The sequence below is a fragment of the Lates calcarifer genome, linkage group LG15, assembly GCF_001640805.2.
Source record: "Lates calcarifer isolate ASB-BC8 linkage group LG15, TLL_Latcal_v3, whole genome shotgun sequence".
In the NCBI taxonomy this organism is placed as follows: domain Eukaryota; kingdom Metazoa; phylum Chordata; class Actinopteri; family Centropomidae; genus Lates; species Lates calcarifer.
Genome location: NC_066847.1, coordinates 28,308,130 through 28,452,308, shown reverse-complemented (window position 1 = coordinate 28,452,308; position 144,179 = coordinate 28,308,130). Strand labels below are relative to the sequence as shown.

Below are 144,179 nucleotides of genomic sequence, written 5' to 3'. Positions count from 1 at the left end.
CTCTAACCACTTGTCTTCCTCTCCAGCCCTCAAATATTTGTCTCAGTTTAGACATGTGTCAAGTATTTTATTGATATCACATACATACTAATATTTATAATAATTACACTATAATTTGTGGGCTGTAATCTAAAGTTCTTCAAAAACAATGCATTTATCCTTTTGTTCCTGTGCTCTTTATATTGTTTTTTTTGAAGGAAACACCACTCCAATGTGTTCCATGAATGCATCATTTGCCCAAGAAATTCTATGAATTAATCTCACCAACAAATAGCCATGTCCTTCAGATTAGGTTTCCACTCACATGTCCCGTTAAAAAAAAAAAAAAATCCCCCAGTCCTGTGTGGGCATGAAGAAGTGTTACCATCTGTACAGTCAGCACTATAGTGAGTATAGAAAGTCATCAACTGCACCTCCTCTGCCCTGTGGGAATAATCCTTGACTCATCTGAGATCCTCACTGACAGTGAGGATGAGAGTCTGCTGATTACACTGATTAGTTCCTCCTCTCTGGATGAGGTTGGTGTTCATCAGTCAAATCAGCTGCTGCTGCAAAGACCCGCAGCAGACTCATTTCTTTTCCATGGCACATGGTTGCGTAACCTCAGCCTGAAAATCCATGCTGAAGTTTGTTTGCGTTCCTTTTCTGGTAAAAACAAAAAGTGAGTAATGGATGCAACACATTCCTTCAAGTCCACAACAAAGATGTACGTACAATACTGTTCGACACCTGTCCGAGTTAAAGGTCTCATAAGGTTTTGTTTTAATGATTTTGTTTGAATATAGTGAGGTAAAGCTGCTGTGTGGAGGCTTGGCACATCACATATATATGGCATACAACATCAGAATTCTTCATTTCTTACAGGATATCCTGTTAGATTGTTTTTGTGGTTAGAAAGATGGCTACCAGAAAGGGTGCAAAAAACAAACATTGAGCTTTATATGTCCAACAGCCTGGCTCAGTCATACAGCAGAAAACAATCCAAAAACAGCCAAATATAGAGTGAGGCTTTCACAGGCAGATGTGAATATCAGCTTCAGTGTTCACAATATTTACAAATCTGTTTAAAATACAGGCTTTAATCATACTGAGTGCAATGGCAATGGCATATTTTTTCTCTTGTCTTTGTTTTGTTTTGTTTTATCTACAGTGGTGAGCATTTTTTAGCAGTGTTGAGCAGTTTGCTAGATTGCGTAGAATGTAATCAATCACTTGTTATGTTACATAGATTTTTATTACGGAGCAAAACCTCTTTTAGAAACAATGCATCCTCTGTATTTCACATTAAGAAACAGAACACAAAATGTTATAATGTAACAAGGTGCCAGCCTACAGATTGGAGGACTGAAGAACATAAGCAGCTCGCTTAGCCCCAATGACTGTATGCTGTGCTACAAGAGACAGTTTTACACATATATTATCTGTAGTGTCAAGTCATTCTGGTGGAGGGTAGGCAGTGTTACAAAAAAAGAGTAACTCATTTTAAACCTGAAAAGTATGCCATACTACATCCAAGTTAACCCAGCACAATAAGATTAAGTGTAAGTTAAAACATGTACATTAGACTTTGCCTTTTCTAATTTATGACATATACATAGTTTTGGAGTTACTGGGAAGGACAATTCTTCTCTTTCAGTAGAGAACATTAACGCTAACCATGCGTCAAGCTAGTTAAACTAAACAACCTAATGTTTCTCTACTGAATGTACAGAGAGAAATGAACCACAACTCCTGGTAAGACAGCAAATCAGCCAACAGGGCATTACTGGAATGAATATGTATAATGTAATTACTAGATTTGAAACTGCAATACCTTGCCGGCTCCTGAAAAGTGATCATAGGTCTGTAAAATGTTACTAAGTAATACCCAACACTGTTCAGACAGAAAAGACACAGTCATACAGGAGTTTTACTGCAGCAGATGATTATGTTTTGTCTCAGCAATGCAATTCTTACTTTCTGAAAAAAAGAGAGATTTTTAAGTCTGAGGATGCCTAATATTTTTTAATATATTGGCTTATAGATATACCATGAAGTGACATGTAACTATTGTCTGCAAGCAGAATGAGTTTCACTTCAGAGGGGGATCATTTTCCTGAGTTTCAGACTCCACGGGTTTTTATGAAATGAAGAGATGCAGGAAACAGAGACTGATCAAAGAGCAAGTAATCATGTCCTGCAGCCACAGTGGCTTTATCTCTAGTTCAGGTATAATGAACAGCGTTTATGTGGAACAGTACAGCTGTCGCAATATCCAAGCAACTAGACTCACCTACATAAAAAAAAAAAAAAAAAAAAAAAAAAACACCCACTTATGTCTGCTGGATCTGTCTCTATGATGATATTCTGACTTTCAGTGTGACAGTTGCCTTAATTCATTTTCACATCACTATCCACACCCTGTCAGTCAAACGTTGGTGCAGTTAGTGGAGGGGGGCGTGTCTGCTTTGCTGCGGATCTCTTTAATGTCGTTGAGCGGGGAGTCACTGGTCCCGATTTGGCATTTGAAAACCTGCTTGTAAGCCTTCCTAAAGTTCTCCGACAGGAAGGCGTAGATGACCGGGTTGACAGATGAGTTGCTGTACGCCAGGCAGTGAGCAGCCACCCGTAACACAAAGGAGGCCTGGTTCAGCGGGAAGGTCCCAAATTCCACCCAGAGGTGAACGACGTGATGAGGGAGCCAAGAGAGGCAAAACACAACCACCACAACCAGCACCGTCTGAGCCGTCTGGAATCCACAAATGAGTAACAGAGAACAGACGGGAACAGCAGAGAGATTTAGTCAGTGATTTCAAGGACATCATTGACAATATTGACATGCTGTGCTCAAGTGTTAGTCAGGATTAAAAAAAATGAAGTAAGATTTCGAGAGGTTGGTGCCTTGGAGAGGTTTTCTTTGTTAATATTCTAGAGCTGCTCTACTATTATTCTTTATCATTAACTTGATGATACTACTGTATCATCAAGTTAATGATTTCTTTTTGTTACTGAAAAATTCAAAGTGGTGGCAAACAAAATACATATTTGTTTATGTGTAATACTGAAGTGAACCTGGGGTCAGTGACACTAAGGTTATGGTATTTTTGGTGTTCTTCTGAGGCCCAGTGTATGGAGGTGTGTTAGCATGGTGCAACAATCTGTCAGGATTGCATGAATGATTCAATAGTGAATTTATTTTGTCTTTACTGGCTACAGGCCAGTCCTCCCAAATACTTTCCTTAAAGCTGCTTAGTGACAAAAGTGTTAGCAAACTGTGGTTACTGAGTTACACATCCTGCAGATACAGAGCAACATTAAGATTCATTTGGAGCCGTGTTTCTGGTGATCTGGCAGAGGTAAGTCAAACATAAACTCTTCTTTTCGCTCTGTTTTGGACTCCACCAGCTCCTCCTCTTTGGCTGTTGAATGCTTCAATACTTAAAAGCTAGCTGCTAAATGTGTCCATTTGCTGCTTGGTGTTGGGGAGGCATTCAGAGGTTTTTCGCTGAAGACAGCTGCCTGTTGCAACTGGACACATAACTGGAGATTGAATAACCAGAACAATGAGCTATAAGATGCAAAAATGCTCCTGGAGACTTGGTGATACCCTTTTCAAAATATGCATAGTCATTTGATCTATTGTTAATATAAAAATACTGATTAGTGCAGCTTTAAAATGATGACATGAATATTAGCTGTACCATCAGATGTAGTAGATCAATTTGTGTGCAACTCCATACTCATTCAGGGCCTCATAAAACTAGTAATTGTATTACATTTAACTGACTGACAGCACATAAATCATATTACCCTATTGACATTTCACTAAGCAGATCAAGCTGCTCTCCTGCAAATGTTTAGATAATCCACATATCAGATCTGGCCATGATGCAAATACTCTTGTGTATTATTTATTCAGTTGTACAGCAAATAAATGTGGTACACTTGTGAGTGGAAAGAAAATAATAGTAAATCTGTATAATACATACATGTTATTTCAATTGTGTACATGTTTACAGAGCTTTATATCAGGCTTACAAAGACTATTGAGGCCTCCCATCCATAAGGCTTGTTAAGCCTTGAACATTGCACTCTTAACAATGACAGGAATGTAAGAAAACAACCACTAATGCAATAAACAGGCTGAGCAAGAGGAACAGTGGCAGAGGAGACCTCACCGCCACGAGAGCTGGCACCTAATTATCTCTGAGAAAGGTCCGAAAACCCTTGAAAAGCACACACATGTATTCACTTCATGACCTCATGAGTAATTTATTTTCATGAGCAACTGATGGCACGTGTGGCACTTCTTCTACAGCTTCATCTTAAAGCTTAGCAGAAAAGTATTTATTCACACATTCTCGCTTTAAAGAGCCCCAAAATAAGACATTGACTAGATATACATATTTTAAGAAAATGTGATAATTTAACGTAACAATTTTGTACAGAGGAAAGTGGTGGGTGTCATTACTTCAGGCAAGACTATCAGGAAAGCCAAAGGCTACAGCTGGAAAGCGTCATCATAAAAAAAAAACTAATTACATGCTGCCTGATCTGCTGGGCTCCTCCACTGCATTTCTTGATAGCAAGTGGATTTATTCCAGAGCTAATTAGTTCCCATCATTGAAAATAAAAAATACAGAGAGGGCTGAAATTAATTTGAAATTCTTTTTCTGTATTTTTGCTCAAGGAAAGTTATAAATGATCGATAAAACAGGACAAATTGTGTCTACCCTTTTAAGCATATAACAATCAGAAATCATAGAGTTGTCGTACATGCATAGTGACATATCAAGCAGGGAAAGTGACAGGAAGAGAAGAATAGGGAGAATGATAAACAGATATAGGACACAACTGAGACATGAATGCATGCATTCATATCCAGAAACTATGATCTTACATAATGACACTCATGCAGGCTTTGCACCAGAAAGTACAAAGACATGTCAGAAAAGCATAGAGTTGAAAAAGCTGAGTCGCACGATGATAGAAACTCTCAAGTGTTTTCTGCTTTAGTTGGTGAATGTGGGAACATTTGATGCTTGAAGATGCAAGGCTATGGTCATATCCATCTCTGATATTCTTGTATTATTAAAGCTGCACTTGTCATAATTTTATGTTAATGATTGATTGCGAAGGGAGAAGGGTCATGATGGTGTCAAACCTAGAGGAAATTATCACTGGATCTGCAGTTGGCCTTACTTCTACAAAGCTTTTTAGTTTTTTTTTTTTTTTTTTAGATAATTATTTTGGTTTTCTGGTTCAGTCTAACAGTTCTCATCAGTGTCACTTTAGCAGCAGTAGGCAGCAGTAGTCAGCTTTTTTCAGCGAAAATGCCCTGATAAACCAATTCCAAATGAATTCTAATGTTGCTCTGTGTCTGCTGGATGTATATAAGTTTTAGCTAACATGTTCACATTAACAGTAATTATTTGTTAGTGTTGTGCTTACAACTTGTTGCACTGCACCCAAGTAGCCAAAAAAAATAAAAATCAATCAGATTTAGATGGCATTAACACAAAAGTAATACGAAAAAAAAGCACAAGCAGGTTATTAGAGTCTTTCTTTTTTAGAAAACATTTCAACTCCGACCAAAATTAATTAACTGTAGCTACAGTTGTAGCCTAAAACTCTCTCACTGAGTCAGTAATACAATAATGGTAACATATCAGTGCAAATGTTTGTTCAGTTTGATGAAATGCTCCGTGATCATCATTTCAATTTAGGATCTTCCCACAGTTGAGTCCAGTATTGATCTTTTTTTACAGTGAATGTGTAATGAAACTGCACCTCATCGATCATATCAGAGATAAACATCACTGACTGGACCATATCCAATTTGAAATGAAAGGTCAATATTGGCTTGCCACATCAACCCAATCTTAATACACAAGTGTGCACACACCACACACACACACACACACACACGTACACACACAGTAGCCAGGGACAGGTTCCCACAGTTTTAGTGCGGCAGAATGTTAATAGCAGCGCTTTGTTTGGATACCCTCTGTAACACATTCATATCTTCACCTCAACCCCCTGAGAGCCATCAGTTAGGCTAATATAAACAGCAGCACCACCACAGGGAGAAAACTAATAAAATCCATGCCTTTCAGGCCCTTCTCTCCAGCCACACTGTCTCTACTTCTAACCCTCACTTGTCAAAAGCTGTCAAGATTTTTGATATTGAGATATTAACCTTGCACTGATCCCTCTTCTACTTATGCAACAATTTCACAGCGTCACAATTTGTTAATGTGAATATAACACCGTGCTGAAGTAATGAAACTCAAAGCTGGACACAAGACAGACTTTTCTCCTTTACGGAAAAAGTACACACCATAAAAACACTAACAGTTCTTACTTTTTTTTAATGGATACATGACATAATGTTTCCTCTTCAGTTACAAATTAGAATTTGTTTGCAGGGAAATGTTCAGCCATGTAAAACACCTGTGATAATCATCAGGTTTTGGCATCAGTGTGGCAGAATCTATGTGGTGTTTGCACCAGTACTCAATTATCACATTGCACCAAGAGAAATCCATCATGGTGCCAGTTTCTTGAGTCTGTGTGAGATTGCTACTGAGGCTGCTGTCAGAAGTCGTCTCAAAAGGCAAGAATGCATTGCAGCCACAAGACATGTTGGGTGTGGTGGAAGGTTCAGACATGCGCTGCCCAGATGCGCATCACTTCCTTTTCTGCCACATAAATATAAAAGCACAAGTCTCTATATTGAATAATCCAATCTGTAAGTATGTTAGAAAGAACTTAAACTTCAGTCTTTTATAAGGATGTTTGTAGGACAGGTTAGTATTTCAACATGTAGGTGTGAAAAAAGCAGGATCCAGCCTAATTACTAACTTATATTAATACTAACTTAATGCAAAAATGAAAGGTTAGTCATCCACTTCTCCAGTTAGCTGCCATTAAAACACTGCAGAGGAGGTGGGTGCAATGAGATATATGAGCATGCCAATTGAACCTTTAAAGGCTTAAAACCATGTGGAAAACGTGACAGGTGTGGCATTTACGTTTGTTTCATGTATTAATTCAAGAAATTATTTACTGGCTACATAAATAATTACTACTCAAATTACTCACCATTTACTAAGTAAAATCTTTTTTTTTTTCCCCTGACATTTGGACTTCTTTTCATTTCTGATATTTCTACTCAAGTTTATTTATGCAAATGTTGAAAATGCACATTAAAAAAGCACACAGGTTGAATTTGCTGGGGTAATGTAGCAAACTATTACTTAAACCTTACTTTCACACTACAAGGAGCAATATTAAACATAACATTATACTAACACTATTTAACTTCCTTAGAGAACTCTTAAAATGTTTTCAAATCTGGTTTAAAAAAAGTTTGTAAGTAAAAAAGGAAATGATACACTTGTCTTTCTGGGACCTAAATTGCTACTGGCTTGCAGAACTAGGGTCTTCAAATGTGATGTCTGGAGTTGGACCATCTTACAGGTTTCTGTTGCACCTGGACTTAAGTCACTTTTAAATACTGTACTAATAAACTGAAAATAAATTCCAACTTTTTGGAACTGCTTTCAGATAATGTTACTTTAATTTTCTGTGGAAGATCCACGGAAATTACAAGGTAATGCTGAGTGACACTGTTAATTGTCACTGTCATTTAGTTAGTAACACTTACTTTCCAATAGCAACACTCAAGTGATAGTAACACCACACTGTCAATAAGCTGTTTGGTCTCTGAAGCATTAGTTGTCCCCATTTCACATTACAGATGCTGTTAAACAATTTCAAGATGACTTGGCCAAAGATTCATTTTTATAATTATCCAAAACCATCTGTGTCCTCCATCTGGATGCCTGACTCATATCATTCAGAGAAAACTCCTAAACCTACAGTACTAATTACTGGCTTTGTAACCTCTGGTTCAACGCTGAGAATCCATTAAAAACGTAATTGTGTGCCAAGTAAAATGAACTCCATGACTCTAGCATTCCCAAGAACATTAAGAAGGAGACATAGTAAATAAGGCTTCCAGTTTTTAAACCAAAAAGCAACAATATTTCAGACTTTCTTTATCTGAGTGTGACATAAAAACCAGAGGGGTTAAAAGATTTTTTTTTAGAACATATTTGTCACATCTTTGCACAAAGACCCTACAGACAGATTAAAGAAGACTTAGTACTTTCTTTGGCGGTTTGGCTTGTGACAGTGGCGAGTTTTGGAGGCTGTGTGATTCCTACTGTGGGTGGCTGAGGGTGATAAGAAGTTTGTCTAGATGTATTTCACAACAGCAGTGGGAGTAACCTTGCTCTTCCCAGCTGTCACTGACATTATATTTCACAGGCCTGGTAGTGAGCTGCAGAGACCTAAGTGAAGCACATAAACTGTTGATTATACACTTACATATACCTATACATTATACACCAAGTATGTTGTGTGGTCTGCTGCAAATTATTTATAGGTCTCGTTTGCTTGGAGACATCCCACCAGCCCCATGATTCTTTGATAACAATATATTAAGTCAGTGTAATCATGATTTTCCTTCAAGATAAACTAGGTTATGCTTGGGGGAATAGTTTGACATTTTGGAAGATATGCTTATTCCCTTTCTTGCAGAGAGATGGACAGTGGAGTGTTTGCCACAGCAGAGGCAGCACAGTCATTGCACCAGGACACAAAATAGTCCTGCACATATGCCATATTTACATTATATCACCCAGACCATAATTAATAGCAAACAAGTTGGGGAAAAAATGTCAGTCTCTTGATGTCAGTCTCTTGATCTCCTGCTTGGTGAAAGATCTCCAGATGTGTATATTTTTCTCTGGAAATTATGATTGAAAAAGTGATAGTCAGATAGTCAGTCTTTTTCATGGAGAGAGTACCAGTGTAACGCAATCTTCTACAGAGAGTGTTGAATTATGGGTTGTTTGTGGCCTTAATGTCACAAGACTAGCAAGTGTTTTCAAGACTGTTTATAGGTGTCTTTCAGAGTAACTCAAGTGTTTTGTTGGTGCAGTTTAACCTGTGCGGGCTTCTGAAAGCTTGTGACACGTTTTCCTGCCATGCAGGATATAAATACATGAAGACTATAAACAAACTCATAGCGTCTCCTGATGTCTTCACTGCTGAAACAAGCCAGGGCAAAAATCTGTCACCTAACACCCAAGAATTACGACTGTCACAGATGATGAGCTTAAAAAGACAGCCTATGAGCAATGTGAATCAGGTCTGGACTCAAAAAGTTGTTTTCTGAAAAACAGATACTGGAAAAGGGGTTGTTTTCTCATCTGGATCATCTCACATTCAGACCAATATGATAACTAATTTAGGCAATTTAATTGGTGTGACTACAAGGATAGTAGCAGGGGTAACCATCTTGAAGTAACACATGAACTCTCCTGAGTCAGAATAACAGTAGGTTTTCCTGTTTGTGCTACTCTGTTGATATTGTGTGAGTGTAGCAATGAGCCCCTGTAAAACTTTCAGTTTTCATAGAAAATAACGTAAGTGTTATTGTGATTCTGAGGTGCTGGTAGGTGGCAGGTGAATCTGTTACCATTAGACAGAAGCAGAGCCATGCTAGCTGTTTCCCTTTGTTTCAAGTTTTTATGCTAAGCTAAACTAACAGAGCTGTAGCTGGCTGTAGCTACGTATTGAACATGTGCATTAGAGGCACTGATCCTGTCTATTTCTTGGCAAGAGAGCATAATTCGCAAAGTACTGAACAACAATTATTCACATAATTTCATATTACTGATTGTAGCCAAATTGTTGACATCGATGACAGACGAGTGACAGTAGGCAACACTGGCCAGCAAGACAGTTATGGTGTGCTGAGTTTACCGTGGTACATGCAAGCTGCAACTGAACAGCCAGATTATGTTTTTTCAGCGTTTCAGTTGATGAGTAGTTGTGAGTAGAAGTTACCTGGGGAGTTAAATCATCATGGGACCTACAACAGGACAGATGTCATGCCAAAATGTGTTTCCTCTTAAAAATGTGTTTTGCTCGGTGGCACCTTTACCTTGATTTCACACCATGGCAGGAAGTGAAAATAGCTTTGGGGGATAGCTTTTATGCTGCCTTTTTCTAACTTTTCCAAAGCACTCTATTAGTTTATAATATGTATAAGTCATTTAAATTAATTATGTTTTTCTTTTCATTTTCAACTGATTCGACAAGTTACTATGCTTCACATTAATCTTCTTATCATTAAACTGTTTCCTTGATGCAGTGAGACACATCCAAGGAAACATCAGGTTTTTCCACAAGAACCATCTAGTATATCAGAAAAACATTAAAGTGAATATAAAATTGCTCCTTATTACACCTTTTGCACCAATGTGTTTGTTGAAGTAGTTGATACCTGTGTGTGTAAACTGTCTGTTCTGACAGTTATAGGTAAACAGTAGCTACCCTCCCAGGCTAATTTATGTATCACAGTCTGGGTTTAATGCACTGTTTGCGAACCATTTCTCACAAAGCTGTCAGTGTTAACATTCCCTTTGTGATTTCTCCATCAGTGCCCTGCACAGTGGGCACAGTAAATCATTAGAATATCTGAAATTCCTGTTTTACCTTCCACTGTTGTTTTGAGCCTCCTGCAATAAAGCATGTATGTAGGGAGGTGTACATCAAAGCACATTTACATTCCCATCAGCGCTCTCCCTCCCAGCCTTTACCCCTGGCTTCATAGCAGAAGGCAGTTATCAGATTGTGCTGCTAAACTGACCAGCTGTGAAGAACAATGGACAGACAGACCGACAGATCAAGCAATCAACCGGGCGACAGCAGATAACTGGCTCTCTGGGAAGCTAAATGACCTCCACCAAAGAATAATGAAGATTAGACGGCAGTTTGATTGCACATTACCTTTTTGCCACTTTGGTTGAGCGTGCCAGTTAAAAGTGAGCATTATAGCATTAATATTCATTACTCTGACCCTAAGGAAAATCAGAGAGGATGGGAATAGTTTCCTTCCTGTTGAATTAGAGGAAATGGCACAGCATTTGGTACAGACCGACGAGTCCCTGGTTGAATAATGTGTGCAGGAGTGTGGGCTGGTGTGGCTGTGATATATATCTTCCTAAAGGCTGAGAACATTGTCCTCTGCTTTGAATCAAACCATATGTCAACAGAAGAAAAGAGCTGCTGCTTAGTGAACCATGAAACACACTGATCTAGGGGGATTAAGGGCATTTCAGTAAAGGTATGACTTGCGTGTGCCTTTTATTGAAATGTATATGAAGACTGACACCAAATCACCATCATAATCATCACCATTAGTTAAGTGATTATAAACATCATGGCAGATAACAGTGTAATACTCAATTCAGGGGTTCAGAAGAACATTTATTACGCAATTGAGATTTTCATAGATTTCAGCTTTATTTTCACTGGATTTCATAACTTATATATATATATATTTTTTTTAAATTATTTTTAGTTCTACAAGTTGATATAATTCTGCAGTAATTCAACAGGTAGCAAATCACCTCATCTACTTCTGATATCCAGTATTCACTAAGTGTTTGTGACTGATTATAATCTGATAAGTTTGCAAACATATGGCCGTAAACCATATACCATCTACGCCCCACCCAGGGTCCCCCCAAAAAAGACTGGATTGATACATACCTTCTTCTTTGATGCCTCTGACTTTTTGGACATATTTCTTAGTTTTTTGTGCAAGTGATTTAAAACCTGCAAGTAAAAAAAAAAAATGTAAGAAATATTTTAGATTGTTCAATCATTTCCATAATCATTAAATGACCCATGACCCAGGTGATTAGCTTTTCTTACCTTTGCGTAACAGAAGGAAATCAGCAGCAGAGGCAACACATAACCAAACACAAACGTGCAAACGACATAGACTTTCTTCTGGTTTTGATCTGGCCACACTTCCCAGCAAAAGGTGTGATTCTCCCCTCCGTGAAAAATGTTCTGGTAATACATGATGGGCGCTGCCATGGCCAGGGAGAGTATCCAAATCACCACCACTCCGATCAGAGCGTGCTTCGCCACCCGGATAGAGGAGGACTTTCTGGAGTGCACGATGGCAATGTATCGGTCCACGGACATGGCAGACAGGGTGAAGATGCTCACCAGCATGGACACGGTGAAGAAATAGTGGATGAATTTGCAGATGAACGCGCCCAGGACCCACGTCGGCATCATGTAGATGGTGGACTGAAAGGGGATGCAGAAGAGCAGGTAGGAGAGGTCTGCTATGCTCAGGTTGAGGATGAATATGTTGGTGGTGCTCCGCGGTTTCCCAGGTTTGCTCCGGGCCAGCACGGTGATCACCATGGAGTTGCCCAGCACACCGAGCGTAAAGATGAGCCCGAAAACCAGCAGCGTGATGAAATTATCCGTGCCGATCCCGAATAAAAGTTTCTGGTCCTCCGCTCTGCTGAGGTTCCACGGCTCCTCCAAGAGCCAAACAGACTCTGATAAGTTCATGATTTCTTTTTTCCCCCTTTTAAATTAACTTGAAACGCTGCCACACTGACTTAAGGGAGGTCTGTGTGCCACTGCTGCCTCATGACTCGGAGTTTTCAGAGCAGGGGTATATGGTCTGGTGCGCCTCCATTAGCGCTACTTGTACACACTGTTTTTGCTCAAGGTTTCGGCAAATCCTCCTCCTTTATTCTCACACCTCACACCAGTAATACGAGTAAACAAATTTCCCAAAGCTATCTACTTCTCTGTGCAGCATTCACCAGTCATTCCGCTGTGCGTCTTGGACTCCCTCTCTCCTGGTGCGCACCTGATGCGTCTGCGCACCGACCGCGCAGATCCACTCTGTAGACTATTTCTCTGCGTCTGGACTTTTTCCCCTCACATTATAGCAGGGGTTGGGCTGTGCCATTCACGTCAGCACCCAGTATACCACCTCCCAAGAAACCCTGGGGAAAAAAAAGGGAGAAATATTTATCTGGATACATTTTCTTCTCCACCTTTCTGAAACCATCCCTTTGCAATTTAAATGCCAGGGGCCAGTGCCATTTTCTTAGTCACACTCATTTAGTTTTGACACAGTATGTGTCGGGTGCAAATGTTATTGTGATTATCCGCTTGGACTCTCAAAATTGCTATAGGCTATGCCGCAAAACAATCTCGCTCGGCAGTCTTGCTGTGATTGCCATATTTGAGTTTCATTCTCTTTTCTCATAAAGGGGAAATGAGCTTTCAAAATATGTAAAAAAGTGTTCACTGTTTTGATTTTGAACTTCCTGTCCTCCTTATTTCAGCAACTTACATGCATGAATGAAAAATGTGTATTAAGCAAGGAGTGATGGTGGTCTAATTAGGGTGTCTCAGATCCAATCAGAGTTGTTCAAACAAGATACTGCAGAGTGAAGGGGATTCTAAACTCGTATAATCCTTAATCTTTTTTTTTTTTTTTTTTTAACAACAGTGACCAAACACCTCAATAGTGCACACAAATAGTTGCCTGTAACCAATGAGTATGTCTGAAACTGTTCGACAATCTATTATCTATTATTGAAAACTTAGATTCCAAGTACAGACTCCCCTGTGAGTCTGACAAAGGTGAACCAAAGTTCCCTTCCCTTTCACATCGGTAAGATCCAACAGAATTACTTTATGAGAGAATCCACAAAAAATCACACATTTTATAGAGATGACAAAAATATCACTTCATTTCTGAGACACTCTGATTCAAAAGTGAAAAATTCTTAAGCACTTTCTGTCCAAAGGCCACACTTACTGCACTCCCTCAAGACCCACAGATTCCCCAGAGGACTGAAGGGGTCATGCTGAAGTCCAAGTTGAAGAGCTGCTGATGAAAATTTTATGTCAGCTATTGGCTTATTTTTCAACATTATGAGCTCTGAGCTGAGCTTATCACGCCACACTTGACTGAAAACACTAAATCGAAATACTAGTGTAATATCATTTATCTCCAAATCACAAGATAAACCTGTCCCTGTCACTGGAATTATGTGTTTAATCAATAAGGCAGGAAAGATGGCCATATGTAATATGGTCAGTTAGTAGTGCTGGTGTAGAATTATGTTATTATTGATTAATCTGCTGGTTAGTTTTTGAATAATCAATTAATCATCACTGGAAACTGTCAGAAAATAGTGAGAGAAGTTGTTGTTGTTGCTTGATTGTCTTAAGAAACAGGTAACAAGTAGAATATATGCAGTTTGCTGGTAACAAAAATTTCAGAACAAAAATTTCCTCCCAACTGAGAAGGTACATTCTGATCAATCTTGACATATTTTCTAAAAAAAAAAAAAAAATACTTGAACAATTAATTAATTGACAAATCATTTTCAGCTCCAATTTTCAGAAAATATTAATTACTGTTAACCCCTACTGTGTAGTAGCATTGATATAATTAAAATGCACCAGAGTATCCTGGGACCTTACTCTTGACGTCTGTTTTATTTCTAGAAATGGAGCCATACATTGAAAGTTGCACTCTAATGCTCACATTGCACACTTGCTTGTCTGCAACAACATGTAGCTGCTAATTAACTCAAAGATATTTTAACTTTAATACTGAACTTTGGCTCCATTGCTACGCTGTTTGATTACCAAGTAATGATGAAATAGAATTAATGTTATTGTGACACCTTTATTTTTCAACCTGCAATAATTGATTTTTTGGCAACTTGTGGGCAGCATAAACAAGTTGTGAACTCAACATATGGCAAACTTGTTTTCTAAAAGTTGCCAGTTTACATATTCAGTAGTTATGGAACAACATTAGCATTAATTTGGAGTTGGTTTATCAGATTGTTTCCACTGAAAACAGCTGCCTACTGCTGCTAAAAATGACTGTGAGCCTGAACCAAACAGTAAAGTTTTGGGCCTGAAAACCAAAACTCTAACAAGTTTTATAGCAGGGTAGCTACCTGCAGAAATAGTAATTATTCTCTGTGGATTTGACACTATAAATGACACCTTCATGTTTGTCGCTACCTGGCGATAAGTCCAATATTCATCCTTCTTTTCTCTCTGTTTTTGGTCTCTATCAGCCCCTGAGGGAAATATCTGGCTCTTTAGCAGGTTAATGCTACAACACGTCATCCTCTGCTTGTAGCTTACTGTCTGCAGCCAACGTAGGGTGGATTTTTAGAGGTGAAAACAACACTAAGAGAGCAGTGGGAGTGAACAGTTAAGCTGTGGGCTGGACAGTGAAACAATAAGTTGAAACTCACTATGAAAGCTCAGGGGAGCTGCAGATCCATGTGATAATTCTCTGTAATTCTCTCTACTTCTAACAGCTCACTTCTTCATTTTATTTTCTGAACAAACCCAAAATGTAAAATGCAACACTTGCTGTATACAAAAGTTTTCCCAGAACATACCTACCTGACACAAAGGGTTTAGAACAACAAAATACAAAAGCTTTCAATGAACTGGATAAAGTGTTGTGTCAAATCAGTCAGTGACAGAATAAAAAAACAAATTGAATATTTTTATAATATTTTTTGGTAACGCCTTTCATCCTGTCAAATGCCACATGCCTTGAACTATGAACTAGCTTAGCTTCATCTAACTCAGCAGCAAACTGATATACCACCTTTAGATGTGAGGCAGTCATTTTTCATTTTCTTTTACTGTCCTCTTGTAACATATTTCCTATCACTGACAGAAAATCACCTTGCAGCGCTGAGAATTACTTGTATAAGCTTTCCTTATGGATAGAGATTCATGTCAGAAGGCAGGCACCTTTTCACTGTCCATTATGTGCCTTTCTACTCCTGTGACATCTTGTATTGGTTTGTGTCCCATTAGTCTCATCTGTGTTTGAAAATGAAATGGGTGCAGGTTCATCGAGCTCTGTCGGAACTAATGGCAACTGAGGCATAGGCAAAGGTGTAGGTGAGGATGGGTCAGGATGGAATAATTCAGTGGTTTCTGCTCCTGTCAGACTTTCAGAGCCTGCAAGAGTAGCCTGGCGGTCACTATGCCTGCCAGCAAACAGAAACAGTACTGGCAATAGGTGAGGCAGCAAACCGAGTGGAGAGCACACACATCACAACAGCCATCCATCCGTCTGGACATGATTAGATTGCATGTAACCTCTAAATGTTCAGTATATTTGTTATTTAAAGGTCAGACACAGAACAACAACCAATACAAAACAAATAGAAAAAAAGGTTATTCTACTGTAATATAATAGACCATTTTCTGTATACCGTTGACATTTTATACATCCATATATAGTATACCATACATATTTGTACTGTCTTTGTAACTGGTGTATTCCGTGTAGTATGCATGGGTGTTTCATTTACTATAAAATGTACTGTTTCTCATTTATTTATCACAGAAAGTGCTGCATATTCTCATAAGGCTATACTTACATTATTATTACATTTCTACTTACGTTCTACTGTTAAAAATACAGAATGCATTGAGTGTCTATTTGTTGGTACAACAGACCCATTTCACTTGAAGGTAATGTAGAATTTTTGACCGCTAGTTGTACTATGGAGGGAAATTTAGTAATCTGATCTGCAGGTGGCACTAAGAGACACAGCTCTGCACCAGCAAAGGCAGAAAAGAAGAAGGAAACAAATGCAAGAATGTAAACAATAAAGGTTGCAAAGCACATTTACTGCACTAAATGCAATTTGCAAACACTGAATGTAAACAGAAAAAAACTCCCCAGGGCACCTTTAACAGTCAGTGCCAAGATATTCTGACTTTTCTCCATAGTATTGTATGTGTTAATCTCCAAAAAGCACTAACACCTTAAAGGAAACCCAGATGACATCACCAGGGTTATTTTCTCAGACATTACAAACGTCGATCCAGAGACAGAAAAGAAACTATACAAGTGTTTTCACAGGCTGTGTATGAGAAGTAAACAAAACTTCATGTGTAAAATAGGAGGAGTGTGCCTTTAAAACAATACTGTATATAAATTTCAAATGTGTCCAACAAAAGTATGACAGCAATGCTAGTTCCTCAACAGTAAGAGAAAAACAAGGAGATACAGCAGATGCAGTAACACAATGAAACCCCAGCAGCCTTAACAAACAGCCTGTTATTTTCTTGTTGAACATTTTTAAGATTTTTCTTTTTTTATATAAATGTCTTCCACTAGATGGGGCTATTTTACATCTAAGTGTTACATTTGAGACTTTTTAAAACTCCAGCTGTGATGGAAATCTATTGTTGATAGCTTGATGTGTATTTGAGAGTTTAGGCTCAGCCAAATTATGGTTTGCTGCTGTCTCTGGCACTAATTTCCTCTCTGTGTGTTTGGTGGGTAGTCATCAGTGGAAATAATGAGAACACTGTACCAGCCAATTTGATTTAGGAGAGTCGTGCAGGTTAATCTCTGTGGTTTCAAACAGCAATTCCATATACAGCTCCAACATTTGGGGACACATAATCACATTGGGAATGTCCCTGTACTGTCAGTTCCACAAAACTCATGCTCTAAATGGAGTTTTTTTTTTTTTTTTTTTTTTTTTTTGCCTGTTCTGCAGCTCATCAGAGCAGCGTGAGTCTCTTTCAATAGAGGACTGTTTTATACAAATTACAATCCTCAACTGAATCAGCATGCTGTACTGCACATTTGCTGTCAAAAAGATAAAGAAGGTCAATTTTAAACATTAGTGTACTGTTTAGTCAGATAAAGTCAGGATGAGAGAGCTGTTATCATATATTGAGGTTTGTGGGAGTTTGTGTTACATTGATCTATTAGCATAAATAGGACAGACAAAAGAATAAGTGGTCACACCACAACTTCAGGCAAACCTTGAATGTATGTGTGTGAGTGTTAGCTTTAGACTGATACTGGTATTTTAACAGGCTGAGTGCTATTTAAGAGTCTTTTCCACCATGTAGACACATTCAGAGGAAACTAAATCCCTCTATTGAGTTTTCTCCAGAAAAGCTAAATCTTCATATTTTAAGGTGAACTTTTATGGCTTATTCTTTATATCTGCACCACACATCCTTTATTTCCAAACCATGCCACCGTAGCTATCAGCCGTATCATTCAGACTCTATGTGAAATGAGAGCCTTTGTGCGAATGATTTGTATTTATTGCCATGCCCGGCAGTAGTTTTGGCTTTGCTATGTGTGTGAGATGTTATCTGAGCTTTTTCCCCCTTCGAGGTGATTAAACCTCAGAGGGTGAAACCAGGCGGTGTTTAATATCCATCAGGTTTCTTGGAGGTCATTAGCCAAATGTGTAGAGATAAGGTGCAACTGCTCATAAAACGCCCCAAAGTGCCCTTTGGATGGAAATAACTGTGACCATTCAGAATGACTTTATGTCAACATTAGAAAAATGAGAGACATTTCATCTTTAAATTAAAGGTACAGAAATCTCTTGCATGATGAGGTTGCTGCTCCAATTACTTTGCAAACTTTACACTTCCCACTCCAGCGTCATGGTTGGCTAGTGTTGCTGCTGTCTGTGAGTGTTTTATCCGTAATTTTTCAATTACATATTAATTGTCTTGTAACTTTGTTTTGCTTTTGATGATTCTCATTTATTCACTTATACACAAACCACAATCTGTCTCATAAGTATAGGTAAGGCCACCGTGCTATCATTACCTATAGGCATTAGCTCAAAGTAACAATATTTTAAAACATATCAAGTCACAGTCGGAGAAACAAAGAGCCAGCTGCACTAGCTGTTCATAAGTTCGAACGTAGCCAAGTGACGATGTTAAGTGCTTTTATTTACATAATTATAACGGGTTGTGCCACACAAACTAGTTCTTACATGGAAATGAGTTCTCACTAAATATTTACACCCAAAACATTCCTGAACCAATTGATAAATCTAATGTTAGTTTGCTAATACATGATGGCGTGATTAGCCTGAAGGTAATTGAGCATGGTCGATTCATCATAATCTATGAGTTGATCAAACTGTCATTCCAGATGTAACACCTCAAATGCTAAAAATGTTAGCATGACATCTGACGTTATGCTAATTACACAACCTGAAAGCCTCATCATAACTTTGATGCAGCAATACCAGTAACACTGAAATATATATATTTCTCCATGTATGCAGATAGAAATAAAACTGCTTATATTTATGACTGTACACAGGGTTTCTTGTTTACGTGGTTGAGTGCTTTGAAGTAGATTGTGCTACTGATGTTTCTTACAGCAGTCCTCAGAAGTCCTCCACAAGTCTTTCACAAAACCAAAACATTCATACAGTTTTAACGGACCTATCCATAAGTTAATCACTAGTTTGCAACTAGCTACCTGTTACTAAGAATAAAGCCCCTTTGACCAGGTTACACTGACCCAGCTGTGATGTTAATATATGCAGACTCTCAACCAGATTAGGACAATGTGTTCATTAGGGAAAGAGTTCAAGGGCTCTGTTTGTATGAGTAATCTCATAGTGTTTACTCTATTTGTCAGTTTTAGAAATCATATTACCTGACAGTACTTTCCAAACAGCACTGAAGTATTTATGAAGGTGATGAGGTTAATCAAGACATTTGAAGCAATCCTCACTTAATTAGAAGTGACAGTTTGTTTACTAATTTAGAAGGTAATTATGTATAAATTGCAAGTTGTTGTGTATTCATTGTTTTGCCTCAGTCAATATAACATCACTCAGGAAGACTTTTAGTTCTATATTCTTTAGTGGCCCATTTGTGGTTAATAAACAAATCAGAAAGTATAGCGAGTACACTGTACAAATATAGCTGCTAGATCTTCAAACTACATCTAAACGAACCTTTTAGTTAAGGATGAAAGGAAATCCATCTTGCTGCTGTATGCATGAGGACGTCCAATCAGTCTAATTACATTCCAGACAAATACAGATGAGAGCAAGACACCTGGATTTATTTCCACCAAGTAATCAAGCAAAACATCCAGCGATACATAAAAACATGAAATCATCAGGATGTGTCTGTTTCAGGCCTGTAATTCACCATCTGTGCTTGTCTACAACTGGTGAAAATGAACACTGTGTGATTCCTGTGGAGTTCTGTTTTCAATCAATAACTGAGAATAAAATGATTTCTAGTTTTGTGAAAATATGACCCTATACATCTTACTGAGCAATAAGCATATGTTTCCTTTAACACAGATGCAGAAACGACAAACAACTCCCCCTCCCTCTGAGTTATTGTGATGGATAATCCATGCTGTTTTAGGCCCATTACCTCGACCGAGGTCTGGCTATTTCCATGACAACGAGTTACAGTATCTCTGTCGAAATCGGTCTAGGCTCTAAGCTAATGGGTTATTATTATATGAGTGACGATGTTGAGTCATTTTCTCTGCCTTGGGCTGATCTCCCTGATAAGCAATCGAATTGTTGATTCTGCCAGCACCAACCCCCTCCCAAACACTATCAGGAGCTCTGAGTCAGGATAGATTGGACCCAGTCCTTCCGGACACATTATCATAGGCGATTTGATTTCTCTGGCAATCGCTGCATCATCGTATTACAGCATCAAATCTGATCATCTTAAAGCAGGATTGCTGCGGCTCAATAAATTGTCATGTGAAAAAACAATCACTCTAGAAATGATCACTGGAGAAATTCAGGACTCAGTGGTTGTCAAACTGCCACTGGAACTGTTTTTCCATATTTCTCTGAAGCTTTTGAACACTTTTAAGTAAAAGAGCATGTCCCCCTCAGGATGAACCTTAATGAGCCCCTGACTTTTCATTTATAACTGCTCATCAAAGTACTTTGGTTTATGACCAAAATAGCAAAGTTAGTAACTTTCCCATCAACTTAAGCTGTACTTTGTATTTATTACTAATTAGAAAATGCTAGCATGGCAACACACTAAACTAAGAGGGTGAACAAAGTAGTGTGTTTGCATTGAAATTAAGCACCCTGTTAGCATCCTTGACCTCAAAGTAGTGTTGGTTCTACACCCTCATCCAGTATTATTGATTGCTGTCTTTATGATTAATGGCAAAGTTCTTGTTGTTTTCTGTGAGAAAATGGCTTCCTGCCCATCTATTGTCTTATTGTTTATAGAGATGCAACTTTCCCATAATAGTTGAAAAAGGAAATACATTCACAAAGAACCATAGTTTTGTGTATATAAACTTTGTAGGGGAATTGGAGTTTGCCTGGAGTTCATCACTGAGGTCTACTTTTAGTTCAACTTCACTTTCAAAGTCATAAATTTTTTTTTTTTTTTTTTTTCAGTTTTACTCTTAGAGGATACACGTAAGAACTGGGTATTATTTCATCAGTCAACAGTACCAGGAATTTCATTGTTCACAGAAACCATGAGACAGCTCTTGTGGAGCTCATGAGGGAAGGAGGGTATGAAATTATTTATGCTAATATCACTGGGGAACATTTTCATCAGGGACAGTACAGAAAAGAAAAATGAACAAATCATTAAAAGGCCAGTGGGATATTTTTTTGAAGTGTACACTACAACAGCAACTAACAGTTTCTATCGCAGAGAACAGAAGAAGAGAATGAAAACTGCGCTCCTTCTAAAGAACACTTTTGTGCAATACCTGCTGATATTATCAGTAGTCAATATCTGGTCAATTTCATACCACTTAAATAAAAAAACGCTTCTTTTTTAAATTACTTTTTTCTCCACTTTTCTCAGTAGCAGCCATCCTTTGAAAACGTTTTGGTTTCATTTAGCATTCAGATCCTTTCATTTTTTGATATATTTTGATAAATTTGCTTTCACTTGCCCATCAATCTACACACAATAACCCAGAATGACAAACTGAAACAAACAGGTTTTTAGAAATTTTACTGAATTTATTAAAAATCACAAACTGAAATCTCTTAATGACAAAAATACTCAGAGCCTTTGCTGGTGGACTTCACATTGTGTTTGGTTTAATTTTCCTTGAGACATGTCTAGAAGTGGATTGAAGTCCACCTGAGGGAAACTGAACTGATTGGACATTGTCTACAAAGGAAAACAAAAGTCCAGGTAGCTCTCTGTAGACTTACACAATAAAATTTTGTAGTAAAGCATAGATCAAGTCTCATGAGCACAATGGCCTCAATAATTGTTGAATGAAAGTTTGGACCCAACAGGACTCTTCCAAGAGCTTGCCATGGGTTACAGTCAAACTGAACAAGAAAATCCTTAGTCAGGGAGGTGACCAAGAACCCAACAGTCAGTTTTACAGAGCTTCAGAAGTTCTCTGCAGAGGTGGGCAAACCTGCTGGAAGGACAACCATCTCAGCAGCACAAATCAGGCCTTAGACTAGCTGGACAGAAGCCACCTAGCGTAATATGACAGTCTGGAAAAGAACAAGTGTTACTAATAACATTAAGCATGGCTCTGTGTCCCAGTAAATCATGACCATTGACAGTGAGCAAGCATGCACAATACACAACCCCTGAAATTTAAACAGTTAAATGGAATTCAGCCATCAGTCATTCTATATATATATATATATATATATATATATATATATATATATATATATATATATATATATATGTGTGTGTGTGTGTGTGTGTGTGTGTGTGTGTACGCACATACATACATATACATACATATGTAACGGCACTGAAACTGTCAACCAGCTGTTGGTACTAACTGAGAGAAAATCCTACAGTTGTCGAGTCATTTTCTGTCACATTTCAAAACGATTTCGCGCGTTTTTTTTAACCCTCCCCACAATGAAGCACGAGCTACTAATCATGCACAGACGTGCACCAACGTGCCTTTTTAGCTCACATTTCTTGGCGGACTAAAGCTGCATTCCGCCCCACCCCTTACAAACATCATCATCACCACTGTACCTAAATCAGGAAGCACCGAGACACGTTTTTTCTTTTTCTTTTTTTTTTAAGGAAACACATTGGTGATTACAGCAGCGGCGAACCATAACGGGGAAAAAGGCGTTATTGTTGCTGCTATCGACGACCACCGTCGACCACTGTTGTGAGAAGACTGACAGTTGGTTACATCCAGTACAAGGCTCAGCTGTGGATGCATTTGACACAAGCTATCCGGAGAAGGGTATGTGCACAGTCCAACTGGTAAAAAAAAATTCACTCAAACAAATACAAGGCGAGAAAGCCGGTGTGGAAACAGTTACACACTAGTGGCAGATACGCTGTCGCATCTACTTTTGCTTTTACTATTGCTTTTCTTTTCGACCGCGGGATTCGCGGCACAACGATAGTAAACATGTTATCCACATCGACTTGTTTACAGTGCGTAACAGCCGTTTCGAAACCTGCAGGAAAGATATGCTCGGAATGTCATTTTCGGTCCCTGTCCAAGTCTACCTAAGTCAGTATAACCGTACGTAGTAACAGTTGTTTAATAAGCATCACTACCAGTAGACAGTGTCACTGCTTTGTCATGTGCTTTGTAAGTGTAGCCCCCCATCACCACTATTAAAACCACCACCCTCCCTGCTGCCTTCTCCCTCTCTCTCTCGCCGTACCAATCACAGCAAACTTAACTTGGAATTAAACGTTTGTTTGCTTAGTGGCAATATAACGCACAGTGTTGAAAGAGACTCAATGTCTGATGACAATTATTAGATGGTTCTCTTCAAATCGGCGCACATGTCGCAAGCGAAGCAGGAATTTAACCCAACAACATTCAGATTTTTGTAGTTGCTTCGGACTATTTGCTACCGGAAACTGCGGTGTGTTTTGGGAGAAGAGGGGCTGGTGGGCCAACAGCGAAACCAACTGTTTAGTTTAAACTTTAACAAATATACGTAATGATAGGTGAGTCATATGTATGCCGAATTTATCGGTAAATCAAATGGAGTCTAATGATGTTATAAGTCATGTTAGACGATGCACGGTAATAAGCACCAAAGCCTGTCACCTTTAAACTGGACGATTTTAAACGGAGTTTTGCACCGATAGGTGTAGGCTATTAATACGAGAAAAAAAAAACATGTAGGCGTTAACTCCGACTCAACAAGACTGTCAGCAATGATTTGGTGAAATGCTGCTCGTTAAATTTCATCATTTATTCCTGGCACTGGCATCTGGTGTTTTTGCTCAATATTGTAACATATGGAAATCAATGTTAGCTGTGACTAGATGAATACATGGACACAAACTTGTTGTCATGTGACATTTAAATGGCCAGTGTACTTAAATTTACCCCACGTACCACTGCATAAACTTTATCTTAACATTAGAAATATATAATTGTTTCTAAAACATAATTATTTTGGTTTGAATATTTAACATTCGCCATTAAAAAAAACAGTAATGTTCTGATGTTTTTTTTTTTTGTGCCTTATAGTTTTCATGTACCATTTTTTTTCTTGTTTGGACCAGAGACTGGTCTTCTGGATTTCAGGAGTCTGACACATACACTGTAAAGCCTGGAGGAAATTAGTATTACATCACTCAGCATCCTTAGTGACGACTGGTCAGCAGCAAGCTCCACTTGTTACTTGACTTTACAACACAGTGAAGGCTTGTAACAGAAACCAAACAGGCTTTATAGGCTTAAATGTAGAAAAACAGCTGTTCACCACTGCACTGTTGGTGGAAAGGGCAACAGCTTATAACAGCTGCAGAAGATCCCATAAGCTTTCAGTCAGCTTTTTTTTTTTTTTTTTTTTTACACATTGTCTCTTCCTTTAATATAAAAAGAGAGATTGGTGCTTACAGCTGTAGCTGTAACTTACTGTCGCTGCTATGCATGGTCTATAAATAAAGTACTCACACATGAGTGGCTGCTTATGTCTCAACTGCACTGATTTATTAAAGCCTGCAGCCCTGAATGTCCTCTAGTTAGGGAAGACTCAGCAAGGTAACCTCTGAGTGAACAAATTGCACGTACACTTAATTCTCACCTGTTTTTTTAAATCTTCCTCCAGATGATAAAAGATGAAGACAGGGCACAAAGCGAGTCATGTTAGCAGAAAAAATGAGGAATCCAATTTGTTGATTTCATGGTGGCGGTCACACCGTGAAACTTGAATATCACACGGCTGCAGCATTGTTTGATAACGTGATTGTACTAATGCTTCATTTTTGTAATAGTTTGGAGCTGCAGTGATAGAAATCTATTTGGCATGACCTAATGGATTTCGTGGAATGTCAAGGATTACTAACTAGATAGAAAAAGCTTCAGGTGATTTATACATACAGTAGAAAGATGCCAGCACTTGTAGCATAGCTTTAGGATAAAGCTCTGCTTGTCTGCTGCTACCTGCATTCCTTTGCATTTCACAGGATTTGCCTCAGCTCAGCCAGGAGAGAAAATGCCAAGAGGTTTGCTCAACTGTCACGTGCCTCCCTTGGCATTCCTTTGTCTTTATAAACAAGACAAGCTTACACCAGCAAGCCTTGAGTGTTGTTTTGCAGATAGTTATGTGAAAAGTTAGCTGGTCTGTCACAATTATTCCATACTAAGTGAAGTTTTCCTTTCCACTTGCCAAATGTGTGTGTGCCTGCACATGCTAAACATCCACACACTACATCTGCATTTTGCAGGTGATACACTGAGGTTAGTGAACTTCCGTCCTCACAGACTCACAAACTTCCTCCCTTCTCTCACTTCCCCTCCTGTCTGCGCCTGTTCTTGGCTGACAGGTTGAGTCACATTACCTGCTATATGAGCAACTCCTGTGCAACAACGCAATACGTTTTGTTAGTTTTTGCCCAAGGCGTGGTGCTGCCAGTCAGCTCGGGGTGCTGCGCTGACAGCATATCCTGTCATCCGCTGTGGCGTCACAGCCCGTAATGTGTCAGCTCCTCGTAGCGATCACAGCAGATGGTAGAGTTGAGTATTTTGCCTCCAGAGTCGAGTTGAGAAGTTGTAGCTTGGATTATTAGATAGAGAACCCCAGGTGGCAGAGGTTGTGTATCTCCATTGAGGAGCGTTGAGCTTATGCTTCAAGGCTCTATCACTAGAACACCCCAGGGAGTGACAGGAGGTGCCCATGCATAAAAAAGGAAAACAAATATGTGCTTGAATTAACAGAGCAATAGCTATGCAGCATCAGACCCCTGGGAGTATTGTTTTGCCGCTAGTGTCTAATATTCCCTTAGAGCCATATGTGCTCCTTCAAGAGAAAAGTCCCACAACAGTCTTTTAAGAAATGATCATTTAAAAAAATGTGCATGATAACAGCTGTGTATTTATTTGTACAGCCCCTCCCCAATTATCTCATATTAAGAGAGCAAGGAGCTAAGGAAACAGATGCCCTGATGTTTCAGACAGGCAGCTGGAGCCCACAGGCAAACATTGCCTTTGTCTGTGGTGGAGCTGCTGTATTTCAGCCAGACAGTCATGGCTGACTGGTCACTGGAGCTGACAAAACTCTGACTTCTCTTCTAGCTCAATTCCTTGTCCAACTGTCCTCAAGCATTCAAAGTCTTGAGCTCAAACTGGCATCGTTATCTAAGAGTGGTGATGGTCATGATGATTATGCAAGGCATTGGCACATTATTATGACAGTCTGAAGTGTTTAACATCTCTGCTAACCATCCATGTGGTTGGGTCGTATGACATGATTGCAGAGAATTTGTGCAACATTCTAAAAGTGGGATCAGTTTTACAGCTACAGCAGTGTTTTTTCACCTTTCTGTGGAGTTTTTGTGTTTTCCTGCATTATCCAGAACTCATTTTGTCTCGTTCCTGACAGTTGCATTTAAAACATAATGTAACCATAGCCGAAAAAAATAGTAATTGTCCATTGACCCAATGATTATTTTCATGATGAATTGATGACTTTGACACTTGTTTATAAAACATCAGAAAACAGTGCCATAGAAAACAAGATTAAGTCATTAAAAGTCTTTTCTTTCTGACCAACAGTCCAAAAACCAAAACATTTGATCTACTATGGTCTAAGTCCAGAAAAAGAAGCTTGGAAAATAGTTGCTGATTATTTTCATTTTGATTGAATAATTGATGACTCTGTTAATCACAGCAGCTCTAAACATCTTGCAAGAAATATTTTAATTTTAAAGTAATTGATCTTTTGCTAAGCCACACCCTAGTTGCAGCTGCTACGCTTGATAAGCTTTTTGTTCTCTCATGGCACGTAGACAGTTTTCAGCGATAATGGTAGCTTATTAAAACTTCAAATTCTTTGTAATACTTGAACAATGAGTTCTTGATCTCAAACAGGGGTATTACAGAGTCTATGCGATAATACTGAACAGAGCTATTTTTGTAACCTAACTCATATCCCCACAAAAGAATTACTCCTTTTAAAAAAAAAAATATCACCAGTGCATGAGGACCTTGTGACACCCCTTCAGAAACAATATGACAAGCTGATATAGCTGCTAAGTACACTTAAATTGCTTTTTTTTTGGGTTCCTGACACCACTGTGTGAAAGCCTGCCATCTATAAACATACAAACTTCTAGTGGACAAGGCCTGAATGCTTTGCTTCAGCGCTTATTGTAGGTAGCACTGTTAGCGCAGCTAAAGAAAAGCTAGCTGACTCGAGACATAAGAGCTAGCAAGCACAGGAAACCATGCACTCAGAAACAGCGCTCCGCTAACTGAGGCTGTTGTCACAAATACCAGCAAATACACTTAAATTGATTTTGATTAAAGTCCTGATGAACTAACGTGCTGAGCTAATTAGCAATAGTTAGCTAACTCTGTAGGGTAAGGTGTTCTTAGCAAGGTGGAAAGCATGACAACTGAGGGACAACACAGGTTGTCTGCCTTAAGGTGTGAGCAGAAGTGTCTTGGGCTAGGACACACGAGGACATTGTATCCCATACCATATGTATTGTACCAAGTGAATCAACTGTAAGTGAACCTCTTTCTGTTTCCCTGTATTAGCCCCCAGATGTCTGGAATGGGACTATGTCTTTCATGCATTTCCCTATATCATTGCATTTTTTGAGGAGCGGCAGTGTTATTCTGGGGTTATAGGTGGTTGTTTATTCAGTTATTAGAATTATATGACAGGCTCTGAGCTTAGTGTGCAAACTATTTCATTCCTACCCTCAAACATGACATTGATTTGCTCTGGCGACCTCACAGAAAAGAGCAGGTCAGGGCTGAAAGAGAAGGAGAGAGAAAGGAAGTGAGAAGACTGAAACCAACCAGGCTGGATGTCAGGCTTCCTGCTGCATGCACTCATCACTGCACAAGCAGATGCCCTCCCTCAGGGACAGATGTTGACCTTTGACCTCAAATCTCTTGTTAAGAGTAGAGCACTTAAACTGGTAGACGGGCAGTGTGTAACTATCGCTGTTTCTCATTTCATCACTCTCTCTTGTGCCCCCTTCCCCTCCGTCCACACACACACACACACACACACACACATGCTCCGTATATATTACGTAATTGACTCTCACAGTAGGGCATAACATAGTGCAGCCACAGAGGGCAGCTGGAGGGTTAAAAGAAGTCGTTGTCTCGCATGCACAAGAGCAAATTTAAAGAGAAACAAAGGAACCAGGCAACGGCAGACATATAAACACGTGTCACAGCTACTTCCAGCAGAGGAATGTGTTTGTCAGCATGATGTGCATTGTAATACCACGCAGGCTTCTTATCAAATAAAATATGCAAGCAGTGGTTATAGAATGCATCTACTATAGATAAGCGCATCTACAGCATAGGCATCACATTTCTTAATCGTAGGTTTGTGTCTGAGAATTGTGCGACATGGGACATGGCTAAATAGAAATGGCTACACAGAGTGTGTGTATACCTTTTATGACTCTGACTCTGGAGGAGAGAGATAACATCTGTTTGTCCACACAGTGATTCAGTGGTTAGAGTGGAGAGAGCCACGGAGATATAATATGGACACAGTGCAGACATGTTGTTGAATGTATGCACAATAGCTGCAGCAAGATGGGCACAAGCTGCTCTAGATGAAATTATAATATGTGTATTTAGTTACAATATTTAGTTGAGTGTCCACTTCCTGTCTTTTTGTTAGATACCATTACGTCTCCATCAACGTCTTATTTGTATTTGTGCATAAGAGCTACATAGACAGTAGACAGGTTTTATAAAATAGTGGAATAATGATGCAGTTTGATTGTACAAATGTAAAATGACTAAAATACGTGCATCTACTTTATGAGTAGTAACAGATACATTATCTCTTTAACAAATAATGATCTCTGGATTCACTGTGATAACCAGAGTCAGAAAACTACCTGAGTCACGACAGTGCTCATAAACTGCTGCATTTCCTCATGGACACTAGCTATTCACGTAACAGTTTATGGGACTATAGTGGCTATCATAGCCAGCTATCATCCATGTTACCTTTTAACTAAACTTTGTGCAAAGGTACATGTTTACTGAGAAAAGGCACAAATGCAAAGATTCTTAAGAGCTAAATGAGAGTTAAATGAGAGTTAAAGAGTTAAATGAGAAAATTGAAACCACTCTCATCTCTGTGCATTAAATGTGTAGCTGGAGTCAGGAGGCAGTAGGTTTAGCTTAGAAACAGCTAGCCTAGTTCTTGCTGAAGTTCAAAGCCTGCTAATACTAACCCTGACATTATATGTTGTTTACTTGATTTGCGTATAAACAGAAATGTGCAGTGTGTCCCTCTGGTTGCTTGGCAACCTCACAGAGATGATAAGATTTTAGGAAGTCACTGCACCCAGCTGTTGTTCACCAAGAAGCAGTTACAGCATGCAACACCTCCTGAAACCACAAATTGTCTTTTTTATTATTATTACTGTTGGTGTATGCTTGTTCTGCATGTCTTTTAGCATTATGCTTCCCTCCAAAGTTGTTGGCCATGGTTAAAAAGGTTTCAGCTTAGTCTCTTTAGCAGTTTCTTTTGGAACAAAACACCACATAGTAGTCGTGGAATTCATCTAAAATTGGTTCAGAATCCCAAAAAATGTAATATTTGTATTAATAAATATTCAGTTTCCAATTTCCAGCAAGGGTCTTTTACTTCCTGTACATACGGGACTTGAATCTCAACAACGGTGAATATAAAACCTGTCATGACCCAGCCGTACTGTAGGTTGAATTATTAGTGCGTTTATCAGTAAGACACAGAACGCACAATGATTTTCATAATGAAAAATGTCACTTCTGGATCTTTTTTCACCATATAAAGTCCTCTTCATATCATGCAATCAAATGTTGTGGTTAACATTTTTGTTGTGTTCCCATGCCTTCAGCCTCCGTCTTTCCTACTAACACAAACAGGGACCTGGTAGGAATTTCAAACATGTCCTAGAGAGTCTGTTGCACCCACCCAATGGCGGGACAGTCAGTGAAGGCTAACCAGGTTAAACACCCCAAACTGCAGTGAAAAACTGATACCTTGGTCTATTGTGTGATGGATTTCTCCCTGTATGACTGTTTAGTCAGAAGCTGTTTACCAAACACCATATAATACTGTATTTTAACTTCATAACAGCAACTGTAAATCTGTGGGCTCATCACCAGACAGGATGTATAAAACTATGATAATATTATGCAACTCTGACTGTCCACAATGTTTTTCCGCTTCATCTCCTGTGTTAAGCACTGTAGTGACCCCTGTCTCAGTAGAATCTCTGACCTTAAACCCTCTTAAATCCCAAAAGAACAAAATCTTACCATCACGGAGTTCATATTCCCAAAAGATGTTTTTTTTCTTCTCTACTTTTGTGGGAAAACTGAGTGCTTGTACTGTACTGGGGGAGAACATTTTGATGTACTAACATGATGCACTGAGCAAAAACACACCACATTGTTTACTCAGCTCCTCACATTCATCTTTTCTGTGAGTCATAGTCCTATAAAAGTCGGTTTCATGCTCACTGACCCTTTGTTTGAGGAAGTCTTGCTCAGACTGAGCAATCTTGGTGGTGTGAAATCCATTGGCACAGTATTGTTGTCTTTGTTAATCATTGTTTCTCTATAATGAGAGCACTTACTGCAGGTTGATAAAGCAAAGCCTGATTGTTGCGAATGATATTGTTTCCATATGTGATTGTTCCCAAGAGTTTTATTGCTGTGGTTGTTGTAGAGTAATCCATTCTCCCTTTGGTCTGCATTATAAAAAAGCTCATCTGATCCTGACAGGAAGATTTATGCTGCAGAAAGGTAATATCCCTTTCATCTTCACGGGCCTACAGTCAGTGAAATAAATAGCTTTACCACCTCTATTCTCACTGGGAAGAAGGAGGATTGTCTTTTTATCAGCTGACAAAATGTTACCTGAACCAAATTTGCAACACATGGCCTAGGAAAGATTTTGTTCTCCACTGCTATCACATATCTTTTTTCTGCAAAAAGTAAAAGCACTGGATATCCTCTTTTTTTTTCTTTTTTCTTTTTTTTTTTGATGATCTCTGTTCCCTTGTTCAGGTGTGAAAGCCAATACCTGAAAGAGTCAGAGAAAAATAGGGCTAAAGTAATCCAGTATGTGCTGCAAACAGATGACATATGGTAGGAAGTTTGTTTAAATGTGGACATCCAGGTTTTTTCAAGCTAATGAGCCCCATTTCTTATCTGCGCTGAAGCCATGTGAAAACATTAGCGGCTTATGAGGATGTGGATTTGAAATAGCCTCAGGTAATGGACAGCTCAGACAGATGTAATTGCTCATATGTACTGCATACTCTGCTTTGAGTGGTAATGGATTCTTCCAGGTGCTGGCCTTAATGTAGTCACCCTATAATAAGAGCTTTTTCCATCCTAATGATTTATTTAAAAAGCAAACAGAAAAGATGTACTCAGTCGTACATGGTAATTAACAGCAACTTATGTGGGTTAAATTGGGAAGGGGTGAATGAATTCAACTTTTTCTCTGGCTGACTGTTTTGCAACAACTTCCTATTTCTTTCTAAATTATATGGCAATGTGTGAGGTGGAAAAATAAAAGCCAGGCAAACAAGTGAGTGTTTTTTTGCTTTTTTTTTCTTCTTTTTTTTAACTTAAAAAGTACTGCTGCCAAGTTGTAATTGCTGCCTTGTATTGTGCACACACTCCTCTCTTTCCTCTGTGCCTCTCCCTCTCTCGCACTCTATTATGCAACAGTCTTTTCTTGCAAGTCCTTGCAGGATCTCAGCTTTTGATTGTGTAACACTCAAGAGTGAAACTGCCTGCGCGGCCTCACACTCAGTCGCACAGAATCCCTGCAACGTCTCTACACGTCCAATAAACATAGACATCCTCAGTGGATATCAGTTTTACACTAAACTCAATGTGCAGCCGCTGGTATTATAATTGTGTCCCTTTGTTTAATCAGCGGGGAGTTTGTTTCAGCTTATTTTTGTGGTTACCTGTTTGTGCTTTCTGTAACTGTTTTGGCTCAACCGCAAGCAGCTATGATTCAACCCATTCTCTTGAGCTCGCAAATGCTATTTAAAAGTTTTGAGGTTTTTCATACTAATATTTCTCTATAGGGCGAAGCAATTTTAAACACTAGACAAACAATATGTTTGGTGAATACTAACTGACTTTCAGAAGTCACAAGCCACAAACCTTGGCTGGCTGTATCACGGAGACTGAGGTCCAGTGGAGAAGTAATCATGTACAGATGCTACAAAGAGTTCTCCCAGTATGGAAAAATATACAGAAATAAACCAGGGCTCTCCTTTGGAAGTTCACTGGAAGATAACTGTCTAATATCTTCTCATGAACTGCAACAGAAATTAGATTATTTGTCATGCAGATATGTAATGTGATTCCCTGGATTCATAATAGGGACATGCATTCACTGCACACAGTATCTTTTTTTTTTATCTATGTAATATGCTGACAAGATCAAACACATTCTACAGGCTATCTAGTGGCAGTGCTTTACCCAGACTCATTCTTCAAAATAATAGTGTGTTAGCTTCATTTGAAGTTTGTGAGTTTGTTTGCATCAGTCCTTCATGCCACTTAAAGCTTTTCTAAAGCAGTTGTTTGGGGGCAATAATAAACTAACATCAAACATTCTATATGACAATCTTGTTTAGAATTGTACTAATTAATATTTATCTACTAATGAATGAAATGTGAAACAAGAGTTTTCACTTCTAGTAATGAACCCACTGAGAATGAATTACCAGACTCTGTAATTCCCTTATACTCGAACGTTTTTTCAGCTAACTGTTTTGGTTTATGAGCCATGACTTAAGATGCAAATGTAAGAAATTTATACACCTGCTTATTCATGCAGTTATCCAATCAGCCATCCTTAATGTGGCAGAAGTGCAATGAATAAAAGCATGTAGAGACAGGTCAGAGGCTTCAGGTAAAGCTCAAATCAGAACATCAGAATGGGGAAAAATATGACCTCAGTGACGTGGCACGACGTGATTGTTGATACTAGACAGTTTTGTTTTCATTCAATCTGTGGATTTTTTTCTGGAGTTTACTCAGAATGGTATGAAAAACAAACCAAAAAAAAAAAACAAATAACAAATAACTCATAACTCATATAACCACTCTTTACGACTGTGGTGAACAGAAAAGCATCTCAGAATGTCAAACCTTGAGGTGGATGGACTACAACAGGCTGCATTGGACACAGGCTCACCAAAACTGGACACCTGAAGACTGTAAAAATGTAGCCTGGTCTGATCAATCCTGATTTCTCATGAGGCAGGCAGATACTAGGGTCAGAATTTGGCATCAACAGCATGATTCCATAGACCCAGCCTGCCATGTGTTAACAGGGCAGGCTGATGGTGGTGGTGTAATGGTGTGGGAAATGTTTTCTTGGCACACTTTTGGCTCCTTGATACTAACCAATCATTGTTTGAAAGCCACAACCTATACCCTCCCTGCCCAACTGAGTGGCTGCTAACTAGGCTTGTTGAAGCTGGTAGTTTAACAGCAACTTAGTTTTTACACCAGACAACAGGCAGTTATTTTCAACCAGAAACCTTAAAAAAAAACCCCACTGTTTTGTACATTCCCAGCACCAGACAGCAGACAAAGGTAGCTCGTGAATGTGGTAGCAGAATTAGCTGCTGATATTGAAGCCAGATTTTACAGATATTATATTAACCTAGAGTGCAAAGGAGAGTGTATATTAGACTTACATTCTTCAGGTAGCCAGAAACACAATTCCAAGTAAATGATAATGTTGCTCTGTTTTCAGTGGTTGTGTAATTATGCAACTATTAGCTAATGTTCAGCATTATACTGTGATAATATGTGTAGCTCTGCTTCTCTCAAAAAGCTAAACAAATAATAATAATTTAAAGTGAGCTAGATTATGCTCTGGGCTGTTAAATTTCCCTTATTAACAAACTTATTTTCAGATATGGCTGCTCCTCTCTTTAGAGGTATCAGTACATTGTGTTATAGGCTAATGAGACAGATTTTCAGACGAGAAACTTGTTCGTTAGGAGTGTTTCATGAGTGTTTCCAAGAGAATTTCTAATTAATTGTTAAAGATGCTTTTTCGTGTTTTTGTGGCAAATTTAGCTCCTCTGGGTGTAGAGCTGTTTACCTTGATGCAAAACGAACATCTCAAGCTTGCATTTAAATCACACTTGTTCCTCCCTGAGATGCTGAAACACACTGTCTAAAACTGCAGCTTGTGGTAAACAGTGTTCCCCTGTGCTCCCTGCTCAGAGGACAATGGATGTAATAACACCTCTCAGTGGTTAATATTTATTCATTGTGTGCACTGTGGGCACAGCGTTTTATTTAATTAACCTTACCTGACTGTTGTATGAGGAAAATAAGAAGTTAAATCATGTGTGTGAACATGAATGTGCAGTAATGATTTCATTTTATTACTTTTTATGGTGATTGTTTAAAGGCCTTATTAACATATTATTTAAATCCTTTGGACTGATTGACTTGTGAATAGGGAACAGAAGAGACTTGGTGCTTGTAGAATTTAAATAATAATTCTGAAACATTCTTGAATTAATTAACATCATTTTTCATCATTGTTGGCTTTCATATGGAGAGATTCCTGCCTTCTTTCCAATCATAATGTTAGAAGCCTGAGCCAACATCATCAGTAGACCATCAATAACTCTCATTACCAAATGTTTTTAGCATAAATTTTTGTCACAGGATATTACCATATAGTGTCTTTATTTCTTATAAAATGAAGAAAAACCAGAAAAGAGTCAAGGTGTCAAAGATGATGAAAGGCTTTTTTGATGGCTCCAAGACTCTCCTAAAAGCCAAAAATGCACCCTGTGATTATTTGAAAGTAAAGGAGAATGGAGGAAAGAAGACTTTTTCTTTGAGTGGTGGCTGCAGGCTGACATTTTGATTCATGCAATATTCAGCACTTCTGTTTGATAAACTCTTTTACACCTTTCCTCACTTGCACCACTTATCTAAAAAAAATTTGCATTTATATCAGTATAAAAATTGTTGGTTGGATGACTTTATGTTGTTTGTCAGACCTCTCTTTACTTCATAGACATTTCTCACTTCTGCCACATGGAGAGAACTGAGCCTCCCTTACTCTATGCTTCATCCCTTGAGGGTAGTGAGCCTTTTATGACTTGTTGGTGCTTGGCAGACTTGGCTGTACTCCTTTTGGAGTCTGTCAGTTTTCTGTCTGTTTGCAGCAGCAGAAGTCTGACATGTACTGTTGTCACATGATGTTGTCACAGTGACACAGGAAACACACCGAGACAGTCTAACATCAGGCCCTCACCTTTAAGTGCTGTATAATTACCAAACATATTGTAATGGACGTTTATAATCATTAACGCCTGAAATAGAGCAGCATTTTGTTTGATAGAAAATCTGCCCTCTTTTTTCCCATGACCTGCACACCTTTAGTCAGATGGCAGAGCAGCAGATAATGGTGAGGATTAGACTAATGTACGGCACCCTGCAGCAAAATAATAAGTTGGTGTTAAAAAAGGTTCATCATCGGCTGTGGAGAGCTATATCAGATTCAAAGATGATGACACTAATGAAGTAGCTACTAATCACTGGCATGCTGTGTTTTACAGCAGAGGGGCAAAACACCATCAGCACAAAGTATTCTTATGAGTGGATGAAGGCAAAGAAGTGGCCAAGATGTGTTATTGATCAAGACAGGCCTTGCTTTTACAATCAGTAAAAGTACACTAAGTCTTTTGGAGGACTGACTTCACACTAAGGGCGGTTCTACACCTATGATGTTTGGTTCACTTTCATTGAACTCTGATGCTTTTGCTCATTTTGTTGTCTGGTGTGAAAACTCAATTAAGATCTAGTGCAAACTAAATCACCAGACTGAGCCAGCCTGAAATGGAGGGTCTCAGCCTGCTTTTAAGTGACACACTTTGTTTGTGGTGATGTGTTGTGTGTAGTAGTGTGATTTAGCATCAATTCAAAAGCTAGACTACTATTATATCCATTTGCTGATAGTGAGTGACTCAGGAAGTGATCAGCAATCTGTATAAGCAACATACTGTATAGTCTATGTGCAAGATCAGTGTGTAACCCGGGCTTCATGTCAGTATGTTCACTGGAGGCTTCAAGTTTCCACATCACACTTGTGTAAGTTTCATTTGAATCAGGATAAGCTTCCAGACTAGTGATGTCTGAAAATCATCTTGTGCATGCATGTCTTAAACTCAAATTTAAGGCGAGCACACAGATGCACGCTATCATTCAGTATGAGACTGTTCACAATGACCATGGGATCCCCCAGTGTTTTCATAGCTGTGTGTGATGAGACACGTTCTCGCACTGACTGAAGAGGTAGCCTCTCTTGCTTAGATAAGGGAGGGTACGTAATCTTCACATAATGTGCTGTTTACAGTCTTCTCCTGGTGTTAACTCAGTCTCTGTTTTTCTCACAGTCTCTGTCAGCAGCATGGGCCAGCATCTAGGAAAAAGGGAGTCACCTGCGGACAGCAAGGTAAGAGTCCTTACTGTGCTGTAGCTGCTTTAATATCTTGTGCGTGAGGAACAATAGTAATACCTTGAAACGTGTGTACATGCACTTGTGATCTGGGAGCAACGCATGTGTTGGACAATTTTTTCATAACCTTATCAATGTGAACACTGGCCTTTATCAGCAGGACTTTGGACTGTGTTGCCGACAAGCTCAAGCTTCTTCACTCAAACTGATTTATTACCTTCAGCCAGCTTTCAAGTCAGACTGTTAAACCACTCAACAGCAAAGTGAAAAATACTAAATTCCACACAGGGAGTGTATTTATCTCTAAGGTCTATATACAGAGTGTTGTGATTTGGTTTAATTCTGTGCTGCCTATGTATTTGCAGTTACAAGTGCTTACTTTCTCACCTCCGGCACTCAAATCCAGGTTCTGTGGTAATCAAACTGCATTGAGGAGCAGCGATCTATTAATTGTTGTTGAGAGGTGGAGATGACTTTGCTTTTACTTTTGACTTTTTTTTTAGGTTCATATGTATCCATTATTATGACTTCAACGTCACTATAACGGTTTTATTGTGAAAATCCTGCACACTGACACATTTGGGATCGTCACCTTTTTAAAGTGTTTCTGCATATTTTGCACTCTGCATTTTAAACAATAGCTTTTCTGTAACTGTCAGCATCCCACTCTTAATTAAGGCGTGTTGTCATGGCAACGTCCGATGCATGATCAGTCTCCATGGCTCTTGTGTGTCGCCCTATAATAACCCCTCCAAACCATGAGCCTCGCCACAACAGTGCTCCCCAAGAGAACCTGCTGGAACTGATAGATGATTGTGTGCATCAAGGCTGACACTAAAACCCTCCAGGTACACGTCTCATTTAACCATTAGCTCTGGCCCAATGATTATCAGGACTCTGCTCAGAAGGTTCAGCCAGCTGACACTGATAATTGACCGTCCATATACTTCCAAATCATAATAACATTAGTAGTAACATTTTGTTACCCTGGAAGTCCATTTAGAAAACAGATTTTTTTTGGGTGGGGTGCAGTTTTTCTATCTGGACAGAAGTGAAAGGTGTGGGATTGTGATGTTTCTGTGCACCTGCATCTTGTTGTGCTGTTGAGTCTTATGCTTATTAACTGTAAACTTGATTAAAATCTCAGACAGAGAGATGATTAGAGAGAGTTATGTCGGCTGATGGATTGTTTTTGCTGCTGTTATAGGAGTTTGCTCTGTCAGCAGGTGGGCAGAATTGTTGGAACAAGGGCAATTACTGCACTTAAAAGCATCAGGATGGATTGGGATTTTATACTCGACCGTTGAGAAAAATAAAGCCTTTAAAGCAGTGCTATAGTATAAAAAGAAGGTGTGATCAGATATGAATCAAGCTTGAAGGTCTAGTGGCAAATTAAGAGCATTTTTTTCTTTTATAACAAACAAAGTCATCAAGTATCTCACAATAGAGCTTTTTAATTAGCTAGGAAGCAAGGTGTTCTGCTGTGCCCTAGAGCTAGTACTTGACACAAAATGTCTGCCTCTAAGAGTGCTGTAATTAAATAAAGGAAATATGTTTGAGAGATTTTTTTCTACTCATCTTTCTGCTCCGTGAGTGCAGAAATTACAGGCCAGACACTGCTCCTGTGCGCCGAGCGCGGAGTAGGATCAGGCTTAAACTGGGACAGTAATGTAATTTAATGACTTCATGTAATTAACCCCAGCCTTGTTTAAGTCCTTTTTTTGTCACAGCTTTTCAAAATCACAGTGGATATAATGAGTTTGGGCCATTAAGGCTGAGGCTGCAATCAGATTTGAAGAGGGTGCGAGCTTGTTGTGAGTGGACCTAACCCCAGACTGCGAGCAAGGAGGTGTAGAAGGAAAACAAAATGTCAGCAGTATTTGAGGCTGTGGGCTGCAGCATCGACCCGCGGTCCTCCTGTGTGGTGTCTGTCTACCCGGTTGGTGCCTGGAATGGGCGGAGTGTAATGTTGGCATGCTGGGGGAGGAAGGGAGCCCCCACCAGCAGGGGGGCTGATGGCTCAGCCCATAGATGATTTGTTTCCTTTGCCTGTGAAGCACACTCTGAAGAGAGAAGATCAGGAGCAAGAGAAGTGGATTAATTTGTCAAGTGTGAAGCTGGCAGGAGATGTGTTAGGGCAGCGTGTCGCATTAAAGCAGCTTTGTTTATTTAGCTTTATAATTACATTGTATATTTCTCTATGTCTGACTATAATTTGTTTTCCCCTTTCTTTTTGGCTTGATTATTGTGACATCAAAGTCAATTTAAAGGTCTGGCAAAACAGCTAGTTGTCATAGTGACAGTCAAGCAGGAACAGAGCGTGACAGAGTAAGGCGGGTTGTGTTTAGATGCGGTTTGTCTGAGTCGTGATCCCTCTCCCAATCCCTTATCATTTCAGGAAGGCTGAAATGTACCCATACCTATTTTGTCACACCTAAACAGAGGCTCTGACAAAATGTTTCTCTTTCAGCCATCTGAAATGTTCACACTGCTGTTTTTTTAGATCCTCAAATCCCACTTTGAATTACAGGATAAAAACACTGGCCCCACTGCTCAATTAAGTGGTTTTGCCAGAGTAGAAATGAAAGTGCATAGACTGCTCAGTCATTCCTCATGTGTCTCTGCTGGTTTGTGCACACTCTAAGACTTTGGAAGAACTAGAACTGATAGATTTAAATTCAGGACTACAGTATAGCCCTCTATATATAGTGTTGTAAGGGGTATATGATGACAGGATAGCAAGAAAATATTAGCTCTAGGACTCCATTAGGTTACCTCTTTCTCTGTATGGTGGGTTGTCAACACTGAATTACAGACAGAGGCACGTAATGTAGTGTGCTCAGATCTTGGCAGATTTACCCATCACTGAGTGTAAAGCCTACAAATTCTTCAATAAATAAACCAAAGATAGACAGTTTCTCAGTAACCTTGTCTGATTCTACAAATTCAGTCATTTTATATTGCATTTGTTATGATCTAACTCACTTGGGTGATAATAAAAGGAGAACATTTATAAATAATAGATTCACTGTTTAAAAACCATCCAGTTGCAACACACCCTGCATTTCTGATGGTATATGTTTTTTGTAGAGGTTACAGGCCCACCAGAGACTATAGTGACACTTCATCTTGAGCTATTTCCTGCCAAGCTACAGTGAAAGGAATTGATTTTTTGGCTATCTCAGACATCAGCAGTTAACATCAGGATGTGGTATCGAGGCCCAAGAGTCATAATGCATACTCTTTCATCTAAACTACCCATTCTCTACTTGAGCTGAACAATCAGAGATAAATCTATTGCTCAAAGACAGAGGTACCAATTTCTCCACTGACAATAACATAAAAAGACCATAATGTAGTGCAGCCAAAGACCTACTGCATTTTCAATAAAGGACATACATTAACTGTCACTATTCTCAACTTGACTTGAAAAACAATTTGACACGATTGCTATTACTGAAACTATCCCCAGTGCTCTTTCTACGTACAGCACAGTTCACATTCTCAGGTAGTGTTGCAAGTCATTTTGGGAAATGTAGGAAATCACTAATAGAAGAGAAATTTGATAGTATGCAATTCTTTTTGTGAAATCCAGGAAATGACTAACAAAAGAAAATCAGATAAGGTATATTACATAAAGGTGGTTGCACAAAAAAAAAAAAAAAAAAAAAAAAAAAAAAAACCTTGCAACACTTGTTTCAGCTTGTAACTATGAATGATGCATGACATACTATAAGTCATTAATGAATAACTGGTGGTGTAAAGCTGAAAATTTACCTCAACTATTGGCAACTGTTTCATCTCTGGTTTTGTTTTTTAATGTGTGTAAGTACAAGTCAAATGTCATAGTCCTGATCATTTCACCAAACCTTACAATGCAGGCAGAAAGTTAAAGGACAAAATAGTAATAATAAGTAGCTCTTACTGAAACGGGTAGGGTCAATAAGATAAGATGTAAAGCAGGACAGAGCTGCTAACATTAGCCTCTATTCAGTTAGCAGCCTGGACACAGTGAGAAAATACTAAACATAGCCTATTACTCCACATATTAATGTAACCTAGTTAGTTAAAGATGTGCTTTTTAGCCATGGAAGTAATGCTTGCTTATGTAGTAAGTTTGTTATAGACATGCTAATGATTGCAGCTTATGTTAAAACAGATAAGCATCCTGCTAAATTCATTTCTTACATTTTTACTCTTTTATTTTTTGGATTTGGGAAGGCATGAAACACAATCCCTGAAACTCTTTAAATTTAAGTAAAATAAAATCAGCTGCTTTGTGTTCACCTTGCTCTCTCAAAACAATTGGAGCTAAGGTATAGATTTTTTAAAATAATGGACCACCAGCCTCTAAGGTCACATTTATCTTGTTTCCTATTTCGCTTAATCAAACAAAACTTTGATTTCTTGTTCTTCTGAAGTTGGGAATCACCTGTGGACTCAAGCACTAGTATTATCAGAAAACCAAAAATATTGAATGCTGTAAATGTTAAATACGTCTCAAAACCATACATGCTGGAGAGAGTGTAGTTGTATAACTTCACAATAAGATGTTGCCTTGCCAGTTCTTCTTTAATTTGTTAATGTGGGTATGATACAGTCTTACTACTGAAACATTTGGAAATGAAGTCTCCAGATGAGGGAGCTTGAGGCTCAGCTTGCAGCCCACCAGCCCTCAGAAACTATCAGCTCTACCATTGTACCCAATTAAAGCAGTATATGTATTGGGGCCAGCCCAGCAGGCTTGTTCCGGTCTCTCTCGTTCTCTGTGTGAGATCTATCCGGAGAGACAGTCACATCTGAATCATAACTACGCTCTTCCCATCCTAACCCAAGTTTTTACTGATTTGATTGACACTGTTAGGGTGCCAGAATACCTACGCACAATCAAGTTGAAACTGGTATTCTGTTGGTTGTTGGATCATTTGCATTTTCTTCAGGTGAAGACATAAGAAGTCTGCTTTTTCCTCATTCTGAATGTGTCATTTTATAATCTTTTTTGTCTTTTATTTGAGGTATCACATATTACAAGGTGTTTCCTGCAGCAGGAAAGGAAAGGGAAAGTCAACAGTCCTTCCTACAGCAGGAAAAACGCCAACTTCTTAATATCATGATGTCAATTCTCAATGACGTTGCAGGCACAAAATATCAACTTTAGAAAGACTAAGACAAAAGCACAGCTCAATCTCTCAATGTTATCTTTCTGTCCCAAGGCCCTCATTAAATAGACTGAATTACTTTCCTACAGTACTAAATAACAGATGAATATTGTAGATATTTCATTGTCCTCTTGACATTTGATGAACATTATTACAGTATAAACATGGCCTTTTGAAGGTAGGGCTACAAAGACTCCTCTGTGTCCAGTGCTTTTTATGGCTTAGTGAAAAGGTGAGATGAAATGTGCATGCTCCATTTGTCTTCCATCTCTGAAGTGCGGACAGGGTGAAACACTGAAGGGCACAGCTATCACTGAGCTAGACAGGAAGAGGAACTTGGATTTCTTTGAAAGTATCAAATGAGCCAAGCCCTGAAAGGTGTTGAAATCACTGCACTCTTCTTCCCCTCTCTCTACTTGAATGTAAGGGGTACTTAGGCACATTGAACCCCATCCAGTGCCCTAGTACTGAATAGGGATCAGACGGTTGAGTGGGGCTAAAGTGGTAACCACCTTGGCTGAGTGTGCCAGGCTGAGACACCTATCAAACAACCAATCATGCTCACAAACATTAGCCTTAATGTCTTTTAAGCAATACAATTTGAAACCACTGAAACACTTGTTAAGCTTTCCATCCTCACACAGCAACAATCATAAAGCGGGCAGATGTACTATTTGAATTTTTTTTTAAAAATGGAGTTCTTGATATCAGAGAGAGGTACACAAAGGCAGGCTTCTCGTTTCCAACTGAAATGACAGCTGTCACTAGTAGACTTTGTTGGCTGAAGCTAGTTAGCTAATCAAGCTAACATTACATCCGTGAGTTGGCTGAAAATTATGCCTGCGGCTGACTTTTAAATGTTTACAGGTGACTCATTTTCAAAAGAGAATTTTGTCAAAGCCTGAGGCTAGTACTGCATGTACAAGTAGCTCCCAGCAATTTAAATTATGCAACATTTACTGTTTTGAAAGATTCTGAATTTGTCTTTTTTGTTGCAAGTGTCAATATAAATTATATCCAGTTTCCAGTGTATTATTTTTTTCATATTTTTCTACATATTTTTCTGTCTAGTAGTTTTCATGATGATTTATGTGATTTATGATTACCATTAGGTCTAACCTGTTGTTTCAAGTAGTTTTGGCTCTACTCACTTTGGCATGCTCAGTCCCCCGAGTGGGAGTATCAGGTAGTGTTGTCTAGCTCCACCCTGATTGGTTTAGCCTGAGAGTGGATTGACTCTCAATCATGCAGGTCACAACCACCTGAGTGAGCAATGTGTTTGTGTCTATATATTGCTTGTTCTGATTTGTGTTGGGGATTTGACAGTGCCTGATGAAGATCTCTACAAGTTTGAAACGTTGAATCATTTAAAATCGCTGGGAACTACAAATACAATATGTGGATCTTTTGCCTGATTTTTGTCTTTTAGTTAGATTTTTGATCCAGCACCTGCGCAAGTTTTTTGTGTGGCTAATGCTGCGTGTCCCAAATGTGGACATAAATGTTGTATTATAAGATAAGACTGTTATTTCTTTCTATTATAGCCCTGTTTTCACATTTCAAAACAGTAGATTTTCACTTCTAATGCTGCAAGCAAAAGAGCTTCTAAGATGAGGACTAATGTGTTGGGTAACATGACTTGACCAGGTAGGCACTGGTGTGCTCCTTCCCTGGCTTGGTTGCTACTGTAGGTACTTAACCTATTTAGCAGGACTCGCTAACGACAGCTTATATGAGCGTGAACAAACACATTCTATTACTTAAACTTCACTCTTGTGTTTAGTAAAGCTACACACTCTCCAAGCTCTTTAATAATTTAATAGATGAATTTAATCTAAGGGAGGTTATCAAATGTTGGGGGACTCTATGTACATTTTGTGATTTTGTTCAATGATTCAGAGAAACATGGCATTATTAGGACATCTAAAACACATCAGGTTAGGGCAGAAAATAGCAGGAGCCTCTCAGACACAGGAATAATTGGCAAGTGTGACCCTAATGGAGCTGCTTTCCTGATCTCCTTTACATTCTTCAGGGTCAGGTGATATTACACCATCTCCAGCACCAACTTCTATGGAAGCTGTGCTCAACAATAGCTGTATTTAATAAGCCACCAGTGGCGAGTAGGTGTGAAGTCACACTGACAGCTGCTGCCCAAGGATGGCATCAAGCTGCTGCTCTGGTGCACTTAACAAAAATTGCAGAAATATTATTTTTTTTCTCCTCCATTTTCTCCTATCACCCCATTTGCTAATAAAGAAGGCCAAGAAGGCCATGTTATTTTGAAAGGTGCATAATATACAGTACATGGGTCCAAAATGTTATTTATTCTTAGTTTTGTTTACTATGTGTCCCAAAATGTGGTACATATTTTAACTGTTTGACTTATGTCAAGGTACAGATAGTTCAGTTTTTAAATTTCAAAAAGCCCCAAAAGCTCTGTTACATACATATCTGGTCCTATGGGTCACCTCAGCATCCAAAGATATCAGTTCAGCCAAATCACTGGCAGCTCAGCTCCTGGAATGTGGATCTGTTTTAATGCTAATTTTCTACACTAACAGAAAGTGCAAGGCTGAAAAGAGAGATAAGACAGAGCTGTGCCTATGCATTGGGGAGTGCGTGGACAAAATGCAACAAAGGTTGAATGCTGAGTGCTTTAATGATGAAAAAAAAATGTTAATGTGTCAGACATAATAATGTAAGCTTTATCAGTGCACAAATATCCGTATACAGCTTCTTCTGTGTTATTGTCTCTCCACAATAACATGTAATTACAATAGTCTTTTATTTTTGTTGTCATTTCACCCAATTTTATTTTATTCCTGCATTATAAATGTACATGCTTGTCATTTAACATTTTAATTTCCAAGTAAAGTGAACCTATTTAAAAAAGTACATTTTAAATAGCAGATGTAGGGTAAATCCTCGACTCTGATTCCTGCTCTGTGATTAATCCATGTGATTAATCCGCTTGTTACCTGAGCGCCGCTGTAAAGTTTTCCTCCTCTTTGTAACTTGCTTTATAAATGTCTTATATTGCTCACACTCTGTGAACTTAAGTTTGGTGTTGAGCTCCTGAGCGTAGTTTTTACAAATCTGATAAATACCCAGGGCCCATATTTATCAAACTTACAGTATTTGTGTTTCATATCTATATAAGTATTTCTCTATAACACAGAATTTAATTAATGACTAAATGCTGTGTATACACTGATTTATTTTTGGCAGCCTGCCACATACTGACTTTCTTTTTTTTTCTATTTCAAATGGGTAAAATTTTATTTAATTCTAGAGCTCCATGCAGCGCATTGATTCTCTCAGCCCCTCCTTGGCCCTCTCTCTACCGCCACAAATCTAATCTTAAATGTCATCAGATTTTGATTTAAATGTTGCTTAATATTGATCGGTGCAGGTTTAGTGGAGACCCACCCGCCATGAACCAGTGAAAACTATCTGTATATATTTAAATCTGAATCAAGTATTGAATCCGTTATCTCTTCATATCAAAGCTATTTACATAATCCATTTACATAACTGAGAGAACAAAAGAATTTTCAAGAGCATGGCACTTGCTGTCCTCTACATGATTTGCATTTGTAAGTGCTTGCTCACCACACTTGTCCATCGCCCCTCAGCTGACAGGACTTTGTCACATTTGCACTTTTCTGAGTGCTCATTTAATGATGAGCAACGTGCCCACCATTACGGAATGCCTGTTTTGATTCCCCATGCTGACAAACCCACTTGGAAGCAGAAACTGGGGGACATAAGTCTATACTGTCATCAGGGAGGAGGAGGGAATGAATAAGAGGATTTTTATAAATTTGAGGACTGGAAAATGCAGATATTTAATACACATGGAGCCACTAAATAGAAACAAGTAACAAAATCCAACTTTACTTGTGATGAATGGTTCAAAAGGGAATAAACATGACACGGGCTATTAGTTTTAGAGCCACGTAGCATTGCAAAATCAATTTGTCTGACCAGTGAATCATAAGTGCCACTATAGGTGGCTATAACAATTTCAAATGCGTAACATTGAAGTTATGACTTTATGTACTCTAATAGCCAGAATCACACCACTTCTGGCATGGAGTTGCAACAGAGTTATAGATTAAATTCTTTTATATATCTGAAAAGCTTGGTAAGACTGACATATGCCATTTTCAATTGTCAGAACTGCAAATGTGACACAACAAACAACTATGAACTTTCGTTCATTTCTGTTTTGTCATGTTTCATGTCACACTCCCAGGTTCCCCGTTTTCTTGCTGTTGACTGTAGCGACAACAGCTAGAGAAACTGTTAAAATGTTTCACTTCACAGGCAAAATCCATCACCAAAAACTTACTGATGATTACTAATGGTTACTGGTGCTTACTGATGTTGTTTTTTACTATCAACTAATGGGATTTTAAACAGATGTGGTCATGATGCAAAACATTTTAATTTGATAATCAGTTTATTTTATTTAATCAGCCTCTGAAAGAAAGATTCAGAGCTCTTGTCCCATCTGATATTAACATTTCAATAACTTTTTCTATTCTCTGCACATTCCTAGAGTAGCCTTTTCACCTCGGGCTCAAGATGGCAGTGCTAAGTATGAATTATTTGTAGACTATTGGTGGATCCGGTTAAAGGGGCAGATCCAGGAATTTTTTTCATCACTTTCCTTAACATTGTGAAATAAATCATTTATGTTATCAGACTGCTTCCTTTTTCCTTTTATCTTTCTATTATAAGAGCTAGGCAGACATGCAGGATTGGTTGGCCTTGGCAGAGGTATACTATGCACTGAATGCCATTCTAGTTGATTATATTTTGCCTCATTCTGACACAGTGCTATCCTTTGAGGCATATGAAACATGCCAATTTCTGATAAATAGAAAACATAATCTTGCTTAAGCCGGCTTTCATTAACATCACAGATTTGTCTGCAACGGCACATCTTTCTCTGGGCTCCTTGCAGATATTTTTCACATACGGATAAGCTTAATAAAGAATAATAAAGAATTAAACAAAAGCAAAAGAAAATGTCAGTTAAGTCAGTATATCTTTTCACCAACTGTCATACTGTTGAGTACTGTAACAGTTTGAGACGTGTCTGTTTATTTTGGGTATGTAAAACCTTCCATAAATGATCAGTACATGAAAGGAAGAAAAACTTCACTAAAAAAATGATCATTTTGAATGTCCAGCCTAAATTAATGTATATGGATGCATTTGCAGTTAATGTCCTTGTCTAAACCAAAGAAATCACAAACATAGTCTGAATCTTGTGTTACAGAAAGAATTCTGTCTAAAACCCTGATGAAGGCAATTGATAAAACTACAGTTTAGTGCTGGCATCAGTATGTGCAGTACATGATTCAAAATTCGTAGAACCTTCTTTGGAATAGTAAATTAATAGGTCTGAATATAATTCTGCTGTAATTATAAAGCCCCAGAGCCTAAATGGGTGTCTCTCTCATTCTGTCCTTCTCTCTGCGTTGGTCTCTGTCTTTGCTCTGTTGCCATGGTACCTCAGCGCCTCACCTCTTTAATCTGTTTTTGTGCTCCTGTTTAAGGCTTCGTCACCTGAACCCAAAGCAGCGCAGACAGCAGCAGCCGCAGCAGCAGCAGAAGCAGAGCCTGAATCACAAGATGAAGTCTTTGGTAAGAGGTCGAAACATGCCTTGAATTTGAATTTACATGCATATTGACATTTTTTTTTACGCTTACATACATGTTTTTATACTTTTAGCTGTTTAAGTAATGTGTCAAAGAGGGTTAGTGTCAAGCATAACCAGGCAAATCCACCACTCGTGAGCAGACCGGAGAATGGCTTCCACTTCAGAAACTCAACCACTGTCAGTAGCATCTCTTCCACTGCCAAATGTCACTGATGATTTCTCAGTGACTCCTGTATTAGAATTGCTTGTGTAAAAGCCTTAGTAGCCTCTAGGACTTAAGGGTCCACTTACTAATCAGCAAATGTGAGCTAGTGCAGAGTGAATATAATGCAATAAAAGTATAAAGTTTTTTGGTAGTTTCTCAAGCGGCTCTTGCCAAGGCCTTAGTCATAAAGCACAATGGAAAGCAGAGAAATGTTTTACCAAGAAATCAGTGGAACCTTGAGCGGCAGCCTTAAACCCACATTGACACGGTAGCTTCCTTTGACTCAATATCTGTTTTGTTGGCAACAATGAAAAGCTGCTGCTTCACAGAGTCTGCTAATCCTGCTGCGTGACATTTGTTTGGACTGAGCAGTCTGGCTGGTGCAAAGTTAGCACTTACTAATGATGAATGAAACTTAGTGGTTTGTGGAAGCCAACTATTCCATATAATGAGAAAATCTCAGTGCTCCATTCCACCCCAAAGTTTCATTTCTCACGGTTTAAACCTTAGAGAAGTTTTCACTCAGTCACATTCATTGTGATGTGTTTGGTTTTAAAGGCTAAAAAGTTCCTTTGTAATACTGCAGCTCAGCAGATGAGGGCAGAGTCTGATGCACAACAGAGGTCATCTGTAGGTTGGCACTAAGCTGGCTGATTTCAGTGCTAGGTTCTTTTACAAAATAGGATGAGGGGGATTATCCCTGAGGCCAAAAGAAAATTGCCATTGCTAGTGCAAATATGCTGAATTCTTTTTTTTTTTTTTAATGAGGGGACAACTCTGATTTAATTCTAATCAACGGCAAATTAAATTGGACTTTCTGCTCAGACACACTGTATACTGTAACTTAAGCAAACTGCATACATAATAGACCAAGCTACATAAAATAATACAGAAGACAAGCTCAGTCAAGACTGATATTAAATTCCAGGTTTACAAGACTTTTCCCTTGAAACAACCATCCCCAATGTCTTTTTTTTTTCCTCCCGTGAATTAAACCATTAGTGTCTCTGAAGCTTCCGTTGGCTCTTGTCAACTTTGATGATAGGAGCTGGGTGAAGATGCAGCCTCAGGGGCTTCCCAGGGTGAAGGAAATGATTTTTTTTCCCCCTCTCGCATACAATATGTGCTGTGGCCAAACACCCAGAGCCAAACATCATCTGCAGACTTATAGTGTGTCGGCTTCTCATAGCTCTCATACCTGGCCAACAAAAGTAATCAGCAGGCAGAAGTTTGGGAGAGGGAAAGTTAGTTGTTCATTCTACAGGAGAAGAAAGCCCTCAAGACACCGACCACATTTGTCTAAGAGGAGCACCGAATGTTAGAGAGATAGGAGATGGAAGACAAGTGCAGCCTGTTTTCTCGCCTCTGTGTCAGTCTCAATTGTTTTCAGGGTGAGCTGAGGTGAAATACAGCAGAGGGAAAGGATTTGGCCATGTGAACTGACTACAGTAGGACAAGAGATAATAGTTTGCTTGTATTAGCTTCTCTGAGTGTTCAACTCAGTGTTCTTCAACTCTGCTCATATCCAATATTATTTGCCAGTAATAATCTTTCAACAGCCATTTTGAGGGTTAAAACATCCAGAGCATTGCCATGACCTCTCTTCTTCATAGGGTATAATAGCCACTGAACCCTAACAGGCAGATACAGTGTCTTCAGAGAACCCCCAGAAATGATAAAAAAAATATGAAAGATTCACAGTCCCCCATGTGAAACAACTAACAATTCAATTTTCTGTCTGTTCTGTCGCTACCATTATCAGCACCACTACTACAGCTACAACCATTATAATCAACGACTACTACTTCTGCTAGGTGCTAAATCATTTTCATGCTAAAATTGCATTTCAGGGGAGATTAGCTTTAACATTGCAAGAGCTGCAGTTTTAATTTGATTATAACTCACTTCAGCAACTGTTGATTTTGATTTTGTCAGCAGCTAATTAATGCTAATTTTATGAGCCAGCTAAATTACAAAATGGAACTCTTGGCTGCCTCTACATGCTGGTAACTCTACTATTTAACTTAGCCAAAGAGACTGACTAAAGGAGATATTTTGTGGTATGAATAGAAAAGGAATGGACAGGTTTTTCATACATACATAATAGCTGAACATTTATGTGGGTGTTATAAATACATATAACACCACTTTTTAATCTCATATTTGAAAGTATGTGAATAGTTAATGTCATGTTTAATGCTAAAGTCTTACTAAATGTTAGCTAAAGTAGTCAAATCAAGTCTAGAAAAACAAGCTATTACTAATTAGAAGTTGCAGTAAAAAAAAAAAAACTGGACATTTTGCAACATGCCACTGCATCATTTTTTCACATTATTATTCTGTATAAACAAGATGCATTTGTGATTGTGCTAATTACAAACACAGTATGTAAACTGCCAATACAGGCCTGGAGTTTAATTTATGGAAGAATAATCAGTGTAAGTGAGTAAATAATCAGAATATCAATTGGATAATAGTCAGAAAAATGCCATTTGATATTTTCCCTAGTTTGTTCAGCCATAACTATAGATATGGAGGAATCTAATCTAATTGCATCTTTTCCATTGGTCCAGGTCTTTTGGTACGCAGTCAGAGCAGTATTGATTGATTACACAACAAATACAAAATCATTCAAACTGCATTAGAGAGTGATAGGCACTAACCAACTGATTTTCAAAGAAAGGTCAATATTGACTTCATATAACACGAAACCAATTTATCAGCCTTACTGTACTGTTTTTCTATACGTATGTACATACATGTACTCATAATTGAATTTGTGTGTCTGTATTGATGTCATGTCATGGCAGCATGTGCAGCGGGAAACATACAGTACTAAAGAACCATCACTCTTTCTTACTGTTTTCACCTGATTTTTTATTATCATCAGCAAAGTTATACCTCACAGAGACCTTATGAGATCGATCTGTTAGCCACTCAATACTTTGTTTCTCCTTCAGCTAATTAATGTCCCTTGTGTTAAACACTTGTCATTGATCAGCATGGAGCAGACTTAACGGATCCACCGCTGACACAAGTGATATTTCAAAGCAGCCACCCACACAACACAGTTTCATCACTTGTAGTATCCAGACATGAAATTATGTAGCATACTGTGGGTTACTCTATGAGTAACCAGGGTTTTTTTTTTTTTGTTGTTTTTTTTGCTTGACCTTTAAATTTACCCATGATGAACTGCTGTTATTTTCCTATGCTGGTCTCTAGTTTAGCCTCAGCTTCCTTGTATAGATTGTTCTGCCAGCTCATGATGAAAACACAAATGAATTAGGATGCAGATGTAAGTGGTGATCTCTTTACAGTGGGAGGTAAGCAACAGCCTAAGATGTGATCTTAGTGCAGTTATTGAGGCTTTCTAAGAAATTTGCTTCAAAGTGAACACTATTGAGCTGTACCCACACCATGAAGAGAGATAATGAGCTTGGAATTTAGATTGGTTAATCTGGCAAATTAAGACAGGTGAGTAAAAGCTTAGAAGCTGTAGTTAAAGAGCAGTTTGTACTAATTAAGGTTTGGTAGAGGGATAAGTGGAAATCAAAGCTCTGTCATAGTGTGTGTTATCTGGTAGCTACTGATCAAAAAGCTGCCTCAAAATATGTTGGTATTGATGTGCAGATTGATGTTTAATGTTTAACTGGTTCTTCACTCAGTCAGGGCTGTTCTTAGATAGTGTGTAAAAATTGAATTTTCTTCTCAATTTCTAACTCAGACTGAGGGAACATTGCTGTTAAACTACATTTGAATCCTTCCTCTCACCTGTGCACCAAGGCTGAACTAATTTAGCACCATTAGGTTGATTCAGGGTGCAGGCAAAAGAAAATAAAAGGAATTTCCACCAAATTGACACGGTGTGAGTGGTTTATGACGGGCAGGTTAGCGGTGCTTTATTGGAGCTTGTTTTGGTGTGGTTGTCATCAGCAGGCGTCATGACTCATCCCGGCCTGTCCAGTGTCTGGGGATGTCTCCATGCAGCACTTCCTGTTTGCAGTGCTTTTCCACTAAAGGGCAAACACCACCATCAGCTGTGCGGCTGTTAAAAGCCCATTACGGCTCCATTACCTGGCCCAGCCTGCAGCAGGCCCCCACTCAGCAAAACAGACCCCCTCTATCTGTCTGTCTGTCTGCCTGTTCCGTCCTGACTCTGTCTGGGTCACTGTTTCTTCTTCATCACAGGGTGAACTGAGGAGAAGTGAACAGCACTTGTGGATAGAAACCCAGGAGATCCAGAGAAAAATGAGATGGACTTAGCAGTGGTTGCCTGATCAAACATTGTAGGTAGCTGGAGGGGGCATATGGATGGTTTTGTATGCCCATTACTGTCAGCACATCTGACCATAGAAGATGATAGGCTTAGACAGTGCTCTCATATAAGATGTGCGGGTAGCAATTTGCTTTTTTCTGGCCCTTTAAAGACCACTCCCTGTCAATGCTTGATTTTTATCTACAGTGTACTGATTAAGTGTTTCTTGTCAGACAGTGGGGATTAATAATTCTCTTTCAGAACTACTCAAGACAGCAAAAAAGTTTCTTGACTGTGTTTCGGAGTAAAATTGTTAATGCTGGCTTCACACCAAATGCCCAAAGACAGCACTGATGCAGCATGTAATCCTACGAACTAGCTACCAAGGATCAGAATACAAACAATCACAATGATATTATTCCTGGTGTCCTTTCTAATGCATACTTTATATTTTTTTACCCAAAACCCAGTAATTCAGAAAGGCACACATTTAACCTTTTCTCCATTTATCTCTACAATAAGATTTGTGCCATCATGATTTCTGCCTTCTGTTAATGCCCTTTGATATGAGTCGTGGAGTTCAGTGGAGTGGAATGGGAAGCCTTCACAAAATTTCCATAAATAAGTTCAAACTTATAAGGACAGAGACTTACCATCTATTAGCTGTAAGGCTGTTAGGTTCGAAGTAAAAACAAGGGCACCAGAGAGTTTTGGTCCAAGCAACTGGCTTGAAAAGATTAGCTTTTCTTTGTAATTAGTTTGTTTTTGTGCTTCAGTCTCCAACCACATTCATGAAGAAGACTTTAATGAGATGAATCAATACAGGTTACCTGAGCTCTTACATTGTAGGTCAATCTGTTCTCATACAAAAGACTTGGTTGTAAAGAAAATAGTTTTAAAAGCTTGACAGCTGAGTATTAGAGGAGCTAAGACCACGTAGTAGCAATGTAAAATGTATTTCTGTTTATTCCTATGTATGTATTCTTTAAGAATACATCTAAGCACACTAAAGCCTTTAAAGCAAATTAAATCCTCCCAGTATCAGTATTGTTTCACCACAGGAAAGAGAGAGGAGAGCCAGAAACCAGACAGAAAGTCAAGTACATTCAGTCAGCAACAGATCACTTCTGAGTGGGCCCTGAAGGCATCTTTTTTAGCTTTACATCACACTATCTGGGAAAAAAAAACAAACCAAAAATAAACTATGCATTGTCTGTGAAGATCTAATCCTGCGTTTCTGCTGAAGACTTTGTCTCGGAAAGTCTGCATGATAAGAATGCTGGGAAAGTTGATGCAGTAATATTCTCTAGCTATAACAGTGGCTTGGAGCACCCTCCAGGATTTAATGAATGAAGGACAAAATATGACTGGGATGGGATTATTCAGACACAAGAGTGAACAGCAAAAAAAAAAAAAAAAAGGGGGGGGGGGGCAGTAGATGCACAACAAAAACATACAGACACAAATTCCCTTTGTTCCCTTACTGGATTCATAAAACTTAAAAATATTTTTTATTATATCTTGAAAAAAGCCCAGTTATAAAAGCAATTCTTCAGGAAAACTAATATTGTTATACAACCTACTGTATACTCCATATTGGTGTTATTAAACTAATATATAAAAATTCTCAGCTCATTTAAATGTAACATATTTTAGATTTAACTCAACTGTAAACCACACATAAACCTAGTCCATGTGGGACAGTGCCACAAGATGAAGACACAGTTGTAGTACCTTAACAAAAAACTGAAAAAATGTATATATTAATAATAAATTCATAAAGCTAGATTATTTAAAGTTCCTTGAAATTTCCCTGTGGAGTTTTTGACCTCTAATAGCGCAATGGGGCTGTTTTTCTATTAGGAAAATTACAAGCTTGTAAACAAGGATGTACACAATGCTGTATTTGAAATACTTGAAAAACCAGCTTGGCAGTGTTTTATGAGCAAAGAAATGCTTTTGACACATTGGTTAGAATTCAAGGATACACACAGTGCACTTTAGTCAGTAAACATAACTTTTGTTTCTTCACAAGAAAACTACACCAGGCAGCTCCTGGGTAATTTGACAATTGGTGGTAATGGCAAGTGTGTTAAAATTGGCACACCAGAGAAAATGACACATCAGCATTAGTTTGCTGGAGTCTGACATGCCTTTAATGACTAATGCAGCAGAGAAAGGTGAAGGTGGTGTATGTGTTTACAGTTCACCCAAAGATTCCACTGTTTTAATAATGAAGAATAAAAGAAGACAGTCACAAATGATACAACAATACTGAACTTGTGATCAGACATTGTCTTCTGCAGTACGTTAAATCCACACATGTATCAGCTTCTCGCTTCCTCATCTAGTGCACTAATACTTGTATTGTTTCCTGTGAAACCCAATTTGAATCTTGTACAGGAAAGGCGATCTCCACCAGTAACAATGAAAGGTATTATATAGAGAGACAGTTACAGAATGCAAATACATTGAATGGCTATTGTTGGAAGAAAGAGAAGACTTTCCCCAGATAGTTGAAGAATGGAGGACTAGAACTAGAATTTCACATCGCGATGTGAAGAACAACCCCCTTACAACACAACAAAGATAACTGCATTTTCTTCCCAAATCATAGCTTTATCATCAGTGACAAAGTGACCATAACAAAATGCGAGACGATTCCACAGTGAAAACTGAAGATCAGTTTTCACTGTGGAATCATCCCCTCTCAAGGTCACACTTGAGCCTCTATCAAGGAAATTGAATGATACTGGTGTGAGCCAGTTATCACTTACTTCATACACTACATGCCTCCCATCTAATTGCATTTGGGACCTCCTGGCCACTCTTGAAATCTTAAGGGTGGAACAGGCTGCCTCAGATTGCAGTGATTTGGTCCAAGCCTGGCAGGGTTACTCAGAGTGCTCTTCTTTACTACTGGCTGAGAGGGAGCAGGGGGAGGATCTAAGCCTCACCAACCTCTCTGTTGGCTCATTACTAACTCTGTAGAGAAGCCTCTGAAAACACAGATCAACTAGTAATGAAAACAGAATCAGAACATACTCTGAAAATGTGATTTTCCCCTGTGAAGTCTTGTGAATATTTAATATCTGCCTTAGTTTCTGAGGATGGAGAGCTGGATGATGGAGTTAATGCAGCATTATGTGTGATGTACACAGCTGGGTCTATTTACTGACATGCCCTTTATCTGGCCCGTAGAGCTTCCTCTGCTTTTGTCTGTAATTGTATTTTTTGTCCTTATTCTGCTGGCTTTTCTCTTTGCTGTAAACAACAAGCATTATATTTTTTCAGTGGATGAAAGAGCAGAACAAGAAAACTATTAAGGATTTTTGGTTCATCACATACAGCTTGCTTCATAACACACATATCCTACATCTGTGAAGAAATAACCTCATAGATCCACTAGTTGTATAGCTAAATACCCTTATGTCTTTCATCATGACCTACATAAAAACAAAATGAGTATTCTTTGGAATAATCTTATAGGCTACAGATTGTTCACAAGAGGCAGCTGTTCAGGCAAGGCCAGGTTATCTGTAGAACACATTTTATGCACAACTGCAAATTTAAGCACTTTATATAATACATTAAATACACTAAAATTGAAATATACCATTAAATATTAAAATTAAAATCAAAATGCTCAGTCAAAGGCATAGAGAATGCGAGAGTTTTAGACATGGATTTAAAGGTAATCAAAGTAGGGGCGAGCAGTATGTTTGACATTTAACATATTTGTCACCCTAATCTCCAGCAGCTTCTCAAATAGAAATACAGTTCAGCTTGTCAAGTGTTAACTGTCTTTTCAGAGCTAACTAGTCTTTAATTAAGCCTGCATTCACCTTTTTTTGTCCACTTGGGAATACAACAGCAACATAATATCACCATTCAAAACTTGATATGGAGCATGTCTTTGCAAAAAATGGTTTATTTACACGTAACTGTGATCTGATCTGTCCTTGGTGTGTCATTGTTGGTGTGACATTATACATTATTCCTCCTGATCAATACTTCAACATGAACATTTTTATGCAGATGACACAATTTAATATGTCTCCACTCCAATCCAGGCTCTAATTTATCCTCTGATTGCCTTTGATGCTTTCCAATTGCCACTTTTCAATCATAGACTTGCTTTAAATTGCTTTAAACAGAGCCCAGGACATGGTGTTCTCCACATCCATCATGAGTGTTGCCAAGCCCCCCCCCCCCAGCATTAAAACTGAAAACTTAAAACAGAACCCATATATCTCTTGTTTAGTCATATAAAGTCATATTTGCTTTGACAGCATTTAAGATTCATGTTCAACATTTGTCTTAAATTTAAAAAAATAAGTAAAGGAATCAAGTTTTTTTACTATTTAAAAATCATAACACTAATCATAACAGCCCTGTTTATTATGGTGCATTACACTTTATCACTAATGATATATTTTTTTACTCATCATTGTTCCCTCTATCACAGAGTTGGATGGGCTTTTTTGTTGACAAGAAGGACTAATTATGTCTTGATATTCATCTACAGCATAAAGCCTTGCTGTTACAGCTCACAAACCACCTTACATCTCTTCTCTCAGTTCAGTCTTGTAACTACAGTTACTACTTACATACTACTCTTGGTGGGATCATCACTACAAGTAACACCTTTCACATTACACATAGTCATTCGATCCATTGCTAATATAAGAATATTGATTATGAAAGCTTTAAACAACAGATGTGAATAATACAAATAGTTCCTGATTACATAGTCAACACTGAGTTACTCTTAATTGCTAATTGTTGTCATTTAAATTGACTAGTGCATATTAGAGAATAAATATCACTGTGTAAACTGTCAAAATCATAAAGAGAAATATTGCTTACTTTATATCCTCCCCACTAGCGCTGAGCAATTTATCGAATTTTAACTGAAGTCGCGATTTGAACTAAAGCGATTTGCAAACCACAAAGATTGTGATTATTTTTTAAAAACATAATGTCAGTGGACAAGTCATTACACTATTTTAGCAGCCACACAGTTCACACACAGAGCACTGCTGGAGCAACAGAGCAACAGGCTTTTAACTTCACAACCAAATCTTGTCTTAAATTGACCAAATCACAGAACTAACTAACTGTGGAGTTACTTAATGGAAGCTTAGGGCAGAGCGACAGTATGATGCAGGTAGTTTGACGCTGATTCTCTCCGTTGTGGTGTCAGGTGAATTCTACCTGCTGAGAGCTGCATGCCAGACGTGAGAATGGAAGCAGTTTAAGCAGAAACTGCTGGTGTTTTGACAAGTTTAAACTGGTTGAAAGTGTCAGCAGGCCAGAAAGAGAGGTACCAAAGTTATTGCTGCTGCTGCAATATTATGAAGTTGCAAAATAACCAGTTTAGCCGAGAAGGAGAGAGAGAGAAATAATCAACTAGCTAACCTTAAGTTAGATTCATATTTGTATTTTATACCGGGACCAATCCCACAGAGTTTTTATCAGCTGTGTCTGTCTCTACTGGCTCGCTGTCTACCTGTCAATCTCCTGTCATTCCCCTTCAGTGTATCAGCATTTGAAAAATCACCACCACCATGTGTGATGCAGTATGATGTAAAGTTACTCCAAAGAAGGCAGGCGAGTGTAGTGCTGCTGTTTGTTTTGTGAGAATTGTTCTATGGTTCATTATGTGTATGTTGAATACCATTTTTGTCAGATTCAATGCATTTTAGTTTGGATATTTTCATTCTCATCCTTGAATTAGTACATGGAGCAGGCGATATTTCAGTGATCTCTTAGGGGTAATGCTCCATCACATTTTACATGTATATAGTTAATCCTGGACAAAAGCTTGACTTTCAAAAATGATGTTGCAAATCAAATTGCAATCGGAATTTCCGTCAGTAAAATCGCAATCAGACATTTTCCCAAAATCGTTCAGTCCTACTCTCTACCTGCTGTGTTTGCCTTCCACTAGACCCTCACTGATTGACCCTATTTGCTAATCTAGCATCTATACCAAAATTGTGCTTTTTTTGCATGCAGGTTTTGCTGGTTCACATCTCTCTGTACGTATTATATGTAACCATTGCTGACTGCGCATACAACACAGCACTGAGAGTGTGTGAGTTTGGTCCTGTACATTTGTCAGTTGTACACATATAAAAGTGCAGTGGCTCAGTCATTTGTCTCTGTGGCGGAGGCTGACACTAGCTGGTACCGGCCCTGGCACTGCCAACATGAAGCACCTCCTCTCATTCCCTCTCAAAAGCTCTGATTGTTAAAGGGCAGCATCCATCAACTGGACCAGTGTTCTTTGGTTTGACACCATTGTTCAGATTCTCCCCTTCTGTCCCCTCTCACCTCGCTTTCTCGCCTCTGATCTCTTCCTCTTTCTTTCAGGTTTTTTTCCTCTCTCTGTCAGATGGTTGAATTAATCTCAAGATCACTCGAACATGCAATAACTACATCAATGCATGCACATTTTCTTATCAGCTGTCAAATGTGATCATGTTTATACAGGCATCTGTGCTCTGTAGTCCCTGATTAATTTCATGTAGGCACACACCATCTCTCTGTGCATTCTGCTTCTGTGTGTTTATGTGCCATGTTGTCAGAGATTGTGCCTCAGTGTGGCCATGAGTTCAGGAGACCACGTCATCTGGTCTCGACCATCTGGCAGGACAATCACTGAGTGTATGTGTGTGTATTAGCAGCTGGGTTTGTGGCTACAAGAGTCCAAGGGGAGGGGATGATGGGTAACCACATACAAGCACTAACGTAGCTACTGCATCCCATATGTCAGACAAGATGAACTGGAGTCCTTTCCCCTCAGAGGAACACAACAAACACAGCTTAAAGTGGAAATGCAGCTGGGATGAGCAAGTATCTGTGGCCGTGTTTAGACATCATATGTTTTATCTAGAAACATCCCAACTGTGTCTGGATCCAGCTGAGATAGATTACAGCTCACACCTGGCAGTAGATTGCGTCTCAAGTGCGTCTTGATTGACTGCTTGTCATCAGATTTTGCTTCGCTGCTCACTTTGATTTGTATCTAATGGAGCACTCTGACAGATGCCAAACAGAGAAAGAGCCACATTTTATGACTATCTGGTAGCTCATCTTGGGTCCAAATTAAAAATTCTTGGCATTGGGAAATCATCTGTGTCAAGAAGGTTTATCACGTTACATGCACAGATGACCAAGAGATCCTTCAGCATAGCTATGGACATATTTTCATTCATATTTCATTGCACACATATGTGATCACATGTGGTTGGCCCACTGCCATGTGTGTGCCTGAGCAATTTGATCTCAATTATTCTATCCACCATTTACTTTAAGCTGCTTCATGCATCTTGGGCAAATATTGAAAAATATTTAAATGCAGCTAATAATGAATAAAGATTCTTCTTGTTGCAACAGATTCTAGCCAGAGTTTAAAAAGGTCTGTCTCTTCAAACCACCTATGAACCTTTCTTCTTTTAAAAGTGTACCTACAACAGTAAACTGTGGAAGCGTCCTTCTTCTGTTAGCCTGCTAGCTTAAATTGAGCGTAGTGAAATTTGCATCTAGTAGTCAACATCTACCAATTAAATGTATGATCTGGCTAACAGAGGTGCATACACTGTATATAGCTACAGATTCCCATATAAGATTCATAGGAAATGTTATCTGACCATGTCTGAATACAAAAGTGTTTATAGCTGTTGTGGACTGCCACATTCTTAAGATGGGGTGAAAAGTCTGTTGTCACAGAGAGGGCTTAGACACAATAATCATTAAATGGAGATAACTGGGAAAACTTTCCTGGAAGGAATTCATGGTGTTGCATTGTGTGTGCAAAATATGACAGAAGTAGTAGCATATGAAGAATGAAAAAAGAGTGCTTGGCAGAAAAGCTTAAACCCTGTCATCTTTCTCAACTCCACACACCCAGGCATCGCTGCATGAAGTTGGGGTACTTGTCAGATTGTGAGTTACAGAAAGTTACAAATAATGTCAAAAGCAGCCCCACTGAATGGCTGAGGGGAGGAGTGCTGTGCTGTGCAGCCATCAGACAAGCACTTCAGTTAAAGCATTCTGACTCCTTCAGAATAAGTGGGAGTGTATTCAATTGTATCTATTTTCTCCAGATATGTGACATTTGGAAAGACAAGTGTAAATAGGACCAATATTTCCTCTGTGCACTTTGGATGCACCTGTTAATAAGATTGCCGAAGACTCATATCAGTTGCAGTGTGAGCCTGGAGTTTCAGAATCCACCTCAATCCTTCTTCCACCAGCGAATAAAACTGTCCCATATCAGTGCTTTATTGACATGGTCTCTGGTGCAGTAGAAAACCTTGGTTGTTCCTGTTGTGTGAAAACACAAACTAACTTCTTCATCTTGGTCAGAGCATTGGTGACAGCTATATAAGCTTAATACTGTTGTGTTTTATTCAGACTATACTGTTATATTTAGCGACAAATTCTGAATAAAATCTTTTTTGATGGATGACTGTTGCCATATTTCTGGTGCATGAGAATGGCCATTAATGCACTTACAGAAACATTGTTTGCAAACTTGGTTTTCGTGACAATTTGCTGTAACATTTCAAAGGTTTTGACTTCTTGGGTGCTTGACAGAGCAGAATGTTTCAGGTTGTGTTGGGACCCTTGGGGTGATACATTTTTTGTGCCAGCAGTCACGCAGAGGAAATCAAAGTGTAATGTCTCAGTTGAAGCCGCTAACACAAGCAACCAGCTGGCTTACAACCTCAGGGCATTAGTCATGTCCACTGCCATGTTCAAGTGTGTGTATGTATAAATGTGTTTTGACCTCTCATGTCTCAATGGGTGAGAAAACGTCCCTGAGCGCTACACTGATGGCATCAACTGATGTTGAGCGCTATTCTTCTACTTGTGCTGTCCCACTGTCCTCATTGAGACAGCCATTCATACTGGCTGCCAATGAAAACCTCATCCTCCACAGGCACGTCTGTCATGATCGAGATATAGCACTGTATTAAAACACCAGGCTGAATTCAAGAAATTCAAAATTAAGATTCATGAATGAGCTTGTAGAGAAATACAATTAACCTCAAGCCACAATAACTTATGGCACTGAACTTAAACCAGAGGTAACAGTGAAGTGCCAAAAATGTGTAAAAATATGGCATGTGTTTAAAGCAAAATTCTTAAAATCAATTGCTTGATCACACAGTCACCGAAAAAATAACAATTATGTTAAGCAATGTAGCAGGTTCCAGTTTTTTCTGTTTTATATAATTGTAAATAAAATAATTTTTAATATTTTTACTATCTGGTCAAATGTAGCAAACAAACTGAAGATGTCAGCTTAGGCTCTGGAAAATTGTAGTTTCACTATTTTGTGACACTGAGATCAAGAATTGATTGACTTATTAACAAATAAAAAAAAGTTTCAGCCCTCAAATAGCTTAAAACTTATTTTACCTTAACAAACAGCAGCAGAGTGAGAAGTAGCCTGAATATTTGATTAATATTGTAGTAATCCACAAAAAGCTGATCACTTTCAAATGACACACACACTTAAATTGATGTGAGAAAACTTCCAAGTGTTTGATCCACCCCTGTCAACAAAACAAGGGTGATATAGAAAGAGGTGTAAAAAAAATAGGAAGAGAAAATATCTACTCTTTGTCAGTAAACAAATCGATGTGAAGAGCTGTTGGTGATGACAAGCCAGGGCTTTCATTATATTTGGTAGCGCTACAAGGCTATCCTCACAGTTGTTTGGATAAATACTGCAGGTCTGACACTGTTGTTTATATAATGGGAGCTTGCAACACTTACACCAAACAAAGATCAAGTTGAAGGTGGTTAATACCTCATTTCTTCTATGTGGTTTGAAGTGTTTTTTGGTTCACATCACTGCATCACAGCAGCACAGCTTCTCTCCTTTGGATCACATCTGGCCCCATTTAAAAACAGTACTCAAAGTGAAGTTCAAAGGTCATGAACATGGCTTGGGTTATAAGAAGGGAGTGGTTCTGCTGTAGCCCTTATCTCGTCCAGAAAAATCTCTGGAGGACTAGCGCCCTGAATGCCAGATGGGGTTTCAGAGACAGAGAGTGCCTTTTTTCTCCAGGCTTGTGGGTGCTTCAGATCCACCATGAATGCAGCAGCAGAAGGATTTTTCGCCCTCGGGTGGGAGGTTTGGTCCGGGGCCACATAGCGATGGGTGTTTTTTCAGAGGAATGCTTCCCGTGCCTCAGTCCCACCACAGTCCTTGTTGTTGTCCCAGATGCTAGGCTACACATCCTCTTCACACCAAAGAAGAGGAGGAAAAATGAGGAGATTGAGGCCCACACCCTGCATACCTCTTCCCCTCTAGATGCTGATCTTTCCCCTCTTCCAGGGCGCTGACTTTCTCCACTGAACAGATCCGCCAGACCATTTTTAGTGTGTCCACTAACTATTTAACCTAGAACATGCAGAAGACAGAGGTGGTGATGGTAATTGTTCTGGGCATAATAATCTGAGACTTTAAGGTGGCAGATCACATCAGTAGTCTCCAATAATTTCATCAGAATTATAAGGCCATCCTGGCACTTGAGTTTTCACAGGGACATCTTGGAGTTGTCATGGTATGAGGTAACAGGCTATTATCTGGTAACCCTCAGACTGTGGTAATGTCTACATTATGAGAAGTTGAAAATATATTTTGAATGAGACCAGCATCTCTCAGTGCTAGTAAAGGCGTGCATCCAGAGCGATATATTCAACACAGCATGTGCAGCAGATCCTGACCTTGCTGTCTTCTTCTCTGGTGGCTTAAGGACCCTTCTACTAAATCAGTGACAGATAGGCCTGAGAAACTGTCATTATCTTGGGATTTCAACGCATGAATAAATCTGGTATTTATGAAGAGAGCCAGCGAAGTGAAGGCAGCACGCTCTCAGCAGACCCCTGCTTCTCTCTGCAGTGTTATGCGTCAGACTGCCGGATAATTGGCCCTTAGTGTTGTTTACAAGTTGTTTTGCATAACCAGTATCTACTGATGGCCCTGCAGCTGGAGGAAGAAGAGTTATTCCTAATGTAGGGAAGGATGATACACCAGAAAAAGAAACACGCAGCATCACAGTTGGCTTCTCATCCCACCTGCCTGCTTCTCTTCTGTTTAGCAGCATCTTAACAAACAGTGGAAAAAAATTAAGTACGACATGAAAAGCTTATTTCAAAAGCCTATTTCAGTAATTCCAGGGGGAAACACACTGACATTCAAGCTTAAGCTGTTACAGTGAAATTGACAGTTTATAGCTTTAAAGTGACTTCAAATTACACTGAAAACATTTCCAATCAGATTAGTCCAAGTTGTCAGGCTGAGCAGCACAGACAATCACAATTAATGAAAAATGGGTTAGGTATGCTAAGGGTTTTATCAAGCTCTGCCAGGTGCTGATTGATTGCCTGACTCATGACAGCTGTTATTAAACTTAAGTGAAGATTGAGGACACGGAGGAAACAAGTCGGTCTCTGATTGACTGTAATGTAGACATTGAGCCCCGGCCTAATTAAAAAGCACAGTACACTGAGGGGTACACACTGTCACGCCGCTGTCAGTGACCCAGCCACTGAAACTAGGTGACTTCAAAGGATATACTGCAGTCTCTGTTTCGTCAAGTTTATCACATAGCCCGTACTGTAAGTTTGTAAGAGCTGAATTTGGTGCAGGCTAGAAGAAATGCGTGTAACAGAGGCAGGGTTTCTCACTGACTGTGTCATAGAAAAGTAGTGTAGTGCTCTGTAAGGGCATGTAGATATCCAGAAAGCAGAAACAACTCCAACAAACAAACAAAAACATCTTGTCCTTACAGCTTCATTATCTGGCATGCTGGGCTTGTCATATTACATTAATTGCAGTTCTTGCTACCTGCAGTAGGATGCTGTTCCAATTTCCTGCCGCTCCCCATAAACAGTTAATGAAAAAAATTATATAGACTGTGAACTTGAAACTTACTGAATAGAGTAATCCACCAATACAGACAAAACAATACAAAGAGTAGACAATAAAAATCAGCTGATCACAATCATGAACAGCAATTAAAGGATCATTACACAGTCTTTTCCTATTTAATGGACTTCCTTTGGCACCTAAAGATCATCAACAACACTGATCGCTATTTAATACTGAGTGGTAATGGACACAAATGACAATCTTATCTTTACTATACTGATGAGTAAGCTGTACTATCTAAGCAGAGATCCAATAATGTCACTAAAAGATAAATAATGATGAATCCCAGAACAATAATAATCCTGCTGTGTCATATAACATCATATAACTTGGTCATCTGATCTCCAGGGGAAGACTTTTGTTTTTCCACAAAGAAGTGTGTTCTGATTAGCCAGAAATGTCAGCACCTTGCCCACTAATCACTGACTCATGAGCATTGATCAACAGTCCTGTCAACCCTCCACACATGTATTATGGTTAGATTGTGTTGGGACACTAAACCTTAATGCACCTTTAATACGAGCACACATGGAGTCAGCTCATTAATAAGTTACTCATCAGCACATAACCTTTTTATGGCCAAACATGGTGAACATGCAGTCTATTTTATATTATGGACTGTGGCGGAAGTTCAGCTGTGTCAGGATGTTTTTCCTCTCTGTAATTTGTATTTTATTGGTATTCTAGTGGTGTGTGGTAGCACTGCTGGCCTTAGAAAAGGGAGCAATAGGTGATGGGTGATGGAAATGGTGCTGTAAAATAATTGTAAATTAAAAAAAAAAAAAAAGTTAAAAAAGGTAACATTTTTACTGTCTGTAATAAAGAATGATGAGTTTCATTTTCTTTAAAAAGATTCAGATTAGAAATTAGAATACATTGCCATGATTTTGTGAAACTGCGATACTATGGGTGAGGATAAAGTTCCACATACACTCACAGCACTTTATTAGGAACCACATACTAATACTAGACAGTTCTCCAAACATCCTCAGTTTTTTGCGGCATTGATTCCACAAGATGTTGGAAACATTCCTTTGAGATTGTGGTCCATGTTGACATGATTGTATCACATCATTTCTGCTTATTTGTCAGCTGCAGATTCATGCTGACAATCTGTCTTTCTATCATATCCCAAAGGTGTTCTATTAGATTCAGATCTGGTGACTGGGGAGGCCACTGAAGTACACTGAACTCAGTCTCATGTTCATGAAACCATTTTAAGATGACTTTTGCTTTGTAACAGGGTGCATTATCATGCTGGAAGTAGCCATTAGGAGATGGTAAATTGTGGCCATAAAAGGATGCACAGGGTCAGCAACAAGACTCAGATAGACTGTGACTTTCAAACAATGATTAATAAAAAAAGAGCAAGATTTCAGAAGTCCTGCTAGATATTGAAAAATACAGACAGTCGTGGAAAAAAAGAACCAAGTCACTCTGTCTTTGGGTAAAATTTATCCCTTGAGCATTCTGGCAAGCAAACAGACCAGTGCATATCAACTCTAGGTCATGATTGATTAATATTAAGGGGCCTAAAGTGTGCCAAGAAAACATTGCCCACACCATTACACCACTACCAGCAGCCTGGACTGTTGACACATGGCAGGTTGGGTCAATAGTTTCATGCTTTTGATGCCAAATTCTGACCCTAGCGTCTTTGTGCCTCAGCAGAAATCAGGAGTCAACAAACCAGCCACCTTTCTGAGTAAATTCTAGAGATGGTTGTGCATGAAAATCCCAGAAGATCAGCAGTTTCAGATAAATCAGCCATAGATCACATTTGTTCCCCATTCTGATATTTCATGTGAACATGACTAAACAGGTGTACTGGTGTTTCTAATAAAGTGCTCAGTGAATGTGGACTGATTTATATATGTTTGCAGCAGTCCTTGTCACAGATCCATAAAACACATTCAACATGCAGAGTGACTCTAATGAGCCTCACTGTTGGCTGTCTAGATTATGAGCCAGCTTTTTCTCCAATGACTGGCAGGTGATGTGGCTGCTGACAAACTCTCAGGAGAAACTTGAAAACACAACAGTAAGTCATCTGTTTTCAGCCATCTGTTTTCAGCCAAAAAAAAAAAAAAAAAAAAAAAGTTTTCAAGCCAATGAAGTTTTTTTAAAAAAAAAAAACTAACTCTGCTGACTATGTGCACAAAAACCTCAAAAAAAAAAAAAAGTATTATTGAGAAATCCAGCATTCAGCTAAGCAATATAGAGCCAGTCACTGTTATTACATCTCAAGTTCTAGGAGTTTCTAAAGCCCAGTGAAGAGCATACAGACCTCTCACTGCAGGTGTAAATACATAGCTCTTCATCTTGCACAGATGTCTAATGTAATGCTAAATAGCTGTAAACCAACATATTTGATTAATGATGTCATTTGGAGTCAGTACGAAAACTTTTAGTTAGCCATAATGTCCAATTTCCTCTGTCCCATTGCTCTGACACAGGGACAGTGAGACGTGGGCTAAAAGCAGCACAGCTTGATTTGGATTGTTTAATTTTTGCCATCAGAATAATTTGAAAGACGCTATAATCACATTAAAAAATGTACATTTAATGTTAGCTTCCTCCTCTTTGATCAAAACCTGACTAGAAATCTTATTTTTGCACATTTATCCATTGATTTAATTGTGCAGCTAAGCTTTTTAGAAGCAAAATCTTAATAGAAAGTCTTTGAATGGGATGGTTCATCTGCTTTAAAGCATCTGTTAACCCTGAGAGAAACTAAGTAATTTACAATGAGGACTTTTGGCGTCTCAGAATGGCCTCTAAAAGCTGAAGCTTTTTTTTTCAGGGGTTTTTTCATCTTGACAAGAATTAAATTATGAGACGCAATGAATGAGATAAAATTCACAAAGTACTTAACACAGCAGTGCAGTGTAAGTGGTGAGGCTGCCGTAGCCATCTGGGTCATGGGATTATGCTGAAGAAATGGCCCCAGTAGAAGGACACATTATTAGAATGAATGGATTTTATTAAGGCTTTTTACCATCATGTCTTATTACACAAGATGCTGAAAAAGACAGGCTCCAAATCCGTTTTATGAATAATTTTTGGTGTCTTGTTCTATCAGGCCTTTGTTGGAGAGCTAACCAAGGGAAAATTGAGCTCTCGTTCTATAGCGCAGCAACTGGTTAGATTTCAAAATGTGTATCTCCTTTTATCCCTTCTTTGCTGAGACGCCTCACAAAAACAGTTCTGAATGTGCATTTAAAAGTTAGAAGTTTTCTCTGCTGAAAACTTAAAGACCACCACAAATATCCATCTAGTCGGCAAGAGAATACATATCATCATCCCTCAAGCCTTGCATCTAGATAAACGCCTAAAATAAAAGAGGAATTGCTAAATTGAACTTTTTCCATAAATAAGGTTTTGACAAAACCCCTATATTTGGAGCACTGATGCATGTATGGCTCCTCAGGGCTCCCCTCCTCAGACGACCAAAGCTGGTTCCCATTCTCTACAGTGAGTGATATTTGCATCTACTCTTCATCTACATTCACATCTGATACATGACTTGCAAAACTGCCAGAAGGAAAACAAGCCGAAGAACTCATTGGACCAAATAATGAGTGATTATTATGCTGATGTTGCTGCTACAGATGCATTGTTTTAGGAGTAATTCCGTCTAAAATTGCAGAAAATCATAGTGTAAACTTCTGCATCACATACACCACAGTACACCGCAGAGACAGTGGCCTCGTAGCTCCCGGGTCCCAAATCAGATAAGTGTCACCGTGCATTGGGTTGAAAATTCATACTTATAGGAGTTATTTTAGTGACACTGGGCCTTTTGTTTCTCTGTAATAACTATGCAGCTCTGACAACGGTCCACTGTTCAACCAATATTAGCATGCAGATTCTCTGGTGTAGTGCTACACCATTTCTGCCAGCACAGTGTGTATATTGTTTTGGAGGCAGGAATGCACTGGATGTCCTTTGCTGTGGGAGCTGGCTAGCTTAATGGATAGCTGTCAAAGTGGACTTTACAGGAACAGCTGTATTTCCATCTCACTGGAACTAATACACTGGAACAGGCATTGTTTTCACATGGTTGAGCTGAAAAACAAACCATGATATTACAGGGAGATGGGATATAATGCTTTATGCAGGATTGACTCTTTTACAATGGTGGTGCACCGTAAATATGCTCCAGTGAAACTAAGCAGGGATTCGTAAGCACACTGGTTTTAGCATTGATTTCTCTCTAAAGTTTGCAGCTGCGAAAACAGAAGGTGGTGAAAGTGACCTCAGAGATAAAATATTGATCCCAGAGACAAAACAATACTTTGGAATTTAGTGAGTACTTTTCAGCTGCTTGTGTCTTTAATCTCATGTTGCTACCTTTTCCAGTTCAGCAGGTACAGCTCATTCTATTAAAATGTGAAATGTTAGCTTTGCTGGTCTCTGCAGCAGCACGGTCACGTCAAAAGAGCCCATTGTGCTGCTGTAGCTTGTTGTGTGCCATGCAGGCCCAAGCCCATAGATGACCCTTGTTGTTTCTGCGCAGGCCTGGGTGAGGCAGATGCGAACCAGAACAATGGCTGCACCTCGGAGAAGCCGGCGGTGACTGACTCCACGGGCGCTGAGGGCCCCCACCAGCCCTGGACCCCCGCCAGCACAGCTGACCCTGACGCCGCTACACCACGCCCCCACCTGGTCCGCCTCTTCTCCCGAGATGCCCCGGGCCGAGAGGACAACACCTTCAAAGACCGACCCTCCGAATCGGACGAGCTGCAGACCATCCAGGAGCACAGCGGAGCGGCTTCAGAGTGTGGGTCGGAGAGCCCCGAACAGGACCTAGAATAGGCTAGCTTTTTTTTTTTTCCTCCCTCTCCTCTCTTTTCTCTTTTCCCTCCTCTGTCCTTCATTCTCTCATTTAAGAGAGAGACAAGAACCCCACATTTGACAAATACAAATATACTAGCAACTACTACCACCATGGCATCCGCAAGCAGCTCTGCACAGGCCGCCTTCGGGCTGGGCCGGAGGAAGAAGAACCCCGGCCTTCTGGATCAGATTGGAAAGTTCTTTGGAGGGGACAAGAAGAGGAAGAGCAAGGTGAGGAAGCAGGGAGAGTCGAGGTAAAAAAAAAAAAAAAAGAAACTCGACCCTTCTCATGTATCTCCGTTCACTCTGCTGATTCATTCCCAGAACCACTTTTTTTACTTCTGATTCTTTAGTCTTGTTAGAGTTTGTTGCATCATATTTGTCATGTAGAAATGTGTTGGTTTTACTGTTGTTTTTATGGTGAACCGGAATCTGACATTGTCCTGCGATTCACGGTTACTGGCCGGTTATGAATCAACAATGGACAATGACTTTGGGTGGAGTTTTGTCTCATTTTAATTTTTTTTTATTACAGAGGCTGTGATTTTAAATCATTTAAGGATAAATTTCTATATTGTTTTTATCTTCTGTTGAATGGTACTGACATTAGTAGCATTTTTTTCTCTTCTGTTGAATTTAATATATCTGTTGTAGATATGAAATGTTCACTGTTGCTGCCATTATACAGTTCACTTATTAGAACATTTGACAAACTGGAGTTAAGAACAGCTGTGTGTCAGTTCAGGTACTTCCCTAAGTGACGATGATGTTGCTGTGAGTGATGGGAATTGATGCCCGTATCATCAATATAGAATACTGGTAAATGTTTTGGAGGCATTGAGTACTCTGCAAAGATTTAATGCTGCTTCTTTGAAAGTTAGTCTCTTTGATTTCTTTGTCTCTGGGATCATTTTTAAACATCTGTGATAAGTCAGCCACAGGGAGGTACTTCACTACAGTTTGCACGGTACAGCAGTCTGCTAAGTCACTTTCAAAGTTAATGATCACAATATGCTATAAATGATCAAAGAGAAATAAGATGTATATTAACATATAATTATATATATTAGAGTAGGAGAATATTATCATCCCCTGTTTGGGAATATTTACAAGAGGCTGCATCCTATAAAGTAAGAGCAGGCTTTTATTATCTTGCAGACAAGTGATTATGAGGCATTTGAGCCTGGATTGCTTTTTAATTACTGTATACTCTAGTGTTGTCAGGATACCAAAATTTTGATCATTAATAAATATGAAACCTTACTGATCATGCCTAAAAAAATGATAGGAAGAAGTTGTTATGTTGGCTTCAGTCTTCAGTGTGGGTGTTAAAAATTCTATTTGTACTCCTGGCACCAGTTTGTCCACCACTTTAGACAGACTGGGATCCACTTCCAGTCATGATGGACTGCTTGGCACTGTTGCCACAGCTATTAAGAAGCAGACTGCTGCTCTGTTGGTTCTGCTCCCTTTCAGTCCATGGGCCATTCACTCAGTGTTGCCCTCTGGAGGTGGTGTTGGAATGGAAATTTCAGCTTCAGCACCAAAAGTGGTGAAAATGCTGAGCTCTCAACAGCATTGAACCTGTATTGTTACCCTGACAACACTACTCCAACAAGCTGAGGCTAAATCCCAAAGCCTCTTGCAGTGCTTTCAGAAAGAGGCAGTGTTGCTCTGTACGTCCCATCATGAATTACATCTGTTCATTTTGATGGCTGGTGAGAGGAAAGGTATTGTACAGCAAGCTAAAACCTGTGGACAAAACTATCCTCTCTGGCTATAAGCTTTTTTTTTGTCCACCTTTTGAACCCTATCAGACTGCTTTGGTAAGGTATTTGAAAAGAAGTCACTGAACAGTGTGAAAATATGCATTTTTCCCATGCCTTATGTCAACTATGAAAAGGTGTTCAGTGTAAGATTCAGGATAAAAAAATATTTTCTATAAACTGTATGCTACAAATCTTTGCTTTAGCCTGTTCTGCTGATCAGATATTGTTTTGCTTTTTTAAAATGTTGCTCTTGAAACATTCAGGGAAAAAGTTAACAGAACAAGTTGTGAAGCTTTTATTTGATGTTAGGTTAGTGACCAATTTGCTGCAGTATTTGTTTGAATTTCTCATTCTCTTTTGCCATAAAAATGTACATTGCTCTCCATATTGATGACAGGTTTACTAAAAACAAAAGTTGTACAAATATATTTATACATATATATATATATATATATATATTCACCAAGGGTTTGCCTTCAAACAGTGAGTGTTCACATCTCAAGTAAATGACAGATAGGTTTTCCCCACCTCTGTTGCCTCTAGCAAAAAGAAAAAAAACAGCCTGCACTAAGTCTCTGCTGCAAACATGTATTTTTCCAGACAGAATTCATCATGGAGACAGATATTTTTTAGCTTACTTTCCCATCTACCTGTCTGTGTGCACAGATTCTCCACAGACTTAATGCGTACTTTGAATTGTAGGTTACAGTATTAGGAAAGATTGTGTCATTGTTTTCTGTCAGGTTATGATGTGCATGCTTATTTCAGTAAACTGAATTGTTTGAATATTTGGTAGGCGTGGAGCCATTTATCATCTGACTCCTTGTGCTTTTTATGTCTTTCATCTCATTTATTTACATGGTTTTAAATCCAAGCTCGAGTCTAGGCTTTGATGAAATGTTAAGACAGCAGAGGTAATGAGAGACAATGCCAAAAAACCCCAACAAACTCCAGTCTCAGGACATGAAACAACTGCAGTAAATGTGCATTTGAATGCTGACGGGTTTTTGATCATTTCAAATTACAGGGATAATGATGTGCTAATTGGAGGGAAAATTAAGTTTGCATGAACGTTAGCTATTCAAGCAAAAATTAAGACTCATAAAGAATAGAGAATATTTTGAAGTCATACTTTGCATATTGAATGGCAGACAGAATCAGGCATATAATGCAATGCTGAAGTGATTTACTGTGTATGAAACAGGCTTTCGCAGAACAGCTCACAGTTAAAACCAAAATTTGTGATACTATACTCTTACCCCAGTGTCTTGGGTGGGGGGTCCCCCTCCAGCAGTTAGCTCACCTCAGGTTCACTTGTCTTTGACCCAGTCGGAGTTTGTTTGAACCAGCAGCGGATCAGTGCTGATCCCCTGTCTTTGTAACGCCTTCAACTTTGCAGTGGATACTTGTAACCATTTGTATCTGTTCTGAACTGATGTGACCGGTGACCTGTTCCTAACCCGATCCTGTTCTAAGCTTTTTGGATTATTGCTTGATTAAAACTCTTTAACAAACACCCACGGCAGCTCTCTTTGTTTTTGTTTGAATTCATGTTTGGCTTGATGTCTCTCTCTTTTTCTGTCCTTCTTTTTATAAAAGTGTGATGAATTGTTTTAACTGCTCTGCTAACACTTGGTAACGGCCAGCTACTCTGTTTGGTTCTTACTCCCAATTTTTGAAGCGGTGTCGCAATTTATCTTTTGGCCCCACGCAACAGAAAAGAAAAGCAGCCAGATGTAGAACGCTTAACTTTGATTTATTCAGCACGCCTGGGCTTTGTAAGCAGTTTCAGCCATACATATTATAGACTTAAGACAAATAAATAGATTTCACAGTTCATTCAATCACTTACGTTATCAGAGAAGGTGTAATGGAAAGTGCAGCTACTGTTTATCTCCACTCGGGTAGTGCTGAGTAATGGGTGACTTGTTTGACTTGTTTGTGAGCCTACAGACAAAATGATGAGAAGAGAGGGAAAAAAAAGCCGTTTAGTGCTCACTCCCTTCCTCACAGTGTGATGACTAAAAGGTCAGAATTCTGTGATCACCACGGGCTGATTGTTCTTGTTTCCTGTGAATTTAAACTCTCAACTGGAGAGAAACAACACCACACTTGAGTTATTTAAAAACATGTCTCAAGTCTTTGCATTAACACGAACTGCAGTGTGTTTCATGAGGATTACTTCTCTCGTGAGTTCAGCTCAGAAAAACTCAGTCAGTGCGGGCTCATTTAAATTTCTATTTTAGATGCAAAAATGTGTGATTATATTCATCTCTTGGTCAGAAGGAAACAAGTATGCCCAGACATCCTGGCACAGGAGATTATTATGCAATGAAAACAAACACTGTCTAGCAGTTTGGACAGACATGCATTTTAATTTAATTTAAATACAAGCTGCAAATGATTGATACTGCAGAATTAACAGCAGGCCTTCTTTATCAGTCACACACGATAGAAGACAGTGCAACCTCTGTGTGTCAGTTCCAGAAATGAAAAATGCAAATATTGCTCGCATTTCATTTATAGGTTTAGGTAATGTGCTACTTAGTAAATGTTTTTAACCAAATGAGTCGTAAGGGACTGTATGAAAATTCTTGAGGTTGGGGGAGTGGGGGATATTATGCGCCTTCAGTTAGAGAGTTCATAAAAAAGTAAACCTAAAAACTTTAGACAACCCTTCCTGCAAGAAGAAGAAAAAATAATCCTTCATAATCCTCCTCCTTATACAGTCCCTAAGAAAATTTAGTCAGCAGTTTTTGGTTATTAGTTTTTTCTTCATTAGTCCTAAATAACAGCATAGATAATGCCTTAATTAGCCTCTTTTTACTTTGCATTTGATCTTGCGAGACACAAGACCTGATTTCTTTCCAAGGGGAACAGTGAGCTGTGGCTGCCATGTTTGTGTTTCTCCACTGCCAGACAAACTGCTATGTTCATCAGCCAGATCGATTGGCCCCGCGCTCCCTTCGGCTCGTGAATCTGAAAGAGTGCGACTGCACAAAAAGAAGAAGCTAGTCCAAAGAGTTGAAGATAATTATTTCTCCTTTCTTCTGGCTGAGCAGCGGTGCACAGGTTGATAGATGTGAGGCACCCAACACAGTTCAGGGGTGATGCAGAGAAGCTGTCATCTGTATAAATTACCCTGCTTCCTTACAACCACTGGGGGGCAGATAGGCTAATTGTGAGTAAATTAATGAATGAATATGTGAAAGAGTGCTGCCTCCTCACGCTCCTCCCGCTGCAGAGTAGATATCTGCAGCTAATTTTCTAGGAACTGCTACCTCAAGAAAATGTTTTTCATAAAGTTAGTTAGAAAGCTGGCATATTTTTATGATGTTGATCCATGAAGGTATTCACTAATTATGAAGGTTAGCAATTCTCAACCATGAATCTCCAGTACCTCTCTGCTGTTGAGGATTAATTATTTAGCATCATTCATAATGAAGCAGACTCCTGGCCAAGCAGTGACCTCTAACCTCGCAGTAGGCAGTTGCAGTCATTAACCTGCACTTTGTGATGAGAAATGCATGAATACCATGTAGCTCCATATGTGTGTCCTGAATCCTGATTTTTTTTAAATTTATTATTTTTTTTTTTTTTGCATTACTCTAATTATATAATTATTATTTGAATCAGTTCATCATGAATGTCTTTTTTGGGTTGGGGGCAGTGAATCCTTTGGCCACGTATGAAAAGCACTTTCTGCATTTTCTTGTTATGTGGATAAAAAAAGAAAAGAACAGGAACTGGATAGGAAACATGAGCAGTGATGAAGAGACAACAAAAACAGCAGCACTTACAGGAAATCAAATGCTACAGTCGGCAAAAAGGTGTCTCAATGCATGGACACACTGACTGAGAATCTATACAAGGCGCACACAGATCCTGTGTGTGCGTGTGAGTGTGTGTTACAGGCAGATGAAAGTGAGCTCTTTCTTGTCTCTCCACACCTCTCCCCACACCTGAACTGCTTCTCTTCAGACATCAAACAAGGATCAATGATTGTGCCCTCCCTCTTTTCAAAGACACCACTGAAGTGAAAGTTTGAGAGGAAGTTTGGGAAAACTGAATGGTGGTGGCAAAATATCCTCAACACTTACTAAAATGACTTCTTTTTTTTTTTTAATTTGGTGAGAGAAACTTGTTTTAATAACAGCTCAGGCTTGGCACAATGCTTCAGTGTAAGTGCTCAAGATTTGGAAATCTCCATCATCATTAAGAGCATGAAAGTAAATAATGGGAACCTCATTTGCATTCTTTCCCTCCCAAAATATTTGTTATTTTACTTGACATTGTTGATGCATCTGCTTCAGCCGAGTGAAATAATCCATCCCCATGAGACCAGTTACACGGGTTAGTTGCTGTCACCCTGCTTTTTATTTTTCCTTTTTTTTTTTTTAGCTTTTTCAAATTGAAGAATAAAGAAGAAAAAAAAATGTTTTAAAGCAGGAGAAGAGAAGAGAAAGAAAGAAATACAGAGCAGATGCTCATTCACATCAAAGGGACAATCTGGCTGAAACTGAAATGGTACCAGCCAGAATTCATACAACATTATTTGATCTTCTGTTTCTTTTTACATCTCTACCTTTTCTGTTCTACTTTCCCCCTCAAACAAAGGTGCGGTAGGGACCACCAAGGTTGTTCTATTTTATCCCTTCCCTTTCATTTCCACCTCCATTTCCCATCATTTACATCATGTCAGAAACAGACGTGTAACATGCACAGATGCATGAGGGCATCATTAAGGGGTCGCTATTGAAGCACCAGGGAAGCTACACATGCTGAGATCAACAACAGAAAGGATGGATTTATGCCTTTCTTCTCTGTGTTTCCTTCTCCGTATTGATTTAATTTGCCTGTCGCGTTTTCACAAAACTCCAAAAAGACAGTAAAAGTAGCACATAAATGTAACACCGAATGCCTATCGTATTGTGTAAATGGGGGTGGCGGTGAAAGTTTCCTCCCTTTTGGTTACCGTGAGGTTCTTTGATGTGAGATGATGGATGTGAATCATCAACAGCACCCCCCTCCGCATCCAAAAACTCCCCACCCCCCACTCACTCACACACACACACACGTCCACAAATTTTCCTGTTGCATTAATGGGGTCAGAGAAAGGGATGAATGAGATAACATTAGCTCAAAAGGCTGAACATACTGAGTGGGTGGAAATGAGTTTTTTTCTCCCACAGGCTGCAGGTTGTTGATGGCGTTTGGTATTAGAAGAATTATACTTTTCACCTTTTGTGTGTCTGTGCTGTTTGCACTAGTTAATAGAGGATTTTTTTTAATGCGCCACAGTTTTTATTCAGGCCTAAAAGACAGACGGTATCGACCTTATTAAGCACTCATCTTGATGTAGCCTTTGTGAAGTCTGACTTTGACACCCTTGGCTGCATTGATTTGTACTTGGGAATGATAATTAGTCTTCTTTGTTAAGATAAAGCCATGACAAGAAAATACTGACAAGTTTAACTGCTCGTTTGTTCCATTTTAATTTGTTTTTAATGACTCATGACCCAAAGTTTTTGCCAATTTAGGATATGGGTTAATGAGGTGGGCGTTGTGTGCAATGTGAAGCTGCTGTTAAAAGTTTCTGACTGGACGAGTATCTGCGGGTGGATGGAACTTAACTGGAGAGTTTTCACTAAGTAGAGTCAGCAGCACTAAACGTGAAAATATATTCATATTCAGAGCTGCTGCATCTCAGCAGCCACTGTCTATGCCAGGAGTTTTAAAGTGTAAAGAAGTTCTCACAACAATAAAGTAACTGTCTTCTGTAAAACCCATAAAGGTGTTGGAACAGATGGTGAAAACTGCCAATCCTCGAGGGAAAAACATTAAAACTAACCAAGTCTCTGGGCATGACTTTACTGTAGATTCTTATTGCTTTCCCTCACTGTTTCGAGCTCCAGGTAATCCACCAACACTCTGGATACATGCCCACCACCATAAATGGTATATGCTCCACTGTTCAAAAAGCCAATATCAAAAAATGAAATATGTCCTGGTCACATTTTAATTTCATCTACAAAAGTTGCATATTGCAGTATTATGTATTGATAGTAGGCTGCCTGCATTATATATAATGATGAACTCATTACATAACCTAAAGATTATTTCAAAACTCAATTTAAAAAAAGAATGATTGTTACTATTTCAGGTAAGTAACAATTTTGCACTGCTGCTGTCTCCCATCAGCCAATTCCTTTGGTGCTATGGTAAGCAACAATTATGGAACCAACAGTTCCATTAAAAAGTGAATCACTGTGTAATCTTAGTGTTTTTGTTTTATCATCAGCATCAGGTAAGTGGGAGAAGCAACGGGACAACCTATAGAAAAACTGAGTATGATTTGAAGTATTATTTAATCCTAATAAGGTGTTTAAACTCTCTTAGCACTGCCCTCTTAACTGCTGCAATAGCAGGATTATGCCTTGCATTATCACATTATTAGATTAAGTATTAATTTAAAATTTTTTATCAAAGATTTTGAGTGATTCCCATTGAAACTGTATTTGAGCAAGTATCTCACCCTCATGATGAGCCCAAGAAGCTTCAGTTTTGTGCATGAGTGTACAATTAACATGTTCGTCTGTTGTTCCTTTCCTTTCCTTTCCTTTCCTTTCCTTTCCTCTCCAGGGATCTTTCCGAGGTGCTCTTTCTCCAGCCCCTCAGAAAGCCTCTGCAACTTCCCCACGCAAGCGTGGAGCAGAGAACGCTGTGGTCCACTTCTTCCGCACGATCGTGAGTAGCACTCATAATAAACTGTGTCTCTTAAGCACGCACGGTATCTAAGGTCACACATTTCAAAGTAGGCTAGCAGTGCCCTCTCCTTCTAGTATTCCTCCATGTTTGTCTCTTTGCTGCTTGTCTCCTTACTTTTTTTTTTCTCTTGATCTCTCACTGTCACACCTCTTCTACTTTCTGTTATTAACTCCTCTTCAGGTGTCCCCTGCCCCTCCTAAGTCCAGGGTGAGTCTGTTTTACATTGCCACTTGTGTATGATTAAAATACATCCTCACACAGAAATAAATAAATAGATTAATGAAATGTTTTACTATCTTACTGACTATCAATAAGGTCTTATTCAAGCTTAAAACCACAAATGCACATATAACACACAGTAGCCAGCATTGAACCAGTGTTTGAATACAATGCATTGAAAGAAATACCTTGACATTTTGGTATTAATGCTTATTTGATTTTTTGCCAAGAGTTAGATGAGGTGATTGTTATCTCTTTTACATTTGTATGCTAAATATGTAGCTGGAGCCAGAAGCTGGTTAGCCTAGCTTAGCACAAACACTTGGAATAGGGGGAAACTGCTAACCAGCTTCCGTCCAACAGTTATCCATCTACCTGTACCTCTGCAGCTCATTAATATTGTATGCTATGACTCATTTGCTTAATACAAACAGGACCATAAAAAATGACAGGTTGAAAGTTTTATAGGTGACAGTATTTCTTCCACACTTACAGGAAGTCACTGCACCTGGCAAAATGCATGACACCTTGTTAAATTACAAGCTAATATTTTTATGCTGTTATTTTTCCTATAATTTAAACACATAAAATATAACATGTCACTTAGTGAGGTTTATAGATGCTGGTTGGTAAATTTTATAACCACTGGATAGCCTCAGGCTAGGAGTTTCCCCTTGTCTGTTGTGTTTGTGCTAAGCTAGCTGTAGTTTTACCATACAGACATTAAAGTTGTACTTGTCCTCTCATCTCATCATCTAATACTATGTAAGAAGTAAATCTTAGATATTGCAAATATTTGCCACAATGCACACAACTATTCATTTAAAAGGTTACACTGTATCATGTATTTTATATTTTTTTGTCTCTGGCTTTGTTGCTGCTGAATGTCACTAAATTTGTGCTCTTTTCAATGTGAGCATCTGCGTTGCTCCTCTCTTCTTTCACCCACATATCTGCCCCCCCTCCCTCTGTTCCTCATCTGCTCCTGCCCCCCGTGACCCTGTGACTTCTTTCCCCCCCCCGGACGGACCCTCCTACCTGCCTCCTCTCCTTCCCATCCTGCCTTTGCGCTGAGTAAGACACACATTTCTATTTGTCCCCTCCCTCTTTTTACCTCTTGTCCTTGTCCCTTGTTTCTCTGCACATCCAGTGGAGAGGACTAGCAGCCAAGATAGGCCTGGTAGGTGGTTTGAAATCGTAAACATGCCGAGGTATCGTGCCTAATTAAACCGAAGCAAGGGCAAGTGGGGTCATCCTCTCAAACTGCCTTTGAGCATGACGCCTGTGGCTCTATTTCCATTTCCTCTCCATCAACCTCTTTAGCCGTCGTAATCTGTCCATACATCAGCGATAACGCCCTCATTTCCCTCGACTTAAGTCCATTTTCAAGTAGATCACCCCCATTTTGTAGCTTTGCAGCCTGACCTATCCATATCATGTGCGTGTATTGTATATTCATGATAACAGGCATTATTCCGCTCTTCATTATCCTCGTTTCATTTCAAAATTCCTCTGTGGCTGGCTGAAGTGAGACTGCCTTCTGCTTCATTTGGCAACGTTATCAACACTTAATTTAAGTTCCTTGTGAATGCGTACACGTGTGTGAGAGTGTGTGTTTGCTTATTCTGAATCATGAAGCAGCATGAGGGTGGTTGGGGGGGGGGGTAAAAGGTTGAAATGATGTGGACAAAACAGTCTCTGCGAAGGGACTGTATGAAAATTATCGACAGGTGGAGGGGGGGTCATGCTAATTTGGTCAGCTGGCTGTCTGTCCACTCCTTACCAGTTTCTGGCTGTGATATGCAGGTTTGTTGTTTGCAGAGTGAAAAGAGGACAAAAAAGAAAAGCTCGAGCCGCTTTTGTGCATTTGACCGAGACAGAGATCTCTACAGCTAACCTTGTTGTAGATTCTTGAAAATGTTTCACTTCAGTCAAAGGTGAAGAAGGCTCTTGGATAAGAGATGAATCATCTTCAAGTATATACAACTGAGATTAGTTGCCCTCAATTCAACCCCTCTTGAATAACCATAATCTGGATGACTGAGAATCTCCACATATGTCTCTACAAAAACAACCTGTGGACACATATCGATTTCACATTAAAATTAAACATAATCTTCAGTCCCTCTCACTACCCCAGTCATTTTCATACAGTCCCCAAAGAGCTGAACCTTAAAACCAGTTCATATAATTTCACTTTTGAACATATGTAATACTTCTTCCACAGCAGAGATATTTAGAAGCATTCCCTAAATAAAATATGTTTCCTCCATTTCATAAATGAGCTTCCTGAATGACATAAAGACACAACAGAAACCAGACTCTTCAAGAACTGATTAGCATTGGGTTTTGCATTTGCTGTCATGTCTTTAGGTATCAGCACATGGTCATACTACTTTAACTTGCAGGTTCCATATGGTCATGAAAAAGACCTCCAAGTTTTCAGCAAGTCAGCTGTCTTTTTATCTAAAAGAAGAATTGCCATTGGTGGTTTGAAATTTTCAACCAACTATGCAAGCAGGAAAGTTTGCCTTTTCATGCCAAACTTTGCTGCTTTGTAGCTTCTCAAGCTCATGCATAATTCACACAAACTTCTTGGATGAAAACCTTACCAGAAACAGAACATAATTATACTGTAGAAGTAGGGCGGAATTGGATTGCACCAGAATCAATACCTAGTCTTCTACAATATTTTACTTTTTTGTAGAGCACACTGATCCCTCACTCCTGGGCACACCCTAGTTAAAGAGGTCTTACGTATTATATTCTCGTCTCTACTTACTCTCCAAATCCTTTTTTTTTAACCATCCTCAACTGAATTGAAAATGAATACAGGGTTCTCTGCCATATCTAAGTCCTGAGTCCAAGTTTTTAACACACTAACTCCTTTTCTCTCTCTGCCAGGGTGACCAGAAGTCACAGTCTGCTAAAGGCAAGAAGGCCAGTGCAGGGGACGGCAAAGGCACCCTGACTAGGATCTTCAAAATGGTAAAAAGAAACTGCTCACTGACACTTTCCAAGTTATTTCCCAGCAGCTTCTCTACACTTCCTGGAAATTAAATTGCATAGAAAATGGAATATTTTCCTAATTACTTTCTTGCTCGTTTTTTTTTTTTTTTTTTTTTTCTGCCTCAGTGATGATATCAGCAGCAGAGTGAGTAACTGATACCTGATGGAGGGGTAGATGAGTTTAACTCACTCCGCATTTGTTCAACATTGATATGCTTAGAAGACATCCTAATCTCATTACTACTGCAGCAGCAGCAGAATAATAAGAGGCTTTTAGAGTCAAGATTGATCACTGTGCATGCTACAAGCTTTATGCCAGCTCTGATAATCATGCTGCAGATGGTAGATCCAGTTCTGATAAAGGTCCAGCAGGGCTATAGCTAACATACTGTAACTGCTTTATAGGGAAGTGGTTGCTTTTGCACAATATATAAGATAACATTATCATGCAATATCATCAATCACTTTCCAAGCATGACGAGCTCCTTCAGGTGCTCTGGTGGACTCTGGCTGTGCTGATACTAAGGTCTTATGAGGTTTTTTTTTTAACACATCTGGTGAACACAGTGTAGCATATAGCAACTAAAGAGCCAAACATTTCCCTCATGAGTTGGTGGAGACCAAAATAGAGCAAAAAGAAGAATTTGTGTTCCTCAGGAGGCAGAAAACACAACTTCAGATGAATTATGTCTGCTCAAGGTGTAAATAAAACAGACAGAAGCAGGCGCTAATATGACAGGCCTGTTCATCGTAGCTTATTGAGTGGACAAAAAAAATTGAGCTTAACTACCTGTTGTTAGGTGGCCTCTACAAGGTCTCCTGTGCAACACAGACAGTAACAAGCAACTTCTGACAAGCAACTTCTGCTAACATGTCTGACCTCTGATTACGGTAGAATGTCTAACTCGTTTAAGAAATAATAGATTTTTAGTCAAAGAGGTGCATTTGCCTGTATTGAGGAAGTGACCCTGGTATGAGCTTTTGGTCAAAAATGAATCTCACAACATAGATTAAAAAAAAATTTAAAAAGCTGAACTTGTCAGTAACCTCATTTCACACACTGAAAAGCTTCCAAACATGAAATGTCAAAGCTGCTCAGAGCACAGATGGACGTTATGACTCTATTCTCCTGTTATGACTAAGAGTAAACTCAGGTTTTCAAACTCCCACTCCAAAAGTTTCAGGACCACATATTCATTAGCACTTACCATAGACAACTGCTTGACTTCCAATTTACACAGAAGCCCCTTGTTAGTTGACTTGTTTTCATATGTCATGAAAGGGAGTGGCAGCTTTCATGCTCTGCCAATTTTTCCTTGTCTGGTTTTAATTAGCCAGCCACTCTCACTGTACCTTGTATTAGTTACTTTAGCAATTACTGAAGGTGGAGAGAAATCCAAATTTCCCAGGGGTTGCATCCTCATCTGTAGTGGCTAAATTGTTGTCACTAAGCTACAAGAGAGTAAACAGCGCTGCAGATGGAGAACTTCTGGGACAGTCCTCTCAAATCTCTCTGATAGGACTAATTAACACTGACTCAGTGCCATCACACCATCAGTTCCGTCTCCTCTGCAGATAAATGGCATCACCAAATGGAAATGAGCATAAAGCCACATTCACTTTTAATTAATGTTTCCCACTTTGTTTCTATTCATTTTTCTGCTTTCAGCTTCAGATTTAAATCTAAATACGGTTCCTGTATATTGAGTTTTTCTCTTTCATGACAGATAATGAAATTCATTTGAAATAACTAGAAGAATAGCTTAGTAACAAAGCTCAGTCCTCAGTCTTCATTTTATGAGGGGGAGTAAAAAGCTTCTCACAGTATGGATTATCTTCTCAAGCAATCCAGAAAGATTTGTCTCATTTGTATAATCTTTCTCCCTCTCAGAGTCTTCTACTCTTCTGTCTGTTTGATCTGAATGAGAGAGTGGGAAGGGAAAAGTACAATCTATTTTCAAAGTCAGCTTTGTTACAAACATGGAACATCGAATCTGGAACTTTGGGAAGGAAAAACAAATGGGAGGTTTTGCCTCTGAAAGGATGACGTGCCTGAGAACTGCAAGGGAAACACATTGGCATCTGTGAAACAATATGTAATAATAGGCATGATACATTAGGAACCTTCTGTAGATTTTTTTTTTTTTTTAAAAGAGTTGAAGTTGCTAAATTATGGGCTCCCATGAGCCAACATGAAAACAGAAAAAGAATGAAAGCTAGAAAAAAAAATCAGCATTATGAGATAAGAAGTGGAAAAAATAAATAAAAACAGACTTTTTAAGTCTAAATTCTGAAATACTAAGCACTGACTGTGAGATCATGAGTCACAAGTTTGACTCTGTTAATCAGAATAATGAGATATCATAATTTTGACTTAGTGTATCACATTTTTTGACTTATTCTCTCATCCATTTCTCATAATTTGGACTCACTTTCTCATAGCATTCACTTAGTATCTCATAATTTTAATTTACTGTGTCATAATTCAGACTTAGTACCTCATAGTTTTGACTTTTCTCTTCTCTTCTGACTTTGTATCTTACAAATATGACTTTGTATCTCTCTTTTTTTCTTATGTCTATCTTTATTTCTAAAATTTCATTTATATTTCTGTTCTGTTGGTAGATATCATCTTCAGTACCTATGCATCAATACAAGCATAGCTCACTAACCTGCTTATTTCTCAGGTTACAGGACTACTCTGACTTTTCATCGCTAAGCCCCGGACTCATTATTCAGCGGTAGTGTTAAAAAGCTGGAGAGTTGGTTAATTTAATGGTGTGTGACTTGAACTCTCAGGTTTGATGAAAGAGCTGGTAAAGGCTGATGAAATACTTTCACTGTTCCTTCCCGGAAAGCTTTTTCACACAGGAAGTGACACGTTTGCCAGACAGCTAATGTTTTTGATGTGTAAATTGCAGATGATTCATAATGACCATCATCAGCGGTGAAGGCTAAAATTTTGCTGTCAGAAGTTATTGGCTACAATTACTTATTGCTGAACATGCTTTTTGCTTAAGTGTTGGCTGAGCTCTCAGACAGAGCTGTCTACTGATGGCGAATATGACCAATGGGCCAGACTCCAAAGACATCAGAGTAGTCCTCTAACGCTGAAGCAGACTTGCAGGGCTGCCACCTCCACATTATTCATCAGATATGTCTTATCTGGTTCACAGGGAAGCAGGAGTGCTTCTCCAGCCAAACGCTGAAGTCCCTCTCTACGACCTCTTCCAACAGCACGAGGGCAGATGTTCAAGAACTCGGGACTAAAGTGGGGGAAAAAAAGCAAAAACAAGACAAAAAAAAAAAACAACAAAAAAAACAAACCAAGAGGAAGAAAAGGAGGAAATCTTGTCACCCTTTACACTCACCTTCCCCTCCACCTCCTCTGATAACATTCTAATGTTTGCTAAATCCCTCATCTCTCCTGTTACTCCCTCCCACACCTCACCCCACCCCCTTTGGCTGGTAGATAGCGACACAATCTGTTGCCCCCTCCCACCCACCCCCCCTCCCTTGCATGCGTTGTGCTGAGTCTGTGCAGTCATCATCATCAGTGTGAACTGTTTGCTGAAGTTGATCCTGAAGCCGCTCACATGTGCAGCCTGAATGACCCCCCCTGACCCCTGCCGTGGCTCTCTCTCTCTCTCTCTCTCTACGTATTTATACTTGTGCTTGAGTTTCTGTGGACGTCCTTGATGGTTTCTCTAACATAAGGTGGCTGAACTGAAGCCGACCTGGGGCAGTAGAAAGTTCCGGCCGGTGCAAGTCCGACTGACTTGACCGTCATTTTGCCGCTTGCTGATTGGATGAAAAGACCGGGTCGTCTCTGTTCTAGTAAAGAGTGATTTTCTGTCTCGTCGCACTGTCTGTGTCTCTCCCTCAAACCTTTTCCCATAAACCCAAACATAAACCCATGTTGGAGTTTTGTTTTATAATAGATTTAACAGATTTTGCATTATTATGAGAGCCATTTTGGTCACTGTGTGTTTTCATCCCTCGTGTCTTAGCTGTAGTTAAGTGTCCTGTCATAAATGTGATGTTGATCTATGTTTGTCATTAAGGCTGGCTGTGGATTTTGTGGTTAAAGTTAAATTCCTAAACCTTCTAAATCAATTTTCTGCCATAGTCACTGAAAAAAGTTAAATAAATGAGTCACTTCTAATGTATCATTTCTTTTTCAGTCCATGAGATAATGGTATACACTAACTCTCCTTCCCATGTATGTAACTGAATTATTTCATAGTGCACTATTTTCCACTTTTAAAACTTCCAGACTCTGAATCTGGAGCGTGATGCCAGATTCAGACCTTTTCATCTATGCTTTAGTATAGTCTAGTGTAGTCTACTTTGTCTTCGCTGTCTCTATCTTAGGCACAGCACACATCCTGTAAATGAAATTCACAAAAAAAAAAAAACCTCACTCAGCAACAAGTGCCTTTCCTCCTGACTACCAAAAACAACGTGCTGTGTTTCATTTTTGTGGATAATAAAAAACAAAACAAACACAATTTCAAAAAGGTGCTCTGTAACTAACTCTACATGGTGTTACTTGAGAATGTGCAAGTTGAAAGTCAGTTGAAGAAAAAGCTCAGCACGACCACTTGTGCTATTCCAGACGTCCATCTTCCAAAAGCAGACATGCGTGATGTGTAGCGTCCATCTCTCCTACTGTTTGTGTGTGTGCTTGATCCTCATGAGTGCTGTGTAGTGTGTTTTTTGTGTTTGTTTTTTTTTTCCTCTGAATGGATCCTGTGAATGAATGTAAAGATCCTCCTCATTACTGTTTGTGTAATAAAACATGACCAGCCACTTAACTGAGAATAAAAGATTAAAAAAAATATATAAAACCAACTCTACTTTCTGCCTCGTGAAGTGTATGCTTGTAATTAGGTCAGGTCACAGCATCACAGCAAACAAAGGTATGACACCGTTTCTTTCATAAAGCCAGAATTCATGACTCATTGGGTATTCACTATTCATGCCAAGCTTTCCGGGGCTACTCAGGACAGGAACAGATGGAGCACCATTCTGGCTCAAGTATAATGACACAGAGTATATGCAATTTTGTCATGTTGAAATGATAAAGGCCGGATGTGGCATGAAAGACATGAATAAAATGACAGTTCTTATTTTCAATTCATATATCTACAAGACAACACAATGAAAATGATTCCTAACTAATGTTTCATAATCATAACTATTTTTAAATAAGCAGGTCATGTTTTCCCACACAACAATATTTGCATTGATTAATATAAGATTAAATAAGATCCGTGACCAACAAAAGTTTGTGATACTGTATGCAATACAATTTTTGAAGCCTAAATACGATCACCAGAGGTAAAAAGCTAATGTTAAGCTGTAAACCAACTACGCCACATTTGCATGACGTCAACTTCACTGCCATTAACCTTCCAACTCGTAATTTAGCTAGCCAGACACTGTCTAAAGTTACCTACCTCCTCCTACCACCAACTCTAAAGCTCACCAATTAACACATTACATTTTGTTTGATCTGTACAAAAACTGAAGTGTTTTTCAAGCATTTAGACTGAAAACAGCCTTGTTAAAATAAAGCAGGCTGTGTTGTTTAAGGTTTTGATAAGACAAGAAATTTGTTTGAGTACCTGACCTATGAGTTTCAAGATTTTATCACTATAAGATAGGGTTTTACAACTCTTGAAAGATATCACACCAATAATTATTTTATTACAAGTTATGATGAAAGGAGGTAAATAGAAATATTGCACTTGAATTACTAAGTAATGTAACAGGAGTGTGTGATTTCATGTACTTGATTGGGCAGCAAAACACCTCCCTGGAAGATGTTGAGTGCCAGACTTGGCTTTTTTTTTTTTTTTTTTTTTTTTTTTTTGCTGGAGACCTGGCAGCTCAGCTCCATTGGCAGACTGACAGATGGAGGGCTGACGTTGGTCTGAACGAGGCCTAAAAATGATAGAATGTGACTTTATGGGGAGTTATGCGCAGGGCCAGGCTAGCTGTATCCATCAGTGAACCTGTGGTACACACAAAACAGAATATTTTTTATACTGCTAGTAGTAGTCAAATAACTCCACAGGGTATCTTCAACACACAGACCTTTCGCCTCATCTAACTTTTCCACAAACAGAGGAGAAACTGAACATTTCATTTGTAATAATTTCATCACTTAACAATAAAAAGAAATGAGAGTTTCAATTAGTAGAAAAATTACTTTAATCATCTTAATTTATTATGGACAATACAAAATACAACTGCAAAAAAAGAGGGAAAAAACAGCTTATTATCTGTACATTGGCTTTGCTTCATAACAAATGCAACATTATGCCCAAATTACATATTTCCAACCAACCCATGTTGTGGCGGTTCATCAGAAAATATATGCAATCTAACTACACTATTTACAAAACAAACTGCAGTAAAGACAAAGTCTGTGCTGCGACTCTAAATGATACGATGACAACAAGAAACACAAAGCTGAAATGTTCAGTCAAAAAGCTCCAACAGCACTGAATCCAGAGCAGTGTCCTTACAGCTCACTGGCCATCTTTACAAACATGTTTGGCGATGCTTTCTAACTAAAACATATATGTAACAAACTGCAAATGACATTTCACCTCAAGACAAAATATGTACAGTATAAATAAGTGGAAAAAAAAGAATAAAAAAAGACAGATTTCTCGTAAACCAGTGGAAAACCATTTCTATGTTATGTGCTGTTACACAGCTGCTTTTGAAGCGATGACAGCAGTAGAGTTGTTTGCAGCTCTGTGTACGTCCCTGTATGCAGACCAATAATGAAGAAACAAGACACTCGTCTTCGGGGAGCTTTTTCCGCAGAGTTCGTTTTCCTCCCTTTCAAACAGGGTCAGGATTAGAGAGACTTGCAGAGACCTGACTGGAGAATTCTCTGGGATGCGTGCGATTATTGAGCCAAACCTCCAGAGGTTATCATACTGATGACAATCAGACAGTAGCAAAACAGATAAAAGTCATTAAGCCAATCGGAGGGAACCAGACTCCCCTTACTTCACTGCTAATTGGGACAAACAGCAGGGAACTGCTACCAGGGTAAAAGCCCTCAATATACAGTGGAGCAAATCTAAAATGTCTTAAATCTTTTTCTAACCAAATAATCCTTTTGAGAGGAGGAAAACTCAGTGCTCGGTGCTCAGTGCACTGTACAGTGCGTTTTGACTCTTGGGACTTGTGTGGTTTTGGGGTCAGGGGAAGACATTTTGCCAGTCTCCGGATGATTCAGGAACAACCTCCAGGTCAAGTTCAGGAGTGACCTCGACCTGAGATGCTGCCTCTTCTTGACCCAGGGACACTTCCTGGATCTGACCTGGATGGAGAAAGAGGGGAAAAAGGAAGAATGAGGATGGCTTTGCGTGACTCTCGTGCAGTGAAATACTCCCCCGTGATGGATAATAACAGCGCTTTGTAAACGAGAAGAAAAGCCCATTAACACGCATTTACAGAGCAGCACCAGCAGCTCTGATTCTGTATTCAATTTGCCAGTGGCTGTCATGCAAATGAGCCTATCCGTCAAAAAGCAATCTTCTCCTCCTCACTCTTCCAACATTTGTTTAATATCTCACATTGTCCCTGTTTTCTCTTTCTTCTGAAACCACCATGTCAGTTACACAAACTACATAATAAGACCTGACAGATGTGGAATTTGCTTATTGTGAGTTGTGAATATGGCATGAACCATATGTCAGAGTACATTCGGCTTAAAATAACTTGAGCACAAAACAACAATAAGTCACTCTGGTGCAGGCTGAGAGGTTCAGACATGCTTTTTCTACTGCTGCAGGCCACACACTGAATTGAGTTTTACAGTGAGAGTCATTTAATTATCTCCCTCTATTTTTACTCTCTGTATCTGAAACACTTCAAACACATATTCATTAAGTTGCAAGTACATGAGTGTGTGCTTTGAATCCTTCGGTGTTTCTCAAACAAACAAAGTGACTGGAGAGAGTCTTTCTCTTTGAACAACACAAACAGTCACACAAATGGAGACAAATATCACAGATTAACTCAAACAAAAATAGTTTACCCTTATGAACATTCTTTTCTTGCCATTGCACGCCGGTCAGCATTACTGTAATAGTTATACACTCCAATAATACGGAGTTTCATTCCTATCGTTATTTGAGAGCATGGTCTTTCAGTTCGAGAGCATTATTTCTTTATTTCACGCTCAGACTTTATAATGCTTTAACTTCAAACTTTCACCCATCTCTCAAATGGTCTCTGCTCGAGTAGAAATTTCCTCTACTCCTGCTCAAAACTGTCTGTACTCAGATATGTTGCTTGTACAAATGTCCCATGCTTCAGTTTGAGTCCTTCTCCTCATGCTCAGTGTACTTCTGTGCACTCACACACTCAGATTTCTGCCCTCACTTGCAAATTCTTGTGACATTAACTGAAATGACCCCGTCAAAAATTCCCCAAACAATAGAATCCCAGCTATGACGTTGACCAATGAAATCGTCACTGCCTCCTTGCGGGTACGCTCACTTTACCTCTTTTACGGACAAGCTTTAAGGAAAGCATTACAAATTGAATGTGAAATAAAGAAATAATGCTCTCAGACTAAAAGACCATGCTCTTGAGTAAAGATATGAAAGAAACTCCATACAATCACCACTCAAACGTAAAACCGGTAAGAGGATATCTTAAAAGCAGAGGACCAAGTGATTCTGTAAGAATGGCCTTGTGTGTTTTTTCCAACTCAGTGGTTTTAAGAGGAATTCTTGTTCCTCTAAGAATATTTCCACAGAATTTAACGAATAACACTGGAATAAGAATAAATGTGGTTTCATGATGAATTACTGGCAGTTCTATTTTTAAAATTCAACTTTTGTAATGAGAAACCCAGAGAAAATATTGACATATTTCAGGGAAAACCCAAAATATGAACCTTATGTTGGCACTAGATGAAAAGTGAGGAGAGTCATTAGGATGCATCTCCTGGGGAACATGGATATCTGTAGCAAATGTCATGGAAATCCATCCAAAAGTCTGAGGATCATCAAAGTCAGTAGGATTCATCCTCTGGGGACCATGAATGTCTGCACAAAATTTTAATGGCCATCCAGTAAAGTACATTTTTGAAATGGTTTACATTCCCAGAGCCATGCTGTTACTGTGGGTAAAAAACCGTAAAGGAATAAAATGTCTTCTAATTTCTAGCTTTCTTGCTCCCACTGTGGCTTCAAACTGCCTTTCTACTAAAAAGATGGCGATGAAAATCTTTGCATGGCACCATCATCAGACTTCCATGACAAAGACAAGCTGTTCAGTCCCACTGTATGCTGTAACATCAGGAAGCTTTTGCTGTGAGGTCTGTCAGACTCTCCATATGTCTGATCTCAAATCAAAAAAAAGGTTCCGATCGAAAATGTGTTGATACAGCTGGGATGGTGTGTGTGCAACCTTGTAACCACATCAAAATCATATTTAACACTGAATAACTTTTCCAGAGGTTCAACCAGCATTTCACATCTTTCTGGAACATTGCCTGACCTGGAAGCGTATGTATTACTCTCTACAGTTCTTGCAGGAATTTGCACGATGACAGAAAACCTTGAAAAAGTGAAAAGTGGAGCTTTAACCTTGTTATGTCTGGGCCTTATTCCCACCGACACTACAGAAGCCAGTATTTCAGACATGACTTTTTGAATAATCTACACCCAGCCAGTGTGAGGACTTGAGTGGAAGCTTGTGTGAAGTTGTTTTTTTTTTGTAGTTGAACAAGTAGAACAGATCTGTCAGGACTGTTCTCCTCCTCAGGTCATCTTCAATATGTGCCTGCCAGGCTCCGAGGTGGGGTGGTTAACCAAAGGGGAGCCACAGCCTAAACCCTGACCAAGGCCGTCTGGACGAATCAAGGATTTAACATTCAGGACGTGCGTCTGCTGATATCAAAGAGGAAGCTGTGCCAAGAGCATGGAGGGAACAAAGACGATGGACCTGTCATCACAGTTTTCCTGCTCTACAGTATCACTGAGCCTGTGAGGTGGAGGCGTGTTTGTGCATACGCATTATCTGTGACTGTGGGGGCGTATGAGTGTTGGCATTGTAAGTCTTGTTCCGAACAGATAATGACAAGGATCATCGAGTGAAGAGCTACAGATGCAGAACTTGAGAGTGAAAGATGTTTTGCAAGAGAGAAGGCCAGCACTGCCTCTCAGCACTCTGAAGTGCTCAGGGACGCCTTTTTATGTGCTGTGCTTTACAACTGCAGTGTCTATTATATAGGACATATGAAATGATGTGTACTGTGTGACGGCCATAAGACACACACATTCACAGGCATCACCAGTTGGAAAAGAGGACCTCATTATAAAATGCTTATCTACCCTGGTGCTCTTGAAAATACTGTTTCTGAGTGAAAGTTAACCAAGTTGACAGAGACAATAGAGAGATGATTACTGTCTTTTGGCTCCCAGCTGCACAAACAGCTGCCGGTACGTCCAAGTGTTCGTTTGTTTGTGTGCGTGTGTGTGCACTGGTGCGATGCCAGTCAGCTGCTCACCATAGCCATGGGATCTCTTCATGTGGTGTTTCATGTTGCTCTTCTGCGTGAACCTGATGCTGCACACCTCACACTTGAAGGGCTTCTTTCCAGTGTGTTTGACCATGTGGACTTGCAGAGCACTCTTCTGGTTGAAGGCCTTGTCACACTGGCTGCACTTGAAGGGACGCTCGCCTGCACAAAAACACAAACCCGCAGTTTAGTCTTCCTGTGACTGCATCTAGTATTTTTCCACATTATCAAACCATCGTCAGAGTAATTGTGATACATGGTATTGTCCTTTGCTATAATTAGTACAAAAAAATGCCGTCATGGTTGAAATTATTTGACAGTATTTAATGTGACAGAGAGGGAATTAAAAGCAAATCTACATGAAAAAAAAATTAAATTAAAATTTCTTTAGCCATAATGAATATACAATATCATGCTTTTATTTAATTCATTAAGCAAATACAAGCACGTCAATGGCATCCCACATAATCCCACAAGTTCACACATACCTATATTATATATCCTGCAATTGATTTTAATGAGGAAAAAAAAGGCAGCAACAACATCAAGCTCTAATAATTTCTGTCTAAGCTAGGGCTGTAACTATTGATTATTTCCTGTTACTGTTTGTTCTATCAAAATTCAAAACAAAAAAGGAAAGGAATGTCTATCATAACTTCTCAGATGTGAATTCTTAAAAGATCTTGTTCTGACTGACTGACAGTCAAAAAAAAAAATCCAACATATTTACATAGAAGAGAAAAAATATTAACATTTTTAAAACTGTTGCCAATTGATTTTTGGCATTTTTTCTTCTAAAATGATTTACTGCAGATGAATATTCTTTTGACTGAGTAATGATTAATTTACTAATCATTCTGGCTCTATTTGAAAGCTCTCCACTGTTGTTGTTGCTGCAGACCTTATTTTCCCCTGAGACGTTGTTTAGCAGAGGTGGTAAGTTCTCCGGGACCTGACACGTCTCTTTTTCGCATCCATTTTGGTGTCGGTCTAAACAATAGGCACATATTTGATGTATAGTCTTTTATGTGTGAACTAGCACTAGCACTCTTTTTCTCAGAAAGTCGTGTTGTATGTAGTGTTTGTTCTATAATTGTAATGGTATACCATTAATGTACCCATATTTCCTCTAAACCTTTAGATGCATGTTTTATCAGCAGTATTCAATGTTAGCCAATGTTTGTTCTGGTTTTATTATGAAGAAATATTAAAATTGCAGTGTCAGTATTTACTTGTCTTTGTCCTGTTGAGACAAACAGAGCAGCAGTGACAGTTTAAACTGTAGCTGCTGGATGTCGGTGTGATAGGATGAGTACCTTGTTATATATTCCCATAAGCAGAGATATGCTCTGACATAAAAATCAAAGCTGGGACACAGCAGAGTACTGCTCTATCTTATAATCCAAGGATATGCCACCTAAATCGCTAGTCTTTGCACTTCAAAAAAAGGTTCTTTGGCTACACAACTTGAGTCAGTATTCCTTGTGAAGCCCTGTCATTCCATGCACATTCTTTAAGCTGTAGATCTAGACGTGAGTGAAAAAGCGGTTATAAACATTAGGCTGACCTAAAACTTTTAAGTCAGCCTAACTTTTTTCCAATGTTGCTCAGAGACAAAAGACAGAAAATATATACACCACAAGGTTTTGAAATGAACCAGAATAAAAAAGGTTCAATCAGAATCTTTCTTAACAGTATTCAAATGAATCTATTCAAATGGTAATATGCGAACAGAATTGTTTTTTTCTGTACATTGTGGGCTGATAATCATGTCTGGGTGCCTAGGATTTCACAGAGAGATGAGATATTCAAGGCATTTAGCCGCTCAGTGGCTGTGCCTGTATCAGTGTATGAATTAGTGAGCGTGAAAGGGAAAGCTTGACAGCTGCTAAATATCACATCCAAGGAAGAATCCCGCTTTTACATCCAGTTCTTTTTTCACCATTTTATTCAGGACTGCATCAGGACTGTTTATTGATTTGAACACATTACTAGTTAATAATTACTTTGTGGTGGAAGGCATACGAAGACATTTCTCTGAGTAAACTGAGGAATTTAACAACATGGAAGCGAATCAAAACTCTGAACCTGTCAGTTCTACATTCTCTATCACGAGCATGTTATTGTAGTAATACACTATGGAATTTCTAACATACAATATACAGTACATATACTGTTACACTGGTAACATAAACTGATAATAAAACATATGCCCCCTACAGATCTGACCTACAAGTTCCCATGGTTTCACTTGTACAAAATGTATTTAAAGACATAGCATTTAACAAGTAAATTGTGAAATAAGCTAAAGAAATCATTAAAACTGAACCTCTGTGAATGAACCTCAATATTATGAAATTATTTATTGACTGAATGATTAATTCATTTATGTTATTTTTCATAGTAAGTCTTATTGGATTTCATTTTGATTTCATTGTAGAATTTTACTATATTTAGTTGACACTGAGATTTGTGTTATGACATCTACAGTGCAAACTTTCTTCCATAATCCTCTTACCTGTGTGTGTTCGGTTGTGTCTCTCCAGCTGGCTGCGTTTGGCGAAGGCTTTCACGCAGGAGGAGCAGTTGAAGACTCTGGGTTTCTGGGAGCTGGGCGACGGGCCTGGCTGATGCACCCGTTCATGTTCCTGTAGACAGTTCCAAAAAATAAATTTCATCGTTACAGTCTGGCACACAAAGTCCCTCTACTACCATATGGCTTGAACTAGAGATGTCTGTCATTTTGCCCTTGGAGGGACTGACACTGTTGGAACCACAAATCAGAGCGATTTTGTCTGAGCATCCTAACAATTCCTAAAGAGACTCTGATTTGACACTTCGTCTTTTTTTCTGTTGTGTTTTCTTTCTTTTTCGTGCCTAAGGTTGTTAATGATGGGCTCAGTTGCTGATGTGGTAAGTTGAAAAATGAAAAACAAAGATGACATGAAAAATGTGTGTGTATAGAAGTGGGTCACTGAGAAAATGCTTATTTAAGTCTTTCATTTTTTGTGCTTGGTCCTTTTGAATCTGACATATAATCTGAGTTAATATTTATTAGTGGTTTTTGATGACTGACTTGAATATTTTATTGCACTGAAATATTTCACAGATGACAGGAAATAATGTTTTAATGAGAAACTAAGCCAGTAATTTACCTGTTGTACCTAATCAGACAGGTACTCTGAGTGGTTACTTTACACATTTTATATCATAAGTCATCATCCGGTAAAACTGCTTTACACTAACTGAAATGATTTCTTCATAAACTGATTATTCAATAAGCAGAAGATTCATTTTCAACTATGTTTATACATGTTTTACTCAAATGTAAGAATATGATGCTCATCTTAGCCACGTATGATACTATACTATTCTACTATACTATGAAAACTAATATCTTTGTGTTTCGGACTCAAAAAAAAATGTTTTTATGGGGAAAACGTTAAGAACACAATCAACACATTAATCAATAATGAAAATAATTTTGTTGCTACCCTACCAGGCTCTGCTTGGCCAATACTAGATTTCTGAAAGTAGTACAAATATCAACATCCAACAGCTGATATTGAATGATATACTAACCTGGCTTCAGTGCTGCCATAAAATCTTAAAACACACATCACAAACATGGTCTCGGAAAAATAGGGAATCTTGAAATCTCAACTACTGTATATGAGTTATTAAATTCAGTTATTAAAAAACAGTCTACTGGCATTGGCTCGAACTTTTTAAATGTAAAAAAAATTGAAAGATGTTTTAATCTTTTAAATGAATGGCTCCTTCTCAAAATGGGACTCTGGCTAGCAAACTACTCAGTCTGGTACTTTAAACCCTCAAAGTGAATAAGCAGGGCCTTTTAAATGAAAAATTGATTTTGTAAATACTGATAAAAAATGATTAGAATATTGGTTCAGGAGTATGAAATTCACAAAGGACTGAATGAGCAGTTAACTGTACGCAGAATACCAATGGTCATACTGAACCTGTAGCACTAAGCCACATTCAAGCAAAATACTGAACAGCATAAAGCATGAGTCCGCAGCAAAGAGAATGGAAACAGTAGTGCAATTAGATTGTTGATATGGAAGAAGCCAAAAATGCCTATGCTGTAACTGCATCAAGTTTATAAGGAGATAAAGTTTAGAGGGTGTTTGGGGTCACTGTGGAGACAGTGTTTATTAAAAGTGCCTTGGGTAAGTTCAGGAGAAACATTAGAACTTTGATTAAAAAAAGAACAACCTTCAAACATGGAATGAAAAATGAAAAACACTTTCTGTTGTTTGTACCCTGCTTTACTCACCATGGTCACAATATAATATAAGTCAAGGTTTTCCTACTCAGCCCTTCCATTTCCAAAATGTTGAACTACTCCTTTAATAAAATTCATATACACCTTGAAAGTTTCAAACCTTACAGGTAACATATGCTCTTAATGTCTATGAGCAAAAACACTGAATGTAATTTTAAGTGACCAAGTAATTGCACAAATGAATCCAGGCTGGAGATGATGCGATTCATTACAGTGGGCCGATACGCCACATCCCCTTAATTTATCTGGCTGTCAGGATCATTTGATGTAAAATACTCAGCCCTTCCCTTTGAGAGTCTACTAATGTTCTTTAACCTACGCAGCACCGCCTGTCGAGAAGTAACGCCTGCAATTAATTCTAAAACTTCATCGTTAAATTTTTTTTTCCCGTGTTCCCAAATGATGAAGCCATGGTTTTGGTTGTCGGGCTATGATTAAATGGCAAAATTATTATCCACAGGCCGACAAAATGAAAAATAATAATGCTACCAATTTATCTCTCTCACCACTGGGCCTTTTTAAAAACTTAAAATCAACATCTGAGTTCTTGTTGCAGACTAATGAGCAGCCTGGGGACCTAGAGAGGATAGAGCTTGGTCACTCTCACCGTGGCACCCACCTAATCTCAGTGTCATTACTTTTATGAGAGACAATTACTGCTCAGCATGTCGAGGCACATTGACTGAAGTAAAAGCCTGTGGCACGGTGGCCTCTTTCTACGAAACGTGACATGTGGTGGGGAAAGAGCTCGTGTAGAAAGCCATATCCTCATTCTCCTCTTTCCTCCTGATCTGAGAGCCTCTGCATTTATGTGCTCGAGTGTCTCAACCACATGAGGAAGATCGTGAGAGAAGAGAAGCACACATGCTCCTCTCCCTAAATTGGCTGTAAAACACTTTTCGGTTTAAGTGTTTTGTTTTGTTGTCGAGAGTGACAGTTTATGAGAGTCTATCTGAAATCCACTTGATGAATTACCCTTATTTTTTGTTTCATACAGAGAGACGGTACTTTGTTAATGGTGTACCCTTCCTCACTGACTCTTTGAATCTATCATTTTCCAGCCTGAGGTGGAGGCACTAATGACTAAAAATAAGATTTGTGTTGTGAGAGTTGATTTATTGTTTCCACAAAACCTGTAGACTTTGATTCATCAGTTGTATTCCTTCATATACAATGCTAAATTCTTCTTTAAATAACTGGCCAATTTATTTATAAAAAGGAAGCAGTAGCTGAATGGATATCAAATGTAAGCCATCAGTAGCTTAAATTTACAGCTGTTTATCATCTGAGTCTACAGGACTTCTTACCTTCAGGTGTGTGGCTCTCTTGAAAGCCTTGTTACAGAGAGTACAGACGTGGCAGCGGTCCTTGCCGTGAGCTTGCCTGCAGTGACGTCGCAGTGTGTTGGCATTCGGGCACACCTGATTGCAGTAGTAGCACTGGTTCCGATTATCACCTTCCGTCTGGGCGTCCTTCCCACCCTTATGCCCATCGTCCGAAATCTGAATCACAGACAAAGACACAGATTGTTTGAAGTTTCCAATACATAACAGATAAAATAGGCAAAATGTCTTAAGGTCAAAAAGTTTGACGACTCATGGTGCAAGTTTGCACAGAAATCCAAAGTTCTTGATTAGTTAATGTGCCTTTACATCCTCCAGACAGCTACTCCTATCTATTCAGATCCGTATAAAAGTCAACTGGTGGACACTTATTTCCTCAAGACAAGTAATCCATCACAGCGGATTATCATGTTGCTATCTTAAGTATTTCCTTTGTTTAGCACCTCCTCCCCCAGATATTAGCACAAAGGACAAACACACTCACATTATATCCACTGTCAGGTGCTCCGTTTGCAGACTGGGAATGGTGGCTGACCAGTATGACCTGCTGGCCTGAGCCAGCTGGCTGCCCCGGCAGACCAGAGTCATTCAGCACTGCAGGAAATGTCTGACCCTAAGGATGAAAAGAAACTCTGGTAAGGCAGCTGACAAACTACATGATGCTGAGTTTGGTATTCATGCACATCACTGAATTTCTAATGTTTTCAGTAACTCATTCTAAGCCAATCTGAATTTCAGAATCACTTCACAATCATTCCATTTACCTGTGTATTGAGGTTTAGAGTCACACCATCCAGCATTCCCTGCGCATCAGCAAGAGTTAGTGTAACGCTGCCATCGCTGGCCACGCCTCCTGGTGACATCACTAGGCTCTGGGATGCAGCAGTATGTGACAGGGTGGTGCTCGGTGGCAGGCTGGTTACTGATAAGTCAAAGAAACACAACTGGGTTTGAGTTTTTTTACTGCCACAAACTGTAGCAAACTGCTAGAGTAACTAGCTGCATTCTCTTTGTGGCCAGTGTTGTATGACTGTATTCATGTGCCCTGTACCAGAACTTGAATGCAGACCCATTCTTTTTTAGTAAGTTGATCTCAAATAATGCACTTAATGCAATTTAAAAAAAACACCATTTAAACCATCATGTGACACTAAAATTCATCTGCAGATTTATTTGTTGTATAAAACACTCCCATGCGGCACTGGAAGGGTTTCTATGGTTTCAAGCCACAACGTGAATTGGACTTTGGACCAATGGTTGCAGTACAGGGATTATCATGATAACCACAAAATGTATTTGTTGAGGTGACTGCAACCAGCTGGCTACCAAAGCCCTTTTGATGCTTACTTCTCCCTGACTAAAACCAGTGATGACATATTCATTCATTTTGGTCAGGGAGGGGCCTCCATTATATTAGCACTGTCTAACACTAGCCATATAATTTATCAGTCAAAGCACGGGCTTAACTTTATTTGCATACACAGTGACAGAATGAATGCTTCAGTCTAATCAACAAAAGCAGAGATGCTCTCTGTGTCTCTGTGAAGCAGTGGGAATGTTTTCCACTTGAATTGAGAGAGGAGGGTAATGAAGAGAGAGATGAGCCTGGAAATTTGATTAAGTTTCTAGGTGACGAGCAAGCCAGTCAACAGAACAATCAGGGAGCCATCTCTGACAAAACAAATCATATTTGCTCACTTCACAGCACATAAGCCCTTTACTTCCTTGTCACAGATTGGTCTGCATAATTACTAAGTGACAATAATTCACATATGGAGCTTTCAAATTCAAATGTATGTCCTCCTGATAGATACATGTACAGTATACAACAAAATTGGTTTCACGCCTCCTTGATATCACTAAAATGTCAATGACAAATCCTGCTTGTTCAATAAAATTGTATTTGTTTTTCACCAATACCCAGTAAGAATCAAGCCAATTCATTTGAAAAACAGAAATGACTAATTGAACTATGATAGAAGGTCCAACTGCAACGAAAGTCAGTGCACCCTTCATTAGTGAGATTCCATTCTTTAATCTTTAATACTAATATTCTGTATTGTAGACGGGATCCTCCTGGGCCAGGATGATACCTGTCTAACACTAATCTGTGGAGAGATGTTCTGCCAGTCTTCACAGATGATTCTTTTCAGCTGCTCTTTGCTGGAGGGGTTTTGCTGCTCTACCTTTGAAATACTCCAAAGGTGTTCTGTTGGATTCAAGTCAGGGGACATACTTGGCCAGATCATAGTTTTCACTTTTATCTTCTTTACAAACTCTTGTGTGATATCTGCAGTGTGTTTGAGATCACTGTCATGTTGGAACATTTCTCTCCTGCCAAACATCTTTACATTTAGTGCTTAGGTACACCAACTTGCATTCATAGTGCCATCTATAAATGTCATAACCCCTACAGCTTTTGCACTCGAGCACTCAGCACATTCTCACCTCCATGTTTAATGGTTGGAACTATGCAGTCACTGTGGAAATCTTGGCCATGTCCACACCAAACATGCTGGACCCCATCTGATCCAAACAAATTTATTTTGGTTTCATCTGACCAAAGAATGTGCTGCCATTATTGACTTCATGCAATGCCCTTCTCACTGTCCGATCAGTCACTGAAACATCAGTTTCAACAGATAAACCTATTTTTACTAATTCAAAAGACAAAAATACAACAGTAAAATTGTAAACAGTGTGTTTGTGTTGTCTAGTGTTTGCTAACTGCAAGTTTTAGCATTCCTGGCTAACTAGTGTACTACCTACACTACAGTAGTAACACAGCATCACTTCCAAAGTCAAAGAACATATGCTGACTTTTTCCCTGGGACATGTAGCTTGACAATGCAAATCATCAATGATCAGGAAGGTAAGTCTGGAGTGCCAGAGAGTCACTGATCTGATATTTAGTGTCAATGTTACACTGCAACCATTTTTACATTTCTGTGAGATGCTGCGCCAGGGCAAGGCTTATTCAACCTTGAAAGTTTATCTTGAAGCTATTTTAGTTTCTCACATACACTTTGATGACTCTGTAGTGAGGGCACACACCTTAGCATGCCATTTCATGAAAAGGGCATTGACTGAAAACTGTTTGAGCCTTTCCATTAATGTTGTAGTTTTATCCTGGGTTCTATCACTGGTGCTGGAGACCAGGGAAGCTCCTTTTGAACCATTAAAGGAATCTGAGCTAAAGCTGCTCTCCATCTGGTGTTATTCATGTTCCCTCATACACTAGCTAAAAATGTGAGTGAATCACATACACTCATTCATGGGTTATGTATCCTTTGCATTTTAAGTACCTCTAGATTACTACTGTTTCAGTGATCTCTACTTTTTCTCTGCACCTGTCATATCTCACGAGCAGAAAAGGCTTTGTGTTCGGTAACATTTATACAGAGAACTCAGTCCTTGTGTTAATGGACTGTTGTTTGTTGTTAAAACCAGCGAGAGGTGCGACCCGGCCTACACAGTGTCTGACTCTTTATATGTTGGGAATGACTGTGGTGGCTTACAGCGGATGGATGGCAATTTAATCTGTTCTGCTCAAGTGGGTTGTTGGGGTGATATTTGCACAACAGCCAGCTAGGCATCTTCCACTTTGCTACCATAGTTTTGCCTTTAAGTGGTGGCCTTGAATGAAGTGGTGTTACGAGTGAGTGGAGCAGGTCACTAAGACCGGTGTGATACAAGTCAAAGATGGCTTATGTGTGGATTTGTAAGACCCCTTAGAGTGGAGTTATGTCGGAAAAAGCTGACTGAAAGAGAGCAGTTGATTTATCTGTAACCATGAATACCATGAACCATGAATGACCATGTAATAGGAGGCTTTACAAACCTATCAGGTCTTAAAGGTCTTTTGATATATATATATATATATATATAAGAAGTACTCTCCAAGTTTGAGCAATTAAATTTCACTCCCCATTCTTTTCAATGAAGGAGGGAGTGAGAGGTTTTTGCTTACTGTCACAAAGTGATCCTATTTGTCTAGCAAACCTGAAAAAAAAAACAGTTAGACTGACCTCTCCTTCAGGAAGTATGTTTTGTATGTATCCTTATTTGTATGTAAATGCATACTAAAAGAACAGGAGGGATGCTGCATGACTGGCAGTGAAAAAAAAAAATAGAACAATAAAATGCATATTAGTTTTTATCAAAGATCTGATTAAAAAGTGTATAAGTTTCATCTGGTGAAGTACTATTGGTAGTGTGCTTGCCATAACTCCATTACTTCATCTAACTCCTGAAACCTGCTTTCTGCAACACTGTGTCAGTTAATTTGTCCCACCAGTTCAGATCTTGCTGTGCCATAATGATTTCAAGGTAACCGTGTTAAAGATGAGATCTGCACGGAGTGAGCAGTGTTTGATTCAGCTTTCTTTAGAAACCAAGGTTAAAACAGGCAGCTCACTGTCTAATTCAAAATCAGCTCTGCAAGATCATTCAAATATACTGTGTAAACTTTTCCTCTGAGCCCTCAGATACAAACACACATTTTTATACCAGTCCTCACCTGCCATTCCAGTGTTGGCGGGGCTCTGAGGTAGGAGGTGGTCATTGGTGATGGTCAAGGTTGCACTGGTGGGCTGGCTATTAAGTGGTGACGCCAGCCTGATGCTGCCGTTCATCTCGGCACCATTAGGGTTGCTATGCTGTGGGAGCAGATCCTGACCTGCAACAGCATAATCAAGAGACATTTTTAGTCCAGAATTCAAGAAAATGAATTATGGTTTTCATACTGATTCAAAATTCAAGGTCTTTTTGTTTTTTTCTGCCATTAGGGTAGGATAGGATGTAGAATATTTTGGTCCATTTGAAGAATAAAAGTGTTGTTCTGTATATCTCCCAGGGATGCTAAAAGACTTGGATGAAAGGAGAGAATGAAAATGACTTCAGACATTTTGCTTGGAATCCATGCACTGTGAGCTATCTTCACTTCTTTTCCACTTCCTCTAAAATCACTTAATTGCAGAAAAATAGCACTTAACAGAATGTCTTGGTGCAGTTTCAAGAGAAAGCAAAACAAAAATAAGGCTATAAACAAAAATAGTTCGCTATTGCCTTAGTCTAAAGGATCTGAATTACAATACAATAAATGCATCAGTATGCTGAGTGAAAGACTGAGGCTAAGTAACTCCCAGAGGAAATACTCTGACTGCTCCAGTCATGCAGACAGGAATAATCTATGCGACTCAAGGCTCAGAAAAAGGGACACAGCCAGAACTTTCCTCTACATGGTGGATACAGCCCATATCCCCAGCTGATATACGATGATGTGCATAAAAATGGATTGTGAGGAAGGTGTATCACTCATAACCCCTGATACTAAGGCTTTTAATCTTGATTTGTGAAGCAGCTTGGGTTTGTTTCTTTTTCTGCCTACAAGTGTGTTCGCCTGAGTGAGGAAATCAATAAATGTGTTACTGAACCTTGAGGGAATTTTTATTTCATCTGTTTGTTTGTTTGTGATTTTCTGTTTCTGCATTTGTGAAAAGACAAGGTCAGTGTATACCGTATGTAGTCATGTAATTGCATCTTATTTTGAGGCATATACAGTGGTCCATACCTGATATGGTCAGGGTGATCTCTTGAGGGTTTCCTGCTGCAGTGCTAGAACCAGCAGCTGAGGCCTGGGCCTGTACCTGGGCCAGGGCTTGCGTCAGGCTGGAGTTGTTGATGGTCAATGTGATCTCCTGACCGCTGCTGCCTCCAGCTACCAGCCCAGAGCTGCTCATGACGTGGCTTAGGTCCTGAGAACCTGCAGGATCCATGAGAAAGTATACATCAGTTATTCAGCCCATAACAGAGGGTGTCTAGTTAAATCTTTCTCCAGCAAACATACCTGCAGCATCTTGCTCGGAGAGGCCGGCCATTGTGACCTGTGCAGGTGTGATGGTGGAGGGCTGCAGGGCCAGGCTGGTCAGTGGGTGGATGACGACATTGGCGGACACTGAGGGGTCGGTGGTGGACATGAGCTGGCTGCTGGAGTGGGAGACGAGGCCAGTGTCAACGCTCAGGGGATGAGAGAGGAGACCGCCCTGCTGTAAGGTCTGCTGGAGGAGGGCATGGTCAATCTGGAACAGAAAGTAGTACTTCAGATGAAAGAGGAAGGCTGATGTTGAAAAGGAAAGATGAGAGTGATAAAAGCAAAGGCCTGAGGTTAGATTAAAAAAATGGGGGGAAATTCTGAATCATTCAGGAAAAATTCATCCACTGAAACTTTTTGACAAGTTAAATCCGTGAAGTTAGGTATATTTCAGGAATTTAGATGAAATAAACAACAAATCACATTTATCTTGCACATATGAACTCTATACAAACCTGTAATTTACAGTACTAAAGAGTTGTACCGTAACTAATAAAATAAATTAATAAAAATCATACAGGCTAACCATGAGACTGGCCCATTCCTACCCCTTGATGGAGGATAAATCCTAATATTCAAATTTCAGTTAATCATAAAAAACTGAATGGATCTGAACCCCAAAGTGCAGATCAGATATATCAAAAACAAATTTTTTATTAATTGCTTTTATAGCTGACTGAACAAATCTCATCATGGGCTCTCCATCCTCCAGCTCTGCTGAATCTTGTTCTGGTGCTCTTGTGGGAAAGTAGGCTGCTCATTTGGTTCAGTGTTGAGGTTTTCAAAGCCCCCCCCCCCCGGGACGAAATCCTGACTACTGCTCACCCACAACACCCCAATCAATTAGATAGAGAAGAGTGTCAACACTCCAGGAATATAATAACATGACATCCTGAGCCTTAATAATATCAAAGAAATGTTCAGAGTGCAATGTGCAATATTAATGGATTGTATCAAACCTATTATCATTCTTTGTGTTATTCAATATTGGAATTTTAGGAAGAACACTTCCAATCACTGGGAATGTACACAGGAAGTATGATGTTACCATTGATTCAGTGAGTAGTGCTGTGGACTACAACTAGGGCTCAGTTTATTTTAGCTAATATTTGTTAAGATTTTGGCAAACTGGCAAAAGTATGTCAAATTAGCAGTTCCTGTTTGCCATGTACCCATAGATATACAGATGGGATGTTCAACTTTTCTTTTTTCTAAGCAGATTTATGGACTTTTATTCTGACTGGAGATAATAATATCCTAAAAGTGAAGATACACTGAACCTAAAAGTATGTGCATCACATCTCTGTGTTCAGATTAGACTGAGTTATGACTCAGACAACAAGGAGTGTGGGTGAATCTACAGTGACTAATTCCATTGTTTTTGGAGTGCCAGCATGCACCTGTCCCTTTCACTTGTCTCTCCCTATGCACCTCCCTTCCCTTCATGTCTCCCACATTCCCCTGGGCAGGCATGTCTCACAGTTCTAAAACCTGTGGTTAAGTGCGTATACATTTACATGTCACATTATGGCAAAAGGAAAAAAAAAAAGAAACACCCAATGTACCAAGGCAGATCTAAGGCAACAAAATGCCTGGATGAACCATGACTCACTTATAGCTACAGAAATCCACCTAACCACATAATTCCTGTGCATTATTGAATGCATTAGAACAAACGTTATTATTTCTTAGTAATAAATTACAAATCGAGGCTGAGAGGGCTGTTATGTATTTATAGTTGTCTAAATAAAACATGGAAGTGAAATGCTCTTTTAAAAAACTACTTTACCAAAAATAACGCTAATCATGCATCACCACATCCAAAAGCCATTTTGCACTAACTAATCTGTTTAAGTAATTGAGTGAAATGGTGTGGATGAAATGATACACACCCATGGAATAATTATAAAGTCTGCTGCTTCAGCTATCCTCTGCTCAATTAAATGATAAAAAGGAAGAAATGACAGGAGGTAAGGCTAAGTGATATTATTAGGGAAATAGGCTACAGTCTTTACATTATTAAAACCTTTTAATAATGTATTGACTTAGAAAGCCTGCAAATAGCACTTAAAATTAAGCAATTACATTTGATTAATAAGTTACAGTGGTCTTTTATATTGTTTACAAATATCATATATAAATATATAAGCATTTAACCTAGAGAAAAGAAGTGGGCCGGGCTAAAAATGTTTTATCCAGCATAAACAGAAATGATGATTGAAATGAATTATGCTGTATGCTATACATAATACTAATATATGAGTAATATTAGGCATTAAAACATTATGCTATATAGTATGGGTCTCTACCCATGGCTCATGAGCTTGTACAGTATTACAACACTGCTCCAAACTAAAGTGGTGCTGATTTTTTTTTTAAATATTCATGCTAATTTTAGGTTGGTTTGTTGTTTGAGATTCATTCTCTAATATTCAAGAAACTAAGAACCAATGGGAGTCATGACCGACAGGAAAAAGCCCAAATTAATTAACCTTACTTTTTCAGCAATGTAAGATCAAGGTGATGACACACATGGATAATAACACAAAGCTCAATAGGCGGTGTGTGTAACCTGTAGTGTGATGTTGTTGATGTTGCTGGTATCGATGCCAGAGATCTGGACGTTGGGGCACACCAGGTTGGCAGGTGTCAACTGCAGGTGGATGCCATCCAGTGTGGTCAGGCCATCTGGGAGAGACACAGTCAGATCTCCTGCAGCTGCAAAAGACACACACACATTTAAATATTTCATAGTTTGTGCTAATGTTAGACTAATAAACCTTCCAGGCAGCAGAGGAGACAGAAGGTACTGTTTCTCCTGTGTCAACGTGTGTTTACATTTTATAAATAACCTCCTGTTCAGATCAAGCAGCTCGTCATCCCCCATACCTTTAAACATCAGACACTGATACTGCAAATGATAACCAGGTTACAGCAGGTAAAAAGTAAAGACTTTTATTAACAAAGGGCTTTGCCTGAAACTGTTGATTAAAAAAAAGAAAAAGGGAAATCACATGAGTGCATGAGATACATAATTTTATATCTCAAGCCAAAGGCCAGATGTGAAGGGAAGACATACAGCACTGGCTAGAATTCCGAGCTATCGAAACACCCCGATGGTTTCTGCTGAAGCAATATCCCTTAAGTAAGGGTGCTGACCATCTCATGAATAAGCATCACCAAAAGACAAAGAAACAACAAAGGGAATCTGGCAATGTATTCCATTTTTCCCTGGATGATGAAAGGAGAGGAGTTTTTACTCCTCACTGTGACCTGAGCACTTCACTCAAAAATACACAAAGAGAGAAAGTAAGCGAGGTGTAAAAAACAAAACAACATTGTGTGGTGGAGTGGTGAGCTTGAAGAAGAGAACAATGACTGGAAAACATTTTTGGCCATGTCTTCAACTGTCATGCTCCAGCAGTCGTGTGGAGAAAGTCATTTCATGGCTGCATAGGATAGCGCAACTTCAGTCAACATATTTACCATGTATGAATTGGGAGTGTTTTAGAGAAAGCAGTGCTGCTCCGTTAGACTCTTATTAAGCATTTTACTTATCAACATCCACCAAATTTTGTGACAGAGAAAGCGCAGCTCAGCAGCCCAAATTCGAAGAAGAGTGAGCCCATCTGAACATAAAACATCTTTTTCACCTCATTCTACATAAATGTTTTATATAAAAAAAGAACCATAATATAGATTTCTGAAAATCCTCTTTCTATGAAAAGGCTCAGTATCATAATTTTTTTTATAACATTCAATTAGCAAACCATTTTATCAGCACACACAGAGAAATGTTCAATGCTTGGCTGTTGAAGCATGAAACCCTGTTACAGAGGCCTAAAAGAGATACTTCTTCTTTGATGCTTGGATGATTTATCTGCCTCAAAAATGCAGCTAAGCGGCGTACAGACATCATACGTGAATGTTTGGCAGCTCTTAGGAGGATTCTTGGCGACCACATAAAGAGGGATTTGTCCTGAAAATGGTCAAATGGTATTTTGTGACAGCAAGCAGAAGGCAGCTTGCGGTGACAAAGCACCTTCCTCCTCCCGGCACGGGCCTTATCAGGGATTGTGATGTAATTCATCTTGTCCCGAGTAACAGCGTGGATGTTGCCAATTGAATACCAAGTGACTGACTGACGCTAGAAATGATGGTCCCTGCTGCGTTTCAGCTACACCCACAACCCATTAATCATCGGCCTGACACTACACCTAGAGTAAGCACCAAATGTCAATAAAATGTGTTGTTGGTGGGTCATCTGTAGCGTCCCACAGTGACTCTTTGGGATAATAAAAATTTTGTGCCTCAGATTTACAGTTTTTTTCCTCTGTGTGTTTCTTTGAGTGTGTGTGGACCCATCCGTAAATCCTACCTGACATGGAGGCTGGCAGGATGGCCTGTCCCACCAAACCTGGCTGCAGCAGATTCTGGTCAAACTGCCCTGTCAGGACTTGGTTGGCAGGGAGGTATATGTTGGGGTCGGAGTTGGGCGTTTGCAGCAGACCCACAGGTTGAAGAGCCTCTGAAGCGGCCGGCTGCTGCCCCTGGCCCACGGCAACAGCCTGCCCTGTCCCTGGGTCTTGACCCTGGCTGGTTTGACCAGCAGACGAGGCAGAGCGTTTGGACTTGCGGCTGTCGCTGTTTGCCCGGAAGTGGCACTGGATGTGGGTTTTGCGATGACCTGACGTTCTGAAGCGGAGTTCACAGAAAGGGCACTTGAAGGGCTTGGAGCCGGTATGAAGACGCATATGCACCTTTAAGCTGCCCTTTGTAGAGAAGGAGGTGTTGCACATGTGGCAGCTGAACAGTTTCTGACCTGCAGATAAGCAGAGTGTCAGGTGCAGTCAACCGAATATGACTTATAGCTCTATCTCTACTCCAGACTACCACCTACTACTACACCTGTCTCTGTGGTCAACATTCAACGTGTTCTCTCCTCTCTTTGTGTTTCATGGGTTATGTAAGCAGTGATGTAACTGTCCTGATTGTTGCAAATATAAAAACAGCTTTGAAATGACAAGGACAGCCCAAAGGAGTCTGCAATCAGGTCAAGAAGCTTTAAGTATTTATTTAACACTTTTATCTCTATAGTAGTTAACATAGCTTTATTGCGGTTGGGCTGGAAACTGTTATATAATGTCATATACATGTTACACAGAAGCAAAACACAGTCTGATTAAGTCCTGTTTAAGGGATGTTTCAACATTTTGGGAAATACTATTACTTGCTTTCTTGTTGAGAGTTAGATGAGGTCATTGATTGGGCTGGAGCCAGTTGGCTTTGCTTAGCAGAAACACTGGAAACAAGCCTGACTCTGTTAATTAATATTTTATATCTCATTTGTTTAATCTGAACATAAAACAAAGTATAAAAACAACACAATGTGATTTGTGCCAGGCTTTGTAACTTCCTGCAGTTTGACACGAAATCCCAACGTCTGTTTTCTGTATGGACTAAACTAACCGGCCACTGGAAGTAGCTTGACATTTACTCAACAGACATGAGTGTGGTATCAGACTTCCCAAAATGTCAAACTATTTTGTTTACGCAATATAAAATAAAGATTTCACAGTGTCTGGTTTTGATGTATCTCTTGTCTTTTTTCTACAGACAGGATTTAAATGAGCAATGGATTCTAATGATAAAAAAACTGACCTGTATGTGTCTTCACATGGCAGTCCAGGGTAGATTTCACTGTAAAACTCTTCCCACATTCATCACACTTGTAAGGTCTTTCTCCTGTATGGATCCTGATATGCCTAGACAATGAAGTAGATCGACACACAGGCAAATTTGAAAGAGCACAAAGACAGATTTAAGATGGGGAAAAAAATACCAGCAGATGAATGCAACTTAATTTTTTTTGCAGGAAAAAAATTTGAGATGAATTGAATTATGGAAACAGATGGCACTAGATACAGCCTCGCCTGTGTTAACTGGTTATCACCCAAGAGCACTCTTCCACTGCATGCCTTTACTTCCCGATGCTGTTGTTATATGAGCTTCCAAAAAACTGGAAATGCACTCTGACTGCAAATATTAAAACTTAAATAATAAATGCGGTTCACTGGTCCGTATCTGTGTTGTTTAGGGGAAGCAAAGTCAAAGCCAAGTTAAAAAAGGGAGCAGTTGGAACATTACTGGTCCAGCAATATGGATCTGGGTCTGAGAGTTTTATATTTATTTCTACCGCAAATTACAATGTTCTCACACCCTTTCAAAGCCACTCTCTGAATGTTTAAAAGAGATAATCAGAAAATGTGACCTTGTGCATTATTTACTAACTTCTGTCATTTTCGCAGTTTCCATTTTTAATTACGATGGCTGACACATAATTGTCTCTGTTAAGTGCGTGGGGAAATTGGACGACCCACTAACCTGAAATTTGTTTTCAGTAAATGTGTTTCATTAAAATGAGTACAGTACTGCTAGTCTAGCCACACTGGTGTGGGGGGAAAAAAGCTTAATTTAAAAAGTGGCTACATTTCTACTCCAACCTCTGTAGAAAACTGACCTCTGGCAAAGCGATGCACTGGCCAATCACATATATGCAACTGAGCATTCCTGGTGGATTACTTTGTAATGCAACTGCTGTATTTTTACTGTTCTCTAGACAAAATAAAAAATAGTGTGCACATAACACATAAGTTCATTCCTCCAACTGGACTTTCCATATAACATCTCACTGTCTCCCGATTACATGAAACAACATTCCCCCCACAAGTGCACCCCTCTTTAAAGCAATGCTTGACATCTTTTCTGAGACTAAAAAAAAGAGAGTAAAGGCCACAGGCTTCTCCTCAATTTATCATTTTAATTTTTATTAATCTCTATTAAATCCTCATGTGCTGATCACATTCTAAGAGGCATGCTGACAGACCAGAGACCAACACTGGGTCGACAGTGAGCCACTACCCAACAGATCCCTTGCTAATTTGATATTATCTTAGGTTTCCTGGCTGACATTCCACTCATCATGTTCACAATTTAATCAAAGTTTTATCTTGATTAAAAGTCTCTTTTTTCTGTGAGAAGTTTTTTTACATTTATAATCATAAGCTAGTACCTTCATCTGTCAGAGGGGGTGACTGCTGACAATTCCTGCTTTTAGTGACATTTTAACTGTGTTCAATTGAACTCTGGCACTGCTATACATCACATTGATCTTGTTACCTGACAAGGTCACTGGGCTTTTTGAAGCTCTTGGGGCAGTAATTGCAACAGTTTGCAAACTTGGGTTCTGTCTCGAGCTCCACGGCCTTGTCTTTGATCTCGCTGATCCGATCCCTCTCAGCTGCTGACTGGGCGAGGATCCGCTCCGACACGGAAGCCTCCTCGCCGGGATCTTTCGCCAGCTCAGCTGCCTGCTCCTCTGTGAAAGTGATGATTTCCAAACCCCTCCTCTTGGATAACTTCTGCTCGCCTTCCTCTTCTTCATCCTCTTCCTCAACATCTTGACTATCCAGACCTATAACTGGGAAAACAGAGGTGTACTGCCAGTGTTTGGCTTATATTTCATGGTAGGAATCTCAAACTGAGGCAAAGATGCACCCAAACTTTTTTTACTTTTTTAACTTGAGGAAAAATATGCACTTGTCAGAACAGCAGGGAGTCACTTCCACACACACAGCATTACTTGAAACCTTAATTCAAAGCAGACAAAAATCAATCTGTTCCATGTCGATCAGCTACATGCAGGTTGCCCTGTTTGCTGTCCTTCTCATATTCCTAATTATTTCTATTAATAATTCCTATTCCTAATAATCTTGTTTATATAAAACTAAATTGTAATAACGCAATGTCTAACTGTCATGTAATCATACATTCAAATGATTTCTAAGCGTCCTTACTTTGATCCTCCACAGCATGCTCCTTCTTCATATGCTTTTTACACAGCAGGCTGGTCCTGAAGCTCTCATCACACATAGAGCATTTGAAAGATTTGATGTGGATGATCATGTGGCGGTTCAGGCTTCCATTGGTGGTGAATGAGGCGTCGCAAACATTACACTTAAAGGGCTTCACTCCTGTTAGTGAGAGAGGAGAGAGGCAGGTCTCAGGAAGTTGTATATATAGCTATATATATAATATATAGCTTTTATAGCTAATTTCCCTAAAGAGTACCTAAAAAACAAACTTAAATATTAATGTAGCATTGTCTGCATCTACTTTTTTTAGTTTTTTAAACACTTATAAAAATGACAAAGCCTACAATATCAAGACTGACAACTGTGTTTAAGACATTTAAACATTTTGTAAAAACTTAATTTTGCTCATGATTAATTTTTTTCCTATATAGGGATATTCTCTTTTTTTCCACTGTCTCACAGCTCACAGGAATGGATGATTATGAATTTCATCACGTTTCAATGAAAACTTTTTAATTTGTGATTGTGATGTGAATGAAATGCAGGACCAGGCTTTGGAAGATAAGGTAATCCATTTTTTTAATCAGAGAGGAATTTAATTTATTTTTTACTTATTCCAATTTAAACACAAAGAAATATGATATATTTAATCGTGCTCATGACCTTTAAAGGCTTTCAGTGTGGACAATCTAATCAATTTAGTAAGACACTAGGCTAGTGTCTACAGCACCTGTAGACACTAGCCTAGAGTGAGCTCACCTGTATGTGTGTTGAGGTGGGACTTCAGCACTCCGGCTGACACAAAGGAGCGTCCACAGAGTTGACACCTGAATGGTTTCTCCCCAGTGTGGGAGCGCACATGCTGCTTCAGATGGCTCGACTTTTTGAAGCCTTTGTTACACCATGAGCACCTGAAGAGGGAAAAAGCAAACCAGTGGCTGATGTTTACTACTCTGAAATGCCAAAAAAATTATTTGATGCTGAACTGTAACATGCTGCAGCAAACTGGGCTGATGGTGGATGGCTTATTCAAACAAAACTGCATTCTCTGCAGATTATGTAGAAGCTTCTGGATAAAAAGGTGCTGAACTAAAACCCTTAAGAGAATGCTAAATAAATTTGAAAATGTGCATAGCAAACAGACCTCATCATGAGCACCGTCAAAAACCAAGTGAAGTAACTTAATGCCACTTCCCTAATACCATTCAGCAGAAATGATACACTGTTTACTGACAGCCAAGTGTCTACTGTTCCCAGAGCAGCTGGCAGGTGAAATAAAGGTTTTGTTTGTTCATTTGCTGCATGAACAGGTACTGTATGGGCAACTGTTAATTATACTGTGTGATATTCAGAAACATTTTGAATGTACACTCATATCATGGCAAGTTGGTGAGGATAGTTGCAACTTTTGTACTGATAAAAATATAAACATAACATAAATATAAAGTAAAACATGGAGATAACATTACAACTTAAAAACAAAACATTTTGGCTTCACAGGGTGCTATTCACTGCATTGTTTCGTGGTTGGACACAGCAACTTCCTGGAGTTATCTTTAGGTTGCCAGGCAAAATAACAACTTTTAAAACCACAAACATGTCACTTTGATGTTAATGATGTTTGATTTTTTGATGTTTAATTTATTATTATTTTTTTTTAAATAAACTATACCTTTATATTATTGATCTGCAGAGATGCTGGTGTACAGAATGATTTATTTTTGGACAATACCGGGCTAATCATTTTCTCCTGTTCCCACGCTTTGCTCTAAGCTAACCAGCTGCTGGCATTATGCTCATATTTAGCACACAGACATGGGACTGGTATTAATCTTCTTATTTAAATCATTGGCGACTAGCCAAATAAGCACATCTCCCAAAATGTCACATCATTCCTCCTGGTGCTATTCTGAAGGCAAAAGGTGATCAAACCAGATACTTAGATTCTCTCTGTTTACTGCACCTGCTATGATGTTAACTGCTTAACAAAAAAAAATTCATGGCATTATTGATATCTGAAAAAATACTCCTTTTACAGTACTTTTCTCCAAGTGCCTAAAACTTTTTCAGTTCTGTAAATCTGCTTTCTCTCCTCATGAGGTCAAAGACTTGAGAGCCTGTAAATCAGGACTGAATACGTTAGCAAACACTGAGCAACTAGCTCATAAAATAATAATATCAGAGCAAGTTATTTGGTATTTTTCTCAGTGATGGCAGCTCACAGTATTTTAACAGAGATTGACAGGCTGTGAGCTGCTTCTATCTGAGTGATGAAGCTGCTGCCGTGAAACCGTCATCATGTATCTCACAGCCTGAGTCAGATCAAAGAAACACACTCTATTCTGTATTTGTCAGTGTTGGTATATGTGTTTCTTTTCTGTCTACACTAAAGTTTTTTTGAAAAAGTTTCTGTGAGGCACAAGTGCCTCCATGACTACTGTCCATCGTCACAACATGTGCATTAATATTAAAATGACGTCAGGGATGGAGACATAAGGTGAAAAGACGTTAAACAAAGTATTCTCTGCTCTTCTCAAAGCTTCCATCTTGAGCGGTAAATCCTGACTAGCATGGAAATATCCAACTATAGCTGATGCAGGTATAGGGTTTTTTTTTTCTTGTTTGATCAGATCAATCCCCCTAAGAGAATTTAAATAAGTTCATTAAAAAGATGCACGTGGCTTACTTCTGCTTTGCACATCCTGTCTCCAAGGTAGCGACATACTGAAAAGCTTTTGCTCAGTCTGATGTATAGATGGGGAGGTGATTACAACACATTGAGGAGATGCCTGAAATAAGTGAGTAAACATGAATGTATCTCTGAGGCCCGTCTCTAAATGGTTCGCATTATCTGGGGGAAAATTTGAAATGAAAGATACTGATAACAAAGATAGGTAAAGTAATAAAAGGCAGTCACTGTGAATGCTGTAAACAATGCCTTCTATTTCCCCAGGCTCAGTCTTTATGATGGTGTGTATCATTTAAACCCTGAAAAAAGATTTGTTTGGATATTATAGATCACAAACGTGCAATGCAAACAGTGCACTGTGGGAAAACTATAAGTCGGCCAACTGACAAAGAACAAAATTACTCAGTCCCAAAGAGTAGTAGTCAGAGAGAGATTATCAAAATACTATGAAAATGTCAGTACAAAACCTCTGTCAATGCCAGTGAAAGTCTCTAATTTGGCCTAACTTGGCCAACTGAAACCACAGAGCTCTCATTAGCCCTTTGAGACATACTATGACAAACCAGTGCCAATAATATAGAAAAGAGGGGCTTTAGTCAAGAGGGTGAACATGAGAAAAGACAAAGAGGAGACTAAGGGCTTGTGTCGATATAGCAATTGTTCTCAATGAGGAGAGAGTGTGTGCAGCCGCCTGGAGGAAAATGCTACACGGACACACAACCTAACAGAAGTTCCCGTCCTGAGATGAGTGAACATGTCAGGCACACAACCATCCCTGCAGCACCATGGCTCATCAGGTCTGAGTGCTGCAGTGCAATCAAACCTGAATGGTAAAATGAATAGACAGAGGCCACTCCTGAGTTAGCTGAACAGAGTTTGCCAAACTGCTCTAAAAGTACTTTGAGAGGAGATTTTCTGGTTTGATGAGGCCAAAATTGAACTCTTTGGCCTGAATGCCAAGTGCTTTGGTAGAATCGCGTGGTAAATACCACATCTATAGCTGAGGGCGGTTGTGGCAGCATGCAGACGGGTAGAGGCTTGATGATTGGTGAGAATTGAAGGGGCAGTGAGCTGAGTGTAAACAACATCAAATTGGGTGAAGATTCACTTTTCAGTACAACTTGAATCACTCAGCCAAGACAACAGGGGCAGTTTTGGGAAAGTCACTGGATGTCCTTGAACGCCCCAGCCAAATGCTGGACTGGATACTGAATGAAAATTGGCAAAGAGGTTTAAGGATCACAGTTAACTAATATCCTCCATGTATTCTGACAGTTTTGAGAGGAACTGTACAGGAGAAATCATAAATTTGCTTTGAGAAGTGTAGGTGAGTATAGATGGTAGACTTGAAGCTGCAATTACCACTACTAGTGCTTTTACAAAAGGTTTTTACAAAGGTGAAGAGATGTGAGCACTTTCTGAAGCCACTCATACAAGCACGGACTAACACGTGTGTACAGACAGATAGACACAAACCTGTAGGCTCTCTTGGTGTTGTCCTCACTGCTGTCCTGATAGTCCTGTGTCTCAGTCAGCTGAAGCTCACTCTGACTGCTCTGCTGGAGAAGGCCGTTTGTCTGTATAAACAAGGACAAATTAACGTCACTTTATATTTATATTATTTAATACAGACAGAAACACATTTACATGGAAATTATTATTCTTACAAGTTTGAGCCAGATATCTCTTTGAAGGAATAGATTGACACTTTGTTATGAGAAGATCAATTCAACTTTTATGTGTACAATATGTTTGAAGCTAGAGCCAGGAGCTTAGCATAAAAACTCCTGGGGACAAGTGGAACAAGGGGAAACATCTGGCCTGGCTCTCAAGATGTTCAGACACTTCTAGACCTCACTTATTAACAACGTATATCCAATTTGTTTAATCCATACTCAAGACAGAAATGTCAAAAAAAGTCGACACTTTGTGGAATTATGCAAAGTTACATGCCATAACCACCTCTTGATGAACAGCAGTTTGCCCACCTTCTTCCAGTCTCATCAAATTAAACTATGTTTCTGTCCATATATAGTACTGAAAGTAGTAATACCATTTTACAGGACCTTTCATTTTTAAGAGGTGCTAGAAAGGGTATGTTTAAACATTTCAAGCAAGCTTCAAGCATTTGTGCTAAGCTAACCACCTCCTGCCTCAGCTCCATAGTTTATCTATCAACCTCCAAAAAAAAAAACAAGAGGCTACCCAGTGTCCTACATAATATTGATACAGTATATTCCACTGCATTGTACTTTCATTATAATTCCAAGAGGATCAATTCTTGTTCCCTCAATATGCAAATCTATGCAGCTACTTGCTCCAAAATTTAATCCAATTATCTTCTCTCTAAGAGGGAGCCTGTGTTACAAGTTCTAGACAAAATGATGAATCCACTGGACTCAAATCAGTCTTAAATATCTTTACTAAAAATTACTCTGTAAATATGCTGAAAAGAAAATTAAGATCTGAGTAGTGAAAGGCCCGGTGAATGGATGTAAGGGCTAAGCGGTCCAGGACTCACCACTTCAGCACTGGGGACATGGAGCAGATTCGGGGGATGATAGCTGGAGGACAGTGCCTGAGACTCCAGGGTGCTGGAATCCTGCAGCTGCTGGACGGTGGAGAACTGGGACTGACTGTAGCTCGTTTCAGCGATGGTGAAGCCTGGAGGGAACCAGCAGAGAATACTCAGTCTCTTGAGTTACTGACCAGATTTATGAGAATTAGCAGATGGCAATAGTGGGTCAATGCAGAATTTAAAAAAAACAAAACATACCCAGGTTATGACATTGATAATTACACATGAATGCTCAGTCAGATAATGCAGTTTTGGAAACAAAGGAAAAAACTTCAAATAAAAATGCTGATGCTGGCCAAAGGTGAACTTAAAGTAGCAGATTATTATTATTATTATTAAAGTAGATGTGCAACTCTGCACAAATCTTTCTCTCAGCAAATACAATAATTGGAAGCTATGAAACCATTTATGCGTTTATTCAGCTTCAGCACAATACAGCAAAATAACAGGCAGACACTTGGCTTGCCAGCAGGGAGGGTGAGTTTTGTTGATTTTCAATTACTGAACTTTGAGAACAATCATTCATTGAAACTGTTGACTGCTGACACTAATTCCTGACCAGGACTGGGATAGTCTTGCATCTGTTATTGCGAAATCAGTGTACAAGTCTGTGAAAGCACCAAAGTGTGAATTTAATGTGAATATAATACCATATTCCATTAATAAATGGACAGAGAGAAATGCAGTGATAGGAGAGCAGCTGGCTGCTGCCTCAGTGCGACTCCCTATATACACACAAAGTAATGTATTAATGCATCATTTGCTGATGGTATGATCATTAGAGAGCTGATGCAGGTGCTACATTTAACAGTTGCAAGTTATTGGGGAGAGTATCTGGATATTTGTTCCATCTGTTCCTTCTCAAGTTAATAAAAAGAAACAGTTGTCTGCTTGTTGTGTATTGTAACAGCATGCATTCATGATTCATTAATTTATTAGAGACTGTTTGGGAGGAAATAACCAGAGGGAGAGATCAGACCATACTTCAGTTTGAAGTTCATCTCGTTTGGTGTTTAATCTCTAAAAAGTGTGTTGAATGTCTGTAGGTATACATCAGTACAGAAAGAACTGTGGGGAAATTACAGTAGCTCTTCTAACATAATGTCCAAAGTTTAGAGGTTTAGAAGTAGTTGGACAATTACACATTAAGTCAAACAAAGTCTTTAACCCAAAGACATCAGCAGAGGTTTTGTATCTTCCCTGGTGATGCTCTCACAGGCCTTCACTGCAGCCATCTTCAGCTCTTGCTTGTCTTTATTCTGGTCTCCAGCAAGCGGATGCAGCTCAGTGAGATTGAGACCAGTTGATTGACTCGCCTGTTGAGGATATTCTACCTCTTCACTGTGAAAGGCTCTATGGTTGCTTTGGCTGAATCTGAGCACACAGAATGCTCCCTGCATCCACCCTGTTGCTTCCATCAGCAGTGAACTCATCAGTAAACACCACTGTGTGTGCTAGTTCCATTGTCAGCCACACAGACCCAAACCATAACAAAACTATCATGTTTGACAGATGAGCGGTATACTCTGGGTTATGAGCTGTTCCTTTTTTTTCTCCATACTTTCTCCTTTCCAGCATTTTGAAGTTGATTTTTCTTCAGTTCATAAAACTTTTCAGAACTCTACCAGGGGTTTCCTTTTCTTGTGGTGAATCCTTTGGGGTTATGGTCATGAAGTCTCCTCTTGATGGTTGCCAAGGAAACAGGTCTGCCTACATCCTGGAGAGCGTTCTTGACTGGCTGTGCAGTCATTTAGTCTTCACAATGTAAATGATTTTCCACTTATCCACAAGACTTGTGCTCCTCAATCTACAAGGTCATTTGCTGTTTTCTCATTTTCTTGTGTGTTTCTGCTTTTTTAGACTGTAGCCAGATTAGTGCTTTTTTTGAGCCTCATTATCTTCTTCACTCGGATGGCCGCCTCTTTACTTCTCATATCAAGAGACAACTTCTGCTCAGTCTAAATGGCACATCTTAACTCTCAGCCACATGGGAGCTCTTTTGTTGAAACAACACACAGTTGCCAAGTGTCCAATTACTTTTGAAGCCTTGCGATTTGGGCACCATGTGTTATATACACACCAGTCAGCCACAACATTAAAACTGGCAACTGATTTTAATGTTGTGGCTGAATGATGTATAGGGTTATAGCTCCCACACAGATTTTTCCATGCTGGAATATACCCACTCAAATGAAAGCAAAGCCATGATATTTTAATGTAACATCCACATCTGTAACTATGTATTCTTTTTGCCTTTGTTAACCAGAAAAGTTTTTTCATATCTATTGCCAGTTTTTAGTGGTCATCTTTTTTGGTGCATCACTTATGTTTTGTATCTTGCATTATGTTGTCTACTCTGAACTGTCTGACTCTTGTATCTTTTGTTATTTTTTTATTGTGCATAGCCGACCAAATGAGTTTCCCCTCTGGGCATTAATAACATTATTCACCTAAAGGCTCATTTATGGAATGAGAATGCTAAAACTATCTTTTGAAATTCTGTGTTTTCATATAAATGTAACTGAAAGGCTGTTTCTCTATCATTGAACTTTTCAAATTTGTATTTAACTACTCAAAGCAATGATTTCAGAGGCTTTGAAATTATGCCCAGATCTGAGGATTCCAAAAAATTAAAGGAACTACTGTATAATCCATAAAGGAAAACAGTCCAAAGCTTCTAAGATTTATAATGTTGGGTGCAGTGTGGCAGTGTGGGTGCTCGGTATTCATTCAGTCTGTGGCAGTTCAGGAGCCACTTAATTTGCTGCAGAGCCAGCATGTGAACCTCAAACAAAGCACAACATGTGCACCTGTGAACTTGAAGCTGTAGCAATTTCCCATATGAGACCCTGAGATGAATGAGATGACTTCTGTGAGCAAACACTGTGAGCTACAAATAACAACACAACACAGGGTTTCCCTCAGAAGCCCCTGAGGATTGGTGTCATAAACTTTAGGACTACAGCCAAACAATAATGCTTTAATGCTTTCTGGGTTACAATATGATTAGATGCTAAAGAGTCCTCTTTCCCAGACACATGAGGTCTGTACCCTTTAAAATTTGATGACACCCAAGGCCATATGGTCTCACCCCTAAAATGATGATAAAATGGATACAGAGCCTCCTGAGAGAATGGAAAAGGTAGATCTGCCTGACAGATGTTTGCTGTCAGTTTGCTATGCTGCCTGCAGCAGCTGCCCAAAGTCTTCTGTTGTGACAACACTGAATCCAGACTGGCAACAGCAGTCAGTTGGCATGATGGGAACTTGGTGAGTTAGCTTGTGGGAGTAAAGAAGCAGCCATATGTCTGAGAGAACTACACTGCCTTAGGAGTTACAAAGTGGAGAGGGAAGAATGGAGACAAAGAGATACAAGACACTCTCAGATGGTAGCTGTAATATGACCAATTAACTGTTCTGTTTGTGGTAGGATTTGTACTAAATCTGACACAACCAACTACTGCTTTCTTCTTAGTGCAACTGCAACTGCAATTATTTTTACTCCATCATTATTCTATAATTAGTATTTTTGTTTGATTGATTTCTTCTTAAAGCTAATCTAAAGTCAGAGATTTCATTACTTATGTGGTAGCTTGAGGCCAATATTTGCACACTGTGTAATCAAGTAACTCTTACAGAAGAAAACACTGCAGAGTAATTACTGGAAGTATAAATGAGTTGCTCCAGCTCATTGCATATAGGAAGAAAATATATGTTCTGCACAATGACAGAGGATATAGATTACACAGACATTCTACTTCTTTGTTATACAGAAAACACATAGTCAGTAGCATATTCCCATATTTTACAGACATAATATTTTGAAATAACAAATATCCAGAATGAACAAGCCTCCATGAGTGAAGTCAGTGATATAGAAAGTGTCTCTGTGTGTTTGTACCTTGTGTTAGAGCTTGCTGGTCAAAGGCAGGCTGAGGAAGAGCTGGTGTCTCAAACTGGCTGATATTCTGGGGCAAAGCATGTTGGGTAGTCACATATGAGTCTGTCAACACAGAGAGAGAGATTCGATTGACCCCTGCTTTAAATTTTAACACTGTACTTCCTTTGTATGCACAGTAAACTTCAGTCTATAAACCATTAAAATGTCATCAAAAATAGATAGCTGAGGTCAGGACTACTGAACCTGACTACAAGACATCCATTTTAAAACTGGGGCAGTTTGGTGCTTTAGAAAAGCCAGCGCTGTATCAGCAACAAAAGGTTCATTATGAATATTAGAGATTTTTAAGAGTAAACAGTTTTGCAGAAAGTGCAATAAATGAATTGATCTGTTTGTATTTAAAGGACAGAAATTGTTTTCAGTGACTAGAGTGCCATCCCACATATAGGTTAGACAGTAATCCATGGAATGCTGAAGCTCTGGCAGAGGTCACATGTTTAGCCATATTTAGGTCAAAGTACAGTATAACTATTGCAAACATGTCATAATAGAAGAAGCTGATGATGTCAGGAGAGGTTTCTAAGAGCATTTGTGTCACTACAAATTGGACATACTGTGCATCCTGTCTCATAACAGCTTTAATAAAAAAAAAAAAAAAAATATGAAAATTTAATTTCAGCTCAGGTCAAGTCAAGCTGTTCCTACCTTCTCCTTGCACCAATGGTTGATCACTCAGGGGCGCCTCCAGTGTCACCTGCTGACCTCCATTCACAACCTCTGTCTGGCCCAGTCCCAGCATGCTTTGTTGCTCTGCTGAAGTGGCAGGTGGTTGCTGGAGAGAGTCGCCCTCTATTTCCACCTGCATATCGTGGGCCACAGAGCCTGTTCCTAGTGGGTCTTCTGCTGAGTGGGGCTGAAGCTGCTGGGCCAGTTCATACCTGATTTGGTGGAACATGACAGGGAAAACCTTTGATCTAGAATACTGATAATTTGATACATGAGTGTTTTTATTTTTATTTTAACGTGTTACTATATTTTTATAGAAATGCATATTTTCTTCCTCGTCTGTATGTGACTTCTCTGTGTCTGCACATCTACTCTACACACAAACACACTGATAAAGCCCAAACCTGTGCGTCTTCATGTGCTTCCTGCAGTTGGGCGATGACTTGAAGGTCTTCTGGCAATAGGGGCACATGTAAGGCCGTAGGTCACTGTGGGTGGTCATGTGGCGTCGCAGGCTGCCGCTGGTGGTGAACGTTGTGTCGCACATCAGGCACTTGTAAGCTTTTAGGCCTGAGTGTGTCCTGATATGAGCTTTGAGCACTCCAGAAGAGGCAAAACCCCGACTGCACTGCACACACTTGTAGGGTCGTTCACCTGTATGAGACCTGCAATAAAAAATGGATGGTAGTAACTTCCAGCATTTAGTTTTAAGGGGGACACAAAGTACACAGCAGTAGTATATTATTGTTGAGTTTGTTAAGGGCTGATGCTGATATTTTTTATTCAAGTGAATGTGTTTAATACTAACAAATTAAAATGTGGTAAAATTCATACTGAAAACTAAAAATATTCCTGAGAATAAAGATAATTAACAGAAAACACCAGTAACACTTCAGGATAATGTGGAAGGTGCATGAGGGCTTTGCTGTGAGTTATCTTGACAATTTATGACTTGGCCAATTTGAATCAAAATCCCTGGTCTTTTTTTAAGTGTTGCCTTTCTAGGTCCATCAGTGAATCAAGGGAACTGTCAGTAGTGGCAGCTCATAGATGCTGTGTTTGAGACTCGAGCCATTAATCTAAATCTGCCGACAAAGAAGACAAATGGAAAGGCCCCGACCATCTAAAATCATTTAGATTAACCTCTCAATATTGAAATGAAGATAAATGCTGGAAGTCTGTCATAATGCAAATGTTTAAGAGTTCAACAGAGATACATAGATTAGAGCAGCAAAGTGAATAGGCCACTTATCATTTTTTATTGCTGCTATTTCAGTGTTCTATTTTATGCATGGCTGACAGGGGCATTTTAAAAGTTAGTTTAACAAAGTCCTTGTGCTGTTCATCTATGTCAGGTATTTAACAGTCAGTGATGTAAAGCACATGTCTCTAAAGGACCATTAAATACCAGCATTGAATTCACAACAGTTGGGATCAGATAAAATTAATAGGTTGTTATGAGGGTTTTTGTTTAATGAAAAATGTGTGTATTGGTTGTGTGTGTGTGTGTGTGTGTGTGTGTGTGTGTGTGTGTGTGTGTGTGTGTGTGTGTGTGTGTGTGTGTGTTGGGGGGGGGTTGCATCAGGGATACTGCTCAAGACTGGTTAAAGTCATATTTGTCAAACAGTTGTTCTTTCTCTATAGTTGCCCTATTGACAGTGGTGTTCCCCAAGGCTCCATCCTTGGCGACCTTTTGTTTTCTTTTTTTATAATTGCTTCCACTGTGTCACATTATATCATTTTATCATTAGTTTTTTATAATTTTGTGCTAATCCAGCCACTAAATATCTGGTGTACAATGGCAACAACCCAACCTCAGAGTGGAGTGAAATTAACCATTATGGAGAATTCAAAAGGGAATGGGATACATGCATGAATATGCCCTATAAATATAATATCAATCTACCTCTTTGATTTTGATGTTAACACTAATCTCTCTCTCTCTCTCTCTCTCTCTCTCTCTCCCCCTATGTATGTGTGTGTGTGTGTGTGTGTGTGTGTATGGACAACTATATATAGTGGTATCTGTGGCCTGATGGTGAAATAAATTCAAAAGGATTTATATGAATTTGTGGCCTCATGAGTTGTCCAAAACACATACTGCTGCAGAATGAATCATCTGATTTTCTGAAAAAAATGCATGTATTGGCCCTAACAAATCGTATTAACTTCAGTCATGAACAGGACATATGGTGTTAAGAAGCCTTACCTGACATGCTGTTTCAGATGGCTTGATTTCTTGTAGGCCTTACTACAGAACTGGCATTTATATGGCCGATCATTGCCCACCACCTCCAGGTACTGTTGGAAAGCCAGACGAGGGTTCTGGGATGGGATGAGACCTATTGTGCAACATGTGAACAAGTGACATGAGGACTTATGAGTAGTGACATTTCATTTTGTGCAGAAGCACACAGCATACATGAAGAAACATAACCAAGATAGCCACCATGCCAAGGACACCAGGAAAAGTATTTACTATCAGGAAAAACAGATGCAACATCACCTAGCGTATATAAAATATGCCTGCCAACACATGCTTTTACCAAAGTCAGTGATAAGGATGGGTTCCTGCAGGGGTATGTCAGGCAGAGGTAGATTACTCTTCGACACTTTGGCTTTGTTGGTTTTCCGTGGAAATTTGTGCTTCTTCTGCTGCAGGCTTTTGAAGTGAGAAGCGATGTGTGTTTTCCTGTGGCCCGATGTACGAAAGATCTTGTCACAGTGAGGGCAAGGGAAAGGACGTACACCTAGGAAAAGTGGGGAAAAACAGCACTTTTGGAGAATTAGTATTTAGAGAATTAGACTGAGTCTGACATATGTACTACAATATAAACATAAAAAAATTTCTAAATCACACAAAAGATATAAGAGTTTTAGAGTTACTGTCCCTAAGCCAATCTAAGCAAATAATATGAAACTCACACATAAACCAAAAATGTAAACTCTTATAATTTTATTTAATTTTTGGCTACAAAAGGTTACAAAGCCTTTTACTTAGCAGGAGACAATATATATTTCTATGGAACCAAATTACAGCACAAGGAAAAGTGACAAAGATAGGGAACTGTATAAGCACACAGCCTTAGTGAGAAATACAGCTGACAACATGTTTATCACTTTATCGCTTGGAGCTAACACATAATCAGAGCTAATGTAAACACCTAACATAGACAGTGCTATTACATAGCAATTAGAGGGACAAAGACTAATGCACAGATGCACATAATAATGAACTGTTACAGTTTTGTTTATTCATACTAATGCTGACATTTCATGCCCAGGGGAAGATAATTTAAGGTAACCTCTCTAAGAAGAAGCAAGTACAGAATGATTGTAAGCACATGAATGCAAAGGAATGTTCTAGCTGAAGCAGCACCAATATGTTTACACAGGTCCAGCTTTCTGTATTGTTTATCATAACATATAGCTGAATACCAAATGATAAAGGTGCCAGGAAAATGAAACCATTATGTTGAAAGCTCATATGTCTCATTTAACCTATGCAAATACTGATTATGTTAGCGGAAAAGGTGCATGATGTGCCATGAGGAACAAGCCGGTAAAGTGAAAAAAGTGTGCGTTCAAATGTTCGTTTCATTTTGGTTTTAAGTGTAACCCTTTCATGAAGTGGACCTGCTTCTCACCTGTATGCAGCCGCATGTGTACCTTCATGCTGCCAGAAGTGGAGAAGCACTTCAGACAGCACTGACACTCAAAGGACTTGATACCCGTATGCGTTTTCATATGTGCTGTGAGGGTGCTCTTGACAGCAAAAGCTCTGAAGCACTGTTTGCACTTGAAAGGCTTCTCATGGGTGTGGATGCGGATGTGGCGAACAAGGTCGCTTGGTTTCTTGAACTCCTTGGAGCAATATGGGCAGCCATGCCAGCGAACACCATTCTCCTCCCTGATGGAGCCTGGAAAAGAAAAGTGAAGCAGCTGTCCATTGTTTGTGTCAGTGGAATGTTGCTGCAGATCAAAGCTTTTTTTCATCTGTCTTCTTTGTTAGTAATTGATTGTTCTGTTGATAACATTTAAAAAATGGACGAAAAGAAATGATAAATGTATTATTATTTAATTTGAAGAGCTAGTTAGTATATTTACTTGGTAAATTACTGAACTGTAAGTTAAAAAGAACTCAGCAGGCTGTGGGGCCTTTTCCTAACAGACCCCCTCCGTCTGGAATGACCTCCCTTCTGATATTAGATGGGTGGACTCTGTTGAGTCCTTTAGATCCAAACTTAAAACTTATTGTTATGCCTTAACTGTCAGTTAGCACCTTATTCTCTTACTTATTTCATGCTTCTACCTACCACCATTCTATCTTCGGCAGTTTGGGTCAGTCTCAATGCATCAATCAAACTCAGTATTGAGTAAAATCCATGTTGTCCTGCTGACAGACTACTACAGCTGTCCTAAAATCACTGTATAACCCTAATTTGGTTTCTTTCTTCTAAAAGCATATGAGTATCAAAGCTGCGTGTCTCTCACTCTGTCCCCTCTCTTCATCATTCTCTCTCGTAGTTTTGTGGGTTTTCCTGTCTCTCCTCTTTTCCTGTCGCTTTCTGCCCCTGCTGCCCCAATGATCCTGCACAACGCCTGTTGTTACTTGACTTGACTTGACTGAACCATTTTATTAGTTATATCAATTATAATTGGAAGATTTTTTGTTGATTCACTAATGGATTTACTGACTAACTAATTCATAAGGAGTTGAAAACTAAACTCACAAAATATACCCCCACCTGGCATTTGTATAGGTTTCTTGAAAATGCTCCTTTTCTTCTCCCTGGCAGGTTTATCTGGACCTTGTACTTTCTTGCTTTCTACAGCGGCTCCATCAGTGGTCTGGTTCTGGGATTCTCTGGATGTGGCGTCACCCTGCGGCTGGACCACACTTAGCCCACTGTTCTCCAGAGCTTGCTGCAGAAACAGAACAGAAATCTGCTCACAGGCCACACCATAGCTTAAATATGTCTTCATGTACAATAAATTAGTTATGGAAATACCAGTCAAATCATACAACATGAAAAAATGTTGTAACATAAATTCTATATTTAAAAAAAAAAACATTAAACCAAATCATGTAGAGAATTATTATCATTATTATGCAATCAGCAGTTTGAGGTATGGCTTGTAATAATGTGGCCAATTCTGACAAAAAAAATTGGTCATGAAAATAAAGCCATGGTCTAAAACCAAAGCTCAGTCATAAACACACCCTGCTGTGTTGCAGAGGTTCTATTCAACTGTACCCATCTATAAAGCTTTGTGGTGCAAATTCATCATTGTACTATCTCTATACCTCCCCCCTGGATGGATCCACCACCGCGAAGAATCCCGCTATTCAGTCACCAAAGGAAAGTAACTTCACAGTGCATATCATTGGGTCTCAAACAAACATAACTTCAGAGACATTTTAGGGAGTTTATAGAGAACATTCCTTCTTTTCATCTCTTTCTCTGTGTCCGAATATATTCCCTCTGCAGGTTCCCCGATCTAAATAATTTCCGTTTAAATGGCTCCACTGATTTTTTGAGCTCTAAACTGACAGTTACTGAAGTGTGTGTGTTTGTGTGTGTGTGTGTGTGTGTGTGTGTGTGTGTGTGTGTGCGCGTGTGTGTGTGTGGATCTGTACCTTTTTTGTTTGTGTGTTCTTGTGCCTGACTGCTGGCATCCCATACAGCCAGAAAGACAAGGACAATTTTCCAAATGAGGAGTTTTCATTAATCCCCTTCAAGAGTGGAAGTCTCTTTGTGCACTCTTTAAAATGTGCTTTAAGATTAATGTCAGTCAGTCTACAGGGTCCTGGATACTACTGGGTTTTGTTCTGATCATTTGACACATTTAATGCGTGTGAATGTCCTTCACCTGCAAGATGTCCTGGTTGATGGCAGTTTCCATGGCAATAGCTGGCTCTGGAGGTTGGGGCTGGGCTGTCTCGCCGCTGACCTGTTCCGACAGCTCGAGAAGTTGCTGGATGACATCTGTCACCCCCTCACCGCCCTCTGACCCCCCTGGACCCTGACCTGTCGTTTCTGTCTCCTGTGGGAGAAGAAGAGGGGAAATGGAAGGACAAGGAGAAAATGAGAACCAATGTGACAAAGGGGCCAGGACAGACCATAATCTGAAAGCTGACTAATTTTTATTAGGGGTGCCGTGGAGCATAAAATTGGAAAAGCACTGGATATTACTGAACCAAATGTTAATTAGTGTCTGCCTACATGTGGATCATTGACTCTTATATCATGAATCATGCCATCAAAGACAATGGCATACATATAGACAGTGGATATGTTTACATATACAGCATAGGCCTGTGCATACCCTCAACAAGTCCTTTACTAGAACACAGTGCTTATACTGTGTAAAACAGCCTCAGTTCTTGCTGCTGATGTTGGAGACATTTTTTTGAGATTTGGTTTATGTTGACATGATTGTATATTGTATATAATTTCAGAGGATTTGTCAGTGGCACAGTCATGAAGCCAGTCTCTCGTTCTACTAGATCCCAGATTGTTCTATTGGATTCAGATCTGGTGACTGGGGAGGCCAATGAGGTACACTGAACTCGGTGTCATGTTCATGAAACCATTTTAAGATGACTTTTGCTTTGAGACATGGTGCATTATCATGCTGGAAGTAGCCATTAGAAGATGGTAAATTGTGGCCACAAAGGGATGCACAGAGTCAGCAACAAGACTCAGATAGGCTGTGGCTTTCAAATGATGACTGATTAGTATTAAGGGGTCCGGAGCCTGGACTATTAACACACTGTATTTATGGATTCATGCTGCTGGCACCAAATTCTGACTCAGCAGAAAGAGTTAATACTAGGCTATGTTTTTCCAGTCTTCAACTTTCAACCACCAGTTTTGGTAAGCCTGTGCCCCCTGTGGCTAGATTTCTGTTCTTGGCTGACAGAGTTGAACCTGATGCGGTCTTCTACTGCTGTAGCTGATCAGCCTCAAGGTTCAACATGTTGTGCTTTTCTGTTCACCACAGTTAGGAGTGGTTATATGAGTTACTGTAGCCTTTCTGTCAGCTCCAAGCATTCTGCCCATTCCTTCCTGACTTCTCATCAACAAGGCCTTCCCATCCGCAGAACCGCTGCTCACTGGATGTTTTTGTTTGTTGCACCATTCCAAGTTAACTCTAGAAACTGTTGTTTGTGAAAATTCAAGAAGATCAGCAGTTTCAGAAATGCTCAAACCCTGGCACTAACAAACATGCTAAGGTCAAAGTCACTGAGGTCACATCTGTCCCTATTTTGATATTCAATGTGAACATTAACTGAAGCTCCTGACCTGTATCTGCAAGATTTCATGCATTGCATGTAATAAAGTGCCAGGTGAGTGTATATGAAAGGCAGCATTTAAACATCACTCAGATTAAAATTATAATTGTATTGAAATTAATTACCTAATACTCACCAAATAATGCTGATGCATTATTACCACAGTTGTAGACAAGGGACACCATCACTGAGAAGACTGACAGCCTATAAACTGCATTTTAGACTCTAGGCCAAGCCTAATTTGGCAGAAAATCTGTTTGATTGGTTTAAGGCAGATGGGAAATTGTCAAACAGTGTATATCTGGAGGAGAGTGCTGCTCTGTCAATGCAAATCAAGCTGATGCTTTTTGAGTTTTCGGCAATTGGGCATGGTGAAACATCTGTGTAAAAAAACCTAATGAGCATTGTTATCTACCTTTTTCCTGAGCAGCAAAGTAACAAGTAACAAGTAATGTGTTGGAAAGAAATTAAAAGCCTGAATTCTGACAAACACCAGCACTAATAATACCATAGTTGTGAGATAAAAGCTACCAAGTATTTTGACAGTAGACTTCTTTGAAGTAACTTTAGCAAGGAATCAATTATTTGCTATATGCTGTTAGTTTTTTTTTTCTGCTGTTGGCACAACATATACACTTGTTATCTTGCCTATCTCATTTCCATTCAAAAGAAAATTAAAAGTATTTCTCTCAGTCTCAGTGAAAACTGAGCGACTTCTTAACATAGGAAAAAGAAATTATTACTAAAAAATGAGATTGTAAAATTGTCTGACTTAAATCAGACATGAAATATTAAGTAAACTAAGTAAAATCACGCCAAGGTAATCTCTGTAATATGGCCAAGAGCCACTAACATTACTTAAGAAGCCTTAGAACCTAAGCCTCTCTCTCTCTCTCTCTCTCTCTGTGTGTGTGTGTGTGTGTGATTGAAAACACAGCCACTGACTTCAGCACTAACATAAATCATAACTAACTGTGTGGCAAGAACTCTAGTATATCTAATTAACCTTATCCAGCAGGGTCAAGAGACTGAATTTGAATTTTTTGAGTACATTCAAAGCAGATGCTGGAGTGAGAGAGGGTAATAAACTTTTTGCTCATGTTCTCTACAGGCTGCTGTCTTACTGGAGTGCTGGAGGGGACCTCAATCACAGAGATGTGCATCTTGCTGATGTGTGCATTCAGACTGCCCAGCTTCTTAAATACACAGCTGCAGTCCATGCATGGGAACAGCGGTACCCCTTTAGTCTGTAAGAGAACAAAAAAAAGAACAAACAATATTATCCTGACTGCTGTACAAATGTTTTGTTGTTAAAGGCCCCCCTCAAAGATTTCTAGTCACAGAACATCCCAAAAATACTGTTTCAGAAAGAAATCTAGTAAGATATCATCTCCAGCTGTCATAGTCTCAAATAACATGAGTTGTGGGTATTCAGCTGATAAAAACTAAAGATAATTATTCATTTACAAGGCCTGGGAGATTATAGACTGAATACTATCAATTAAACCTAATAATGGATCTCCATTTCATACAGCAATTGGTTGAGATCAACATACATATCACTTTAAAGACACAGACCAGACCATCTGGATCGTACTGGGTCTGGTGTAGAGTGATCAGTAGTACCTGGTAAATACCAGATGAACAGAAAACATAATGAGTAATTGTAAATACTAGGTGCCAGACATAAACGTCACTGCTTGCTCTTGTTCATGGTCTTGGTAGGTTATACGAGTGTACACACAGTGTGATAGAGAAATGAGTTACAATGACATATTTACCATTTTTCAGCCCCACCCCTGTCCCTTTTTACAGTGGCAGTCTGCAGGAAGGAAGCTTGTACTTCCTGAGGAAGTTAAATATTTTTAAAATGGACAGAAAAAATATTTCCTTCTCTAATCTAATCTGTTTTTATGTTCTCTATTACTGCCTGGTATGGGCCCACAGACCCTCCTGATGGCTATGTATTCTTCCTTCTCTAAGTAAAACTAGAAATTAATATGTAATATGCTGAAAAATACTTTGAAAATTGAACCACTGAAAAGACATCCATAACTGAAGTTGTGGACAGAAAACAAATTTTAAGTGATGCTAAAAAAAATGGCAAAAACTTTTTAGAAATACGAAAGCATTAAGAAAAATCTTTTAGAACAAATGTGACAGTTGAGCAGGCTACTACAAAACCAAAAAAAAAAACAAGTATGAGGGAAGCTGATTGTTTTTCCATGAGGGACAAAACACAGGTGAAGTGGAGGATCAGCATCACTGGACAGGGATTTTTTTTTTTACAGGAAGTGGAGAGAGTTTGAAGATGGCTGAACAGAGTCACTAGAAAGGATGAATTTCAAGTATGTTTGTGAGATGGTGAGGGCATATGAAGGAGCTGCAGTGAGGTGCTCTTAGTGCCATGATGTTGGACAGCTGGAATAAGGATGAGTGTGCACAGATGTAGTATGTATGGGAAAAGATGGATGGACACAGGAGGAGTGTCATTTCTCACAGAGCCTAAAAGTGTGTTTCCATTGTAGTAGTAATCACGATGTGAGGGTAAAAGACTGTGAGAGAAGGAAAAGAGGTGGAAAAGATTTTATATGTGGAGATGGTGAAGACAGCAAAGGCAGAGATGGCAACAATGACGACAAGATCAGAAATCCGGTCTACAGAGACAGAACAGGGTGGACATGATGGAAATCAGAAATGTTGGAAGAAGACTTATGCAAGTCATGTTGTGAAGTCATTAATTGTGTGAGTGAAAAGTGTTCTCCCTACCACTGTCGGGATCCCCCACCCTCTCAAGAACGGCAATGAAAAAAAACTTAAAATCGTAAAAATGAAAAGATCATTTATCCCCCCACCCCGTCGGACATGCCGCCCCCCATGACAACCATTCTAGGGCAAACACTGATGAGGCTGAATATATTTAGTGGTTGATGATGCATCAGAAAAGATTTGGAGATAAGGGATATTTTAAAAAAGGGTGAAATTCATTATTTTTCTAGGAAATTGAAGGCAGTAAGTTTAGTGAGGTCATACATTGAGGAAGCAGAAAGGTTGTTGGGATAGGGTAGAAAGTCTGAGTAGCACTGATGCATTATTCATTGTTAGTTTCCATAAAATAATATCTAAAAAGATAAAGAGAAGGATAACAGATTTTCAGTTTCTCCTGGAGGACATTCATAGTGTTGCGCCTGGTAGTATACATGAAAAGTGACAGAAATAGTTGTGTCAAGAATAGTAAAAGAGCTACAAAGAGAAGTTCAAATACCAGCTCCTTTCTCACCTCTGCACAACTGGATGATCACTGCGTAAAGTGGGCGAGAATGTCAGATCACTGATTTCAGGAAAATTACAAAAATGGTCAAACTGAGATCCCTCAATGTCAGAAAGGTTTGGGGAGAGGGGGTGTCTGAAGCTATTCCACCGTCTAACAAGCAGTTCTTCGAATCGTAAAAAGGTGAAATCAGCTGAAGTGTAATTGATGAAAGCATCTGAAAAGGTTTTTAGAAAAAATCCAAACCCCCCACTCTTGGTACTGCTAATGAATTACTCACTGTATACACGACTGCACACTTGGGCTTAATCATCTATCACTTTCTGACATGCGGTGTTTTGAGGAGGCTTAATGATTTATGACTTTTATGATATTCAAATTCAAATAACATAAATTCACCAGAGTGGAGATTATTATTAAAACCACATTGTGAATTGTTGTTTTATAGAATGACATACAGCTTGATTTATGACTTATGTTTGTAGTCTTAAATTCTGCATCTTATTTTGGATCACAGTTTAATGGAAAAACAACTTTTTCTTTTTGTTTTCCGTTTTCAGTTTTAGTACCTGAATTTGTGATTAGCAAAGATTTTGGATGCCATTCAAATGCAGTCAGTGTTCTAAAAATGCCTTAACCCAACATGACCAAACACTTTATTGGATTTAACTATGATGATTTTACTCCCCTGACTCCTCAATCTGCATCTGCTCATGAAATCTGTTGCAAATAACGCCTGACCGTAATTTACTCCTGAAATCAGTCAATCATAAGGAAACAATCTATCTGGAACAGGAAAGCTGAAGAACACTTGTGAAAATTAGGTGCATTATTCAAATTGTCCTGCTGTTTAGCTTTCCAGAAGTAATTCAATCATATGGCCCCATCACAGGCTTTTAGCACTGAATACACAATCATTAACAAACAAGAAAAGAACATTTATACTTCAATTTGTTCAAACCGACTCTGTTAAAAAAAACAAAGATAAAGTGTAAAAAAAAAAAGTGTTAGAAATGAACTCAGCAGGCCATCTGACCAATTGACCCACTCAAAGAAAATGATTGTGCAACATTTTACCTTCATGTACAAACACTTTTGCTCAATGTGTACTGAAACACAATTAACAGTACATATCCAATATGTACTTGTAAGTATTAATTCAGCCCGACTGCTCATCTCAGTGAATTAGGTGTGACGCTTTTTATTCAGACTCAATTAAATCTAAAAGAAACACCATTAAAACACCCTCACTGTAGAAACAAAACAGAGGCAGACAAAACAGTGGATATGTTCACGTGATTGCACCAATTTCCTGTGTCTCTTTTTCAGATGTATAACTTAGTCAGCAGCTTGGGGATCTTTTTTGTTCATTATATATGTGAGGATAATTAACTGCAAATTTGAGTATCATAACCCATGGCAGTCAATTCTTATTATTTACGATTTAGGATTTACACTACATTTGACAAAATACTGCAAACTGAAAATAAGTTGTAGACTTATGAGAACTCTGTCTAAGGTTTCCTGTGTTTCATTATGCATCTGGTATGCTGTATTCAGCACTGCCTTGTTGATGTTTTGTATATGATCTTAATGAACAGTACATCTTTGAGCAATATACTCTCTGTAGATACTATGTATAATTTCTTATTAGTTTGATTAATTATGATATACTTAATAAGCATGAAGAATTGCTGCTTGATATGACAACATCTGTCTCCTTTATACCTGGAAACCCTGGTGTTTTAGGGTTGTTTGCTGTTGTCAGTTCAGATTACATTCTCAAATCAAAGATTAGTATTCTCAGACATCTTTGTACCTTGATTTAGAACCACCCAAGCTTGAGTGATTTTGTATTTTGTTTTAACTGCCAACACAAACCAAACTAAAGGAGGACATAAATCACATAAATCACTTCGTTCAATTGCAACACAAACTACAGCTCCCAAAATGATCACAGATTATCTGAAATGACTTGGGATAAATTCATACAGAAGCCTGACTGGGATACAGTCTGTACAATGTGTTTTGGGAAGTCACTAACAAGACTCTACAGCCTGGTTAGTGACTCTCTTACACTGGACTTAGACACAGCCATGGACACTGATAATGCAAACAAGCTGATGTTTAGTATTCACATTGTGTACCATGTTCACCATCTTAGCCTAGCTGGTTTGCATGCTAACAATAGCTAATTAGCACTCAATATAAAATATAGCTGAGACTGATGAGAATGCCAATAATTTTGTAGGTGTTTGTTCATAAACCAATTGATAATATTATTTAGGAAAACTGACCATTGGACCAGAATGATGACAATTTGACATTTATTTCTAAAATGTACAGAAGCTGTGGCCTAACTGTGACAAAAGCCCTGGAAGATTCATTTCTTTGTTAGCACTTCTAGTGAGCCAAATTAGTGTGGAGCTTGCTGTGAAAGCTCAAAACATCTTTTCTACGTTAAGGCTTTGTTACATTTTTTGCTAAAATGCAAAGCACTGAGGCCAAACCACTGATGGAGGTCCCACTGCACACCCTGTGTGTTGCTTTACAATTAAGCTGCCAGAAAAATGAGCCAGTCCAGACTGTAGCCACATTATTGGAAGCCAGGAGCCACTCCCACTGCTGTCAATCCACCCTTTAATGGGCTTTGTTAACAAACTCCACAAATGTACATCCAGACATGTGAGAATTCATTATCTGTCAACATGAACATTTGGGTATACCCAGGGATGACTTTGATGCGTACAATTCTTTTGACCCTCTCATCCACGGTGCGGCACTAAGAGGAAGTGACCTCAGTGACAGAGCACCATTAGAGACCAAAGTCCAGGCTAAATGAAGATGGATAAATCAGGGGGGCTATTTAAAATTGGCCGCTGTGAGGTGCTTACAAAAGAGAAGAACCAAATGAGGAACAAAGAGCTCCAATTTCAGCTCATTCCCTTTCCAACAGACAAACAATATGGCAAGGTGTCCTGCTGCATTCAGTGTAACAAGCTGTGAGCAGGAGGGTTGGCAATTTAGTGTGTGAGTGAAGGAGGTGCACAAAAAGAAAGCAAAATATCTGGTGTAGAGGAAATGATGGTGAATTACCAAAACCTGGTAAACAGTATGAAACGCATTTAATATTTCATGTGCTTGATGAACAGCCTTCTTAGCATTTCAAATGTATATTCAAGTTTATAACTTGAAACCATTTACCAGGCTCTCTTAAGGCCCAATAGTTTTTGGTTTCTTGCTTTCCTGTCAGTTTATCAAGATCAAGGATATCTTCACAACCAAACAACAAACACTCTGCTATCAGCAATCACTTCAATTTAAAAGCACCAGCCCATTTTTTCATTCACTTCTGGAGCTCAGCAATTCTACACACAAATGAAACATTGTTTTCCACAAAATTTGTATTTTATGTCAGTGAGTTATCTATTAAGGTATTATGGTGCTAACTCCACAAACCAACACTGCATTGATTCTGTGTGTATGGTTTCTAAATCTTCATAAACTGGTTATCTAATGTCAGGTCTGAAAATCATGTTTTCTTTAATGAAGTGGAGAAGGAAGATGGGTAAATGTTTTTAATGCAGTAAATTAGATTTAGGTTTTTATTTTTGTTTTCAGTGTTGTTGCCTAGTTGCCCTGATCTACAGTCACTGGTATTTAAAGAAATTCCCAAACTGTATTCATAGCTAAATCAATTTTCATTCACTTATGCTAATTTGTCATGTGTTTAACAAATTTAAAAAATAAGATTTTAGTGAGAAATAATGCGGAGGTTCCTCCTGCCCCCTCTGTCTTATGCAGATGATAAAAGCTACAGGAATTGAAAGAACTGTGACTGAACATAATCTCTCTGTTGTCATAACACTCAAAACAAATTAGAAAGATTTGTTTCTAATCATTGCTCAATTCTGAGAGGGTTTAGGGAGGATTCAAGTAGTGATGGATCTGTCGTACTTGCCTTTTTCTTTGACGAAAACTTTCTGACATGCAATTTGGGAGTGTACTTGGAGGCAACTAAATTCTTCTTTACTAAAACCCAAAACTTTTTCCTCTGTTACAACGTTTGGTAGCTGATTTTATTGCCATGACATGCAACTACACATCATATCACACATTTCCTACGCAGTATTTGAGGATAATATTTGAACCTGTAGTACAATGCTCTTACCTCAGAATGAACTCTCTGAACGTGGGAGTGCAGGTTCCCCTTCTGGGAGAAGGATGCAGGGCAGAACATACAGAGGTGAGGTTTCTCCCCGGTGTGTCTCACCATGTGAGTCTGCAGCACCACCTTCTGGTTGAAAGCCTTGCCGCAATGTGTGCACTTGTAGGGCCTCTCACCTGAGGAGAAGGGGAAGGTCAGATCATAAAGAAGCCCTTTGGGAGCCTGATGAGACTGATGACAATTTGACACTATGACAACAACTGTAATTTCCAGAATCTACATTTAAAACTTCAAAGTAAAGTGAAAACAGCTATGGCTAGGGGCTTCTCACTTCTCTAGTGTTAAAATCATGCAATTTAAAGCAGCTTTTGAGGCTGGGTACAGCAGTAGATCGGTAGACCGGACTTACATTTAACAAACTGACTGGTTCATATACTGCTAAAATAATGCTGTTTCTTTACTGTTTCAACAAAGTTTGACATTTAACACATTAAGCCAGAAAAAAATTCATGACCACTAAGTGATTCAACCTGAAAAATCACTAATTAATCAGTATGACAATGCAAATCTGTCACCACAGCACCAAGTATGCAAGTGTGTGTTTCTGTGCATGTGGTCTCCCTAAGTGACTCTTCACCTCATCAGCTTAAGGGCTGTTTGAGATTCAAAGCACAGAGGAATCAACTCCATCCACCATTACTCATCCAGCCAGCTAAGCAAACAAATTAACATGTGGATGGTGTGTAAACAACATGTGGAAGCTACTGGCCACATTACTTGAAGTCGTGGCGGCTGAACAAGCGCAGAGAAACACAGGAATATTGGGATTTAAGCAGCATATCAAAATTCTACCCACACAACGTCTCTGCATGACAGCTGAGTGATGAGCTGAGCTGAGGTGTACAATTCCTCTGAAATGGAGGGTAAACACAGAGAACGACTCAGGAGTCTGTGGTGTTATGTCATGGAGTCAGATAATCGAAGAAAACTTAATCAGAGTGTGTCCAGTTTAGAAAGACAAATGTGACACTTCAGTTATATAATACTGCCAAGGATCTAATTTAGGGACCATTAAAAAACTGAAATAAAGGAGCAAAACTGGTAACTCTCCTTTTTGTGCCAGCACCACCCACACACCCACAAATTCTCCTGCTGCGTAACCATAACCTACGGCTTTGAAACAGCAGGCTATTATCGAGCCCCCACCTATTGCAACCTGTTGTCAATCCCCATCCACACCTTAGAAAGGATCTACTTGAGTTTTTGTGTAACCTGCATCATCCACATGGGGTTTTCACACTCATTCTTCTAGGCATGAATCACTGTATGTGCATTGCACCTTGTTAACATAAAGACGTCATCCCTTTTCAGTGCTTTTCACTCACCTGTGTGTATTCGTATGTGTCTGACAAGCTGGCTGGGCTTTTTGAAAGCCTTTCCGCAATGATGGCAGCTGTTTGTGAACCCACTGCGGTCAATGTTTTTTTTGTAGTTTCTGGAACTAGAGGTGAGCGGCCTGTGGGAGGAGTAAACACAAAAAATGACAGAATGGTTTTATATAACATGCACTGACAGAGTATCACAGGTAATAATTGCATTTAACCATTAAACAACAGGGTGCAGCTGACACTGTGACAGTACAAAGTATTAAAACTATTGAGGGGTTACCACGGTAACACCAGCAGTTTGTTGTCACTAAACAAAAAAACATTTAACTTTGGTGTTTTTAATGTGAGATTGTGCTAGATTAGTCAACACAATAGCAGGTTATTATAGAACAGTTTGGCATTACACTTTTAACAAAATATGACCGAAAACAAACTATGAAAGTGAAGAAACTCTTGATTATTACTTTTAAAAGGGAGGAAGTAACCAATTGCACACCATAGGTTTTTAAATTTAAACTTAAAATAGGGTTAAAATCTACTCAGATATGTACTCATCTGATGTTTTTATATTATTCACTTGTTTAAGGTGTTTTATATTAATCTCAATGTATTGTTAGTTTAAGATTGCCAGGATAAAATATTGCATTTCCTTCCTCCAGTTTCATATCTGTTTTATTTGCATTGTAACTTTATTTCATAGAAAATGCTTTTCATCTTTTTTAGTTGTGGTGAGACAACAGGTGCAAATTAGCTGTTGCTGCCACTTTTACATTGATATTGTTAATTGATATCAGCATTGTTTGAAGTGCACTGACCCATGAAAAAAAATACACAAAGGAGCAAATCAGTGCTTTCAAGACTCCCTGCTCTGCTGTAATTTCAACTAGATTTACTTTATTATACAAACTATTTTTCAGGTTCACAGTGCACTGTGAAACTGAAAAATCAAATCACATCTTTAATGGCTCAGGAGGTAGAGCGGGTTACCCACTAATCAGAAGATCAGTGATTCGATTCCCTGCTCCACCAGTTCATGTACAGAAGTGTCCTTTGGCAAGACACTGAACCCAAAATCGCCCCCAATGGCAAAACCATCGGTGTGTGAATATGTGCACGTGTCAGAGCGCTCTATGCATAGAACAAGCTCTGTATGAATGTGTGTGTGAATAGGTGAATGTGAATGTAGTGTAAAGTGCTTTGAGACACTGCCTGACTGCGCTTACCTACACACCAGGGAATACAACTGGCTTTTTTTGCACTTTATTATCCAACTGAAGGCAGCAGTGGTTAACACTGGTACCCCAACTTCCTCCCACAGTTCAAAGACATGCAGGTTAATAGGTGACTCTAAATTGCCTGTAGGTATGAATGTGAGTGTGAATGGTTGTTTATCTATATGTGTTGGCCCTGCGATGCACTGGCGATCTGTCCACCCTGCCTCTTGCCCAATGTCAGCTCCAGCTCCAGCCAACCCCTACCCCCCACCCACGGACTGTCGTGGACTTGTTATCGAGATTTCAATCCCTAATGTTTATTATAATTATCTACTAATAATAACCTCCTTTCAATTATTGCAATAGAATGGAGGCCCTTACCTCCAGTTCAGAGAAATAATTACAGCATCATGGAGGAAATACGAAAATTGTCAGTGGTGTTATTCTGTAAAAATTTTAATGACGCCTTCCTATGAAGCTGCTAACCCACCTAAATGAATTTCACAAGAATGGCTTAAATGGACAGTTTGATAGTCCTTTTATAATAAAAAATATATAAAATTATGCATAATATAAAACACTGACTGGGAAGTTACAATCCCAGAATATCATCTCTCCACCTGACTTGAACAAATGTAACAAATCAACGTCTGAAGCCCCGTCTGACCTCATCTTGATGTGACTCTTAGTGTGCTCCTTGAGGTGTGCAGACGTCTTGAACTCCTTGTCGCAGGTCTTGCAGGTATAGACCTTGATGCCCGACAGCTCCTTACGGTGTTCCTCCAAGTGCAGAGAGAGCTGGCTCTGAAGAACAAACTCATCCCCACACTCTGCACAGATCAAATTCTGCAGGGGTTGTTGCAAAGTAAAGCGAGGAGACACAACACAAACATAAAGGTATTTCTCAGGCATAGAGAAAGCAGATCACGACAGTTTGATGTTTGAATGATGAGGTGACTAACCTCCTCCTTCTCGTGTAGCATGATATGAGATTTGAGGCTAGCAATGCGGGAGAACCTCTTATTGCAAACTGGACAGGTGAAGTCAGAGGTGGTGTGTGTGGACTTGTGGAGGGTGAGGTTGAACTCCACATTAAATGTCTGTGAGCACTGGTCACATCGATGAGGCTGCAAAGAGAGATAAAGTAATGACTTACGCAAGTTTAAAAGATCTCACATCTCTGTTTGTAATGCAGTCCTTGTAGCTGCTACCTCTCACACCTGGTTGAGACAGATAAAGAGACAGTGTAGATAGACAAAACAGAGGGAGTCCCTGTTGTACCTCAATTAGTGTGCTACTTTAGCTGACTTAAACAACTATATTTGCTGTGAAGGGTAGAGACATAGAAAGAGAGAAGCAGAAAAATGCTATACAAGTACAGATTATTACCAGACGACACTAAAAAAATATTTCCCATGAGACAGAAATAGCTCAAATATTAAATTCCACTTCGATTAGAGGGGCCAACTGACTTAATTTCAGAGTACATTCTGAATCTGGTGAAGGCTGACAGCAACACACTGACACCAGTGAGTCTTAGAGTGCCACAGTGACACATAGGCTACTGCTCATAAGCTTGGAGAAAGTGTACTGGCACACTGAACATAGTCACCTTAAAATTGAAATGGCCCACAACTACAATTGGAGAAAGGTAGGGTCCTACTGTCGTATTTTCACGCCAATAGAGATGGTCAAGAGAAGAGACTAAACCTGACAAGTGACATAAGTTTCCCTGAGCCTAGCCTTTAAGGCGGGTAAGGCGGGCAAGACAGCAAATGAATGTATGTGGATCTAAACAGGGGAGAGGGCAAAGATGTGGGTGTTACCATAAGCAACTGGTAAATAGAGAGAAGAGGAGGCACTTAAACACTGAAGGGTAACAAATACTCAAACATGAATTGATAACTATAAAAAACCTACATTACTCAGCTGTGATTATTGCACCATTTATTCTATATGTGTACTTTTAAAAACATGCATTATTAATTCAAAAATATAATTTTCCACAAGAAACATCTGTTGCTCTGTGGAAGAACAAACTCCCCCATACAAATCAGTCCAGGCATACTGCTGACTCCAAGAGAAAAACTGTGCAAACACCAACATCACACTGTACCGCCTTAATGGACAGTAACGTCCTTCACACAATCTATTCACCCAATAATTACCACACATTCTGAAGCATGAACTGACTCCAAGCAGCACCCTCTGACTCATCTGATGGCTCGAGGGGTATCAATGTTTTTGAGTTAGTGCAGTATGTATTTTAGGATTTTCCTGTGTGGGACCACATACAGTGAGAGGAGGAGGAAATGGAAATTCATACAAATAGCTGCTGAATCTGATTTACTATTACTGGCGACTGACCACTGCAGCAGACTGCGGCTGTGATTCAACATCTAGTAATATTTACAGTGCTATTTAAGACTGTTATTGGCCACCACAGATGGAAGAGACACCAGCTAGGAGGGTGGGGGGGTGTGGATAAGCAACTTATTCAGCAAAACTTTTAGTTCTGCTCCAACTTCTCTATACCACCAAAACACAAAACAATCAGTTTACAGCAGTAGATGGATGCATTTTTTTCCCCTTGGAATGGCTCAAAGCAAATCCATTCCAGTGTTTTATGACCAAAGCAGCAAATCACATACTATAATTAATCTTAGCAAGTGAGTTTAAAAATTTTAAAAACTACCAAAAATCTCCCACATTGATTTTTCATTCATCTGGCTATCAGATTGCGCCACTGCAGTTCAAGAACAGTTTTACACAAACAAACTTGAGGAACACAGAACATGTTGTGCTTTTGCAGTCCTTTACTTTCACAAGACATGCACAAGACACAAGTCTTAAACAGCCCAGCATCAGGTCTTATTTGGCAGCAGCTTATTCGATCAGCTCAACTCAGGCTGGGCTCATTTGCATCTCCAATATTAGAAAACATCCTGGTTAGGTGAAAACATGTGGCGATACAAAATTGTGTGGCTCAAATGTAATTTTGCATAAGGGTGAGTAAATAACCCCAGATGTGTCCTGTATGAAGATCATACAGGAGAGTGTCCACCATGCTGCAGGTAACAGCACGGTCCAGAAATTTTGGAAGCAGATGGCATCAAATCAGTGCTTTCACGACTCCCTGTTCTGCAAGATTTACTGGATTTACTTATTATGCAAACTATTTTTCAGTTTCACAGTGCACATATTAGTGTTTTTGTATTCAAATGTGCTGTGTCTGCCAAATAAACAATGCCGTCAACAGCAGTTTTAAACTTGCACATTGTGAAAAATCATTTGAGCTGAAAAATCAAGGACACCTCCAGCTTTGACAGTAAGCCGTTAGCTTGCCCAAAATCCAACCTGTACCTGGGACACTGTCATCTACTACAGGTTTGACTAGAGCAGAAGAGTTTCCTCTATTCCCACAACTGGTCAACAATCTCACAGGTCTGGATGCTGTCACCTCATGTCTCCATCACACCCCTCACCTGCCCTGTGTTGCTGGCTTGTATGACAGCATCTATCTGAACTTTCTGGTTGCTGTGAGTGTCATATATGAGCCTTTTTCACCAAACTGAAGGGAAAAAAGCTGAAATTCTGAAAATCTCTTTATGTCCTTGGTACTGTGAAAAGCACTGGAAAGGCCACCAGACTATTACTCAATAAATATTTTGCTTAACAGATCAGAGTTGATATTTAATTACTATGTCAGAACACTATGAGAACTACACTCTATGTGGCCTTATACAAGTCAATAAAATCTTAACTGCTCCAGTTACAGCCCAACAACATGGTTCTACCAGACAGCTATTTGTCCATCAGCGACTGGATGCAGTTCTACAGAGAGAATTGAATGCGAAGAATTGTAAGAATGCAAAATACATGAGCAGACCAGTTTTTTCTGGATAAATAAAGGTTAGATACTATTCACTTTCTTGTCATGGCAGACCACCGTCACTTCTGTGCTGTTCTTACCTTGTCGTTGATCTCATGCTCGCGGAGATGCTTCTGCAGCTGGCTCTCAGTGGTAAAGATCTGACAGCATATTGTGCACTTCTTGTCCTTGAGCTCTCCATCACTGAAAATGTCTGCCTTAGTTTCACTGGGATCTGCATCTGACGAGAAGTACAACAGAGAACACTTCAGTATTCAGTAAGTTGGTTCAAGAGGCTTTCTCCTGACAAGAATATCTGAAGTGGACACAAGAGTGCATCTTCCACTAGTCTGTTCAACTACACAGATACTGTCTTCAGTGGCTTTACCAAAAAACAGTATGTACACTTACAGAATGCTATGTATACTATATCACATGACAGTCCACAGAATAGTAGAGGAAGATATTGATGTGGCTGCATACTAAGGATACACATTCTATAACTTGGCATCCCTACCAGTTCAAAGTGGGGTGTGTGTACTGAGAGGAGTTTCAGAATCAAGTGGAATGGGTTAGTTTCAGTACAAATTACAAGAATGCATAAGAATGCATAACCTAACATAAGTTTTAGACTGAAGGACTTGACCTGTTATTGAAGGCTGATCAAGGCTAACAATGAAATAGTGCTCAGTTGAGCATGGTGATATTTTTCCTGTAATAAGTATTTTAAATTTCATTGCTTCACTTAAAATAATGTACTATCCATCCATTTATCTTCCTGTCAAAATGGGAGTTCACTTTAGCCTAAATTATCAGCACTTTAATTCACTAATAGAGCAACCCACAGTAACAGCAGCACCTCTTAAGTGGGGTCTGTGTACATCATGTATGTTCTCAAGTTTTTTTTTTTTTTTTTTTTTGGGGGGGGGGGGCGGTGTCAATCAGAGGGAGAGTAAAAAACAACGACAGAAACGATTCTATCCTCATATCTCTTTTACCTTTCTTACACAGAGTAAAATAATTCACCGTCTTTAGTAAAGAAACCTGTTGGGGTGCTGTTGATATTACTTTAGACATTGGTATTCAACAGTTTGGTTTCACATGCCCATCTTGGCTGTCACGGTTCCATACACCACCAAGACAGCGTGCTTGATGTATACGACATGAATCCAAATTCCGATGTGATGTTACGTTGTGATGATTTTGAGGTCAACTGGGCCAGTTTACATCCATCACTCGACTCACGTGGTAACGTACCATATAAGTTACCTGAGCTAAATATCGTATTCCAATGATGACATCCATATGCTAGCTAACTGGACACACTCCGACAACATGTCTCAACGCTCCTTTAGGTCATGTTTATTCGTGAATGTGACAACTTGTTCCGACCACACTCAACTGATCCATCAGCAGCTGCACAGCCCCGCTGTACTGCTTCAGAGATTCAAAATAACAGTGGCCAACATTATAGCGTGTTAGCCCCGAAGCTAGCGGTAGCAAAGCGAGCTAGTTAGCAACAACAAGCTAACGACGAATTACTAATAATCAAATATTAGGTGTAAACAGCGTACATCATCAAACGTTATATGACATCGCGGTTCTTCCCCTTACGGACACCAATTTAGACTGGAAGCCAATAAGAAGAGGCACCGAGATGTTATTAATATCATTCCGCCTCAATCACTCCTTCGCCGCACAAAGCAAAGCCCACCCGCAATACTATATCCGGGGACTATATACACTACATTGAAGTGTTATTATATACGCTACAGAGATGTTTGTCCAAATAATAGCAGGTTATTTGGATAGCCCATAATTTGTATTTTTTATTCGTTGCATTTTGGTACTTGTTACCTGTTTCGTCGCTGCTTTTAACTCTCAGTTTGCGAGGCCGGCCCCGCGGCATAGTTCCAGTACTCAGGGCGGGTGTGCTGTGAACGATTCGCTTTTCAAAATGGCGACTCGGTCATCTGTAGACAGAAGTGCACCCGTGAAGACACACAGCTGCACGGAGTAGGGAGACATCTACCGTTTGGTTTATTGTACATGGTACACACAAAAACAACAATTTGTTGTGCATCTTAGATGGGAGTGAGCCAAAGAATGATTATGAATAGCTGATAAATATTTATAATAAGTGTACCTTCATGGTGTACACCAGGTTTTATCTTCTTAAATAATGTAGCTAAGTTAATTGCATTAACATGCCCTGCATCAAAAATGTAAGTTAGGAACATGTATAAATCCATATATTTTTAGTTATTGTGTAAGAAATAATTTATATGTATCTATACATCCTGTAGCTGTTAACTGTAGGCCTACTGTAAAATAAGTCCCATATGTGTATGTCTGTTGGTTTTGTGGTAAAATAGTACATAGTTTGGCAATACACAGATGAAATGACAAAGCCCTGCAGGTAAAGGTGCTACATTACATGCTCTGTCTATGCTACCATATGCCAACATTTATATACAAAATACATTTTTGTTTAATCTGAAAATTAATAAGGGGACCATGGCAACCTAGCAGTTTAATTTGGCCATATTATACATCAGTAAATAAGTTGTC

At 39.2% G+C, this 144,179-nt stretch overlaps 4 protein-coding genes across 8 annotated transcripts in view; 2 read left to right on the top strand and 2 right to left on the bottom strand.

Moving 5' to 3' along the window:
- LOC108887887 (galanin receptor type 1) overlaps nucleotides 1–12,769 on the bottom strand; it is a 13,555-nt gene extending 786 nt beyond the window's left edge. Inside the window, exons 1-3 of the mRNA XM_018683557.2 lie at nucleotides 11,779–12,769; nucleotides 11,614–11,679; nucleotides 1–2,728 (exon numbers count right to left, since the gene is read on the bottom strand). The exon at nucleotides 1–2,728 is cut by the window's left edge and continues 786 nt beyond it. Coding sequence (XP_018539073.1) covers nucleotides 2,408–2,728; nucleotides 11,614–11,679; nucleotides 11,779–12,438 — 1,047 coding nt within the window. The 5' untranslated portion in view covers nucleotides 12,439–12,769 and the 3' untranslated portion in view covers nucleotides 1–2,407. The remainder of the gene's footprint in view (nucleotides 2,729–11,613; nucleotides 11,680–11,778) is intronic.
- Nucleotides 12,770–22,682: 9,913 nt separating this feature from the next.
- mbpb (myelin basic protein b) lies at nucleotides 22,683–68,754 on the top strand. The gene is made up of 4 exons (XM_018683570.2): nucleotides 22,683–22,939; nucleotides 36,616–36,674; nucleotides 47,410–47,497; nucleotides 68,456–68,754. Exons 2-4 carry the CDS (start codon nucleotides 36,630–36,632, stop codon nucleotides 68,752–68,754), a joined length of 432 nt encoding a protein of 143 aa, XP_018539086.1. The 5' UTR covers nucleotides 22,683–22,939; nucleotides 36,616–36,629.
- Nucleotides 68,752–85,399, top strand: LOC108887901 (myelin basic protein). Of its 5 annotated transcripts, XM_018683592.2 has the most exons (7): nucleotides 68,752–69,006; nucleotides 77,187–77,291; nucleotides 77,493–77,519; nucleotides 78,682–78,711; nucleotides 80,436–80,519; nucleotides 80,667–80,685; nucleotides 83,717–85,399. In XM_018683592.2, the coding sequence occupies exons 1-6, from the start codon at nucleotides 68,887–68,889 to the stop codon at nucleotides 80,667–80,669; spliced, it is 369 nt and encodes a 122-aa protein (XP_018539108.1). In that variant the 5' UTR covers nucleotides 68,752–68,886; the 3' UTR covers nucleotides 80,670–80,685; nucleotides 83,717–85,399. The 5 variants fall into 5 exon arrangements, with proteins under 5 accessions (XP_018539108.1, XP_018539134.1, XP_018539117.1 ...); XM_018683618.2 differs by lacking the exon at nucleotides 78,682–78,711 and having other exon boundaries at nucleotides 80,445–80,519; XM_018683583.2 differs by lacking the exon at nucleotides 80,667–80,685 and having other exon boundaries at nucleotides 68,864–69,006.
- Nucleotides 85,400–86,741: 1,342 nt separating this feature from the next.
- Nucleotides 86,742–143,622, bottom strand: LOC108887861 (zinc finger protein 236). Its single transcript, XM_018683507.2, has 32 exons — nucleotides 143,466–143,622; nucleotides 141,710–141,849; nucleotides 138,700–138,864; nucleotides 138,405–138,583; nucleotides 136,521–136,651; nucleotides 135,139–135,311; nucleotides 128,821–128,943; nucleotides 126,271–126,444; nucleotides 125,145–125,322; nucleotides 124,044–124,316; nucleotides 122,943–123,146; nucleotides 122,606–122,738; nucleotides 120,801–121,061; nucleotides 120,376–120,608; nucleotides 119,671–119,772; nucleotides 115,713–115,855; nucleotides 114,668–114,768; nucleotides 111,262–111,413; nucleotides 110,485–110,661; nucleotides 109,808–110,108; nucleotides 108,290–108,393; nucleotides 107,007–107,450; nucleotides 105,201–105,346; nucleotides 102,605–102,836; nucleotides 102,329–102,520; nucleotides 101,276–101,434; nucleotides 97,521–97,678; nucleotides 97,241–97,369; nucleotides 96,721–96,915; nucleotides 93,623–93,752; nucleotides 91,093–91,266; nucleotides 86,742–87,888 (listed from the first exon to the last, which is right to left on the bottom strand). The coding sequence occupies exons 1-32, from the start codon at nucleotides 143,515–143,517 to the stop codon at nucleotides 87,767–87,769; spliced, it is 5,580 nt and encodes a 1,859-aa protein (XP_018539023.1). The 5' UTR covers nucleotides 143,518–143,622; the 3' UTR covers nucleotides 86,742–87,766.
- Between the last annotated feature and the right edge of the window lie 557 nt (nucleotides 143,623–144,179).

What these genes read in the sequence shown, in the direction of transcription:
- mbpb (XM_018683570.2), top strand. Translation starts at nt 36,630, where the DNA reads ATGGGCCAGCATCTAGGAAAAAGGGAGTCACCTGCGGACAGCAAG. An exon ending in AGTCACCTGCGGACAGCAAG is followed by an intron (nt 36,675 to 47,409) that starts GTAAGAGTCCTT and finishes CTCCTGTTTAAG; the next exon opens with GCTTCGTCACCTGAACCCAA. An exon ending in ATCACAAGATGAAGTCTTTG is followed by an intron (nt 47,498 to 68,455) that starts GTAAGAGGTCGA and finishes GTTTCTGCGCAG; the next exon opens with GCCTGGGTGAGGCAGATGCG.
- LOC108887901 (XM_018683583.2), top strand. Translation starts at nt 68,887, where the DNA reads ATGGCATCCGCAAGCAGCTCTGCACAGGCCGCCTTCGGGCTGGGCCGG. An exon ending in TCCACTTCTTCCGCACGATC is followed by an intron (nt 77,292 to 77,492) that starts GTGAGTAGCACT and finishes ACTCCTCTTCAG; the next exon opens with GTGTCCCCTGCCCCTCCTAA. An exon ending in CTGCCCCTCCTAAGTCCAGG is followed by an intron (nt 77,520 to 78,681) that starts GTGAGTCTGTTT and finishes CTGCACATCCAG; the next exon opens with TGGAGAGGACTAGCAGCCAA.
- LOC108887861 (XM_018683507.2), bottom strand. Translation starts at nt 143,517, where the DNA reads ATGCCGCGGGGCCGGCCTCGCAAACTGAGAGTTAAAAGCAGCGACGAA. An exon ending in TTCAGAGAGTTCATTCTGAG is followed by an intron (nt 128,944 to 135,138) that starts GTAAGAGCATTG and finishes GTTCTCTTACAG; the next exon opens with ACTAAAGGGGTACCGCTGTT. An exon ending in GAAACCTATACAAATGCCAG is followed by an intron (nt 124,317 to 125,144) that starts GTGGGGGTATAT and finishes TTTCTTTTCCAG; the next exon opens with GCTCCATCAGGGAGGAGAAT.